Below are 144,179 nucleotides of genomic sequence, written 5' to 3' on the forward strand. Positions count from 1 at the left end.
TATGTTTCCTCTGCTGCTTCCCTGCTTCACTGGGTGAATCTTGTAACCTTGGAGGGACTTGTAGACATGGTGGACCTGAGGGACATGTGGAAGCTTGGGTATCTGCGGTCACTGGAGAACTACAGGACTTGTTGCTTGGAAGTACAATGGGGCATCCATTCATTCCAGGCTGCAAGGGGAAGTTCTTGGGGGACCTGAGATCTTGTGATTACAGGAGAATTTGACCCCATTGTAAGGTCTTCTTGCATTGGAGAACCTGGGATTAAAAGCAGAGATCAGAGAAGCCCCACAGTCACTAACTCCTACACTAATTCTTTGTCATCAACTGCTCTAGGCTTGTGGTGAACTTCATACAAGCTCCAAACACACATACCAGCTCCACAGTGCTACCAAAGGAGCTCCAATACCTCCCTCTCCCCCATCAAGGTACCCCCCCAACCTACCTTGAGGCCTCACCTCACCAGGAAATCAGTAGGTTGCTGCAACTTTCTCAGGTCCCTCTCAGTGTTTGAACACTATTCCAGGAGCCAGGGCTTAAGTACCTTTCCAAGTTGAAATTGTAAAGAGCTTCACCCATGTTTTGGCTCCTCCTACCATGTAGGCTCTTTAATCCATTACTCACACCCACACTTTTATGCCCCTCAGTATCAGCCCCACTCCAGGAATCCTAATCTTACTGAATCAATCTATTTTTTTTTATGTCAGGGTCTTTCTATTAGCCTAGTGTGTTCTATCATTCACAATGTTGACCAGCATGGCCTCAAACTTATATATATTGCCTTTCTTCATGCTCCTGAAAGCTAGCATTAAAGGTGTGGATAACCAGGACCCTGTGAGGTTTAATCATTGTTTTCCAAATGATTATGGAGTGAGAGCATTGTATGGGAAATGGAAACTAACAGAATATTGGCCATCTCATCTTGGTTCTAATGTCCAGAATGAATTTGTGTTCCAATGTTGCCCTGTTTGGCAGCCTTTACCATAACACCAGATCTTGGAAAAGTATTGGAGATTAGGATCATTTATAGCTTCTACAGGCCCTGATGGGAAAACAAGTATGGTTGTATTGGAGATGGAGAAAGAAATATCAGGAGTTGTAGGCCAGCCTAGACTAACTACATCATTATTTAAATCCTGCCTGGGCTACAGGAGATTCTGTCTCAATAAGAAAAATCCATCAAGCAACAACAGAAACAATCTCTCCATGAGTCTCTAGGATTTAAAATGAGAAGAAAAATTCCACATTCTTAGTGTTATCAAGGGCCACATAAGAGCAAAATCTGGGAGCATAGTCCTGTAATCCCAGCTACTTTGGAAGCTGCACCAGGAGAACTGGCCATTCAAGGACAGCCTGGGCTACAGAGTGACTTTGAGGTAAACCAGGCATATATGGCTTGAACTTTCTATTTGGAAAAGAAAATGAGATGAACATAAGAAATTTACGTGAATGAGACAGATGCCTTTTTCATGTTTACTATATTTTAGGACCCTGATTCGATCTCCAGTCTTTAGAAGATCAGGAAAGGCAGGAGGAGAGAACAGAAGGTATGATTAAATTGTGTGATGAAGGCATGGCAAGAGGTAAATGGGATGGAATGTCTTAGGTGGCTTGAAATGGGCCCTCCAATCTCAGTTTTGCCCCTATGCCAGCACGTAAGATGCAATGACACACCCATTCCAAGGAGATTTCTTTTTAAGTCTTTAAATTAGTTTTAAAAATTACATTTTATGTAGTGTGAAGGTTGTGGAGTCACATGGGGAGGTCAGTGGACAAGTTTCAGGAATCTGTTTTTGGCAAATACTTTTTCCAGGTGAGCCATATTGGTGAAATCTGAACTAATTGCTGGCTTTTTAGGAGAAAAGTGTATTAAATGTATTTTAATTACCTGGGCATATGATCTATCTTTAATCCCAGGCCTCAGGAGGCAGAGGAAGGTAGATCCCTGTGAGTTGGCTAGCCTGATCTATGTAACACTTCCCAGGACAGCTGTAGCTACACAGAAGTACCTGAGACATCCAATGTATAGATGTGAACATATATGAAATCACATTCCTTTCTCTCCTTCCTCTCCCTCACTCTTACCCACACCAAACTCACCAAATGCCAGGATTATCATCTTTAATAAAAATGAATACAGAAGTAAATAAAAAAGAAAATAAGTAAGACACACACAGACACCTAATGGAGTCCATTAAACCATTAACTGCTGACCTGACCATGTGGCCTGAACTAGAGTATGTTTGTTATACCCAGTGTCTAACAACATATAAGGAACCCAAGAAAAGTCATGGTTCACTAAATTGTACTACTTTTTTCTTCTTTTCATTTCTATTTCTTTTTTTATGTTTCTAGAGATAGAGTTTCTCTGTGTAATGCTGGCAATATTAGAACTTGATCAGTAGCCCAGATTGGGTTTGAACTCACAGAGATCCTCCTGCTTCTGCCAGTCAAGGTTGGGATTAAATGTGTGTAGCACCATGATGAGCTACAATTGGATTTTGGTGATATCTATACTTTGTTCTGTCTTGTATTCCCTTTGGAGAGTGAGTAGACACGGGTGTGTTCTGTCTCTATATCAAAATTTTCCCATACTACAATTTCTGACAGATGAGTAATACTTAGAATATATAGACAATTTTTTAAATGTATTACAAGAACAAGCTAGCCTAGCAAATTGTGGGGTCACACATCTTTAATCCCTACACTAGTGAAGAAAAGGCAGGTAGATCTCTGTAAGTTCCAGGATAGCCTGCTCTTTCTAAACAGTTTTGGGATAGCTAGAGCTACAAAGAAACATGTTCTCAAAAAACTTCATAAATAAAAGAAAGAAAACAAGTTACCAAATTTAAAAATGGAGTATAAAACTAAATTGAAATTTCTCAAAAGATGAAACACAAATACCTTAGAAACATTTTTTAAATAATGTAAAAAAAGGCTACCTGTGGTGGTAAATAACTTTAATAACAACATCGGAAGGCTAAGGCAGGAAGAAATCTGTGAGTTCCAGCCTGGCCTGGTCAACATAGTAGGATTGAGGATAGCCATGACTCTAGACAGAGACTTTGTCTCAAAGAAATAATAAAACAATAATATTTACAAGAAAAGCAAGAAGAGGAAGATTTCAACATCTTCACACATGAGATAAATGGAAAATATACACTGGGATTTAAGCTTACCTAGTCAGAGTGGCCAAAATAAAAAAAGAAGAGGAATGGCACCTCATGCTGGTGAAGATGTGGGCAAAGAATTATACTTACTTGTTGCAGATGGGAGTGCAGCCACTGTGGAAACAATGTGGATATCCCTCAAAAGCTGATAAACCAGGGCTTGGGTTACAGGTCTGTAATGCCAGTCACTCAGTGTGAGGCAGCCAGACTGAATATCATGTCTGGGAAAGTCAGTGAAACACTGTGTCAAAATAAAATTAGAAAAGGGAGGGGGCAAAGGAAGTGGGACTTCAGGGAAAGGAGTTTGCAACAGAGCCTGGTGACCTGTGTTCTATCTATGAGATAAACAATTTAAAGCAACAAAAGGAACTTCTAAGCAAGCAGGGGTGGCACAGGCACTTAATTCCAGCACTCAGGAGGCAGAGGCAGGAGAGATCTCTGAGTTCGAGGCCAGCCTGGTCTACAAGGGAGTTCCAGGACACCTAGGGATATTACAGAGAAAAACATTTTTTAAATTTTTTAAAAATTTTTTAAATTTTTTATTTATGTTTCTCAGATTGTGTCTGCCTTCTGTGAATGGGTGCCCAAAGCCTAGAAGAGGGTTTCAGAGCCCCTAGAGCTGCAGGAATAGGCATGTAAGGGTCTCAGGACCAAGTTTCCTGAAGACAAATACCAGCCTTCAAGATCAACAAACAATCTGTTCTTTTGTTTTGTGCATGTGTGGTTAGTCTGTACATGTGTGTGTAAAAGCTAGTCCTGCCCAGGATCCTAGGATGATCGTGAGCCAGCTGGTGGTAGCTGAGAATTGAACCAGGCTTTCCTGGTAAAACAGTGTCTCTGATTCACTGATCTATCTCTTGAACCCACTGAAAGGAATCCTCAGTGACTGGACATGTCTAGTCACAGAATTTTCTAAAGATTTGAAGGTACACAATGAGAAGTAGATAAATTGACCACATTAAATTTTACTCAAAAAGCACTTGATTTAAAGAAAAACATAAATGTAACTAAAAGATATCTTTTTTAAAAACTTTTTTTCCAGAGCTGCAGACCAAACCCAGGGCCTTGTGCTTGCTAGGCAAGCGCTCTACCACTGAGCTAAATCTCCAACCCCTTAAAACATATCTTCAAAAAACATTAGGTACTAAGAAAAGTTCATGGTAACCCAGGCATTTAGCACACACCTGGAATCTCAGCACTCAGGAGGCAGGAGGAGTAAGGCCAGAACCTGAGGATCAGCCTGGGCTACATATATGGAAACATTGGTTCAATACAGAGACAAATTTATATGATTATTCTATAGATCACAAAATCTATGCCAATTAAACTGGAAAAAGAAAAATCTCTGAGGAACTTCTAACTCCTGTACAATTCTCAGTCAGCAGCTAGTATCCCAGAATTTAGGGGACAAAACAAGTGAGTTCATAAAAATGTCCAGGCATACTTGCTAAAATAGAGTTGGAACCAGTGTCAAAAAAACCAAAGTGATCTGGGCGGGTGCCAGCTTTTACGTCTTACCCCTACACTCAGTAAGAGGGATGGAGGAGTCCCAGGAGCTCCAGGAGGGCCCCTCCCATATAGAAGACAAAACAGATAATTCTTCAACCAGGGCACAATTAAGTCGTCAGGTGAAAACAGTGTAAAGCAGGAGTGAGCTGCTGACTCTATCTACAAATCAACACAAGGATATGACTTGCAGTACTTAAAACAAAGGAGCACCCAATCCCCAACACTCACATTCAGAAATGTCCTGGTCCTTGACTACATGGCCACGTCTTCCTTGTAACTGAGGTTTTTTTTGGGGGGGGGGAGGGGTGGGTTAAGACCAAGGATTCTGGTTCCAGGAGTAAGAGCAATTGTGTGGAGTCAGGATGTAACTCCAAGGCTGTGAGTCCCCTGAAGTGTTCAGATTTTCATGGGATCATTGCAAGAGCTGCTCAAAATATGATCTGAATCTTGAGCATCCTCTGTAATTTAGGCTGCAGCAGCTGTTGGAACTGGACCTTCAGCTGAGGCTCGACCCTCAGTAACTGTGGGAGACAGTGAGGGCTTCAATTGTTTCAGATTGACCAGGGTCTGTAGCTGCAGCTGGAGCTTGAGAATCAAGCAGGTCTCCTTGAAGATGACAATGGGCACTCTCCTGGGTCTGGTAACTATGAAGAGAACTGTCTGGGCTGGGGTTGATTTTGCTAGTCAGCTCACAGTGGATATGCCTAGAGATTTGAAATCTACATTGACAAAGACAAGGACAGTTAAGCAATCAAAAAAATGGGATGACTTAGAAAACACTTTCAGTTTCTACCTGTCATAGGTGCTCCTCTGGAACATCATGAGAATTCTCCCCTTTGTACTTACCACCATGATTTTTGATCAAGATCTAGAAGAACAAAGAAGAAGTCAGAAGAATAACTGAGTGCCCCGACCTGGGCCACATGGTGAACATGCTGGATGGAAATCTGGCTATAGCCACACACCCACACAGAGAGTTCTGGGGCCTTTGTTGTCAAAAAAGGAGGTAAGAAGGGAAGATGAGTAAGACTTGACACCAAAGGACTAGGAAGGTTCAGCTAAAACAGTGGTTCCAAAGGTGTGGGTAAGAACGCCTAATGGAGTTGATGACCCTTCATAGGGGTGGCCTTAGAACATTGGAAAGACCAGATATTTATATTTATGATTCATTACAGTCTCAAAATTAGTTATAAAATAGCAATGAAAACAATTTTGTGGTTGTGTGGAACCACAACATGAGTTCAAGGATAGCAGCATTATGAAAATTGAAGACCACTGAGATAGAGAATATCTTAGACCCTGAGAGGCAATAATTTGACTCCATGGATGTACCCCAGTTGAATCAGAATTCACAGAACAGCCACAGATGCACATATATACACATTCTCTAACTGTCCCAAGCTGTCCCAAGCAGTAAAGCATCATGGGGACTGTAGGATTCTGATATGTGTACTGGTAGCTAATGTGAGAGTGGTTATTCCAGTTCAAGGAGAGAGGAAAAAGAGTTGGTCATACCTGAATTTGTTATGCAATCACAAGAATCTTATCTGCCAGTTCTCTGCATTGCTCCAGGCAGGGGTACATGCACTGAATATCAAAATATTCTTGCAGCAAAGTTTTGTTCCTTGATGTACACATGGTTTCTTTAGAGTCTTGGGTTTGTCTGTGTGCATTAGAATGCCCAGGGAACCCTACCAAACATAACTCAATGGGGAACACGAGGACATTGGAGGAGATATTAGGAGACAAAATTTCCTTATGTGCTCTTAAGAAATATACAGTGGGAAAAAGAAAACCTTCAACAAATGCTGTTGGTCTTAGTGGATGTTAACCTGTAGACAAATGCAAATAGATCCATATCTATCACCCTGATCAAAACTCAAATCCAAGTGATTCAAAGACTACAACATACAGCCAGAATCACTGAACCTTATAGAATAGAATGTGGGGAATAGCCTTGAACTCATTGACACAGGAGACAACGTTCTGAACAGAATACCAATAGCAGAAACACTAAGGCTGGCAGTTAAAAACTGGGACCTCATGTAACTGAAAACCTTCTATGAGAAAAAGATACCATCAATAGGACCGAATGACAACTTACTGAATGGGACAAGATATGCACCAACTTTGCATCTGACAGAGGGCTAATATCCAAAATATATAATGAACTTAAGAAACTGGACATCAACAAACTAAATAATATAAATTTAAAAATTAGGTATACATCTAAATAGAGAATTCTCAGCAGAGAGAACTCAAATGTCTGAGAGGTACTTAAAAATGTTTGACAACGTGTGTCAGCATGAAAATACAAATCAAAATGACTCAGGGATTGCAGTATACACCCCTCTTTAAGACTAAGGTAAAAAAAAATGATAGCTGGGTGGTGGTGGCGTGTGTCTTTAGTTCGAGCACTAGAAAAGCAAAGACAGGTACATATTTGTAAGTTCAATGCCAGCCTGGTCTCCAGAACAAGCTTTCAGACAGTGAAGTCTACAGAGAAACTCTGTCTAGAAAAACAAATACATTTTAAATTAAAAATACAGCCTGGTATCCAAAGCGAGTTCCAGGAAAGGTGCAAAGCTACACAGAGAAACCCTGTCTCGAAAAACAAAAAACAACAACAAAAAAAATTTTAAAAAAAGTTAAAAAAATAATAAAATAAAAATAAACCTTAAGTGACTGATCACACTGGCACGTATGTTCATAGCAGATTTATTCATAATAGTCACAAAGTAGAAACAACCTAGATATCCATCAACCAAAGCAGGGTCAGAGAAATTGTACCACATTCACACAATGGACCATTACTCAGCTGTTAAAAACAATGACATTATGAAGTTTGAAAACAAGTGGGTGGAAATAGAAAAACAATCATCCTGATAGATATAACTGAGACCCAGAAAGACAAAAATGGTTTGTACTCAATTATAAGTATATGTTACCTGTAAAGGACAATAATGCTACAATACACAGACCTAGAGGCTAAATAACATAATAATCATAGGAACATATTACACAAGCCATTCTCAGCCATTACAAGACTTTCTGGTTTGTCATGAATATTTTGTGACTGAATTCATGCAAAGAGTCTAAGATCCTACACAAAAATCAACTCCATCAATCTCAGATAACAATCACTGCTTAATGCAAATGATTATTTCAAAAACTAGTTATGCTGTCACTCTTGAGTTTATGTGAGGTACAATGGTTCTACTATATTTTCAACAGTAGCCTGTGTGTCTGCTGTGATGTGATTAGTTACTTCAAGGTCCTATGCCTTGACTTCCCCACAATGATATGCTGTGTCCTGGACCTATGAGCCAACCCATCTCTTTTTCCTTCAGGTTCCTTTTCTCATGGTGAATTATCACAACACAGGAAATGAAACTGTGGCAGGTTGCTTGATCTGAGTTAATTCCTCATCCCACAGGACCTGGAGGAATATAAGACTGATGCTGCCAGACACCAGCTACTAAAAATGAGCACTTTAAAAATGGCCTCAGCTCAGACACCCAGAAAAAAGGGAAGAATGCTTGTGATGATAAAGAGGAACACAGACATCAGAAATGTACTGACAGGGGAGAGAACCCGATCTGTGAAATGGCTGTATGCTGCTGTTCCTCCTCTGATCCAGAATATTAGCTGGGTGGAGATGAGATGAAAGACAGGATTTAGGGCTTTAACCTGTTGTCTTTTCAGAATGGTGTTTCTCTGAATACTGTGTGATTCTGTTCAAGTTCCTGCTTGTACACAGTTTGTATTCAGACACTACATAGGTTGCATGGACTGGCCACACACATGGCATGGCTTTCATACTTTGTGCTGAGACATGAAAGAAGAGCACCTACTGTCACCAGCACTGGTGATTCCTGGGTGTGGGCTTGGAGATAAGAGATGGTAAGGTCCTGAGCAGCTGCCTAGTGATTTCACTCAGACAATTTCCCTGTACTAGGACCTTTCATCTGCCAACTTGAATTGCTGCACTTTATTGTTTTGCTCCAGGATTATTTTTGGCCTCTTATTTAACAATACTTGATTATTTATGTGAGAGTATGTGTGCGTGCATATATGTATGAATGAGTGAATGTGCATGACAGCATTTGTATGTGTGCATATATGTACATGTATTCATACCTCATTTATCATGCTTGATTATACACACTCTTCAAGGTCTTGACTAAAAGAAGATAAATATAGAAATTGGATATGAGTAGGAAAATAGTCAGATGATTCCCCCCTCACCGGTGATATTGCCATACATGTCACAAATCCTAAAGACTCCTCCAAGAAAACACTTAGACCATGTAAGTACTTTCTCCAAAGCAGCACTTTCAAATAACAACAATGAACATGTTGAAAAAGAAATAAGAATAATGCTGTTCACAATAGCTTAAAATGTAATGGGACTAATGTTTCAAACCAAGACATACAAATTAATTTCTTAGCTGGCACTGACAAGGCTAACCCAACAGAGCCCCTGGTTAAAGCCAAAACTTACAGAGTTTTGGTGATATTGAATTTTGAATGTATCAGCTGTTTCCTGAAGTAAATTTCTTGTGTGCTATTGTAGCTTTCCCCTCTGATTCTTTCCCCAAGAATTTCTAACAGTGGGATTGATCATTTATTGGGCACTACTTCCCCTATACATTTGAGGTATTTGGATAACATCCCCAGCTGTGTATAGAAACAGTCATGTTGGTAAATTGCAAAAACTCTCGGTTTTGGCACCAAAATGTCAGTAAATTGATGGCTGAAACTGCAAGGAGACAGTTCAACCCTGGAGAGCAAGGTATCCCAGAGACCTCATGCTACTCAGAACAAGAGCTCTGACCTGAAGGTGTCCCGGACACCTGGAGCTGTGTAGCACAGCTGTGATGGCTGAAACTGCATGGAGACAGTTCAACCCTGGTGGACGAGGTATCCTGGACACCTCCAGCTACTTAGAACAAGAGCTGTGCTCTGAAGGTGTCCCAGACACCTAGAGTAATTTGTCTCAGCCTGGCAGCTGGGACTGCAAAGAAATAGCCCAACTCTGGAAAGGAAATTTTTCTAACTTCTCAGGAGACAAAGGCCTGGAACTGCTTCAGCAGGAAAGGGTATCCTGAGTGTTCCTGAAAGTCAAGGTATACCTGGTGTGATAGGGGATAGTCTCCCCGCAGGATATATCTATCCTGTTCCTCTCCTGGAGTCTCTACAGCTGAGCTTTGCTCAGCCTCCACTTAAGGGGGCTTGCTAGCAGAGCTCTGCTTCTCCCTCCTAAGATGTTTCTTCTTTTGCTTCACTCTACAAAAGGGGGAAGCCCTGCAGAAATGTAGCAATCTCCTCCAGCTCCTAAGAAAAGTGTTACTTACAGTTCTCTCTGTCCACTGTGGGACGTCTTAGCAAAGATCTTCTGTTCAGCTCCTCCTTGCCCTGCTCATTCAGCCCTCTCTCTCTCTTATTTTGTCCACTGGGGGACATCTCAGCAAGGATCTTCTCTATGCCAGTGAATGAAGATTTTCACACCCAAAAAACTCTTTTGAGGAAAAGGTTTATTTGGGAAGGAGAAATCCAGGATAGTAGCTGCCTCTACATGGGAGGAGAGAACAGCCTTCCTTTCCTGACTGACAAGACAGGGAGGTTTTTTTTTTTTTACAGGAAGTCCAGGGATTGGAGTCAACTCCTGACCCAGAATTCTACTATCCTGCCCTGTGATTGGTTGGTTTCACAAGTCTGTTGTACAAGGCAGATAAGGCTTTGAACTGAGCTAAACTATGTTTCTATCACTGGCCTTACCTGAGCCATCCTTCCCTAGTTCTGGGCTCCAGGGTCAGGGTGGGTTTCTTTAGCCAGCCCCTTTTCCCTACAAGTCACACAGTCAATATATGTTTGCCACAACAAGGTCTTTGTTCCTTTCTCCTATATAAACTTAGACATCTTCATTGGCAGACATTTGGTTAGTGTTAAGTGTCCAGGCAAAAGTATCTCATTTGAGACATTTGCAGAAACCCACGGACAGAGCATTCCATCATGTCTGAATTTGTTGACTCACAACCTTTAGATAGATAGGGAGCAACTGTGCCCTGGGCTCACCCAATCTGCAGATAGGAAAGTGCTGCCCCATGCTAACCTCCAACTAACACATTCTTAACTCCTATTACTTTCAACTTGGTATACAAATCAGCTTGTTATCTAACCACAGTTAGGAATGCAGTATTATGCACCGATTCCCCCTTTTCCCTTCTTAGACTTCCCTAATTGATTTAAGATCTCTCCCCCTCTCATTTGACCCCATTCCCTTTAAGAGTTCATTGAGTGTACATGTCACCAATTCTTTGAGTCATAAAGAGATCCTGATTGCTGATGGATGTGTATAAAACTGGAAACTTAAAGGAGAACTAAGGTAGAACAAAGAGAGAACTGTAGAAAGTGATACAGAGAACCAGGCAAGAGAGAAGTGAAGTATGAGCACTGAAAAGAGTCTGTACAGGTAGAGCAAACTTAGGACAATGAAGAGAATGGACTGGTAGATCTCAGTGAGCATAGATTGTTTTGCTTTCCCTCAGATTAGATTCCCAGCTGCTTGTTCGATTCTTTCACTGACCCTGGGAGAGAGTTATTTGGGTCTGGACCCCAATAGCTCTTGCTAGACTAATGCTTAAAAAGGAAGTGAAAGTCATTTACAGCAAAGATTTAAGAAACCAAAGAAAGCACCTGAAAACGACAACATAAACTGAGATGAGCCCCCCCCCTCCTCCCACCCCACAATGCTCTCTTCACAGATGGGCAAATTTAATGATATGGAAATGACTAATTTACCCCAGGGAATTTATAGTGCAATTGTGTCCAACTTCAATTGCATTCCCTTTTTGGATATGTTTTAAGTTTACTTTACTGCGATTTTTGAGTGTTTTACTTCCATGAAGATCTGTGCACCTCAAGTATTCCTTGTGTCTCTTGAAGCCAGGAGAGACCACTGGATTCCTTGGAACTGCACTTACAAATGGATGAAAGTAATATATGGGTGACAAGAAAGGGACCTGGGTGCCCTGGAAGTGCAACAAGTACTCCTAACCACTGAGCCACATTGTACCTCTTCCATTTTATGGTCTGCTTATAAATAAGAAATATGGTTTTCCACAAAATCTATGGAATCCTGACATCTCACAGATCTAATCTCTTATTTCCTATCACAAACAAGGTTTGTGTCTTAGTTTTTCTATTCCTTTGAAGAGACACCCTGACCATGGCAACTCTTAGAAAACATTTAATGGGGTAGCTCACTTACAATTCAGAGGTTGAGTAATTATTTTCATGGTGGGAAACAAAGCAACATACAGGCAAATGTGGTGCTGAAGCTGAGTCCTTTTATCTTGACCCAAAGGCAATAGGAAATGTACTGAGTCATTGGAAATGGCTTATGCATATATGAGACCTCAGAGCCCACCCCACAGTGAAACACTTCCTCCAACAAGGTCACACATACTCAAACAAAGCCACATCTGCTAATATTGCTACTTCCTTTGGGGGGTGATTTTCATTCTAATGACAAAAATTTGGTATATCAGATGAATTCAAAATGTTTTGTGGAATATTACTTTAACTATGTGAAGATGAGTTACATTTGTTTATGTTGCAGAATATTACTTTACATATGTAAATGTGTGTTGCATTTGTTTATGCAGCATTTATTAAATATCTACAGATGTGTTTATTTGTTTTCCTTGCCTCCCTAAGGCATCTCATTGGTCCAACACAAAGCCAAACAGCCAATAACTAGGCAGGAGAGATATAGGTGGGGTGGTGGGAAGAGAGAATAAATAGGAGGAGGAGTCTAGAAAGAAAAGTAGAGTGGAGAGAATGAGGAAGAAAGAGAGGCAGGTACCCAGGACCAGACAGACAGACAAGCAGGTCAAGCAGGACATACAGATGGAAAGAAAGGTAAAAATACCGAGACAAAATGTAGATAAGAAGCTTTGCGCAGTGTCAGTATTGTAGCCAATGAGGTTTATCTGAGGTGCGATTATTGCTAATTGAAAATGTAGATAAGTGAAACAGGTTAATTTAAATTATAAGAGCCAGTAAGACACTCATTGGAAAAACCAAGCATTCATAAATAATAATGAGTATCCATGTCGTGATTTGGTAGCTGAAGGGTGGACCCAAAGATAGCATGATACAAAAAATATGATATTCTATTGTTACTGGAATTATTCTGTACTGTTATTTTCCATTATTTCCACAATCTTGTGCAATATCAAAATAATAAGCCAGATCAAATTTTTATCAACAAGCAATTAAAATTATATATATATATATAATATTACATAGATATATAATTTTATATGTATTATATAACCATATATATATATATATATGTATATATATGCCTAGTGTTTCCTATAATTAATAATAAAGACATTTTGTAAAGTCATGTGGAAATTTACTATTGTGGAAACTCCATAAGTAAATAAGATAATTTAAATTTCATTATGCTATATAGAGGAGATAATGCTCCAAGTAGAAATTTTAAGTAAATTGGTTGCAACAACTCTGGGTTTGGTCCTGGGTTTCAGCACCAACCATGTAAGTAAATTTGTTGCAACAACACGGGGAAAAGGTATCCTCACTACCTGGAGAGTCAGGCAACACCTTGAGATGCTTAGGACAGCTCTGACAGCTAGAAATGCAAGGGGACAGTTCAGCAATGGAGGTCAAGGTATTCTAGACACCTCAAGCTGCTCAGAAAAACAGCTCTGCCCTGAAGGTGTCCCGGACACCTGGAGCTGTTTAGTGCAGCTCTGATGGCTGGAACTGCAAGGAAGCAGCCCAACCCTGGAAGGGATTTTTTTCTGACTCTTCTGGAAAGTCAGGCCTAGAACTGCTTCACCAGGGAAAGGTATTGTGACTGTTCTGAAAGTCAAGGTATACCTACCTGGTGTGATACAGGATGGTCTCCCCACAGGATATATCAATCATGCTCCTTTCCTGAAGAGCCACTATAGCTGAGCTTTTTTCAGCCCCCACCTAAGGGGGCTTCCTATCAGAATTCAGCTTATCCAGCCTAAGATGTTGCTTCTTTTTCTTTACTCTGCAAAAGGGGGAAACCCCTGCAGAAATGTAGCAATCCTTTCCAGCTCTGGAGAAAAGTGCTACCTTTTCGGCTCTCTCTTGCTCTGTCCATTGAGGGACCTCTCAGGAAAGATCTATTAAAGCTCCACCTTGCTCTGCTCTTTCAACTCTCCCTTGTTTTGTCCACTGTGGGACTTCTCAGCAAGGATCTTCCCTATGCCAGTGAATGAAGATCTTCATACCCAAAAATCTTTTGAGAAAGAGATTTATTTGGGAAGGAGGAGTCCAGGAGAGTAGCTACCTCTAACAGGGTGAAGAGAACAGCCTTTTTTAATGGACTAGACAGGGTGGTTTACACAGGATGTCTTGGGGGTGTAGTCAACTAGGGGTTGACTTGGGGCTCAAGGTTCTACTGTCCTGTTCTGTGATTGGTTGCTTTCACAAGTCAGTTGGCCAGGAGCAGAAATGGCTCTGATCTGACTGAGCCAAACTGTTGCTTTCTGCCCTGATCTGAGACATCTTTCCCTACTTCTGGGCTCCATGTTCAGGGTGGTTTTCTTTAGCCAGCTCTTTTTCCCTACATAAATCATATGCTACCAAGTAAAATTTCAAGTACCAGGAATTAGTTACATCTTTTGAGTAGTTGGTCAAAGGGTTCCCACAGAAACGCCCCCAACAATAAAGGCTAATGTCAGTGTTATTGATTACCTTACACAACCTGATAGTAAGACCTTATCCTGAAGACAGAAGTTAACTTATATCATTGAATATGGAGAAAAGGATCTGGTATACAACAGGAAGCTTCATTCAGGCTTATTATCATTAATAGTGCCGGAAGGTACAGTGCACACTGCAGGAGAAGAAAATCAATCATCAGTATGACACATCTACAAAAGTGAGCTATCTTCAAGATATACTGGTGCAATAATGGCACAAACATTCTGGGAGAAATCAACAACTATTTAATTGAATTTAAATCCAACTCCATTAGATCAATCATAACTAACACTGATAATGAGACCAAGACCCTGATTCCACATAGGTCATAGACTTATGGCAAAAATCTATTACTATTATTCTTTGAATTGAGCATGGTGGTAAAATGAATCCTGATTACATATTGCTATGCCCAAAAATGAGTGCATTGCTCAAGTGTCATCAGAAATGCAATTTGGATCCTGCCACTGACTTCCCTTCTGGACCAGAGGTGAGTATCTGGGCCCAGCTTAGACAGCATCCCTGGGCACCAGCCACTCCGGGAAGACCTGCCCAACTTGGCCCCAGGTGCTGTCCACCAGGCAGGTCCCCTTATAGCCACACCAGGAAGGATCCCCTTCTCCAAGCCCCCCAGCAGCCCCTACAATCTCCACACCCTGCCCCAACGTCCATCTGCCTGAGACCCCAGCCACTTCCTGAGACTTAGAGACCGGCCCCCAGCTCCCATCCTGCCCCCAACTTCCCTTCTGGACCAGAGGTGAGTATCAGCGCCCAGTCAAGACCATATCCCTGGGCACCAGCCACTCCGGGGAAGACGTGCCCAACTTGGCTCCTGGTTCTAGCCACCAGGCAGGTCCCCTTCTAGTTCCACCTGGAAGGATCCCCTCCTCCAAGCCCCCTGGCAGCCCCTGCAATCTCCACACCCTGCCCCCACGCCCATCTGCCCAAGACCCCAGCCACTTCCTGGGACTTAGAGACTGTCCCCCAGCTCCCTTATGGACAAGAGCACACATCCTACCATGAACTTCCTGTCTGGACAGAAGTTCCCATCCTGCCCCAGACTTCCCATCCAGATAAGAGCTTTCATCGTGCCCCGGAGTTCCCATTTGGACAAGAAAGCTCCCATCTGGACAGGAGAGAGAGACTTCCTGAATCTCTCAGCTCTGTGTGAAGCAAGTGTGCTGATAAGAACGAACTACAAGAGGATGGGCAGACATCAAGGGAGAAGTACATACAACAAAATGAAGAGCAATACAGCATCACCAGAACCTAGCCTGCCTCCAACATCTAGACCTAAACATCAAAAATTGGAAGAAGCAGAAGAAAACAGCCTTATGAATAACGTCATGAAGAAGTTAGAAGCTTGTGTAGAGGAAAAGACAAAAAAATGGGAAGAACACTGTAAACAACTAGAGGAAAGGACAACCAAATTAGAAGAAAACAATAAAGCCCTGGAAGAAAACAATAAAGTACTGGAAGAAAACAATAAAGTACTGAAAGAAAATAATGAAAAAGCAATGAAACAAATGAAGGAAACAGTCCAAGACCTGAAAAGGGAAATATAAAAAAATAAAGAAGACACAAAAAAAGGGAATGCTGGAAATAGAAAATCTGAGTAAAAGATTGGGAATTTCAGATGCAAGTATAACCAACAGAATGCAAGAGATGGAAGAGAGGATCTCTGCCATTGAAGATACAGCAGAAGAAATAGTTTCATCAGTCAAAGAAAACACTAAAGCCAACAAAGTCATGAACCAAAATGTGCAAGAAATTTGGGACACCATGAAAAGACCAAACCTATGAATTATAGGGATAGAAGAAGGTGAAGAATACCACCAACTCAAAGGCACAGAAAATATATTCAAAAAAATCATAGAAGAAAACTTTCCCAACTTAAAGAAGGAAATGCCTATGAAGATACAAGAAGCCTATAGAACACCAAACAGACTAGACCCCCCAAAAAAGTCCCCTTGACACATAATAATTAAGCAACAAAATGTACAGAATAAAGAAGGAATATTAAGAGCAGTAAAGGAAAAAAGGCCAAGTGACCTATAAAGGCAAACCCATCAGAATAACACCTGATTTCTCAATGGAGACTTTGAAAGCCAGAAGGACCTGGACAGATGTAATGCAGACACTAAGAGACCATGGATATCAGCCCAGACCAATATACCCAGAAAAACTTTCAATCATCATAGACGGAATGAACAAGACATTCGAAGACAAAGCCAGATTTAAACAATACCTATCCACGAACCCAGCCCTACAGAAAGCACTAGAAGGAAAATTCCAACGAAAGGAAGTCAGATACATACTCGAAAACACAGGCAATAGATAAAGCCACAACAGTAAACCCCAAAGAAGAGGAGTACACACACACTACCACCAAAAATAACAGGAATTTACAATCACTAGTCTTAATATCCCTTAATATCAACGGACTTAATTCACCAATTGGAATATCAGGATGTAGCCATCCTGATATCCAACAAAATAGACTTCAAACTAAAATCAATCAAAAGAGATCAAGAAGGGCATTACATACTCATCACAGGAAAGATCCACCAAGATGAAGTTTCAATTCTGAACATTTATGCCCCAAACACAATGGCACCCACATATGTAAAAGAAACATTACTAAAGCTTAAACCACATATAAAACCCCACACATTAATAGTGGGAGATCTCAACACTCCACTTTCACCACTGGACAGATCTCCCAAATCGAAAATTAACAGAGAAATAAAGGACTTACCTGGTGTCATGACCCAATTGGACCTAATAGATATCTACAGAACATTCCATCCTAACAAAAAAGAATAACCTTCTTCTCAGCACACCATGGAACTTTCTCTAAAATGGGGACCACATACTTGGCCACAAAGCAAATCTCAACAGATACAAAACAATTGGAATAACCTTCTGTGTTCTATCAGACCACCATTGTTTAAAGTTAGGTTTCAACAACAACAAAAATTACACAAAACCTACAATCTCATGGAAACTAATGCTCAACTGAATCACCCATGGGTTAAGGAAGAAATAAAGAAAGAAATTAAAGACTTCCTAGAGATCAATGAAAATGAAGACACCACATACTCAAACTTATGAGACACTATGAAAGCAGTGCTAAGAGGGAAATTCATAGCACTAAATGTCCACATAAGGAAGTTGGAGAAATCACACTAGTGACTTAATAGCACACCTGAAAGCTCTAGAACAAGATGAAGCAAAGTCTCCCAGGAAGAATAGACGCCAGGAAATTATCAAAGTGAGAGGTGAAATTCATAAATTAGAAACTAAGAGAATAATACAAGTCCCTGGAAAAAGAAATTGAAGAAGATGTCAGAAAGTGGAAAGATCTCCCATGCTCATGGATAGGCAGGACCAACATAGTAAAAATGGCATTTTTACCAAAATCAATCTACAGATTCAATGCAAACCCCATCAAAATACCAACATAATTCTTCACAGACCTGGAAAGAATAATACTCAAATTCATATGGAAAAACAAAAAACCCAGGATAGCCAAAAGAATCCTGTACAATAAAACAACCTCTGGAAGCATCACAATCCCTGACTTCAAGCTCTAATATAGAGCTACAGTAATAAAAACAGCTTGGTATTGGCATAAAAACCGACATGTGGACCAATGGAATCAAACTGAAGACCCTGACATTAACCCATACACCTATGAACATATAATTTTTGACAAAGGAGCCAAAAAGTGTACTATGGAAAAAAGAAAGCATCTTCAACCAATGGTGCTGGCATAACTGGATATCAAGGTGTGGAAGGCTGCAAATAGGTCCATATCTGTCACTGTGCACAAAACTTAAGTCCAAGTGGATCAAAGACCTCAACATAAATCCAGCTACTCTGAACCTGCTAGAAGACAAAGTAGGAAGTAGTCTTGAATGCATTGGCATAGAAGATCACTTCCTAAATATAACACCAGTAGCACAGACACAGAGAAACAATCAATCAATGGGATCTCTTGAAACTGAGAAGCTTTTGTAGAGCAAAGGATACAGTCAACAAGGCAAAGCGACAGCCTACAGAATGGGAAAAGTTCTTCACCAACCCCACATCTGACAGAGGACTGATATCCAGAATATATAAGGAACTCAAGAAATTAGACATCAAAACAACCAACAGTCCAATTGAGAAATGGGCTTTAGAACAAAACAGAGAATTCTCAACAGCAGAAACTCAAATAGCTGAAAGACATTTAAGGAATTGCTCAACATCCCTAATCATCAGGGAAATGCAAATCAAAACAACTCTGAGATACCACCTTACGACTGTCAGAATGGCTAAGATCAAAAACACTGAAGACACTTTATGCTGGAGAGGATATGGAACTAGGGGAACTCTCCTCCACTGCTGGTAGGAATGCAAGCTCATACAACCACTTTGGAAATCAATATGGCGCTTTCTTAGAAATTTGGGAATCAATCTCCCCCAAGATCCAGCTATACAACTCTTGGGAATCTTACCAAGGAATGCTCAATCTAACCACAAGAGCACTTGCTCAGCTAATGTTTATATCAGCATTGTTTGTAATAGCCAAAACCTGGAAACAACCTAGATGCCCTTCAACTGAAGAATGGATAAATAAATTGTGGCACATATACACAATGGAATACTACTCAGCAGAGAAAAACAATGACATCATGAGGATTGCAGGCAAATGAATGGATCTAGAAAAAATCATCCTGAGTAAGGTAACCCAGACTCAGAAAGACAAATATGGTAAGTACTCACTCATGGGAGGATACTAGATATGGAAAAAGGATGACTGGACTGCTACGCACATCACCAGTGAGGCTACCTTTAAAACAGGACCTCAATAAAGACACAGAGATCACCCAATGATGGAGAAATGGATTAGTCTGCATGAACATTCTGGACATGAGTGGGAGCAATGAACAGTGAGGGTCGAGGGAAAGAGAGCAGGAGATGCCAGCTGAATCAAGAAAAGAGAGGGAGAACAAGGAATAGGAGACCATGGTAAATGAAGACCACATGAGAAAAGGAAGAAACAAAGTGGTAAAGAGGCCCACAGAAATCCACAAAGATACCCCCACAAAAGACTGCTGGCAATGGTCGAGAGACAGCCGGGACTGACCTACTCAGGTGATGGGACGGCCAAACACCCTTATAGTTGTGCCAGAAACCCCACCCAAGGATTGAGGAATCTGGATGCAGACATCCACAGCTAGGCCCTGGGTAGAGCACTGGGAGTCTAATTAGTGAGAATGAGGAGGGTTTATATGAGTGAGAATTGTTGAAACCAAGTTTGGATAAAGCACAGGGACAAAAAGCCAAATGAATGGAAACACATGAACTATGAACCAAAGGCTGAGGGGCCCCCATCTGGATCAGGACCTCTGAATAGGTGAGATAGTCAATTGGCTTGATCTGTTTGGGAGGCACCTAGGTAGTGGTACCTGGTCCTGGGCTCTTTGCATTAGTTGGCTGTTTGTAACCTGGGACTTATGCAGGGATACTTGGTTCAATCTGGGAGGAGGGGACTGGACCTGCCTGGACTGAGTCTATCAGGTTGATCTCAGTCTTCGGGGGAGATCTTGATCTGGAAGAGGTGGGAATGGGGAGTGTGCTGGGGGGAACGGAAGGGGAGCAGGAAGGGGGAGAACAAGGGAATCTGTGGCTGTTATGTAGAACTGAATAGTATTTTACAATAAAAAAGAAATGCTCTTTTGTTTGCAATAGATGGTAATTAACACAGACACTCACAACTGCACAATGTGTGCTCATTGAGAGACTTGGAAGACTCATTCCAAATCTGAATGTTTTCATAAATGCCTTCTACCCATGGCTCTGAATTCTAAGAAGAACAGGAGATGGATCAATATTAGGAACAAGAAATGTAGGATGATTTCAAGGAAACAGAGAATTCCAGACCCAAGAGGGTTTGTACATGTGTACACACATAGAAACCAGACAAATTTCCAGCACAGTAAAAGGGAGGTGGACACAAGTTCTAACTCCTAACCAAGAAGCTATGAGCAATTGCTATCTTTTATGAAAGGGAAAGTCAGTTTTCTCCAACGAAGTATCACTGCAGGTATCAACAATATTGTAGTGTAGCCCTCATACACAAATGTTTAGTTAATGGGGTGTGGTGGAGGCTTTTATTTAATTTTGGATTTTGGTTTTTTGTTTGTATTTTTATTTGTGCTTATCTTTTTATAAAACGGGGATAAAATTGAATGGGTAGGAAAGATGGTATGATTTGGAATGTGTTGGGGTATGGTAAAAATTATGATCCAATATATTACGTGAAAAAATTAAATAAAATATATGAAAAGAAATTTTAAAGTATAAAAGTGTCAGAAGAAAAAGATGATCTGTGTAAAACTATGCTATATTGAAAATTGGGCAGTGTCTCTGACAAAAAAGTTCACAAAAGAAGAAATTAAAATGTCTAAGAAATATCTTTTAAATTGGTAAACATTTTTAAAATTAAGAAAATGAAAATTAAAACTACTTTGAGAGATTTCATCTTACTCCAGTGAGAATGGATATTATCAAGAAAACAACCACCAACAAATTCTGGTGAGAATAAATGATGGGGAAGGTGTAGGGAAAGGGGAAACCTTCATTCATTCTTAGTAAGAATGTAAACTCTGAAAATCAATGTGGTAAATTGATCACATGGCCCAGATACACTACTCCTTGGCATATATCAAAAGAACTTGATATCCTAACCACAATTTCTTCCTTAGCCAAGTTCATTACTTCTCTATTCACAATAGCTAAGAAATGAAAACTACTTAAATCTCCTTCAACAACTGAAGAACAAATGAAAATGTGATACATGCATACAATTCTACTCAGCTGTGGAGAAAAATGAAGTCATGAAATTTTTCAGATAACTGGGTGAAACTAAAAAGTATTATAATGAGAGAGGTAACCCAGACATGAAATACAAATGCTAAATGTTCCTCCTTCTTTGTGCTTCCTGTCTACGCATTTGTGGATATGCATTCATAACCTGGAGTAACTACAGAACTAAGAAATAAAAACTGGAGCAATTAATGAAAAATCTCGAGATACTGGAATAGCATGCAGGTGCTACAAAGGGAGAAAGAGAAGAAATTTGAAGCTTTAAATAATATGGGTATAGAGAGAATACAGAGAGACAGAGAGGAAGGAGCTATAAATACTACCAAGGATGTTTGGAGAGACACAAGGAAGTTTATTATTTCATATTTATCTAAAATAATATATAATATGCCTGTATTAACATGTATTTTAAAGACATTATGCAATTTATAATGATAATACTCCCTCCAAGTGCCATGGACTATAACGAAAACCCCAGTATCATGCATAAGAAATCACCTCTCAAGTTGTTCAGGGCACTCCAAGTGACCTTCAAAACAATACCAAGTATTATTGCCCTTGATTGATTGGCACACAGAACTTGGATTACAACTCTGTTGCCGAAGTCACAATACACTTCAGACACAGATATTAGAGGAATTAAACTGAAATTGACCTGGAAGCTCTTCTGTGAGAAGTGGCTTTCATGAAAGCTGCCAAGAAAGAAGAGCAATCATTAGGCTTACCTAGGTGTGATATCTGTGAACCACAGCAATAATGCAACTGGCAAGATATCCATGATGATGCAATAGTGGAACTTTCATCTTGGAGGTTTCAAGGGTTGTCTAATTGAACTTAAGGCACACTCAACAAGTGGGAAGCCATGTCTGGCACTGTACACGTAGACAACCTCTTGAGCCTGGAAATGGCATAGATCTAAGAGGTGAACCTGCTACTATAAGTATCAGAATCCAGTATACTTTCTAGCTGTTTTCTTAATACCTATCTCTTACACACAGATAAATATAATTCCCACCCTCATCAAAGAAGCTTCTTTTTGCAACATATGGAGACTATTATAAAGTCCCACAACTGGCCAAAATGCAGAGAATAATTGACTGAAAGGTGCCCAACCACAACTGATACATCTGCATTGAGTTCATTTAACTGAAAGGTTGGAAAAAACATGGAAGAGGCGACAGAAATCCCCCAGCAGCTAAGGATCCTAATTGATGGTACATATACCCTAGACATGACAGGAAAATACACCTATGAACTCTCAATAGTATATGTAGTGACATGTGCTATCATAATCACACCAGTTGGTATAGAAATAAGGGCAGGGGAAATTCTACATGGTCTTAACTCTAGGTGAGGTCAATGGCTGCTGAAAGAGAATCATCTGCCTCAGTAGGGAAATCTCATATTGGTTTTCCAATCACAAGTGCTCCACTCAGAGTACATTCACATACAAACAGAATGGATTTGACTCAGTAGGTTATATGTACATGTGATCATATACATATAAATAATATAAATATACATATACATAAACTGCAAAGTAAAGAAGAAATCATAAAAACAGGAAGGGAATGAGGCACTGGAGGGGGAGAGTGAAGGTAGGAGCCATATAGCACAACTAAGGACTTGAGTTTCTCAAAAATAACCACTACTTAAAAAAAAGACTTTCATGTGGTAACATTTTATATGACCTCTGTAACTTTTATGCACATTTGAACCAATTCTGAAAGCTGAATTGTATTAGAAAACATTTTAAATTAAACCCCATTTTTATGTCCTAGTACTTGTTATTGAGTTTCTGGTTTGGGATCTTGAATATTGCAGAATTATCTCTGAATGTGTTTATAATTGCTTAACACAACAACCTTTGACTGGTTACTACATCATTTCTTCCTGGAAGTAGCTGGATTTACAAGGAACTGTGGAGTGTTAATAATTTCTTTGCCTACACTATAAATATTACCTCTCAACACTTGCCAGAAGCTGAAAAGGTGGCTAAAACTGTATCCTAACAGCACCCACAAAGAGCTCATTGCCATGTCAGACTACCTTTGGTTTGAAGGAATACCTTTCCCTATTATAAAGTATGAAAAAGAAATAATTGAAAAATCTTGTGATAAGTTTGTGTTCAGAGATGAAGACATAGTCATCCTGACTTACCCTAAATCAGGTAAGAACTGTTAGAGTGCTCTTGAAGTGTATGAGGAAGGATAAGGCTTTGATCCTCATTCATTTGGGTGATGAGTGGCATGCTCTGTATATCTGATGTTTAAAATTTTTGTGGGCATGGATTGCTGTTTGTGAGTGCATTTCACTCAGAGAAAGAACACCAGCCTGGACTGTGTGGCAAGAGGCTAATCTAGGCCATGCGAGCAATGTCAGTTGATCCTAAGGCAGACTCTGGGAGGGTTCTGTCTCTATGTGGAGGAGAGTAGAAAGGAAAAATGAGGATAATAAACAGAAGAAACAGCACCAACGTAAAAGTCATAGATGTAAGAATATGTGGAGGAGAGGACAATGTCAGGTAGAAGAATTACCATGGACCTTGTCCAAGGGGTGAAAACAGTCTCAAAACTCAAAGAACCAAAAAGAAGCAGTGTGTGATTTGAGGAAGGTTGTTTTCTCGGTGGCAGAAGCACTGAACACAGGTAAGTTTTAGGTTGCTGACACTGACAGTGAAAGAACATAGAAAAGCCAAGGGCAGTAGAATGCAGGAAGAAGATTCATACAATGACCCAGAGAAGAGAGCTAGAGAAATACCCAAGGACAAGTAAACATGTAAACATAAATACAAGTATGTGTGGAAAATAGACAGAAGGGGATTTATTCAGCTAAAGAGGAGCAGTACTCATACACATACTGCAGCATGGATGCATCTCAATTGCTTTGCACTAAAAGAAAGGAGCAAGTCTCAAGGACAGAGTCCACTATTACATATCTGTGCAGTATCTGGGAAAGTTGAACTCAAAGTACCAGAATGTAGAATGATGATGGTCCAGGACTTGAGGGGACTTTGAGGTGTAGTTAATTGAATATAGTCTCAGTTTCTCCATGTGAAGCACTGGCAAAGTGCTGCATGAATATTCTTTGTACTTAGAGCATTTGGACATTGTGAACACAACAGGACTGTGTGCTTAAAAACAGATACACTGTAAATTGTACAGGTGTACAATTTTCTTCTTGAGGCTTTTTAACAAGTACTGTTGAAATGAGTGACCATTACTTTTCCTTCTTCAGGAACTAACTGGATGAAGGAGATTGTCTGCTTGATTCAGACCAAGGGGGATCCCAGTTGGATCCAATCTGTGCCTATCTGGGACCGCTCACCCTGGATAGAGAGTCAAAGAGGATATCAACTATTAATCAATAAGGAAGGACCACGCCTCATCAGCTCCCACCTTCCCTTCCATTTTTTCCCCAAGTCTTTCTTCAGTTCCAAGGCCAAGGTCAGTGTCCAGTTGTTGAGAAATCTTTGTCCAAATGTTCTTTGAATTTCATCTACCTTGGTGGGCCCTGGAGCTCTTGATGAAATGCACTCAGATTGTGTAGGTTGTGGGTGGGAACATGAGATTCTCATGCACTAAGTGATGCAGATGTGTCTCTTCCTCAAACTACATCAGAGTACCAGAATGTCAAGTACCACACAGTGATTCTGGGCAGATATATGAAAGAATGTGAAATATCAACTAGAGCATTCAGGAACTACACATACTAGTCAAGCAGAGGGCAAACTCTAGGGTGGGGTGGACATTACTATTTTGCCATCATCAAAGTCAATTTGCTAATTGTGATTCTACATATATATATATATATATGTATATACATATATATATATGTATGTATGTATGTATGTATGTATGTATGTATGTATGTATGTATCGCATGAGCAGTGTGTAAATCACCCCAGGCAGGGTTGCTCATAGAAGAAGCAGCCTGACCAGGCATCAGTACTCTAATCAAGGAAATTGTTCAGCAGTTATGGCTCAGTTGTACCCACTGTGTGTTATTGTATCTAGCTTTCCATTGAGGTCAGTAGCCACAGGAATCCCCCACACCAATGATAGAGGATTTCCAGAGGGGAACAGAGATATGCAGGTTCTGACCTATCATAGTTTCTAGTTTGTAAAAAAGCATTTGGGAGGTTTCTGAACCATGGAACTTAAAATATGTTATACTTAAAATACAAATACAAATGTAGAACTATTATCACTCTTGATAATATCACAATGAAGTTTACTCTTTTCTCTCTTTCAAATTTGGAGTCTTTTTTTCATTAATTGTTGTTACATTAGTATATGTATCTACTTATTTCTCAATATTTAAATACAATCTGCTCAATCTATAAAACGTTACTTTTATGTATGTTTTAGGCCTGAGCATTTGGAATTGCATAACCAGTTGTTATGCTTTTCCCAGGTAAAGTCTGTTTCTCCAACTCTCTGCATTTCTGAGTTGCCTATAAGTCTTTGTGTTCACTATTGTACAATGACACTCTAGCTTTGAGATCTGCACAATGATTCTTGAAAGTTACATTTGGTAGTTACAGTTGTGGACAAAAATTAGGTTTTCATATTGCAGATATATTTAGCACAGTACTCATCTCTGTGTATATAAGATGTTCTTTCACAATGGATGGATGGTTTTTCACACTGTAAGACATTGATCTTTATAAATATAGGATCAGTCTTGGATTTTTGTTATAGTTGTTTTTTTTAACGATTTAGTGACCTGAGTTATTGTGCAGTTACATATTTGTAAATGAAATAAATTTATAAAAGAGAATTTTCACTATAGATATTTGCACTTATGTAAAGTTTTATCCAAATAAAAATAAAGTTTTTAGAAACCTCGTGGAGATTTAATTGACATTTCATATAATTTGTGCAAGTTAAAAGGTTTGGAATGACTATTTTAAAGTTCATGTACATGTTTTTCTATTTAAGATAATCTATGTCATCAGAAATCCCAGAGATGTTCTTGTGTCTGGTTATTTTTTCTGGAGAAAGACAAAATATGTTAAGATTCCAGAGTCACTGACAACTTATTTTGAATGGTTCCTCAAAGGAAATGGTGAGTGTCCTATTAAATATAGGACTTGGGGGAGGCTCAGAGACATTTTAATGACAAGGTAAGATATAGTTCAGGTTGATCTTGAATTCTATATAGCCAGGGACAATGTTGAAGCTCTACTCCTCAGGCATCCACTTCTTGAGTTCTAGGACTAAAGCACCTACTACCATGTTCCATCAATTTAATGCTGGCACTCACTCTCATGATCATGTATTTTATTTAACTTGGTTACATCCCTAGCCTTTAGTATATTCTGTAGTCTTCACTTGGCTACATCTTATCTCTCTGTATTCAACCAATATGTGGTTCCAAGTCTCATCACCATTTTGAACCTAATTGTGAAGTCTTCCTGTTTTCACACACCACTACACAACAGACACAGACACAACTTGCCCATAACACATCATCCCAACAAAGTTTGCAGTGTCTGGTCTTTCCAGTACTACGTTAGGTGTTATAATTTGTGGTATTGAATAAGAAATGCCACAAATAGACCTTGACATTTAAACACCTGTTCCCTACTTGATGGCACTGTTTCAGAAGATTCAAGAGGCACAACCTTGCAGGAGGTACATCAATGAGTGTGGGCTTGGATAGTTTCTAAATAATTATTTAATTAAATTAATTCATGTATTCTGTATCCTGACCAGTTTCCCCTCCCTCCTTTCCTCCAATCCCCTTCACTCACCACTTTCCCCACCCCACACCCCAATCAACTCCTCCTCTGTTTCTGTTTAGAAAGCGGCAAGCCTCAGCATGGGTGTCAACAAAGCATGGCATATCAAGTTCAGGTAGAGCTAAACTCCTTGCATTTAGGCTGGACAAGATAAACCACTATGAGGAATAGGTTCCTAAAAGTCAGCCAAAGAAATAGGGATCAGCCCTGCTTTTCTCACTAGGAGTCCCACAAGCAGATCAAGCTACACAAGAGTCACACATATGTAGAGGCCCTAGGTTGGTTCCATGCACCTCCCTAGCTGTGAGTCCAGAGACTGTGAGCTCCTATGAGCCCATGTCATTTGTTTCTGTGGGTACCTTTGTGATGACCTTGAGCCATCTGGCTCATCCAATCTTTCCTCTGTCTCTTCAACAGGATTTCCTGAGCTAGGCCCAGTGTGTCTCTCTATCTGGTTTCTTCAGTCACTGGAGGAAGGCTCTCTGATGACAATGTGGGTAGTTACCAACTTGATTACAGGAGATTGCCAGTTCAGACTACCTACCCACTATTGCTAATAGTCTTAGCTTGAGTCATCCTTGTAGATTCATGGGAGTTTCTCTTATCAGGTTTCTACTTGACCAAAAATGCCCACCATCAAGATGTTTCTTTCATTACTCTCCCACTCCAACCATGCCCCCAACCCAATCTATCATGTTCCCATCCCAGTCAACCCAGGAGATCTCTTCTATTTCCCCTTCCCAGGGACATCCGTACATCACCATACACTTTGGGCTCTCCTTGTTACCTAGTCTTTATGGAGCTGTGGATTGTAGCATGGTTATCATTCACTTTACAGCTAATATTCACTCTTGAGTGAGTACATACCATGTCTGTTTTTCTGTGTCTGGGATACCTTACTCAGGATGATTTTTTTTTCTGGTTTTTTTTCTGGCTGAGGAGCCCCTAGGTTGATTCAATGTTCTGGCTAGTGTGAAAAACCCTGTCATGAACATAGTTAAACAACTGTTCTCATGGAAAGATTGAGTATCCTTTGGGTATATGCCCAAGAATTAGGTATCGCTGGGTCTTGAGGTAGATTGATTCTCAGTTTTCTGAGAAAACTCCATATTGATTTCGATAGTGGCTGTACAAGTTTTCACTAACACTAGCACTGGAGGAGTGTTCCCCTAGATCCACATCAAAAGGTTAAGTACTTAAGTCACTTCCAGTTGCTTGTCTCTGATTCATGAATGTAGTTGAGGAGATGACATCACAGCTTCCTGCTGCTATAGCACTTCCTGCCACTTGTTACCATTGCCTCCTTTCTCCCATCATTTACTCTTATCCCTCTAGAATCATAAACCAAAATTAAGCTCTTTCTGCTTACTTAAGTTGCCTTTGTTCATGATGTTTTACCACAGTGGCAGAAAAATAACAAAAGTGCATGTTCCTACCACACAACTCAATTGTGATTTCTCTTTGTCTTTTTTCATTGGCTTCCCATATATTATCCTGACTGTTCACTGTTTTGTTAAGACATATCTTAACAAATATTATAAATCCTATTTTCTTTATTGTCACAAAAGTATTTTCATAGGCATGGATTCTGAACACTTTGCATATAGTTTAACTTTCATTGAGTTATAATAATTATATATAATAACAAGTTTCATTATGACATTTTCATACATGTGTGCAGGTAATTTTGATCAAATTAATGGCCCACTATCCTCTCTTCCACTGTTTCCACTTTTGCTGATCTTGTTCCTCTTTCTAAGTAACTCTGCTTTCTACTTCCATGTCCCTTTTCTTCATGTGTGTGTTTGTGACCCAGTGAGGTCCATTGGGGTTGCTTACTGGAGCACAGAAAAGCAATCATTTATAGGAACATGGGTTTCTCACCAGTAACTCCTATACTGAAAAAAAATACCTCTCCCTCCACCAGCTACCAAAAACTGCCCTTAGACTGTGGAAGGAAAGGGATGTCATGAGCCCTGTCCTCTAACTACACTTGACTGCTCATAAAGCCACAGGAAAGTGGTTAATACTTGGGAGTACTTTCTCTCCACTTGATAGAGTATTATAGGTCCCAGTCTTATGAAGGTCTTCACAATATTCATGGGATGGATTCAAGTGAATCAATAGTTCAAGACCATCCTTGGCTACATACTAAGACAGAGGCAGGCTTGTTGATATATTCTTTTTAATACCTGCTTCCAAATAAACTCTTATCTTTTAAAATGACTTCCAAGACAGAACTACTGTTAATTTCTAGCTACATATGTATCATTAGCTTATTTTTAGTGCTCTCCCTAAAATGGTTTTGGCTTTTTTGTTTGTTTTCAGACAGGATCTGTTGTATCCCAGATTGGCCACAAATTCTCTGTGTACTGGAATATGACATTGAACCTCTGGTCTTCTCTTGTATTGATATCCCGAGTTTTAGTATTGCAGGTGTATGCCATATTTGACTTGGCTTTTAGGTTTTCTTTGAATGTGAATAGGTATGTGTGTTTACAATAGTGTGGCTATAAATGTGTGAATGTGGCAGTTCTTGTGCCAAAACTTGAATGTGGCAGGCAAGCAACAACATCAGGTGTTGAGCCTTAATTTCTACCCTGTTTGAGAAAAAAAAAATCTTTCTTTTTATTCATCACTGCTTTTGCCATCTTAGTTGGTCCCAATCTTCTGGCCATTCTCCTGTCTCCACCTTCCATGTCATTGAAGGAGCACTAGGGTAACAAAAAGAAACTGAATTATCTTTGAATGGTTCCTGTGGATTCAAACTCAGGTCCTCACACATGCATGGCAAATGCTTTCCTCTGAGTCATCACCTGAACACAGCTTTCAATCTCTTTAAGTGGCCTAATTCTGTGTTGTATTATGAAGTTAATTTCTCTCTACTACTTCTCTGTAGATCATTTACCCCCAGCTTTCAATCAAATCTTAGATTCCTTGAATTCATGCATCCTACTGCTCTGACCCTTGCTTAACTCTTAACTTCACTCCTCACTTGATTTAGTTAGTTCTTCAGATAATCATGAACAATGCAGATGTGCAATGGCAGATAAGAAATGCAGAGAGAGGGACAATGAAGGAACAAATGGCTAAATCAGGAACAATGAAGACACTGTGATTGTTGAGAAAACATTACAATAGCCCTAGGAATGTAAATGAAGTTTTTGGGTTTGTATCAGGGTCCTGTGCTGTTGTTCCCCTGGGGGATGGGGACAAGTAGGCACAGAGTTAGTGATATAGCCTCTGGGAGATTGTAAAAAAAGAAGCCCAGTTTATTCATAAAGAGGCAAGTTTTACATACCCTCCACCCCAGCCTGGGAGAAGGTCAGAGCAATATGCATCTGCTGCTGTGACTTGGCTGCCTCTCATTGGTCCAGGTGATCTCCAGATCATGTCTCAGCTGTTTTTGCTAAGGCCCTTAAGCAGACCAGGTTGGCTTTTAGAAAGTACTTTTTTTTTACTGATTTGGGCCCTTTTTTCCCTCAAGCCTGTTAGGAATGAGTCATCCCACAGCGGTGAAGGTGGAATTCTATGCCTGCAAGGTCTCTAGTAGTCTGTGTTTAGGACACCAGGGTACTGAAGAGTCACTATTGAGACCTGGTAGAAGCTTAGAGGTGGATGTTTGGGTGAGGAGATCTCCCTTAGAAAGAATTAAGATAGTTCTTTGGACATGATAGCAATATAAAGTCCAACTGTAGCCATGTCAAGACCTCTTTGGCTTACTGTATTGGTATGATGGCTTTTCCCCAAAACATGCCTCCATCACTAAAGCCCATCAGAAGCATGTCTCCATGAGACATCAGGGGTAACTCTGTAAGATGATGAGTTTACTAATGAACTTGATTTAATCAGCTCATTATCTGTGTGTATGTGTCCAATGTTACCTTGTATATTTTAAATACTAGTTTCATTTTTCTTGGTAAAGCAGTCTGCCATTTGCAGAAAGGTGAAGAATATCAGGAAGACATGGCTTTCATTCTTTATCAGCAATGCTTTCCACTTCCATTCCCACAGTGGCATATGGATCATGGTTTGAGCACACCCGTGCCTGGCTATCCATGAGAGAAAGAGACAACTTCCTGCTATTGAGCTATGAAGACATAAAAAAGGTAATTGTCATTCTTACAAAATCACAGAACCTCTCACAAACTCACCCAATGTAGCACCCCATATTTCTCAGTATCCCCATGTCAGTTTTAGATTCATAAAGTGTCAATAAAAGTGAAATTATGTCCTAGGTTATTTATTGACATGCACCTGAAATTTTCTCTGCAGTTGCCTTATCCATCACCCACATCTTTACCTTATCAACATTGGAGTAGGTTGGGGTAGCTCACACTCGGGCTATAGGTTTTGTAATTCTGTCTATGCAACACATTTGATAACCTTATAACCCAATAATCTTTGGGGAATAGGTAAAGCACTTTCATTCCACTGTTGTGCCCAAATGTTTGTCATCCCCCCTTGATGACAAGAAGAGGGAGAAAGCAGGAAATCCATCTGTGAATCCTGGGAGAGCACAAGAGCTGAAGTCACATGAATTGAGTGATACACACATCTGACCAGGAATGTACAAGATGCACCAGTCAGGGATGATTGTGTCCAGTACTCTGCAGTATAGGGGGTTCTGCATGGTAGGCTAGAATACACTGGAGATTTCAAAACTCTTAGTAGAGAATATCTAAAATGTTTCAACATTAAGTAATGGCATATGTCTAAATAGAATGATAGGCCATTTAAGATCTGATCCTTATAAGATCATTGCAGGTTTCATTTCATTGAAATGCCCAATAGACAGTTAGCAATATGTTCAAGTACTGTATGTGTGTCTAAAATATCTATTATTTTGAAAATTAAAAATATGTCTTGGCAAGTCATCACATGACTCTAAAACTACCATTGGGAGAGAGAGAGTCAGAGTCAGGGGTTCTAGGTTATCTTGTTTGTATGGTGGGTTTGAGGTCAACTTTGGCTAAAAGAGACATTGTTCAAAAGATCCTTAATTTAAATAATTTTAAGTTCATTTGTGTATTTTATTTTCATTTAGTTAAAAAAATTCTCCCTCTACTGATGGACACATAATACTGACACCAAGCATATAAGCCCAAAAATATTCATATTTGTTCAGCAACTCAAAAGCTTTAGTAGTTTGGAAGCTAACAGTGAAAGATAACCATCCTTTATATATCATAAATAAAAATATCAATCATACTTTTGAAGAACAAGAAAAAACTTGTGCAGTCTGTCAGAGAAAACACTTACCCATCCTTTGAATAGTTCAAAAAATAGTTAAGGAGGAAAAGAAGCAGTCTTACAGCCACTGTTGAGCTTTCAGAAGTAGATTCTGGTGATGATGAAGGTTATTGAAAGCTGTAACTTCTTGTTTTCATTTTTATTTCTCTTATAATTTTTTATAATATAAAACACATTTTAAATTTAAACATATTTTAATCATATTCTTTCTCTCCCAAAATTTCTTCCAAATTTTCTTCTCCTCCTTACCCACACAACCTTAAATTCCTTCTGAAATAAAAAAATCCAAATAAAACAAAATTCCCCTGAAAGAAAACAAAATAAAACAATAACCAAAAGAAAAAACACTGAACTGCAACGAAATACAACCAAATAAAAGCACACACGCATGAACACACACACACACACACACACACACACACACACACAGAAACAGAAATCAAACTCTGGAGTCCATTACATGTTGGACAACTGCTCCTTCACATAAAAACTTTCCTGGAGTGGTTGATATATCCAGTGTCATTTCATTGGAGGCAGTGGATTTTCCCTCTGACAGCAGGTATAAATGACAGTTCCATTGTTATCCTTTAACCTACTGGCTAGATTTTCATTCATTCATTTTTTAAAAATATAACAAAATAGCCGGGCAGTGGTGGCGCACGCCTTTAATCCCAGCACTCGGGAGGCAGAGCCAGGCGGATCGCTGTGAGTTCGAGGCCAGCCTGGGCTACCAAGTGAGCTCCAGGAAAGGCGCAAAACTATGCAGAGAAACCCTGTCTCAAAAAAAACCAAAAAAAAAAAATATAACAAAATAAAGTACAATCGGATGAAATAATATTATTACCTCAAAATTGGACAAGATAAACCAACAGAATGAAAACAGCACAAGAGAAGGCACAAGCAGAGACCCACATGCTCAAATATCAAGGAAGACCACAAAATCACTAAACTGTAGACCCTAACATATAAGCAGAGGATTGGTGCAGACTGGTGTGCCACTATGCATGCTGCTCCAGTCTGTGGGTTCATATGAGCTTTTCTTATGTTGATGTGGATGGTCATGTTTTCTTATTGTCCTCCCTCTTCTCTGGCTCTAACTCCCCTTTCCCTCTTCTGAAGAGTTGTCTATGCTCCAAAGTCAGAGATTTGGTGGAGACATACCACTTAGGGCTGATTGTCCAAAAGTATCTCAAACTCTGTGTTTGCTCTGGCTGTGGATCTCTATGTTTCTTCCCAACTGCTTTGGGAGAAATCTTCTCTGATGACAGCTGTACAATGCACTAATCTGAGCACAGCAGAACACCATGGAGTCACTTTGTCACTAATTTTTCAGGCCAAGATTATTGGGTTTTACCCTAGGTCCCCAGGCTATCTAGTGTCTGGTCAACAAAGCAGTGTCAGCTATGTGTTCCATCTTATAGAGTAGGCCATAAGTAAAATCAAGCACTTCTTGGCTACTCTCCTGAGCTTTGTGGCTTCATTGCCTTAGCATATCTTGCAGGTAAGACTATATAATTGGAAGTTTCCTGTCCCAACTACCTGGTCAAAAAAGACCAACTCAGAACCTGAATGTGATCTCTAATTTCACAGCTGATAGCTCTGGCTTGTTACTAGATAATTCTTACCTTTAAATTAACCCACTTCTATTCATCTATGTATTGTCAAGTGTCTCATGGCTTTTCGTGTCTTCTAACATGTCCTGCTTCCTGATCAGCTAGCTAGCAGCACTCCTGAATCTGTTCTCCTTCTTCCCATCATTCTCAATTTGATTTTACTGCCTAACTTCCTGCACAGCTACTGGTCTGTCAGGTCTTTATTAACCAATATGAGTAATACATATTGATAGTGTAGAAGGGATGGTTACTGAGAATTCTCCCCCTTTTGTCTAATTAAAAAGAAAGGTTTTCACCTTTATATAGTAAAGCTACATACAACTAAAACAGTTATTAAATAAGAATTACAGTAATAGTATCTGATCCATTTATATTTGGCAAAATTGGAGAAAATACTAATTATCTATCTTATATTGGTTTGTCTAAAGTTTTGTATCTAATTTACTTTCTATTATAACTAAGGAAAATTATGATTATAACTATTTAGTCTTCAACTCCATCAAAGACCCCAGAAGGGTGAAAAGTTACCTAATGGCAGGGACATCAGGTTGCCTGGACAGTCACCCAAAGTTCCTCTGTAACACTGGGGCATCCTAAGGTGGTCTACCGGCTAAGCATAACTGACAGACTTTCCTGTTAAGCAGAGAATATTGAAGGACTGTTCTATTTCCTTAGGGGTTATTGGTCTATTTAAAATGTTTATCTGGTCCTGATTAAAATTTGGTATGTGCTACCTATCCAGAAAATTGTCATTTTCTTTCAGGTGGAGTAGTTTTTTGAAGTATAACCTGATGATTCTCTGGATTTCCTCATTGTTTGTTGTTAGGTCTCCCTTTTCATTTCTGGTTTTGTTAATTTGGACTCTCTCTCTCTGTCTGTCTCTCTCTGTCTCTCTCTGTCTCTCTGTCTCTCTCTCTCTCTGCCTTTTAGTTAATTTGATTAAGGGCTGGTCTATCTTGTTGATTTTCTTAAGGAATCAACTCTTTGTTTCCAGTTTTCATGAAGCTCACATCAAAGATTCCTGTTTGAGTTCCTAAGTTTTTCTTTTGCAGATTTCCTATAATTTGAGTTTTCTTGATTGATTTTATTTCTACTTTCAGGTTTCAATGGTTTATTCATTTATTTCCACTGTTTTTGTTTTCATAAATTTATGAGATTTACTCTATTCCTCTATCATTTCCATACATGCTATTTTAGGGTCAATTTCTTCTTCTGTAACTATGGTAGAATAATCAGGGCCTGTTCTAGTATGGTTTCTAAGCTCCTGTCTTGGATGTTATAGACTATGCTTTCAGGTTGGCATCTAGGCATCTAGGATTGAGAAAATTATAATTCTACATGCTGATATCTGGTCTTGCCTTTGTTGGGTTCATGCTTCCTTCCTTTTTTTTGTTGCTCTGTCTAGTACTTAGGAGAGTATACTGGCTGTGTGTTGTCTGGTAGGAAATTCTTCGGGGGTCCTGATAATTGGGGCCAAAGGAAGTTCCAGGTAAAATGTTTCCAGATATAGAAAGCTGAAATTTAGGAATGGGAATAGTCTAGGAGGTTGTCTTAATAATGTCCACAGGAGGGAAGATAGAAACATTTTTAACAGGAGCTCCTTAGTTTGTTACCTGAAAATGGGGCCACTGAGTGAGGTTAGGCCACAGCAGAAGGTTCAATATAAAGCTATGAATGAGACTGAGGAGTAGATTTGGAAAAATGGAAGAAGAGATGAAGAGCTGCGATTAGCCTATTTGCTTTCATGGTTAGAGTGGCCTGTAAGTGCTTAGGGAGTGCCTTCTGGATTCAGGATTCGCTATGACAAAAACAATAAGTATGGAGAAGGAACTTTGGAGAATAAGAATTGTGTTATCCATGTGAAACAATGGCATTTGGTGGAAGGAGACTGTAGCAGATGTTCTACACCGAGCTGGGAAGGAGACTAGGAGCCTGCACTTAAAGGAGCAAGTACAGATGTGAAGATGTGCATTTAGCCTAACTGTTTACATGCCCAGTTTGATCTATGGGTTCCCAGGGCATGCACGATGGAGTTCAGGTGTGGAGCAAATCAATGCATTGGTGTTGGGATATTAGGAGGGGAGATCCACTAGAGATGTGAGTGGCTGAGGCAGGTGTTCTGCTCCAGGGCTAGGGGTAACCCTGGGGTGGTTGGACTTAAAGGAATGAGGGGGAGGTGAAGATGTGTAGTTACTTTATTTCTTCATGACCAGAATGTTCTTTGGTTTCCCAATGAGGACCTCTTGGAGTTGGATGTTGGAATAGTACAATGAATTACAGGACTGAAGTTAGAAGATCTGTGGAATCCATTCTATGTTTGGGGGGGGGGGAGTTGCTAAAGATTTTCTGTGGCATAACTGGGCATGAGACTGGGGAACTGGATCTGGAGGAGCACAGTGAAAGGTAAAAATCTGTAGTCAGCCTACATGCTTCCCTGGCAAGAGTCAAAAAATATTTTTTAATGTAAAATATTAAGGAGCATCAAAAATAGGAAATTGGATTATCAAAAGGAATTGGATCTATTAATGATATCATCCAGGAACACAAAGTTTCTACATAAGTAGCAATATAAAAGACTCTTTTGTCTTTTGTAAAATCTTTCACTTTCTCTTCATAAAATTCAGTATTTCCCAGCAAGCTTTATTACTAAGATGTCTATGTTGCATGGTAGTGCAGTTTCCCATAACTTTTCTGTCCAACCATTCCACACAATTTTTTTCTAGTATTGACATGGTTGTTTACCTTCCCATGAGATATTAACTAAATCTGTGATAAAATATATAATAAAAGTTTTGAGACAGTTATACCTTTAGGCCCCCAGTAAAAGTGCCCCGGTCCAGAAAACATGTCCCGGGCAGCGGGATCTTCAGCAGAGACCCTAGAAGGGGGAATGGCAAATGAAAGTGACAAGAGACACAAAGAATTGACAGCAAGACAGTATTCTGATCAAGCTGCAACATTTTATTTTTCTCAGGTGGGTTTTATAGCAAGCAGACCAGGAAACTTTCTTTGGGAAAAGATCAGGGGACTGTTGAGTTCCCAAGCAACCCAACCACAAAACATTGTTACTAATGGTCACTGTAGCAGAAAGATAAGGAAATGTTAAGTTATTTTCTAATAACTCAGGACTTGTCCAGGTATGTCAAAAGTTTCTGGTTAGTGGCTCAATACTGGACAGCAGAAACTTAACTCAGGCAGGCAATATGGCATAGCTCTTACAATTGTCCTGAGCAGAAAAGGGCTGGAATTCAAACCAAATTCAAAACTGTGTCTTCTTGTGACTATTTCTCAGTATTAACCCAGTTGTGGTAGTTCACAACTGTAATTCCAGAATACGGGTATCTGAAGCAGGAAGACTGTGAATGTGATGCCCTTCTGAGTTACAGTATGAGGTAAAACTCGAAACAAACTAATATCTCCCAGAAGTACCCCCAAGTAATAATTATTGAGATTAGTCTTAAGAAAGTTTAAAACTATTATTCGCATTTACCAATTGGGTGCAATTTTACATGGTGTAAACATTAACCTCTCTAAATTCTTTGTGCACAGTTTCTTCTTTCCTGTGGATCATTGTCTAGAATTATTTCTCTAAGTCTCTTTGAACATCACAGGCAAGGTTGGGTACGGTGGTGCACAACTTTAATGCCAGCAATTAGGTGGCAAAGACATGTAGGTGGATCTCTGACCTCTTTGAGCTTGAGCTCAGTCTGGTATCCAGAGAAACTTCCATCCCACCAGACAGGACTCCATATTGAACACCTCTCAAGAAAAACATCCCAGTATATTTAGTAGGTGGGTTGTCACACACATGTGAACACATCACTGCAAAGATGGAAGCAAGAGGATCAGCTGTTAAATGAATTCATCCACTATGAAGTAAGTTTGAGTACAGCATTGGTTATATGAGACCTTGTCTCTAATATCCTCTCCTCCTTAGAAGAAATTCCAGGCTGTGACTCTTAGGGCTATAGATCAGTCACAATGCAAGCTCACTCAATATAAAAATGCTGTGGATCTCCTACCCTGTCAACATTTCCTGTATCTTTTCTAAATCCCTTTCACTGCTTTCTCATTTCATGTTCCCATTTCATTCTTCGCAACCTCTTTTCATCCTCCATCCATAGTTCCCATCTGTGCAACTGCTCTCTCAGAGCTTTCTCTACAACCTTCATTTTTGTTTCTTCTTCTTTTAGGACACAAAGAGCACCATAAAGAAGATTTGTGACTTCCTAGGAAAAAAATTAGAGCCAAATGAGCTGGATATGGTCCTCCAGTATAGTTCCTTCCAAGCCATGAAGGAAAATAAAATGTCCAATTTCAGTCTCATTACAAAAGATGCGGCTCATAATGGTTTGGATATCTTGAGAAAAGGTGAAGAAGTTTTTGAGCTTTAAATGATGTCAGGACGTGTGGAGGGCATATTGTTCCAGTGAGACTCTAGGAAAGAGTTGGGAATGGTTCAGAAGTCATTGCTCATACATGATAGTTTCTCACAGACCTTACAGAAGATTCATTCCATGGTGATGATGTGGGCTTCAGTAGCTATGAAAATTGATTTGTTCTGGGAGAGGATGTTGGGATTGCAGATGGTTGAGTCCAATAACCTCAATGGAAACAAAAGGGTAGATGTGTAGCAATGAGGCTTAGTAAGGCTCTCTGTATCATAGAAATCTAAAGAAAACACATAGCACATGGGACCAAAGATATATTTGCAATGATAATCACAGAAAACACTTCCATTCATGGCTGGAAAAGATGTTGAACATGCCAAGATTGCTGTCCCACACCAGGCTGAGTATAGACCCCATAAAGACTAAGCAAATGGTATTTATCATCCTACATTTGGATTGCTTCAGGCTCAGGGCTACTCAGTTTGTTCTGAATGCCTCTCCAGGAATGGGAATATCCATCTTCTCTATGTCTGTGCTACCTCTCTATGCTGGGAGCAGATTGTGGGTGTGGTTCCATAGCTGTAGAGATGAGGAGCCACTGTACCAAAAAGAGCCACACCTGGAATATCACCTTTTCCTATTAGCAGATAACTGGTGAGATGGGACTTGGCATTGAAGAAGGAATGAATCAGATGTCAGGCCTTTGGGGATAAGTAAAGAAAATGGATATAGACTCAGCAAAGGAGAATTATTGGTTATGGGTTTAATTTTCTTCTTCCAATAATTTGTATGCTTCAGCCTTACTCTCCAACCCTCCTCCACCCTAGATTGTAAGGATCAGGTGATAGAACATAAAGACATCAGGAATATATAGACAGAGAAGTAAGTTAAAGTGTATAGAAGATTGCATTTAATTCAAAACTCCTGGTGTCCTCACAAGTGGAAGTTTGGGCTCAGATTTGAGCACATATACATGTCACTTCAAGAATTTCATTGTCTATACACTATGGACTGAGAACTCTGGAGAATCCACTGATGTTGACAGATAACCTCAGACTGCTTTGCTCCAGACTCTATGGAGACAGAGTTGTCTGCACTAGAAGTGAAGGTCCCACATAAGAAGAGAATTGGCCCATTCTTGGATTTCCTATAATGAATCAGAATTTGGAGGTAAAACAGTATGGATACATAAAAAGCTTCAATGAAATGCCAAAAGGAATGAAATGTCTTGTTTAATAGGGAAAGGCTATGGAAACTAACAAGTAAAAGTTTGGTCAATAAAGCAGATGTAATAGAATAAGGACACAATTCCATGAAGATAACTGTCATTTCCTCTTTTCCATGTAGACACTTGGAGGATGAGACCACAGTGGGATTTTAATTTTCTCCGAAATAAAGTATTTTTCATGTATCATATATGGTGATTCTGTCATAAAACTTGATCTTTCACCATAAGTCCTTTGTAATTTATCATAGTGATTATATATGACATCAATTTCTTCCGCATTTAAAGATAACTTTTACTCTGGGGAATTATTTTTCTTTTACTCACACTTATTATAAACCATGAGTCCACTGTAAACCAGGTCATTGAACGAGGAGACCAACGTCATTACCTGCCCAGCCCTGATTCATGAATTCTTTATAGAGGATGCCAAGAGAGATATCTGGGAAAAACTTTTGAAACAATATGATTCGTGAGGATAATGTTGGTCTTTTAAATTCCTATATCATATTGGTTCTTTTTTTTTAAAATCGTGAAGGGAAGAGCAGATCAAAGATTAATTCTAAAATGAATTTAATTACTTACCAGTAGATACTTAATACCCTAAACCATAATGCATGAACAGCTTTGCTAACTGTTAGACTGGTCTTGAGCAGGAAGAATTCTCTAGACCTATTTTCACTGTCCTTTAGTTGCTCTTCTCAGGATCCAAGAAAAATACCTTATTTTATTTATTTTTTTTTACCTCTGGAAAACTCCTGTAAAGAGCTACTTTTTTACCTTGGAGACTCAATCATCTGGCTAGGTTAAATGAATCTGGTATTAAGCTTTAAGCAATAAGTATCTACAAACAATTTTAATCATTATGATTCCATATTTAGATACTGCAGGAAATACTGATCAGAGAGATGGTCATTCTCATGCATCCACTGTTTACTTGACAGAACTTTTATAAAGACATTTTCACAATGAAGACACGAGGAAGGAAAGGTCTTCTGACAAACTTCAAAGGTTTTGGACCTCAGTACTTCACAGTGCATGTTTCCTAAATAGAATGCTTGAGCCATGAATCATTTTCCCTGGTGTCCTTAGAAAGCATTAATCTGAGACAAAGAGGGAAGAAGACCTAGAGAGGAGCCCACTATAGACAGGCCAGTAAAAATCCAGGGAAGGTCTGCACAACAACTTTTTGTGAGACCTGCCTCCTCCAGGACTATGAGGAAATTCCTTTTCAACAAGACTTAAGCCACAAAATTTTGAGTTATCCTGTCCTCTGATACACCAGAGTTTGAGGAGATTTTTAGAAAGAACGAATGAAGAGAAATACATGCTTGTAAGGACCACAGAGTCTTGACAGAATTTGACTTACAACTTCATGTGTGTACCTGCAAAGATATGCTTCTCTCAACTGGACTGATTCAGCCCAATTGAATTTACTGAGACTCTGTTAGCTCAGCATCCAGTCTGGCTTATCAAGAGCCAGGTGTACTGTGGGAAACAATAGAGAAATTTGTTCTAATAATGAAAATATAAGAACGCTGAGAGTAGCAATTTATACTTACAAGTTACCTTCTTAAAAGAGACACTCTTATAGTCATATCAATTAATGGCATATTGTTTGAATATGGTGTATCGATAATTACAACTTAATTCTGAATATGTTATATTTTATTTAGTAATACCACTGGGAATTTAAAGTTAACTTATATGATACATAAGGAATACAATGTGATATGGAAAAACAGATTTCTAAAGTCATTCTTTTTGGCTTCAGGTCTACATGCATCACTATCATGCTGGGTTACAGCTCAAGGACTAGTTTTTTCTCATCAGCAAAATGGAAACAAGGCCTGTATTTTCCTCACTCATTAATGAATGCTTTCAAAAATTCCACACTGAGTATATTCTGTGTGTCTGATATGATTTGATGAATGAATCCTTTGCCGATGAAAGAAACATTTTGCTTTTTAAATATATTAGATACATATTTCAGGCATCTTTACAAAAATGAAATTCATCAATGTGTCACATTTATGAAATAAAATACAACAAGGATGTGGCCTGCAGAGTTCTACATGGAAGGAAAATTGGAAAAGGTGGTCACATGGGCATAAAATAGGAAACAAAGAAAAAAGTGAGTATATAGAAGACATCAGCAATCTAGAAAGAAGGAACACACAATTCAATGAAAGCAGTTACACAGTTTGCCATCTCTAATGTCAAACCTAAAGACATATACAGGAATGGAGTGATGAGAAACAAAGTCTGGTAAAAAGATATGGTAAATAAATCATGTAGGTCTTGATGCATCACCAGACACCATGCTGATTGAAAACAGAAATCTTGGGATGTTCTCAGTTGGCAGTTACGTGGGTCTCCTGCACCTGAAGAAAGCATCAAGATGGTTGGCACGTAGCTCACAACAGTCTGCATCTCTAGCTCAAGGGGATCTGATGCCTCAAAGCTCTGCAGAAAGCTGCATCATTTGGGCCTACACGCATATGATTAAACTTAATTTTAAAAGATCTTTTAAAATTTGCTTGCATATTTTGCAGAACTTTTACAAGTAACCACTAAAATTTAAAAAGAATAATTGAAACCGTTTTGGATAATTAAGATTAGAAACTCTGTTGGATTAGACAGTATGATGGAAGCAGGTGTAGTGGGAAGCAGAAAAACATCAATATCTAAAAGGTAGATATAGTGTGGAAGCTATTAGAGTGTGTAGCTGATATGATGAGATAGGAGAAGGGGGGGCATTATTGCGACAGAGGTAGAAGTCTGATGTATTATTTTTCAAGGTGTAAGATGTGTTCTCCAGGAAGTCACTGGTATTTCCCCTTTATTAACCATGTGGTCCATGTCAAATAGATGGTAAGAGCATGTGAAGGAGGGACTGAGAGCAGTGTTGAGATCATTATTAACCCATCTATGTGTCTGCTTCACATTTTCTAGGCATGACTGGGGACTGGAAGAATCACTTTACAGTAGCCCAAGCTGAAGCCTTTGATAAAGTATTCCAGGAGAAAATGGCTGGTTTCCCTCCAGGGCTGTTTCCATGGGAATAAATACTTAAAACTGAATATATATATATATATATATATATATATATATATATATATATATATGGAGAGTTGGGTTTATTTTCCTGTTCTTGTATATGTGAATGACTGGATGTTGTCACAGAATAAATCCTGATACTTATTTGGGGTTGGTTTTTTTAGATATTAATTGATAGAAGTATTAGTACTGGTAATAGTAGTAGAGGTAGTTGTAGTGTGTGTGTGTGTGTGTGTGTGTGTGTGTGTGTGTGTGTGTGTGTGTGTGTGTGTGTTACCATATTTCTTTGTACAGTTCTTTCAGAGGTCAGAAGAACGCATTTGTTCTCATGGAGCTACATTTAAATATTGCTATAAGTTGCCTACTTTGTGTCTTTGAACTGAACTCAGATCCTCTACAAGGGCATTACAGTCCTCTTGACCTCACAATCATCTCTCCAACTGTGAATCTTGGAGTCTTGAGTCATCAAAATTTGCTTCTTTTATTATAGTTTGTTATATATTATCAGCTAACTGCAATATGCTTCATGGAATCCCAGCTTAAAACAATCCTTGTAACATTTTAAACATTAAAAAAAAAAACTAAAAGAAAATTTAAGTAATTTTTACTCTGTGAATTTGGTGCAAAAGAAATTTTAAGAATGTGTTTATAGAAACTTTGACACTTCATTCAAACAGCCTAAGGTGCAGTAAGACATTTATAAATTTATATTTCTGCTCAGAATTTTATATCTGTGTTTCACTTTTTCTTTTTTTTTGTAATTTTAGTGGGTGTTTAAAATGTTGTGTTACATTATGAAACTTTGATACAGACGTGCCTATCATTGTAATTTATTCAGTATTTCTCCTCTATTGCCCAGTCCTGTCCTTATGCTCCTGTTAGTAGGTTCTGCTTCTACATTGCCCACTCTGCTTGTGTGTCATAGAGACACACTTATATTTAAATCCTGATGTGTAGATGGGAAAAGAATGCATTCTTTTCTCTCCTTTTATGGTTAAGGGGAAGGTTCTTCTGATAGACATGGTGGAGAATACAGAGAGGGACATCTGGAAGATTCCAGAGCAGGGAGTGAAAGAGGTAGACTGTTCATGCCCAGCAGAATAGGCCAGGCCATGAGGTAGGGAGCAAGAAAGGAAGACCAACATAGAGGAGCCAGAGAGAGAGAGAGAGAGAGAGAGAGAGAGAGAGAGAGAGAGAGAGAGAGAGAGAGAGAGAGAGAGAGAGGAGACCAAGAGAGCCAAGAGATGCATAGTCAAAATGTCAGGGTTATATAGGATTCAGAAGCTGGGGAAGAGAAGACTATGATCTGGAGAAGTTTATTGTAGAGCATGCAGTGAGAGGAGCTGAGAGGAGCCAAGATTCCAGATATCTGAGTGGACTCTGTAACAAATACTTGCCCAGAATACTTTGAGGACAGTATGCACTTTATTATGCTAATAGACAGCATAGTTAGCCATTTGCCCTGGGTTTCTTTTGGGCCTGACATTCCAGCCTGTTTGTTGATGATGATGTAATCTATTTTGTACCTTCTTCTTAGCTAAAATTAGGACATTGTCTGGACCTGTGCAGTTTGGAGTGCTGACCAAAGGTTGGGAGGAAGGAGAGAATGTAGGCTTCTCAGGTTCTGTGTGACCATTTGGGGCTAGCAAAGACCAAGCAGCTTTGGAAAAGTCTGAAAAATCTGATTAAGCCAGAGGCTCATCCCAGTTGGAAATTCCATCAGAAGCATCTAGTTTACACTGGTTTTCAGTAAGTCTAGGACCAGCTGATTTTTATTTGTAGCACTTTGAAATCTTTAAGTGATTAGAAATCTGATTAGACAGGAATAGACTAGCAAAATAAGGTAAAGTTAAGGAGTTTAGTGGAAAAATCTTTTTTCTTTGGTGTACCATTGGATCTTCCAGACCTGTGATCCTGGTATTGGGTTGTGGAAATAGTCCAAAGACTAGGAGTAGCAGGGAGAGAGAGAGAAAGAATAGAGGGGGAGAGACAGAGAGAGAGAGACAGAGAAACAGAGACAGAGAGACAGAGAGGGACTACACTTAAGTAAAGACAGTAGGCAAGTGGGGAAACTTAAGCTGTTGATTGAGAGGAGACCATACCTGGAGTCTGTTTCACCTGTGACAGGGGGATCCAGGTCATGACTCATGGAAGCTTGTATGAATTTTTTAAGTTTACAAAAAGAGATAAAAGTTTTTTTGATATATTATCATTGCCACTGCTTATAATCTGTACTGAAATTCTCACTGTAGAGTGAGCAGTTAACAGGTGTCTGTAAAACATCTAGAGTAGACTCATACCTTAGAGTCATACCAAAGCTGTGGTTTTAGGTTAAAAGCATGAACACTTTTTCTTATGTCCTGAGGGATGGATATATAATGATTAGAATGATGTTTTCAGCACAATGAGAAGCACTTTTAAGTCTATACCTAGAAAACAACCAAAGGAATTTTAAATTTTGAGCTTGTGACTATGATGATAGTAGTCAGTACTTTACCAGGGAGAGATTAACAGTTTATCAGAACTCCATCAATTAATGTTAAACATCTTAACATTTAAAATTTTAGTAAAACAATAGCATACAAAGAAAGAAATATATAAAACATTTCTCATTTTCACTATCCTTCACATTCCTCAAAACACTTTTTGGACCCTCACAACTTAAGCATTCTCATCCTCAGACCTTTAAGACTTACATTTACACACTGGAAATTACTTCCTAACACTGTCTGTCTTAGTGATGGTTTCTATTGCTGTGAAGAGACACCATGGCCATATCAACTTTTATAGAGGAAAGCATTTACAGTTTCAGATGCTTAGTTCATTATAATCAGGGTGGGAAGCATGGAGGTGTGTAGTCAGACATGGTACTGGATAAAGAGGTGAAAATTCATGATCTTGATCTGCAGAGAACAGGAATTAAACTATCTCCCATCCTGGGAATAGCTTGAGCATACACAACTAATATCTTTATACAGCTCCAAATCAGCCAACAGTGGAAGTCATACCATGTTCCAAACAGCTGTGTTCAAAATCCTTGAGGGAGAAATGTTATGACAGAAAGAAATGTGCAAGTTTAATATTAAAATGTTAACCTTCATCCAACAAGGAAAACAAAAAATCAAAATGTAAACAACAATTGCAGTTGAGTATAAAATAGCCATGTTAACCAAAAAAATGATAAGGCTCTAAAAACAAGCCTTCATACTTAACTCATTCTTGGTGTTTTGGCCCAAATATGTTAAATGAATGCACTTCAGATTTTGTACATTAATTTATTAAAGATAAAAACCCTATATCAACACATGAACATCATTAGGGTCAAATGTAATGTACACTTCATTGGTAAATTTCACGTGTTAAATTTTCATGTGAAAAACTGCACTCACACACAAATTTATACATAAATAAAAACTAAAATTTTTGTTTGGTTTTCAAAACAGTGTTTCTCTGAGTAGCCCTAGCTGATTTGGAACTTACTCTGTAGACCAGGTTGTCTTCAATCTTAGAGATTGAATCTACATGCTTCTGCCTCTCAAGTTCTGTAATTAAAGGTGGAAGCCTCCATCACCCACCTAAAATAAAATATTTTAAGAAAAGATATGTTTTAGAGGGACACACTGAATGTCTTCCAGTATAATCATTGCATTTTTCTTGTTTCATGTGAGGGCATATTTTTGGAACTTACACTCCAATGTAACAGCCAGAATCACTCAAGATTGAAGTCTAAAATCAAGAGGGGAAATGTAACCACCCTAGAACGAAAGATTATAAAATAACTCTAGAGTCTATGGAAGAAATACTTTTTTACAGGATATGTTAACAATATGTTAAGGGAGCTGGATAAATAGCTCATTGGTTAAAGAGAGGCCTGTTCTTGCAGAGGACCTATAAGTTCCATTCCTATTACCCATTTCAAGTGGCTCATAACTGCCTAACTGCAACTCTAAGAGATCCATCAACCTCTTCTTTGCTCCTTGGGAACTACACACACACACACACACACACACACACACACACACACAATTAAATATGAAATGTTTTTGACAAACACATATTGATCTCTCATGAAAAGAAGTGAGAGGGATCCTTTGGATGATAAATGTTTTATTTGCACTGAGTTACTTTTATTTGTTTATCTGAGTGTTAGTATAAAGCATGTGCATGAGTAGAAGTCTGAAGACAGTTTGCAGGATCAGTTCTCTCCTTCCACATAGGTTCAGGGGATCAAACTCTGATCGTCACAATTGGCCACAACCGCCTTTACCAGCTGAGTGATGTTGCCTGTGAAATAGCATGGGGGGCATGCACTGTAGCATGGAAATCCTAAGAGATGTTACAACCCCAAAAGGGAATAATTCTCCCTCCCAAGCAGTTAGAGCTCTCTAGTATGGGACTTGTCATACAGATCATGTGCCCCACCAATGACAGACTTCTGCTACTTAAACCCCTGCAGTTGTCCACAGGTGCTGTGATTTCATACTTGCTGCATCATGATGAACACATTAAGATATACTATAAGCACTTTTGGAAATTAATTGTTCAACAAATGTTTTCTCCTTGGTTTCCCTATAACCTCTGACCCTTTACCCATTTCTTACTAAATACCCATAACATAAATATTCTTTTTATCCAGAACCTTAAGCTTAGGTCTGATCTTTCCATCATCCTTAGTCTAGTAGTTCCTTTTAATTTTATATATTATAATTTGATATATTCTCTTCATTTTACCATCTGGGGATTTTTTTGTTAAATGTTTTTTGAGACAGAGACAAACTAATTATATAACACTGGCTGGTTGTCAAATCTCAGTGAAGAGCAGGCTACCCTTGAACTCATAAAGATCCTCCTGCCTCAACATTCTAGGTACTGGTTGACCATGCCTGGCTATTTTGAAATTATAGCTACAAGATTGAGGGGGTTTTAGAGGAAGGTTTTTGCACATGAGTACATTTGCACAGGAGACCAGAAGAAGCCCTCATATACCCTCAAGTTGTTCTTATAGAAGGTTGTAAGATGCCCAACCTGAGTTCTGGGTATTGAACTCCAGTCTACAGAAAGAGCTGCAAGCAATCTTAATCTCTTAGTCATATATCCAGTCTCAGTATATTTTATTCCTAGAGCATTTTTATCTATTGAAGAAATAGAGCATGCAGTCTGTTATAAATATGTTTAAAATGATCTACATTTTGATAATTCTGAGAATTCCTTGAAATAGTGACATAATATCCAAGAAAAAGAATTTGAAAATACGGGCAATCTTTTTCCCACATTGTTATTATTCTTATATGTATCGGTACATGATGAATAGACATAATTATTTTAAATTGAAATTAATATAAATGCGAGGTTATAAGTAATCTGAAGGGAAATGGGGAAAACAAAGGTGTATACTAAATACAGAGGGGATGTAGATCCATATAGAAGAAGGAAAAAGAATGATAAATTATGAGTATCTATAAAAATATCACAAGGAATCATACTACAAATAAATCAACATATAACACATAAACATATATAGTTTTCTATGAAATTTTCTTTTGTATACATGTGAAAAACAGACCTACATTTTATTCTTCCAAAATTTCAACACTCTGAAAATGCAACTGTTCACCTGATTGGACTTAAGAGCCCATGAGCACCATTTGGAGTAAGGGGACCTCCCTGAGACAAGGGAACATCATCACTGACTAGACCAACAGTTCCCAAGACTATCAATCAGACCAAGAGAGCCTCCTTCAGACACAGATACCACTTTCACCAAGTGGAAAAAGAGTTGGGTAGACACCAGTGCAAAAATACAGTCAACAACAAAAAACAATATGGCTCCATCAGAACCTGCATCAGAAAGCCCTGAACATCCCAGCACAGAAGAAATTGACCTCAAAAATTATCTTAAGAAGATGACAGAGATCTTTAAAGAGGAAACAAAAAATTCCTTTAAAGAAGTCAAACAAAAAATTGGAAGAAATCAGTAAATCCCTTAAAGTAACACAAGAGAAAGCAAATAAAGAGGTGAGAAAAACAGTTGAAGATTTGAAAACTGAAATCAAGACAATAAAGAAGACACAAATCAAGGGAATGCTGGAAGTGAAAACTCTGAGTAAACAAACAGGAACTTCAGAATGCAAGAGATGGAAGAACGGATCTCTGGCCTTGAAGATACAATAGAGGAAACGGATTCATCAGTCAAAGAAAATGCTAAAGCCAACAAAGTCATGAGGCAGAATGTGCAGTAAATTTGGGACACCAAAAAAGACCAAAACAAAGAATAATAGGGATAAAAGAAGGAAAAGAAAACCAACTCAAAGGCACAGAAAATATTTTCAACAAAATCATAGAATTAAACTTTCTAACCTAAAGAAGGAAATGCCTATAAAGATACAAGAAGCTTACAGACCACCAAATAGACTGGATCCAAAAAAGTCCCCTGGCCACATAAAAATCAAACCAATAAACATACAAAGTAAAAAAAAAAAAATTAAGGGCTGAAAAAGAAAAAGGACAAGTAACATATAAAGGCAAACACATAAGAATAACATCTGACTTCTCAATGGAGACTCTGAAACCCAGAAGGACATGGACAGACATTATGGAGACACTAAGAGACCATGGATGCCAACCTAGATTATTATACCCAGCAAAATTCACAATCACCATACACTAAGTAAACAAATTTTCCATGACAAAACCATATTTAAACAATATCTCTCCACAAATCTACCCCTATTGAAAGATCTTGACAGAAAAAATCCAACCTAGGGAATTTAAATACACCCATGAAAACACAGGCAATACATAGTCCCACACCAACAAATACCAAAGAAGGGAAACATACAGCACTACCACCAAAAAATAAGAGGAATTAACAATCACTATTCATTCATATCCATTAATATCAATGGTCTCAATTCACCTATAAATAGACACAGGCTAACAGAATGGATACCAAAACAAGATCCATCCTTCTGCTGCATATAAGAAACACACCTTAACTTCAAAGACAGACACTACCTCAGAATAAAAGGCTGGGGAAAGCCTTCCCATTCAAATGGAGTTAAGAAGCAAGCTGGGGTAGCTACCCTAATATCTAATAAAATAGACTTCAAACTAAAATCAGTTGAAAGAGATCAGGAAGGACAGTACATATTTATCACAGGGAAAATCTAACAGGATGAAGTCTCAATTCTCAATATTTATGCCTCAAATACAAGGGCACCTACATTTATAAAAGAAGCCTTACTGAAGCTTAAATCACACATCCAACCCCATATACTAGTAGTGGGAGACTTCAACACCACACTCTCACCAATGGACAGATCTGTCAGATAGAAACTTAACAGAGAAATATGGGAACTAACAGACATTATGACTCAAATGGACTTAATAGGAATCTACAGAACATTCCACCTTAACACAAAAGAATATACCTTCTTTTAAGCACCCCATGGAACCTTCACTTAAATCAACCACATGCTTGGTCACAAAACAAATCTCAACAAACACAAAAAATGAATTAACCTCCAGTATCCTATTGGACCACCATGGCTCAAAGTTAGATTTCAACAACAAAAATTACAGAAAACCTACAATCTCATGGAGACTGAATAATGCCCAATTGAATCACCAATAGGTCAAGGAAGAAATCAAGAAAGAAATAAAACATTTCCTAGAATTCAATGAAAATGAATAAACATTCCCAAACTTATGGGACACTATGAAAGCAGTGCTATGAGGAAAATTCATAGCTGTAAATGCCCACATAAAGAAGTTGGAGAAATCTCACACTAGCAACTTAACGGCACACCTGAAAGCTATAGAACACACACAAAAAAAGCAAAATCACCCAGAAGGAATAAATACCAGGAAATAATCAAATTGAGGGCTGAAATCAATAAAAGAGAAAGAAAGAGATCAATACAAAGAGTCAATGAAACAAAGAGTTGATTCTTGGAGAAAATCAGCAAGATAGACAAACCATCATCTAAATTAACCAAAAAGCAGAGAGAGAGCATCCAAATTAACAAAATCAGAAATGAAAAGGGAGACATAACAACAGACAATGAGGAAATCCAGAGAATCATCAGGTCATACTTCAGAAACCTGTACTCTACAAAATTGGAAAGTGTAAAAAATATAGATGATTTTCTGGATAGGTACCCCATAGCAAAGTTAAATCAAGACCAGATAATCTATCTAAATAGACTAATAACCCCTAAGGAAATAGAATCAGTCAATAAAAGTCTCCCAACCAAAAGAAGCCCATTACCAGATGGTTTCACCACAGAATTGTACCAGATTTTCAAAGAAGAGATAATATCAATACTCTTCTAACTGTTCCACACAATAGAAACAGAAGGAACATTACCAAACTCCTTCTGAGGCTACAGTTACCCTAATACCCAAATGTCACAAAATTGCAACAAAGAAAGAGAATTACAGACCAATCTCCCTCATGAACACTGATGTAAAAATACTCAATAAAATAATGGTTAACAGAATCCAGGAACATATCAAAAAAATATCCACCATGAACAAATAGGCTTCATCCCAAGGATGCAAGGATGGTTCAACATAAGAAAATCTTTCAATGTAATATGCCATATAAACAAACTGAAAGAAAAAAACCACATGATCATCTCATTGGATGCTGAAAAAGCCTTTGATAAAATCCAACACCCCTTGATGATAAAGGTTGTAGAGAGATCTGTAATAAAAGGAACATACCTAAACATAGTAAAGGCAATTTATAGCAAGCCAACAGCTGACATCAAGTTAAATGGAGAAAAACTCAAAGTGATTCCACTAAAATCAAAAACAAGACAAGGCTGTCCACTATCCCCATAACTGACTCAGCATAGAAATTGAAGTTCTAGCTAGAGCAATAAAACAACAAAAAGAGATCAAGGGAATACAAGTTGGAAAGGAAGAAGTCAAAATTTCACTATTTGCAGACGATATGATAGTATACAAAAGTGACCCCAAAAATTCTACCAGGGAACTCCTACAGCTAATAAACTCCTTCAATAAGTTGGCAGGATACAAGATTAACTCAAAGGAATCAGTAGCTCTCCTATATACAAATGAGAAATGGGCTGAGAAAGAAATCAGAGAAACTTCGCTCTTTACAATAGCAATAAATAATATAAAATACCTTGGGGTAACTCTAACTCAGCAAGTGAAAGACCTGTATGATAAAAACTTTAAGTCTTTGAAGAAAGAAATCAAAGAAGATGTCAGAAAATGCAAAGATCTCCCATGCTCATGGAGAGGTAGAATTAACATAGTAAAAATGGCAATCTGACCAAATCAATCCACAGATTCAATGCAATGCCCATCAAATTCCCAACACAATTCTTCACAGAATTGGAAAGAACAATACTTTACATGGAAAAACAAAAAACCTAGGATAGCTTAACTAATCCTGTATAATAAAGCAACCTCTGGAGGAATCATGATCCCTGACCTCAAGCTCTACTCTAGAAGGATAGTAATAAAACAGCTTGGTTCTGGCATAAAAACTGACAGGTGGATCAATGGAATAAAATTGAAGACCCTGACATTAATCCACGTACCTGTGAACATATGATTTTCAACAAAGAAGCCAAAGCAGTACCATGCAAAAAGAAAGCATCTTCAAAAAATGGTGCTGGGATAACTGGATGTCAACATGCAGAAGACTGCAAATAGATCCATATCTGTCACCATGCACCAAACTCAAGTTCAAGTGAATCAAATACGTGAACATAAATCCAGTTACAATGAACTTGAAAGAAGAGAAATTAGGAAGTAGGTTTGAATGCATTGGCACAGGAGACCACTTCCTAAATAAAACACCAGTAGCACAGACACTGAGAGCAACAATTAATAAATGGGACCTCCTGAAACTGAGAAACTTTTGTAGAGCAAAGGACATGGTCAATAAGACAAAATGACAGCCTATAGAATGAGAAAAGATCTTCACAAACCCCACATCTGACAGAAGGCTGATCTACAAAATATATAAAGAACTCAAAAAGCTAGACTTCAAAATACTGAACAATTCTGTTAAAAATGGGCTACAGAGCTTAACAGAGAATTTTCAACAGAAGAATGTCAAATGGCTGAAAGACATTTAAGGAATTGCTCAGCATTCATAGTCATCAGGGCAATGCAAATCAAAACAACTCTGAGATACCACCTTACACCTGTCATAATGACTAAGTTCAAAAGCACTGAAGACAGCCTATGTTAAAGAGGATGTGGATCAAGGGGAATACTCATGCACTGTTGGTGGGAATGAAAACTCGTACAGTCACTCAGCACATCAGTATGGCAGTTTCTTAGAATATTGGGAATTAATCTTCCTCAAGACACAGGTATACCACTCTTGGGCATATACCCAAGGAATGCTCAATCATACCACAAAGAAACATGCTCAACTATGTTCATAGCAGCATTATTCATAACAGCCAGAACCTGAAAACAACCTCAATGCCCCTCAACTGAAGAAGGGATAAAGAAATGTGGCACATATACACAATGGAGTAATTCTCAAGAGTAAAGAACAATGACATTATGAAATTTGCAGGCAAATGGATGGATGATATCTAGAAAATATCATCCTGAGTGAGGTAACCCAGTCTCAGAAGGACAAACTAAGTATGTACTCACTCATAAGTGGATACTAGATATGAGGGAAGGAATGGCCAGACTGCAACCCACAACTCCAGAGAGGCTAGCTAACAGGGAAAGACCCTAAGAGGATGACCCAGGGAAAAAGTGGATAAGATCTACATGAGTGGACTGGGTGTTGGGGGGTGGCAGAGGGCAAGATGTGGGGGGTGAGAATATAGGAAAATGGATGGGACAGAGTGGGAGGGCAGGGAGGAAGACACCATGATAGATGAGACATCATGGGAATAGGAAGAGGCAGGGTGCTGGGGAGGCTCTCAGGAATCCTCAAGGATGACCCCACCTTGGACTGCTGGCAGTGGTCCAGAGGGTGCCTGGTCTGGTCTTCTCTGGTGACCAGTCTAGCAAATCACCTAACTGTCATCATAGGGCCTTTGTCCAGTGACTGACAGAGGCAGAAGCAGAGATCCACAGCCAGGCACCAGGCTGAGCTCTGGCACTCCAATCAATGAGAGAGAGGAGGGATTCTGCAGGCAAGGGACATTGAGATCATGATGGGAAGACATGCAGAGATGACCGACCACACTAGATGAAGCCCATGAACTGTAGACTAGTGGCTGTGGAGCCCCCATGGGACTGAACCAGACCCTCTGGATATGTAAGATTGTTGTTTGGCTCGATTAGTTTAGGGGCACCCAGGGAGGGTGATCAGGATTCATCCCTGGTGCAGTGTGAAGATGTTTGGACCTGCCTAGGTCCAGTGTGCAGGGCTCTGCTGACTCCCCATAGAATACCTTATCTGGGAGATGTGGGGATGTGGGTTGGCTTGGGAGAGAGGGCTGTGGGGTGGGAGGAGGGAAGAGGTGGGATCTGCGGGTGGTATATAGAGTGAGTAGAAAATTTCTTAATAAAGAAAAAATAAGAAATTATAAAAAAGAAAAGAAAAGAAAAAGAAAAAAATAAAAAGACCCCCTGATCAACTGTAAAAAAAACATCATAGATCATACAGAATTGAAAATAACTTATTAAATATCCATAGATCACTTTGCACCCATGAGACATTTGACTGCCAGGACAGTCACTATAAATTCTTCTGTAACACTGAGCATCCATCTTCACCCTACAGGCCTACATTGTCTGGCAGATTTCTCAGCAAAGCAGAAAATTTGAAAGACTGTCTTGTCTATTTTGGCAAAATTCATCAGTTGCTTTCTTTTGTGTCCTGCAGAATGTCTGGCATCCCTCTCAAGAATCAGGAACCCTGAAGGACTGCCCCACCTTGTTTTAGCATGTTTAGCAGTACAAGCAATAACTGGTCCTAACTTCCATAACTTGCCCTTCATTACTCCCACTCATGTCCAGGTTGTTCATGGAGATCTCATCCATTTCTATGTCATTGGGCAATCCCTGTGTCTTTCTTAAGGTCCTGTTTTCTAGTTAGCCTTCCTGGAGTATTGAATAGCAGTCTAGTCATCTTTGTTTTACATCTAGTATCCTCCTAATAGTGAGTACACACCACATTTGTGTTTCTGAGTCTGGGTTACCTCACTCAGGATGATTTTTTCTAGACCCATCCATTTGCCTGCAAACCTCATGATGTCATTGTTTTTCTCTGCTCAGTAGTATTCCATTGTGTATATGTGCCATATTTTCTTTATCCATTCTTCAGTTGAGGGGCATCTAGGTTGTTTCCAGGTTCTGGCTATTACAAACAATGCTGATATGAACATAACTGAGCAAGTACCCTTGTGGTATGATTGAGCATTCCTTGGGAACATGCCCAAGAGTGGTATAGTCCCAAGTATAGCGACTTGGGGGAGATTGATTCCCAATTTTCTAAGAAAGCACCATATTGATTTCCAAAGTGGTTGTACAAGCTTGCATTCCCACCAGCAGTTTTAAGCAATACTACTTTATGATCTAATGGCAGAGCACTTAAATATAATATGTGGGGAATTTCCATACACACAATTAAAAGTGAAAAAAAACCTACCAATCACTCATTGCAAGGCTTGTCTGTTTCCTGCATCCAAGCAAGGATGGACAACTACCTGTCAGCAGGGTCTGTCTGTCTCCTCTTCAGGCAATCAGGAACTACCATTGCTGCCATATCTTGATTGCAACAGCAATCCTCCTCTGAGTTACTGCCAGAAGTTGGATGTTCCTAAACAGATGTTATGTTTGTCCATCTTCCCACTCTCTTTATTTTTGTAGGAGTGCCTTGATCTAAATAGTCTGTAAGAGCTGAACTGAGTAACTCACTGTATGAAATATAAAGGGAATAGGTTGGATAGCCAAGTGAAATTCAAGGTCATAGACCAAGAAAGAAAATGATCATATTCGAAGCTGGATGCTGAGGGTGAGTTTTATAGGAGGGACTAAACAAGAATATATGTGAAGTTACATGCAAAGCATTATTCATTATAATGAACACTATATCACAAGAGTAACTTCAAGGCACTCTACTTTACCAGAGGACATGCCAATATCCAGAACCCCAAGTAAGTCCCCACCTATAAACCACCAACACTGCCTCAGAGCCTGGCCAGATTTCCCCAACAACCACTTCTCCCCTTCTCTCCATATCATAGCCCACAATTCCTGCAGAAGTCCCCTACTCTACCAGAAATCATGCTAGTATCCCAAAACCCAAGTAATACACCACTTGCAGCCCCCAAACACTTCCTTATAGCCAAGCCAGCTTTCCCCAACAGCCTACTCTCCCCTTATCACTGTATCCCAGATCACAAGGTTAACAGAAAAACCCTGTTCTTACAGAGGCCACACTGGTACCCAGGGTCACATCCCCTTACTCTACCAGTGACAATGTCAGGGCATAGAACACCAGAGGCAATGTGCACCCAGAATCCTAGAGGTTGCATAGAAAGCCTAAACTCCTGGGAGTCATCCTACTAGATCAGAAGACTCACAGGTGACCAGAATTTGGAGCCAAGCAGACAGAAAACCAGAGAAAAAACAGGAGCCAGGGAAAAATACACATGCAACAAAGTCAGACTCAGAAATCAGAACATAAACTTATAATTACCTAAACCTAGACACCTAGAGGCCAGTGTAAGAATACAATCAACAAAAGCCAGGGCAATTTGTAACATCCAGAGACCAGATATCCTGCTACAGCAATTCCTGAAGGTTCCAACACAATTGAAGCACATGAAAATGACTTTAAAACCAACTTTATGAAGATGATGAGTTCATTAAGGAAGGAGATAGTTTTGTAGATTGATCTGCTTGAGGGTCCTCCTGGCAGGAGGATAACAATCCAAACCTGGTACATGAGCTGGCTTTTGGGAGCCCACTACCTATGGTGGGGCACCTTGCACAGCCTTGATGCAGGCGGGGTAGGGGTTTGGACCTGTCTCAACTGAATGTTCCAGGCTCTACTGACTCCCCATGGGAGGCCTTATCTTTTTGGAGGAAGGAAAGGGGGCTGGGTTGTGGGATACTAGGGAGGCAGAAGGAAGAAAGGGGGTCTATATTTGGTATGTAAAATGATTTAAAAACTCTTAATTAAAAAAAGAAAGAAATTTAGTGCCAAAATTTATTACACTGGGAGTATCAAACACACGGGATTTTGAAGGTTGCAAAGTTCTGTATGAACTTAAAATACCTCCTTAATAAAACCTGCATTGCATGTTGAAAAAATAGGGACGGACGTGAATAAATCCCTTAGAGAAATTCAAGAAAACACACACAAACAATGTGAGGAAATGAAAAAATTCCTTAGAAAAAGCCAACAAAATCAAGAAAAAAAAACAAATTTATGAAGGAAATAAAACTGTGTAGGACATGAAAATAGAAATACAAGAAATAAAGAAAAAACAAACTGAGGGAATCCTGAAGATAGAAATCTAGGTACGTGAACACAAAGTACAGACACAAGCATCACCACCAGAATACAAGAGATGGAGAGATACTCTCAGGCATATGAGACAGGATAGAAGAAATTGATACATCAGTCAAAAAATGTTAAATTTAAAATTTCTTTACACAAAACATCAAGGCACACAAAGACACCATGAAAAGACCAAACTAAAAATTAATAGGAATAGAGTAAGAGGAAGAATCACATCTCAAAGGCTGAGAAAATATTTTAACACAATCCTAGAAGAAAATTTTCATAACTTAAAGAAGGACATGCCTATAAAGATACAAGAAGCTTACAAAACACCAAATAGATCACACAAGAAAAAAGTTTCTGTGGTACATAATAGTCAAAACATGAGACATACATAACAAATAAAGAATGTTAAAAATTGCAAAGGATAGAGACCATAAAGATATAGAGCCTGACCTATTAGACATACACCTGACTTCTCAGTGGAGACTCTAAAAACCAGAAGGGCCTGGAGAGATGTCTTGGAGACTAGACTCTAAGATTCCATGGATGCCAGCACAGACTACTATACCCAGAAAAGCCTTCACTCACCATAGATGGAGAAAAAATATATTTTGTGAAAATGGCAAATTTAAACAATATTTATTCACAAACCCAACCTTACAGAAAATATTAAAGGAAACACCAACTCGAGGAGGTTAATTATACCAGTGAAAACACAGGAAATTAATAACCCCTAGCAGAAAAATCCAAGGAAGGAAAGCACACACACAACAACAACAACAATAATAACAGTGAAATAACAAGAATTAACAGTCATTCATTAATATCCCTAAATATCAATGGACTTGATTCTTTAGTAAAAAGACACAGGATAACAGAATGGATGTGACAAAAGCAAGGATCCATCCTTCTGCTTCATGTAAGAAACACATCTTGACATCAAAGAGAGGCATTGCCTCAGAGTAAATGGTTGGGAACAGATTTCCTAAACAAAGGACCCAAGAATCAAGCAGGTTAAACTATTCTTATATCTAACAAAATAAACTTTCAACCAAAATTAATCAAAAGAGAGGAGTGTAGGATGAATTGCTAAATGTCTTATTAATAAAAAAAACTCAGAGGGTTAAAACTGAGAGATCAGAAAAGCAGAAAGAAGCCAAACATGTTCTCACCATTTGAAGATCCTCAGCCAAAAAGAACTACTTCCTGTATACCCATGCCTATATGCCTTTCTATTCTGTCATCTCATTTCTTCTATCTGCCCAAGTACATCACTTCCTCTTCCTGTCCAGCTCTGTCACTTCCTGTCTGTCTGCATAGACATCCAGACCTTTATGGTTAGTGCTGGCATTAAAGGTATATACCACCATGCCTAGCTGTGTTCCCAGTGTGCCCTGAATTCATAGAGATCCAGATGAATCTCTTCTCTCCCTCTGATAGGTTTAAAGGCATGTACTACCATTGCCCAACCTCTATATTTAATATAGGGGCAGTCTTTTTTCTCTGATACTCAGGTAAAATTTATTGAGGTCACAGATAAAATATCACCACAGAGAGGGAAGTATACTTCATATTCATTGAAGGAAAAATGATATGTCAATTCTTAACATCTATGCCCCAAACTCAAGGGCTCCTACATTTTAAAAGAAACATTACTAAAAAATCAAGTCACAAATCAAACCTCACGAATTAAGAGTGGGAAACTTTAAACAAAGAGAACCATATAAAGAATCAATGAAACAAACATTAGGCTCTTTGAGAAAAATTATTGAGATATACAGAGCCAATGCAATGAAAAGACTGAGAGAGACTATCCAAATTAATAAAATCAGAAATGAAAAGGGGGCATAACAACAGACACCGAAGAAATACAAAGTAGCATTAACTTCAAAAACATATACTCCACAAATTTGGAAAATGGAAAGAAATATACAATATGATACTACTTACCAAAGTTAATTCAAGATCAGAAAAAAAACCAATTTAATAGAAACAGGAAATAGAGTCACTAAAAGTCTTCAAAATAAGAAAACACATGGCCAGTCACTATTATCACAGAATTCTACCTTTAAAGAACTCTACTTTCAGGGAAGATCTAATACCAACAACAAATGCACAAATTATTCAATAAAATAGATAGAGAAGTATGGTGTTATTTTATTTGTACTGAAATGTGATTTTAATTGTATGTTAACAAATAAAGTTGCCCAGGGGTCAGAGCTATTTGCAAGCCATAGGAAAGCAGGGCGGTGGTGGTGTATGCTTATAATTCCAGCACTTGGTAGGCAGAGCTAGGTAAGTCTCTGTGTGTTTGCTACGCCCACAGCTATTACACCTGTGTAGCTGTAGCAAAGCATGCCGCTGCGTTGGGGCCCGGCAGCTGAAGGGTTGAGGTTGGAGCTTCCTGGGGCGTGGCCTCAAGCGGTTCACCCAAAATCAGCAGTCGTCATGCAGCCTGAGGATCCCAGGGCGAAAGTCCTTGTTAATACTAATCATGCTTTTTCTCTGTATGTCTTATCTGTGTCGGGGGGCGTTGGTGGACAGCCTCTAGGTGGACCCCTGAGAGTGGAAATTACCTAGAGCCGCTCCCATATACGGGAAGCTATGATGAAGTTGGAAATAGATGGGTGAATCATGAAGGAAAGAAACAACTTTGGAGTGATTTGCCTTTTATGGAAAGGCTAGCCAGGACTAGAAAGCCTTGGTGCCTTTATAGTAAGGAAGAAAGACAGCAGATCATAGAAAATATGAAGCCAGCCCTAAGATACTGGCATAGAAGAGTATATGATAATTGGAAAGATAGATGAGTGTATAATAGTGAGGAGGAAATAAATGATATTATACAAAAATATATAGAAGGGGATTATAACCCTGGCTGGTAAAAATCTGGTTCCCACAGATGTGGTCTTTGGCGCGAGACAGATTTCACAAAATTCTGAGATCATGCCCTTAAGCAACAACCGCAATGAACTCCAAGCTGCGGAAGTGATACACAGAAATAGATACTGATGTACTTTGTTATTATTTCTTGCACTACACAGAAATAGATACTGATGTACTTTGTTATTGTTTCTTGCTGATTCTGAGTAATTGTAAAAGTTAAAAGTCTGATGTAACCCCCTGCCAAGTTCCTTGATTGTAAAAGAATATAAGCACTGATTTTGCAGAAGTAAATCTGCAGCAGCACATCAACACATTGTGTGTCTGTCTGTCATTTTCCTCGCCGATTCCTGACTTCTCGAGCCTTCTCCCTGGTTCTCCCGCAGTGGTGGTCTCCCTCTGGGTGGTCTGCGGCATGTGTTCAGGAATACAGCCAGCATTGGAGACACACACCTTTAAGACCTGGAGGGCTGTACTTACATGCAGTGACGAGGCAGTCACATGTTCGTGTTTACAACCAATGAGAAGGCAGAACAGAAAGACTATATAAAGACAAACACACAGGAAGTAGGTCTCTTTCGGAGAGGTAGGATCACCACAGGAGGAAGAATACGGTTTTAGCTCTGAGCTCTGACCTCTTGGCTTTGTCTTTTACATTGGTTCTGTGTTTCTTATTTAATAAGACGGTTGGTTACATCTACAGAGAAGGAACATTGCCAAATTCATTTTAAGAGGCCACAGTCACCCTGATACCTAAACTACACAAAGACTTAACAAATAAAGACAGTTATAGTTTTGCCTCATGAACATTGAGGCAAAATACTCAATAAAATACTCCCAAACGTATCCATGAACATATCAAAAAGATCATCCACCACAATCAGGTAGGTTTCAGCCAAGAGGCATAGGGAGAGATCAACATACAAACATCTGTCCATATAAGCCACTGTATAAACAAATATAAAGAAATAAAGCAGATGATCCTTTCATATGATGCTGAAAAGGCCTTTGAAAACAACACAACACCTCTTCATGATAAAAGTCTTGGATGGATCAGGGATACAAAAAGCACACCTCAAAAAAATAAAGGCAATTTATTTTAGACTATAGCCAACATCAAATTAAATACAATCTCAAAGCAGTTGCACTAAAATCAGGAACAAGAGAAACCAGTCCACTCTTTCCATATCTACTCAATAGAGTCCTAAATGTTTTAGCTAGAGAAAGACAGCTAAAGAGATCAAGAGCATACATAATGGAAATGAAGGAATCATAGTGTCATTAACTGCAGATAATATGATAGTTTATATAAACAACTCCAAAAATTCTATCAGGGAACTCCTACAGCTGATAAACACCTTCATTGAAATGGCAGGATACAAGATTAAGTCTAAAAATCGGTACTTCTCCTACATACAAATGACAAACAGGCTGAGAAAGAAATTAAGGAGACAACTCCCTTCTTAATAGCAACAAATAATAAAAAAAATATCTTGGGGTAACAATAACCAAGCAAGTGAAAGACCTGTACTTCATCTTTGAAGAAAGAAATTGGAGAAGATATCAGAAGACAGAAAGATCTCCAGTGCTCATGAATCTGTAGGGTTAATATAGTAACAATGGCCACCTTACCAAAAATAATCAACAGATTCAATGCAATCACTATCAAAATTCCAACACAATTCTTTACATTCCTCAAACGAATAATACTCAGTTTCATATGGAAAAACAAAAATCCCAGGACAGATAAAACAATCCTGTACAATAAAAGAACTTCTGGAGGTATCACTATCCATGATTTCAAGCTGTAATACAGAGTATAGTAATAAAAACCACATGGTATTAGCAGAAAATCAGACAGGTGGATCAACATAATTGAATCATAGACCTAGATATAAATACACACAACTGATTTTTTATTTTGAAAAAGTCAGAAACACAATGTGAAATGAAAACACCTTCAGCAAATGCTGGTGTTCTTACTTGATGTTGGTCTGTGGAAGAATGCAAAAAGATCCCTATCTATCACCCTGCACAAAACTTAAATCCATGCAATTCAAAGACCACGGCATAAAACCAGAAACAGTGAATCTCATAGAAGACAATGTGGGGAACAGCCTTGAACTCAGTGGTACAGGAGACATCTTCCTGAGCAGAACACCAATAGTAGAAGCACTAAGATTGGCAACCAAAAACTGGGACCTCACAAAACTTAAGAGCTTCTGTAAGGCAAAGGATGCCATCAATAGCACAAAATGACAGACTACAGAATGGGAAAAGATTTGCAGCAACTCCACATCTGACAGAGGGCTAATGTCCAAAATCTATAAATAACTTAAAAAACTGGACATCGACAAACAAAATAATTCAAATTGAAAATTTAGGTACACATCTGAACAGAGAATTCTCAGCAGAGGTATCTCAAATGGCCAAGAAGCACTTAAAGTAGTGTTTGACACCCTCTGCCACATAAAAATACAAATCAAAATGACTCAGAGATTGCATCATACACCCCTAATAAAGGCTAAGATCAAAAATACAAGTGATAGCTGAGTGGTGGTGACAAGCGTCTTTGTCCTCGCACCGGAGAGGCAGAGGTAAGTATATCTTTGTGAGTTCATTGATAGACTGTGTCCAGGAAAAGCTTTACAACATCCAAGTCTACAGAGAAACTCTCTCTAGAAAAGCAAATACATTTTTTAATTAAAAATAAACCTTAAGTGACAGCTCGTGCTTGCAAGTATGTGAAGAAAAAGGAACACTCCTCCATTGCTGGTGGAGAGTTGCTCAACTATGTTCATAGTATCTTCATAATAGTCAGAAAGTGGAAACAACCTAGATATTCCTCAACCAAAGCAGGGATAGAGAAAATGTGCTATGTTTACATAATGGAGCATTACTCAGCTGTTAAAAACAATGACATTATGAAGTTCAAAAACAAGTGGACGGAACCAGAAAAAGAAATCATCCTGATTGAGGTAACTGAGACCCAGAAAGACAAACATGGTCTATACTCACTGATAAAGATATATTAGCTGTAAAGGATGATAATGCTACAATACACAGACCCAGAAGCTAAGTAACAAGGAGAGCTCAAGAGAGGATGCAAGAATATCCTTTGGAAGGGAAAATAGAAAGATTTCATTGGTGGAATTGGGAAGGGTGGAGATGGGAACAGGAGAGATGAGGTAGTCCTGGGAAAGAGGGAGAGAGTCTTGGGAGAGCCAAGGAATTGGGGGTCTGTTGATGTAACCAACCGTCTTATTAAATAAGAAACACAGAAACAATGTAAAAGAGAAAGCCGAGCTGTCAGAGCTCAGAGCTAAAATCTCACCCTTCCTCCTGCTGTCCCAGCTTCGCAAAAAAGAGCTACTTCCTGTCTATAAATCGATTTTCCAGTCATTCTGCCTTCTCATTGGTTGTAAACCCAAACACGTGACTGCCTCGTCACTGTCTGAATGTACAGCCCCTTAGGTCTTAAAGGCATATGTCTCCAATGCTGGCTGTATCCCTGAACACACAGAGATCTATGGGATTAAAAGCGTGTGCCACCACCGCCACACTCTTGCTATGGCTCTAATAGCTCTGACCCCTGGGCAACTTTATTTATTAACATACAATCAAAATCACATTTCAGTACAATTAGATTGCCACCACAGGGGTCATTTTGGAGGTGTGGTAGAAACCAAGTGCAATGAACACTCCCAGGAATCTGCAAGGGTGATGCTAGCAAAGACTCTGAGTAATGGGACCACCTGAATTGGTCATCTTCTGTAACCAGGCAAGGCTTCCAGTTAAGTGATTGGGACACCAACCTAGCCACTAAACCCTAAACCGGATGTGCTGGGGTAAAAGAGGGGCAGAAGTTGTGGAGTGGACAACCAATGATTGGTACAGCTTGAGACCCATGCCATGAGAGGGAGCCCACAACTGGCACAGTCTGGGGGCCAGATATAAGAGGTGGGATAGCCCAGAGACCAAGGGTAGAGCTAAATATGAATTTAAATAAATAAGTAAATAAATAATAAAGTCAATGAAATTATTCCTAGGGGTACTCACCTCTACTCATAAACAGGAGACTATCATAAGCATCACCAGAGAGTCTTCATCCAGCAATTGGTGGGAGCACATGTAGAGATCCACAGTGGAACAACAGCTGGAGTCCTGGAAATCCTGCAGAACATGGGGAGGAAGGATTATAAAATTCCAAGAGTTCAAGGACCTGGGCCTCATAAACAACTAACCAGGTCTCATAATTACTCACAGAGACTGAACCAAATTTTCTATATAAGTTTTTAACTTTTTATGTTTGGGGGCTAACAAGGTCAATTCTACAATATTATCTTCTGTTTGCATAATAATTCCAGTAGAAGAATTGATAGAAGGTAAAAGAACTAAAATATATTCTAGTTTAGGACTTAATTGATCCAGATATGCCTCATGTAATATTTTTTCCACTTTGGTCATTTCTTTCCCAGCTTCAGCTGTTAGATCTCACAGACTATTTAAATCTGAATTACTATGCAAAGTTTGAAATAAATACCATATTTCTTGAGTAAGTAATCCAATATTGAGTCATACACAATTAATATCTCCCAGTAGTATTTCAAAATTGTTGAGACTTTGCAATTGATGTCTTCTGACCTGAACCATTTGGTGTTGAATAATTCTGTTGACTCAATTTAAATCCTATACAGTTTATAGAATTTGTTCTCTGTATCTTCTCGGGTGTAATCTGAAATATCCAATAAATAAAATGTTTTCTGCTTCATTAAACGTTCTTTCTAAGGTATCTGTATCAGAAGCAGCTAATAAAGTAACATCCATATATGGTAATTAATGGATTGATAAAATTGTTTAATAACCAATTCCAGAGGTTGAGACACAAAATATTGGCATAAAGTTGGACTGTTTAAATTCCTTGTGTGAGTATTTCAATTTCTTCTTCATAATTTTCATCTATAATTCCTGGGTGTACTATAAATCTTTGAGATATTAATCTACTCCTTTGAAAAATCATCCTCCACTTTCCCTGAGGAAAAAGGAGCATACATTCTAGTGGCTATTTTAAAAGAAGTAATTTGTAGAGATAGTGTAAGATGTTTACTCTCAGCCAAATTTAAATGAGCACTACTGAAAGTAGCATACGTTAAATCTCCAATACTAAACTTGCATTCCACTGATTGCTTTGTTTTTGAGATTATTCCATTGCTGAGAGGATATAAGTGGCTCATACTGTTTGGTGCCTGGCAATGAAATAAGTCCTTTACCAGGTTTCCCTGTGGTAAGGGATAAACATGCACATCCCTCACTGATTCACATGTAATAATCCAATGCAATTAATCTAAGTCTGTTTCTTATAAATGAGGAAGAGAAGATTCATCCCCAGTATCTTGAGCCTCCATACCTTCATCTTACTTGAAAACAATGTTTTTGTTTTCCTCTGAGACAACATTCTCTTTTGACAAGTCCTCATCAGAATATCCTTCTTCTTAATTCACATTTCCACATCTGATGAATCCTTTTCTCAGTCTTCACTCTGCAGCAGCTCCAAAGCATTGGGAATTGATTTACATAAAGACCACATCTCTCATAGTATAGCTTCTTTAATGAGCCTTCCAAAAAGCTCTCAATACTTTGACAATGTCATTTTAATTGAACATGAGGAGTTGCCTGAAACCAATACAAAGCCACTTAATTAGGTCCAAAAGGTCATTAAGCTGTTTTTCTTTTATTTCACTCCATGTCTTTTGTCAAGGGTTTTAACAACTGCACATACTGCTGCTTCTGAAATGGGAAATTCCTCATGTCCCTTCCCAATTTTGGAGTCTCAGTTACCTGTGAGTGTACTTAACCTGCAGTCCTGGAGCATCTAGATCCTTCATTTCCTTGAGCATTACAGTTTGGGTACCAAATGTCAGTAACTGTTTCATATAAGATGACCCCAAAAAAGAAAGAAAGTGACTTGAGGATGCCATGAAGCCTTGGGAGAACAAAGGGAAAATCATAGTGGACTGAAACCTGAGAAGCCTTGAAAAAACATTTTATTAATTGTTACACAAAATGTATTTTTAAAAAGTCAATTCCACATATCATAGGCTTTGATCTGATCTAGGAGATGTCAGAAGGAACACATTACCCAAGCCATTCTCAGCCATTGCAAGACTTCCAGGTTTGCCCTGAATATCTTGTGACTGAATTCATGCAAACAGTCAGAAGCTCCAACACAAAAAAGCAGCTTCATGAATCTCAGATAACAATCACTGCTTAATACAAAGGATAATTTCAAAAACTAGTTGTGCCATCACTCCTGAGTTTATGTCAGGTAAAATGGCTCTACTGTATTTCCCAGAGTAGGCTGTGTGTCTGCTGTGATGTGACTAGCAACTTCAAGGTCCTATACCTTGACTTCCCCACAGTGATATGCTGTGTCTTGGATCGATGAGCCAAACCATCTCTTCCTCCTCCTTCAGGTTCCTCTTCTCAAGTTGAATTATCACAGCACAAGAAATGATACGAAGGCAGGTTGCCTGACCTGAGTTAATTCTTCAGCCCACAGGACCTGGAGGAATATAAGACTGATGCTGGCAGACACCAGCTAAAATGAGTACTTCCAAAAGGATAGTATCCAAAGATACCCAGAGAACCAGGGAAGTGTCCTTGTGATGATAAAGAGGAACACAGACATCAGAAATGTACTGAAAGAGGGGAGAAAACCTCATCTGTGAAATGGCTGTATGCTGGTGTTCCTCCTCTCATCCAGAAAGTTACCTGGGGGGAGATGAGATAGAAGACAGGATTTAGGGCATTCACCTGATGTCTTTTCAGATTGGTGATCTCTGAATACTGTACAATGGAAAGATTCTGTTCCAGTGCATGTTCATAGGCAATTTGTATTGAAAGACTGCCAGACCAAACCAGGAAAAGTAAGCTATAGTTCAGAGCTGTTCTATTCCATTTACTATGCAAAGCCAATCTTGGCGTTTGCAACTCTCAGCCCTTTTGAGTATTTTTGCAGTGTTCACCTTTTCCTCCACCACTTTTTTCTTCTTCTTTTTTTTCTGGTTTATTTCTATCTATTACAAATGTATAAAAAATCCTCCATCAACGCTGCTGATAGCAGCAGAACCTTGAGAAATATACCTTTGGTTTGCTTCAGAAAAGGAACACATATTGTACTGTAAAGTTTATAAAATTGGCGCAAAACATTGTAATAATGTTACAATACCAGTTTTAAGAGTTCAGTGACTAATGGGGAGCCGATGGGATACATGCAGAACTGTGAAAGCGATCTCACTTAGCCAGCTGTACACGTAGACTGTAAATCTACATTCAGATCATTTCTGAACTAAGACTATCATCTCAGTTTATCTGTTGAGGTCAACCAAGAAACCCTAGAATATACCTTGATTTTTGCAAAAAAACAAAATAGGGGGAGGGGTTTCTTCAGCATTTCAGTCCACGAGTAACAGTATCCTAACAGGCAAAGTGTTCTCTCACTGTCAACATAGAATGAACTGCTGCTGGAGGTCAACTTGGGCTTTAATTTGCATTAGCACTTACATGCATAGTAGTCCAAGTTGTTGACCTCATGACTTTAAAAAGTAACTCTAAAAAAGTAAAATGGCCCTTCTTGGAAGACTAAAGAAAGACATCCAGCCACAGTTGTAAAAAGTCTCATCAAAACAATATACCCTGTTATGAATTACGCCTCAATTAAAAAAAAAAGTAGCCCCAAATAAGAAGCAGCTGTGAAAAAGAAAATATAACATCTACCTTCAGACTATGAGGGTGGTGATGGGGAGGGACTAGAAAACAAGATTCAAACAATCCCATGCAAATATCACATTTTTCAAATGGAAGAACTCCAAACTGCACTAGAAGTTCCAATCACTAAGACACTTTCCATTGAAATGATTTAAGTACAACTACATGGCACCAAGGTTTAGGCCTATTATAGGCCTGACAACCAAGCCTGACAACTTACTTTTCCTCGTTTGGTCTGACAGAATGATTGAATGCTTTTGTACAAAATTCAGAGCCTTAAAAACAAGGATTTGGTGAGATTGTAAAATGGTGTACCACTTTGGCAAAACAGTCTGGTGGTTGGTCAGAATGCAAAACATTGTTACTCTGTTACTCAACAATTCTACCCTTAGGAATATAACCTCAAACTACTGAAAATGTGCACCTATGAAACATGTACATGAAGGTTTACAGCAGTGTGTTGCTAATAGTAAAAAAGTTAAAACAACTCAAATAGCTATCAAATACTGGAGAGAAATAAAATGTGGCTTATTCATACAATAGAACATTATTAAGACATAAAAATGAATGAGAAACTGACAGATTAAATGACTTTGGTGAACCTTCATAATTTCATTTGTAGATCTTTCCATTTCTAATTTATAAATACATTTGGGGTTATAAATTATAAATATACTGCCTCCTGTCAACATTGTATACTTCTATTTGATGATTTCTGTGTCAAATATTATATGGAAATGTTTCCAAGTATTTTCTGTATTAACTGTGAATGAATAGAACAAAATAAATTGCCTGTGATGGAAAAAAAAAAAAGAAAGACTGCATAGGTTACATGTCGTGGCCACACGGATAAGATGGGTTCAATACTCTGTCCTGACACATTAATGAACAGCACTGTCTGTCATCAGGGCTGGTGAGGCCTGGGTGTGGGCTCTGGGATGGGAAAGTCCTGAGCAGCTACACAGTGATTTCACTCAGAGATTTTCCTTCCACTAGAATCATTAATCTAACAAATTGAATTGTTCCACTTTATTGTTTTTGCTCCAGGATTATTGTTTGGAAATTGTTTTTAACAGTATGTGATTAGTTTTTTTTCATGTGAGAGTATGTGTATATGCATTATAAGCACATGTGAATGACTACATGTGTATGTGTGCATATATGTACATACAATCATATCTCATTGATTGTACTTCATTTTACACACTCCTCAAGGTCTCGACAAAAAGAAAAGAGAAATAGATAAGTAGGATATGAGTAGAAAAGTAGTCAGATGATGCCCCCTCATATGACATAGATCCCAAAGATCCTCTGAGAAACAATTAGACCTGATAACTATTGTCTGCAAGGCAGCACTTTCCAGTAACAACAATGAACCAATAAACATGTAGAAAGTTAAATACAAAAAAGTAGTGTACAAATCGGTTAAAATATACTGGGACTAATCCTTAATAAAGAAGTGAAAGTCATTTACAGCAAAGATTTAAGAGACCAAAAAAGCACCTAACATACAAACTGGGATGAGCCCCTTCTTCCCACCCCACAATGCTCCCTTCACTGATGGGAAAATTTAGTATTATGAAAATAGCTAAAATAGCACAAGAAATTTGTAGTAGGACAGGTCTATAGGGTCGAGGAAATTGGCTCAAATTAGTTGCTTAGGGATGCCCATAACTTACTTCCTTATGAGCCAAACTAAAGTCTGCCTGAGGGCCTTGCAACAGGTGCTGTCAGAGTTCCTAGTCATTCAGTGACAGCAGATTGGGACATAGCCTGTGTGCTGAGAGGAGGGTATATAAGGCCATTCCCATTATTTTTTTAATATATAAGTTTTGATTTAAAAAAAAATATTTTCTTTCCTTTTACATACCAACCCTTGTTTCACCTCCTTCCTCTTCTCCTGCTCCCCATACCTACACCCATCCCACTCCCATCCCCTCCTTATAGAGAATAAGACCTTCTTTGAGTAGTCAACACAGGCTGTTATACCATGTTGGGGCCAGACCTAGTCCCTCCCTTCTGCATCAAGGCTGAGTAAGGCATTGCACCTTAGGGAATGGGCTCTAAAAAGACAGTTTGTATACCTGGGGTAAGTACTGGTCCCATTACAAGGGGACCCACAAACACATCAAGCCATAAAACTTTCACCCACCTTCAGAGGGCCTAGTTTGGTCCCATTCAGGCTCCCCACCTGTCAGTCCAGAGTCCATGAGCTCCCATTAGCTTAGGTCAGCTATTTCTGTGGTTTTTCCCGTCATGATTCAGACTACCCTTGCTCTTATAATCCATCCTTCCTCCCTCTTTCAACTGAACTCCAGGGTCCGGCCAAGTGCTCGGCTGTGAGTCTCTGCATCTGCATTCATCAGCCACAGAATGTAGGTTCTATGATGACAATTAGGGTAGACACCAATCTAAGTGCAGGAGAAGGCTAGTTCTAGAACCCTCTCCACCATTTCTATGAGTCTTAGCTGGGAACAATCTTGTGAGTTCCTGGGGTATTCCCCAGCTGCAGATTTCTTCCCATCCCCTGAATGGTACATTCTGTCAAGATATCTCTTTAATTGCTCTCCCTCCCTCTCTCCCCCATGCTCACATTTCCCTTCATTTCCCGTCCCTTTCCCTCTATCTCCCCCTCTTAGTTTGCCCAGGAGATCTTAACCCTTTCCCCTTCCCGGAGTGATTCATGTGTGTCCGTCCCTCTTAGTGTCCTCCTCTTTACCTAGCTTCTCTAGGTTGTGGATTGTAGCTCAGTTATCCTTTGCTTTGCTTCTAACATTCACTTATGAGTGATTACATATCGTGTTTGTCTTTCTGGGTCTGAATTACCTCACTCAGGATGATATTTATTTTCTAGGTCCATCCATTTGTCTATGAATTTCATGATGATATTGTCTTTTATTGCTGCATAATACTCTATTGTGTAATTGTACCACATTTTCTTTATCCATTCTTCTATTGCAGGGCATCTAGGTATTTCTAGGTTCTGGCTATTACAAATAATGCTTCTATGAACATGGTTGAGCAAATGAACTTGTGGAGTGGTTGAGCAACTTTTGGTTATATGCCAAGGAGTGGTATTGCTGGGTCTTGAGGTAGGTGGATTTCCAATTTTCTGAGATAGTGCCACACTGATTTCCAGAGTAGCTGTACAAGATTGCATTTCAACCAGCATCAGAGGAGTGTTCCCATTTCTCCACATTTCCAACATAGGCTGTCATCTGTATTTTTATCTTAGCCATTCTGACAGGCATAAGATGGTATCTCAGAGTCATTTTGATTTGCAGTTCCCTGATGGCTGAGGATGTGGAACATTTCCTTAAATGTCTTTGGCCATTATTAAATAAATCAGTCTGCTCTTGGTCTTTCATCTGACTCCCAGTGTCTGGGTCTTTGATGTGGTGCCTTTTTACTCCCTCCCCCGAGGAAGCCATTAGGACCCACCAACATCTGACACCTGAACATGGGACTTCTGTTACTGTCACTTTCCTGCTTTGGTTCTGATCATCTCCCTCTCCTCACTCATGGTGCTAGACAGTGCCCCCAGACGGTGTGTTTAGGTGAGAAGGCCCCTCAGTGCTGTGTTCTTTTGGTCCCTTCAGCAAGTAAGTGTGGTGATATATTGTGCACATCAATAAAACTTATCTGGGGATCAGAGGAGAGAGCCAGCCACTAGATTAGACATAGAAACCAGACCGTGATGGTATACATCCTTAATCCTATCATTAAGGAGACTAAGATCCATCCAGATCTCTGTGAGCTCAAGGGTACAGTGGAAACAGAGCCAGCTGTAGTGGCACACACCTATAATTTCAACACTGGAGAGCTCATGAATTGCTTGGGAAACACACATGCTTTGAATCCCAGGAAGTAAGATGGTAGGGCAGAAAAAGGTATAGAAGGCATTAGGAAATAGGAACTCTCTGTATTTAGACTGAGGGTTTCATAGAGGTGAGAACATGTGGCTGGCTTGCTCTGCTTCTCTGATGTTTCAGCTTTCATCCCAATCTTGCTATGGGGTTAATATTAATAAGACCATTTAGCAATTTGTGTTAGAGGTAAGCATTGGAACCACCATTTCTTTCCTTCTTTTGTGTTGCCTGTCATGTTTGTCTGCCTGTCCCATTAGAAGGCACATTTTTTTTGTTTCGGTATACCCAGCACCTGTACATAAGCAATGACCACCACACCCTCACAAAAGGTAGAATAAAGACTCAGCTCCCAAATGCCATCCCTCATCTGGAGACACTATGTGGGCTTCTGACCAAGGCCTACAAAACCATGGAAGTCCCCAATTAAGCACAAGACATAAGATTCAAATACAAATTTCTACCCCTGTTGATTGTCATCTACTTTCTGACTGTTGTTTGCCTTCTGTCTCCCTCTACAAGATATGTAACCTCTTTATCATCTCCTCCCCTCCCATGTGTGATCTCATTAGGACATTCAATGATGATTCAGACAGTTCAGGCCCATGAAGTCTGTCAAGGAGAATGCAGCTACCATTAAGCCCCATGCTCTGCTTCTGCTTCAGGCCCAATTCTGCCATAGATGTCAACACCCCTGGGGTGTCCTTTGGGCAATCTGCCCCAGGGACTGCCTGCCTTGGAGACAGGCCACTACCCTGCTGCACTGTATACCCTCACTCCATACAGCCAGTCCCATTAAGCACTGGGGGGCCTGCAAGGGTTTATCCAGTATACCTTGGTCCAAATGCCTGTTACCCCTGGATTCCCACCCCATAGCTGAACTCTTCTTCATCTGGAAGGGAGCTAATAAGAAGGGCCTGGACTCACCTTATTTGGAACAGGTCCCCACACAATGGGCAATGCAACTACAGACATATTTTGAGTGGTATAGTATGCTCAAAGCTGTGCTGGAGCTGGGTACCTTTCTTAGCTAGAAATCAGCATACAGTGGTCAAGCAGAAGCTCAAGCATGAATGAACTTTTTAATTACCATTCCAGTGACCCTTGACGTGCTCACTTGGTGAGGTTACTTTTTCCATCCCATCCATCCAGCAAAGATTGGCCATTGAGCCTACTACCAACAGGTTTCTTACCTGGCTTTGGGAGGCCAGCAGGGAGACCTGCTCCTACATTCTACCCCAGGGTATTCTTGAGGAGAGAGGTGTGGTGGTATTCTAATTGTACTGAATGTGATTTTGATTGTATGTTAAATAAAATAAATAAAGTTTCCCGGGGGTCAGAGCTATTAGAGCCATAGCAAGAGTGTGACAGTGGTGGCACATGCCTTTAATCCCATAGATCTCTGTGTGTTCAGGGATACAGCCAGCATTGGAGACATATGCCTTTAAGACCTAGGAGGCTGTACATTCAGACAGTGACGAGGCAGTCATGTGTTTGGGTTTACAACCAATAAGAAGGCAGAAAAATAATACTATAAAAAAGACATACAGACAGGATATAGCTCTCTCTCGGGAAGCTGGGACAGCAGAAGGAAGGGTGAGATTTTAGCTCTGAGTTCTGACCTCTTGGCTTTCTCTTTTACATTGTTTCTGTGTTTCTTATTTAATAAGACTGTTGGTTACATCTACAGAGAGGGATAAGAGATTAAGATAGTAGGATAGAAGGGAGAAAAACAGAAATAGAGTCTAACCTCACAAGGGCCTGAATCCTTATCCACTGACCCCTTCTGTCTCTTTTACAGGGTTATTTATAGGAATGCCAAGGGACTGAGCAAAAGACCACTCGCTAGCACAGCCAAGGTCAGACCATTTCCAATCACCTGGTAGCCATACATGTGGTCAAGCAGTTCTACAATGCAGCTCTCCTGAGTAAAGCAAGCTCAGACCTCACTAGGAAACCTTTGTGGGCCTCCACACCAGGCCTTCAAGGCTCTTAAGGCATGTACCCTCAGGACACTTCAGCTTACTTTAATAATCTTATTCAACAGGCAGGAGAGGTGTTCACCAACTTCCTGGCCCATGTCAATGATGCAGTAGAGCACAGAGTGAATGCAGGCCCCACTGGAGATATGCAAATTAAACAGCTGACTTGAGAAGGGCTCAGTGTCCAAACCAAAACTGCGATTGCAGCCCTGTGAAATGAGGGCATACATAAATGGGTGCAGGCCACCAGAGATCTCAACCCCAGCACTGATCACACCACTGCTCTTACTGCCTCCCTGGCTGCCCTCCTCAGAGAAAGGCAGTGTGCTAATGACACCTCCAAGGGCCCCAGCTAGATAGAACTTGCTGGGCGTGAAATAAACCAGACAATTTGTGGCATGACTGACCCCATCCAAAACTTAGGGCCCAATGCTCCAGATACAATAAAGGATTTCATTGGGCAAAAAATTATAGGTCACAGCCTGCCAATTCATGAACCACTTTAAACACCAGGCAGGGAAATCCTAAGTCCTGCCAGTAAGAGGAGGCTCTGGTAATCCAAAATCTATTGGACAATGCTCATCTTTCCACACTCTCCAATGCTGACCATCTATCTTGATGGACAAGTTGTGAAAGGCTTTATTGACATGGGTGCAAACACCACCATTTTAACCAAGACAGAGGTACTTCACTTCCCTCATTGGAAGTTTAATTTACTCCCCATTAGTGGTGTGGGAGGCCAACAAGATTCTAAGATGACCAGCTATCTGGTCCATTGGAAGGACCTTAATGGTAACTGGGGGGCCATTCACCCTATCATTTCTACTGTACCTAAGAATATGTGGGACAGAGATATTTTGGAGGATAGGGGTGATCTCCTAACTACAGATGACAGGGCATGACATAATACACTCATATTTGTTATCTCCAAGAGATCAGTATGCTACTGTCTCCTGCAGGATCTTTGTGTAGTTAATTGTCAAATAGAAAAAAATGGGGTCTACACAGCCAGGACTCCCCCACCCTAGTGCTATGTCTCCATCTTATTAGATATTAGTTGTAGGTGTTAAGGATTGCTTTTTTTTTCAAATCCTCTGCGAAAATAAGATCAATATTGTAGCATGAAACTTAAAAGGTTTTATTAATAAAAACAAACCTGAATGCTGGAAGATCAGAGAAGCAGAACAAGCCAGAGCCACCTCACTTTGCCATTTCCCCAGCTGATCTTGTTTCCACAGATTGGAAGCTTCTGAGTTCTCATCCAAATGGATCTCAGCTGAACTGCTGCTACTCAAAAGCCTAAAAGTTTAACCAGCCTAGTTCCTGGTTTTCACACCTTATATACCTTTCCACTTTCTGTCCTCACTTCTTGGGATTAAATGCATCAGTCACCATGCCTGGCTGTTTCCAGTGTGGCTTTAAACTCACAGAGAACCAGATGGATCTCTGCCTCCCAAATGATAGGATTAAAGGTGTGTGTGCCACCATTTTCTAGCTTCTAGAAATTCACTAGGTATTTGTCAAAAAGCAAATATCTAGTGGCTGTTCTTTTCTCTGACCCAAGATAAGTTTATTGGGGTACACAATATTTTGGGGAACACAATACCACCACACAATATCATTTTGCCAATTCCCTGTGGAAACCTAATATTCATAAACCAGCTAAGAGATATCAATGAACAGTTTTGCCCCAAGGAATGAAAATAGCCCCAATATTTCCAATTATATATTTCTCAAGCTTTGGTCAATATCCCCAGGGATGTTCTTTGACCCCATTATGTGGATAATCATCTCCTGTCACACCCAGATGCAGCCTACCTATAAAAGACTACCAAAGGAGTATTAGAAGCTCTTGCATTGTTACATCTGATGGTGGCTCCAGATAAGGTCCAAATGGTACCCCACTTTGGTTTTTCAGGCTTTTTCTTTGCTAAGCAGATCCACCTACTTTCCCTTAAATTGGAAATGAAGGGATTGTACTCACTCTCAGAATTACAGCTATTATGTGGTGCAGTTAATTGGCTTAAACCTTTCTTGCTCATCCCTGACTAAGAGATGAGACACCTCCTTCTGTTGTTGGAGGGCCTCACTTGTCCTTCCACTAAGGTTAGTCTTACCCAAAAAGCTAAAGATTGGCTACAAAAGCTTTTGGACATTCTAGCAAGCCCCATCCTGCAACATCATGATACCCAAAGACCCTTACTGGCAATGGTCCTCTGGACATTCAGGGGTTTTTGGGGAGTATTATGAAAACATGGGCCCATTCTATGGATACAATAAGCACATTCTGACCTGCACAAAATCACCTTAGGTTTGACCAGTCTTTCCAAATCAGCCTTAAGCCATGGATGCTGGCATGGAGAACATATGGAAGAGAGCCAGATAAGCTTATCTTCCCCTTTTCTTTAAACAATACAGAGTCCCTCTGGGCAAATTCCATCTCATTCCAGGAAATGGCTGCAGGATTCACAGGAACTAGTGGCAATCATTTGTCAAAAAGCAAGAATTTAGCAGAACTCTCCACACTTCCTGTAAAGATACAAGCCCATGCAGTCCAATACTCCAGTCCCATCCCTCATGCCACCCTGGCTTTTTAGATTCCAATAAAAACACACATAGTATTCTTATCCATTGTTCTGGCTCAAAAGATGTTACATATGTTATCCCTAAAGCTGGTTCCATTCAATTGGGTGAGCTATTGGCCATCCCAAATGCTGCAGTGGAGTGTTAGCCTGAGCCTGTTAATATGTTTTCTGATAGCCAGTATGCTATACACGCAGTTCATGTGGTGGACTTTTCTAGAGTCAAAGACTCACTGATTCCCCATTGCCAGCACCATGTTACTCATACATGATGTCCTAAATCAGAAGATTGAGCACTGGTACTTGTCCTGCCAGAGACGGCATATGAAAAGCCTGACATGTTGCCAGTGGAATCTGTGCTGGAGGTAACTGAGATGAGGACATCGATCCTTCCAGGCCTGCCCTGCTGGATGTTCTACTTAGCCTGCCTTGTGTGGGCCAGGGAGAAAACAACCCTTGTGTCCAGAGGGCAGATTTTATGGCGTATGCATGTCATGATGTCACCCATCCAACTCTTACTGGTTCTTGTAACCCTCCTACTCTATTTATTCTTTATGATTTTCTTTCTTTCTCCTGTGAAGGTTTCCCTGAAATTAGAAATAATTTTGAGATTGTGGCCATGGCAGGAGTTAAAGCTGTTATGCAGGTCATGGGAAAGACCCAGAAGGCCAGTGGCAGAAAACTATAGATGGAGTGACATATAGATGGGACAGAAGACAAGACTTGTCCAGAACTAGTTAGAAGACAACTTGATGAATTACAAAGAGATGAAGAAGGACTTAAACTGAGAGGAAGCTGGCAGTCTAGTACCTTAAACCTTTGCTTGCATTTCTGTGATTTCTGAGAAACCACAAGTAGATGGCCTTTGGGGTGATAACCTCAGATGTTCTGATAATTATTAACCTGCAAAAGAATAAGCTGGTATGCTTAGCTTTCTTCCTGGGAACTTCTATGTGCAATCAATGGGCACAGGGTACACTTTGATGATTTCCAAAAAGAATTTTTGAAACTATTGTGAAGAATCCAATAACCTGTTGAAATTTCTCATCCCCTATTTTCTTGTATTATTGCAATAAAAGACTGGGGTTAGTCAGACCAAGAGAAGGTTGAGAAGATGCACACCTGAAGATCTGAGAAGACTCATCAGCTTACACCAACTGGTGTGTCTGAGTCTTTTCTTACACCTGCCTACATTCCTGCCTTTCAAGACCCTCAAAACTGATGAGGCTGGTCCCAGTCACTATCCCATATTAATTTCACTCCAAATAACCCAGAATATTGGCTCAAGGAAATCAGGTCACAGACACCATCATATATTAACAGCCAGTATGTATTTCCTAAAGCAAGACCGGGCTCTTCACCAGCTGTTCCATCTGTCTCCCCAGAATTTGCATAGACTTCTTTCAGAATTATCAGTTTCCCAATGTAAACATTTGTCCTGGGCATGTGCAACTTGCATCCCTCTTGCCCACTTAAGACTACTTCAATGTGCAGGGGTTAATCCCTGGGTCTTATTGCCTAATGCAATCTGGCAGATGGATGTCACACATCATGCCCCCTTTGGCAATATTAAATATGTTCATGAAATAATGAATACCTGTTTATCCTTTGTTTATTCCCTCACCCTTTCTGGGGAGAAGGTCATCAATATTATCAAGGCTATTAGATTGGTCATGTTAGTTATGGAGATACCTTGGGCACTTAATACTGACAATGGCCATGCCTATGCCTCTCAACAATTCAATACTTTCTGGGGTTCTGGAAGATTTGCCACACAACTGGTATTCCCTACAATCCTCTGGAACAAGCTATTGTGGAGAGTACCAACAGATCTCTTAAGGAGCTATTGGCAAGGTCTATTTCACCAGAGGCTAGGAGAGATCCTCATCTAGCATTAACAGGTGTCCTTTTACATATGAACTTTCTCAGATTTGATGACAAGGGGCTCTGCCAAGCCTACAAGTACTAGATGTGTTTGGTGATATTTGGAGATCTTATCTCTCTCCAATGGTGGCGACCTGCCCCCTGCATACCCATGGAAGAAGGTATCTTTGTGTTTTTTCTCAGAGTGCCACCACACCAATATGGGTCCAAGCAAGAGATGGACACCCAGCCATGGATCTACCTGTTTCTATCACTTGAAGTAGGAAGTAACTGAGGACATGTAATTTATATACTCCCTTTTCTTGCTCTCATTGCCCCTCTAAAAGCTGAAGACTTGTGGGTCCTTGCTTTCCCACATTTCATATGATGCCTTTGGTGTAGTTGGAAGATTTCCTGTGTCCTGGCCAGCATGAAGTAGGGATACTCATGTCCCTTAAGTATATACATAGAAGCTTACATTAATTACAACTGCTCAACCGCAAGCCTAGGCTTATTACTGACTAGCTCTTACATTTGAAATTAACCCATTTTTATTAATCTATGTTTTGCAAAGTGTTCCATGGCTTTACTGGTCTGTTGGCATGTTGCTTCTCTTTCAGTGGCAGCTGGCCTCTCCTCTGCCTTTTTCCTGTCTCTCTGTTTGGATTTCCCACCTGCTTCTAAGCTGTATTACCATAGGCCAAATGGCTTTATTTATCAACCAATCAGAGCAACACTTATTCACAGCCTACAAAAAGATATTCCCCATCACTTTAGAAGTGAGGAATGTTAGTTTAGTATGTCAGGCACTAGTTAAATATATTAAGGGCTCATGGTGAGCTAAGATTCTATATTATTCATTACAGCTAACACAAAAAAAATTCCAACTAAATCATCAAGGGCAGAGGTTATGCCTTTTGATTCTTTATTACTTGAAAAGGTTTCCCACAATATAAAAAGGCTATTTGGGGGGCTAGAGAGTTTGCTCAGCAGTTAAGAGCACTGACTGCTCTTCCAGAGGTCCTGAGTTCAATTCCCAGCAAACACATGGTGGCTCACAACCACCTGTAATGTTATCTGGTGCACTCTTCTAGCCTGCAGCCATGCATGCTGTATACATAATAAATCAATCTTTTTTTTACAAAGGCTGTTTGATCCCTCCTGGATTCTCACTTATGTTTTCATTGGCCTCGTGGTGTTTTTAACCTCTATACTTTTTAAGTATCTACTATACCACAACTGGCAACAACAGGCAGCCACTAAAGTAACTCAACAGGTGTTAATGGCTCTTAGACATCCAACTCATAACTGTCCCCGGAGGTTATGCATGCCTGGCTTTCTGAAATTCAAAATACTACTTCCTGATCTTCCCCACCCTGGATGACTCATCAGGGATGGATGCTCTTCAGGGGCTCACAGTCAATGATAGGTAAGAACTTGTTTGGCAAGCCAGCCTAATACAGGCACAGTCCAGTTGGTAAGTTCCTTTGAGATAGGGGCAGTAAGTCTGGTGCAAAGAACTTAACCAATCTCCCTCATGAACATTGATGCAAAAAAAATACTAAATAAAATACTGGCAAATAGGCTCCAAGAACACATCAAAACAATTATCTACCATGATCAAGTAGGCTTCATCCCAGGGATGCAAGGGTGGTTCAACATAAGTAAGTATATCAATGGAAAACATCATATAAACAAACTGAAAGAAAAAAAAATGATGATCATCTCACTAGATGCAGAAAAGGCATTTGACAAAATCCAACACCCCTTCATCATAAAGGTGATTGAGCAATTAGGAATACAGGGAATATACATAAGCATAATAAAGGCAATTTACAGCAAGCCAACAGCCAACAACATATTAAATGTAGAGAAGCTCAAAGAAATTCCACTAAAATCAGGAATGAGGCAAGGCTGTCCACTCTCTCCATACTTACTTAATATAGTACTTGAAGTTCTAGCCAGAGCAATAAGACAACATAGGAAAATTAAGGGGATGGATACAAATTGGAAAAGAAGAAGTCAAGCTTTCCCTATTTGCAGATGACATGATAGTATACATGAGTGACCCCAAAATTTTGACAAAGGAACTGATGCAGCTTATAAACATCATCAGCAACATAGCAGGATACAAGATAATCTCAAAAAAAATCAGTTGCCCTCCTATATACAATTGATATACAGGCTGAGAAAGAAATGAGAGATACATCACACTTTACAATAGCCACAAATGATATAAAATACCTTGGGATAACTAACTAAGCAAATGAAGGACATATATGACAAGAACTTAAGTCCCTGAAAAAAATTAAAGAAGATGTCAAAAAATGGAAAGATCTCCCTTGCTCATGGGTAGGCAGGATTAACATAGTAAAAATGGCAATCTTACCAAAAGCAATCTACAGATTCAATGCAATCCCCATCAAAATACCAACACAATTCTTCACAGATCTGGAAAGAATAATACTCAAGTTCATATGGACAAACAGAAAAACCAGGATAGCCAAAAGAATCCTGTATAATAAAACAACCTCTGGAGGCATCACAATCCCTGACCTCAGGCTCTATTATAGAGCTACAGTAATAAAAAAGCAGCTTGATACTGGCATAAAAACTGGCATGTGTACCGATGGAATCGAATTGAAGACCTTGATATTAATCTGTACACCTATGAACATATAATTTTTGACTAAGAAACCAAAACTACAATGGAAAAAGGAAAGCATCTTCAACAAATGGTGATGGCATAACTGGATGTCAACATGCAGAAGGCTACAAATAGATCCATATCTGTCACCATGCACAAAACTTAAGTCCAGTGGATCAAAGATCTCAACAAAAATCCATTTACACTAAACGTGATAGAAGAGAAAGTAGAAAGTAGTCTTGGACACATTGGCATAGGAGATCACTTCCTAAATATAACACCAGTAGCACAGACACTGAGAGCAATAATTAATAAATGGGACCTCCTAAAACTGAGAAGCTTTTGTAGAGCAAAGGACACAGTCAATAAGAACAAACAACAGCCTACAGAATGGGAAAATATCTTCACCAACCCCATATCTGACAGAGGGCTGATCTCCAAATTATATAAAGAGCTCAAAAAGGTTGACATCAAAATACTGAACAATCCAATTAAAAAATGGGCTACAGAGCTTAACAGAGAATTCTCAACAGAGGAAGCTCAAATGGCTGGAAGGCATTTAAGGAATTGCTCAATATCCTTAGTCATCAGGGAAATACAAATCAAAAAACTCTGAGATACCATCTCACACCTGTCAGAATGGCTAAGACCAAAAACACTGAAAACAGCTTCTGCTGGAGAGGAGCAAGAGGAACACTCCTCTACTGGTGGGAATGCAAACTTGTACAACCACTCTGGGAATCAGTATGGCAGTTTCTCAGAAAATTGGAAATAAGTCTTCCTCAAGACCCAGTTATATCACTCTTGGGCATATACTCAAGGATTGCTAAATTTTGCCATAAGGACACATGCTCAACTATGTTCATAGCAGCATGTTTCGTAATAACAAGAACCGGGAAACAACCTACATGCCCCTCAACTGAAGAATGGATAAAGAAAAAATGACACATATACACAAGAGAGTACTAGTCAGCAGTAAAAAAAAAATAATATCATGAAATTTGCAGGCAAATGGATGGATCTAGAAAATATCATCTTGAGTGAGGTAACCCAGACACAGAAGGACAAACATAGTATGTACTCACTCATAAGTGGATACTAGATGTGAGGGATCGGATGTCCAGAGTTCTGGATCATTCCCTCATAACAACAGCTCACCTATCCAAGCAACTTCAGGTAGCAATTGAGGCTTCTGCAGCATCCTAATCCTCCCTCCAGAGGCAGTTAACCTCTCTTGTACAGGTTGCCCTAAAAAACCGACGGGCCTTGGACCTGCTGACAGCAGAAAAGGGTGGGACGTGCCTTTTTCTGAGGGAAGAATGTTATTATATTAATGAGTCTGGAATGGTAGAAACCCAAATAAATAAGCTACATAAACTTAGCCTAGAGCTACATAAGCAGCAGTTCTCTGCCGCAGCAGATGATTGGTAGAAATCATCCATGTTCTCTTTTTTGATACCTCTTGCAGGACCGTTAGTCAGCATTGTGTTATTTGTAACTTTGGGTCCCTTTATAATTGGCAGGCTAATCTAATTCATCAAAAAACAAATAGAATCCCTGGCATCAAAACCTATACAGGTTTATTACCATTGGCTCAAAATGTTCGTTCAAGGATGTGATCCCTATGATATTTCTCAATCCTCTTCTCCTTTATGAGCAGGATAAAGTCTGAAACTATGATTATTGGCATCAGCTGGTATGGACACCTCTGGGTGCAAGGCCAAGCACTGCAGGGGAAGGCAGATTTAATAGCCCTTGGTTCGGATTCCCTGAGAGACAAGCCTGACTTGCATAGAGGTTGGTATCTAGAGGCAACAAAATGCCTAAGCCCTCTCCTCCCCAAAAGGTACCCTTTTCCTCAAGTCGGCAGGAGCTCTAGGAGGAGTCAGGTCAATGTCTCCCCCAGTCATTTAAGGTCCACCACCGTTAAGGTGGGCACACTCCCTCATAAAATAAAATACAGGGAGGAGATGCCGAGGACAATTTCAAGAGCCATGCCATATTGCCTGCCTGAGTTAAGTTTCTGCTGTCCAGTATGGAGCCCCTAACCAGAAACTTTTGACATGCCTGGAGAAGTCCAGAGTTATTAGAAAATAACTTAACATTTCCTTATCATTCTGCTATAGGGACCACTAGTAACAATATTTTGTGGTTAGGTTGCTTGGTTTGGTTGCTTGGCAACTCAACAGTCCCCTGATCTTTTCCCAAAGAAAGTTTTCTGGTCTGCTTACTATAAAACCCACCTGAGAAAAAAAAAATTGCAGCTTGATCAGAATACTGTTTTGCTGTCAATTCTTTGTGTCTCTTGTCCCTTGACCCATCCAGCAGGCCAGGTTATTAGGTAGGACTTGAGGAGGCACCTCCTGATAAACCAATGGGGGCGAGAGAGAAAGGAGACCAGGCACATAAAGAAAAACAGGGTCAGTCTGAGTCCTGTCAAGGTCTCATTTATTGCAAGCGGAAGCAGGCTTATATATACTGGTGGATAGGAGAAGTGAATAGGGGAAGGGAGGGGGATGAAAAGTTTCTGAAGAATAGGATCAGGGTGAGGTCTCTTCTGAAGAATAGGATCAGGGTGAGGTCTCTTCTGAAGAATAGGATCAGGGTGAGGACTCTTCTGAAACTGAAAAGCTTTTGTAGAGCAAAGGACACAGTCAAATATGTTCATAGCAGCATTTTTCGTAATAGCCAGAACCTGGAGACAACCTAGATGCCATTCAGTGGAAGAATGGATAAATAAAATGTGATACATATACACAATGGAGTACTACTCAGCAGAGAAGAACAATGACATCATAAGGTTTGCAGGCAAATGGATGGATCTAGAAAAAGTAATCCTGAGTGAGGTAATCCAGACTCAGAAAGACAAACATGGTATGTACTCACACATTGGAGGATACTAGATATAAAACAAAGGATGACTAGACTGCTATTCACAACTCCAGGGAGGCTACCTAGAAAACAGGACCCTAAGAAAGACACAGGGATCAACCAATGACAGAGAAATGGAAGAGATCTACATGAACAAAATGGATATGGGGGGGCAGGTAATGAAGGGCAAGTGTTGAGGAAAAGAGAGGTTAGGGGAGAGGGAGATCCCAGCTGGATCCAGAACAGAGAGGGAGAACAAGGAATAAGAGACCATGCTTAATGCACACCCCCATGGGAATAGGAAGAAGCGAAGTGCTAGAGAGGTCCTCAGAAATCCACAAAGATACATCCACAATAGACTACTGGCAATGGTCAAGAGACAGCTGGAACTGACCTACTCTGATGATAGGATGGCCAAACACCCTAACTGTCATGCTAGAAATCTCATCCATTGAATAAGGGAAGTGGATGCAAAGATCCACAGCCAGGCCCCAGGTGGAACTCCAGCAGTCCAATTGGCAAGGAAGAGGAGGGATTGTATGAGTGAGAATTGTTGAGACCAAGCTTGGAAAAAGCACAGGGACAAATTGCCAAACTAATGGAAACACATGAACTATGAACCAATAACTGAGGAACCACCAACTGGATCAGGCCCTCTGGATAAGTGAGACAGTTGATTAGCTTGAACTGTTTGGGAGGCACCCAGGCAGTGGGCGTGGGACCTGTCCTTAGTGCATGAGCTGCCTGTTTGGAACCTGGGGCCTATGCAGTGATACTTTGCTCATCCTGGGAGGAGAGGACTAGACCTGCCTGGACTGAATCTACCAGGTTGAACTGAATCTCCAGGGGATTCCTTGCCCTGGAGGAGATGGGAATGGGGTGTGGGCTGGGTGGAAGAAGGGAGTGGGGTTGGGGGAGGGGGGAGGACAGGGGAATCTGTGGCTGATATGTAAAATTAAATCAAATTATAAAATAAAAAAATTGTAACTGAAAAAAAAAAAAAACAAGAACACCAGGAAATTTAGAAGCAAATGGATCGAACCAGAAAAAAAATCATCCTGAGTGAGGTAACCCAGACAGATAAAGAGAAACATGGTATGTACTCATTCATAAGTGGTTATTAACTACAAGAAAAAAGGATAATAATGCTATGATTCACAGACCCAGAGAGATGAGGTAAAAAGGAAGATTCATGGGTGCTACAACAAGATATCAATGTAGAAGAGAAACAGAAGAGAATATGTGAGTGATCTGATGCTGTGGGATGCTCTGTATGTCAAATGTGTTGCTCTGATTGGTTAATAAATAAAATACTGATTGGCCAGTAGCCAGGCAGGAAGTATAGGTGGGACAAGCAGAGAAGAGAATTCTGGGAAGTGGAAGGCTGAGGCAGAAAGACACAGCATCCACCGCTATGACAAGCGAGATGTAACATACCAGTAAGCCACAAGCCACATGGCAAAGTATAGAGTAATAGAAATGGGTTATTATAAGATAGAAGTAGATAACAAGAAGCCTGCAATGGCCATACAGTTTGTAAATAATATAAGCATCAGTGTGTTTGTTTTATAAGTGGGCTGTCAGACTGCTGGGTCTTGGCAGGCCCAGAGAGAAAACTCCAGCTACAAGCAGAGGGCAAATGGAGTTGGGAACAGGAGTCATCAGTTTGAGGTGGGATAGTGGGGGAGAGTACTGAAAGAGACAACTGGAAGAGGGGATTATGTCAGGGTTAGGTAAAAAGTTGGCACACGGAAATCGCCAAATAATCTATAAGAAAGATTCTTTAGACACCTAGAAATAGCAGATATGTTGCCTGAACTGGCCATTTCCTGTGACCTAACCCAATTGTCATGAGAGAGGCTTCAACCAGCAACTGATGGAAACAGATGCAGACTCCACAAGTGGAGTTCAGAGAATCCTGCAGAAGATGGGGAAAAAGGATTGGAGGAGCCCCAGGGGTCAAGGACACCACAAGAAAACTCACAGAATCATCCTGGGCCTACAGGGTCTCATAGAGTCTGAACTGCCAACAAACCAGGTTGCCTGCATGGGACTGTCCTAGGCCCTCTGTGTATGTGTTATAGATTTGTAGGTTGGTGCTTTTGTAGGACTCCCAACAGTGGGAAAAGGGGCTGACTCCAACTCTTTTACTGGCTTTTGGGACCCTACCCCTCATACTTGGTCAGCTTGTCCAGCTTTAATACATGGGGAATTGCTTAGTCTTACTGAAATTTCCTAGGCCATGATTTATTGATACTCATGGGACACCTGCCCTTTCCTAAACAGAAATGGAGGAGTAGTTTGAGCAGTGGGAACAGAGGGAAGCTAGGGGAAGGTCCTGGGAGGACAATAAGTGTGTGTGGGGGGACAATGGCTAGAATGTAAAAAAATACAAAAATAAAAATAAATTTATTTTATAAAGAAAAGGAAAATCAAACAAACCAAAGATCAAGCCATCTTGTTGACCCCTCTGGGCAAAGATATGCTCCTCTATCAATGGCAGTCTTCTCTCATACCAGTCAAAGATGTCATGTCTCCAGTTACAGCATACTTGTACCACTTTGTTACTTCATTTTTCCCACCTCTCCATTACTTATTTGTTCATCATAATGGCCTAGGGCACTGGGATGTGTCATGCAGTAGACCCTTTTCCAAAACAGCTTTACTTGCCAATGTTCATTGCAATGAGCTGTTGGTCTCAGGGACTCTGGCTTCTGTTTCACCATCAATCTGGAACCTCACCCAGACATTTCTTGGATATCCTACTGTTGCTCAGAGTCATAGAGATCCTGTGGCTATGCTTCTGCAGGACTGGCCCTTTTCACCTTCTCCAGAAGCTCATAGATATGGTAAATGTTGGGGTGAACCAACTCAAAGCCCTAGATTTGAGCCTTGGTGTTGGTTGAGTTATTCAGCACTGGTCTTTGCTGTGCTGTCCTCCACCCGAGAAGTGGGGGCAGGGCCAGTCCTGACTATTTTTGGGGTTCATTTATTTTATGTGTAGAAGTGTTTTTCTTGCATGTATGTGTTTGTGGCATATGTGTCTGGTGCCCAAAGAGGCTGGAAGGAGGCATTGTGAGATGTCAAAGTAGGTACTGGAAACTGAATCCTGGTTCTCTAAAAGAACAGTGAATGTTTTTAACTGCTGAGCTTTATCCCCATCCACAATTGATTAATTGTTTAAAATGCCATTTTAGTTTAATTTTGCTAATTTTGCTGGTTTTTACTCTATGTAGAAATTCATCCATATATTTTAGATTTTCCAGTTTAGTGGAATGTTATTAAGGTAAATTCTAATAATTTTGTGAATTTCACTGGAGCTTGTCATAATGAATCCATTTTCATGCCTTACTGTATGAGCTTTGGCATTCATTCTTCCTTTTGGTTAGTTTAACTAAAGTTTGTCAACATTGTTTATATTGTGAAAGATCCAAATCTATTTCATTGACTCTGTGGTTTGTTTATTGTTGAGTTGCTTTCAGTACACTAATTTCGTCAATGTCAGTGCTTTCTTTCCAGCTCCTGAGTTTGGTGTTTAACTCTTTCTTTTTCCTGAGCTCTAAGGTGAATCATTAACTAAATTATTAGAAATCACTTTGATTTCTTAATGTAGGTGTATTGACCTTAAAACATCTCTCTTAGGACTATTTACATTGCGCCTCACAGTTTAAAGTACATTTTTTTTATTTTCATTTTATTATAGGAGACTTTCTACTCTTGATTTCTCCAAGAAATCATTCATAATTACATTGTGAGTTGTTTAATATCCTTGAATTTGTTTACCTTTTAGAGTTTCTCTTGTTTATTTGTAGTCATTTTATTGTTGTCCGGTACAATATAAAGAAATATTTCAGTTTCTCCATATTTGCTCAGACATTCTTTGTGTACTTATATAGGATCTATTTTAAAGAAAGTTACATGGGCTGTGAGAACAATTTATATTCTGCAGTGTTTGGATACAATATTCTATAGTTGCCTTTTCAGGCCATTTTACCTTTGATTTCATTTAATTCTGTCTACTTTCTATTGGGATGAAGGGTTAATAGTTGGGAATGAAACTACTATAACACTTGGTGATAGCCTATGGCTTTACATCTAGTAGTATTTTCTGTGTAGAACTGGGTTCAGGTTTGTGTAATATTGTACAGTTCTCTCCATGAATTTTTCCCTTTATAAGTAGGAAGTGATATTTATCATTTCTCATTAAATTTGATTATAATTCTATTTTGTCAGTTTGCATCAGCAAGATTAACTTGTTTTCAAGCTCCACTTGCCTAGAACATCTTTGTTCATCACTTCATTGTAAGGTTACATCTCTCTTTTATGATAGAGTACAACAAAAAAATACTTTCTACTTTTTTTGGAGTTTGTGTTCTTTTAATAAACACACTTGCATAGTTATGTTACAATTGTGTAAAATAAAACAGATCATCTCATGCCAAGCGTGCCAGCATTTGCACAATCTCAATACCTATGACACTATGGTTTCTAAGACACACAAAATAAAAATTTAAGGCAAATACATCACTTTGCAACAATGTAATAATTTATTACATTATAGTAGCATCCCAGCAGCATGTAATAATGCCCCTCTAGGCAAAGGTTTCTCAGTATTCCCATTAGTTATTTACAAGAATTCCTAACATGGTAAAATTCATTCTAAGAAAACTTGGCAAACAGAGTTTTGGCCTGGACTTGGCATTTCTTTCTCTGTCTTTCCTCCCCCTAGTCTCTTTCTTTTAAATTCCAGTTTCATATTGTATTTAAAAAGTTACTGTTTTAATTGTCACATTATTTCAAAATACTCAAAGATTCAGAGAAACTATATAATTGATAGGGTGAATTTAGTTTTCAATTTTCTGAAATAACAGTTTTGGCTGTAGCCTTTCCCCAGTCACTGCTGTCAAGTTCAAGCACATGTTTTCGAAACACCTGGCACACAGTGTGATCTTTTTTTTTTTTTTTTTTTTTTTTTTTTTTTTTTTTTTTTTTTGTTTTTCGAGACAGGGTTTCTCTGTGTAGCTTTGCGCCTTTCCTGGAACTCACTTGGTAGCCCAGGCTGGCCTCGAACTCACAAAGATCCGCCTGCCTCTGCCTCCCGAGTGCTGGGATTAAAGGCGTGCGCCACCACCGCCCGGCACACAGTGTGATCTTAACCAGGCATTTCCTACAAGTTCCAATTGACTCCGTTGTATTTCAGTTCTTAAATTATGCCTCCAATAAACTCTTTCCTTCTAAGCAAAAGAAAGCTGCCTTATATTAAACCAAGAAGGAGCAAATAGATGGCTGGATGAGGTATTACAACAGATTGCATGCACTTATAAGAACAATCTAAATGATTTCATGTCATTACGATTTCCTTCCTTACAGCTTTCTATCAAACACATGACAAAATACCTACCCAAGTCGTAGCTGGTTAACACAGTAAGTTTATCCTCTAGACTGACATTTACTTTGAATGCTGGGCCAGTGTGTGACTTAATCCACAGGTACCTGATGGACATATTGTTTTCAGATTGGTTATAGATGCCAGTGTGTGACTTAATCCACAGGTACCTGATGGACATATTGTTTTCAGATTGGTTATAGATGCTGAGCTCAACCTGAATGCCATTTCTAGTAATCTACTTTAATGATGAAGAAGTGAAATGATCTGACCTATAAAAATACTTTTAGAATAATTTATCAGTATAGGAGAAAGCCCAAAATAAAAATAATAAAAGAAAAAAGTGCTTTACAGAACATTGTACTTATTTAGCAGTACTTGGATTTCTAACCTTGGTTTATACAGCAGCTGTCCACACTGAACTCAAGGATGTAAAAACAGAATGTTGAGGAGATAAAAAGCAAGATCAGGTAATCTATACACTGTGGAAAAGTCAGTTTGGAATCAGTCGTTGCACTATCTCTTAATGACTGCAGGCAATTCTCTTATCCATCTATAAACTGATATTATTGCTTTCCCATGAATGCCACTTAAAATACTGTCATGATGGCAAATGGTAAAACGGAGGTGGTCTAGAGCTCTAACAGAAGTCCCCACCCCAGGGAGCACACATACTCTCCCGACGCTGCAACAGTGTGAAGATTTTCCAATACAGATATCTGAGCTTTGTAAAGTTGTAACTAAACTGTTGGTTCTTTCTCAAGTCATGATTTAGGCAATGTACAATTGTATAATTCACTCATAATATATAGACACATTAACATAAATATTGCACAAAATATGCCTTTAAATGAAAGTGAGAGGTATAAAAGCATGTTTCATTTTCTCAAAGAACTCTGAGGAATAAGACTCTGTGATTGTATATACACTTATCTGACATTTCACAAACAGTAGATTGCACTGAAATTTGTAAACTTTTAAACTGCATAAACTGCTCATTGATTTTCAAATATGGTATAATACTGTGTCAAAATTCTTTTTCATTTCAGCTAAGTGCTCTCATACATATTAGTTTATAATAATGTCTATTATGTTTAGAGTGCTTTCCATTCAAGGGAAGAGGTAAAATTCTATGCAAAAGTAGCCAATGTGGAAGAAGAGCATTAGCCAGGAAAGTGTAGATGGCAACATCAACAGTCTAGTGTGGTGGTGTTGTGTTCCTCAAAATATTGTGTACTCTAATAAATTTATCTGGGGTCAGAGAACAGACAGCCACTAGATACAAAGGCTAGAAAATGGTGGCACTCACACCTTTAATCCTAGCATTCCAGAGATAGAAATCCCTCTGGATCTCTGTGAGTTCAAGGCCACATTGGAAATAGCCAAGCATGGTGACACATGCCTTTAATCCCAGAAAGCCAGCCTTTAATCCCAGGGAGTGGTGGTATAAAGCAGAAAGATATATAAGGCGTGAGGACCAGGAGCAAGAAGCATTTGGCTGATTAAGCATTTGGCCTGGTTAAGCTTTCAGGCTTTGAAGCAGCACAGTTCAGCTGGGATTCATTCTGGATGAGGACTCAGAGGCTTCCAGTCTGAGAACACAGGCCCAGCTGAGGAACTGGCAAGGTGAGATAGCTGTGGCTTGTTCTGTCTCTCTGACCTTCCAGTATTCACCCCAATAACTGGCCTTGGGTTTGATTTTATTAATAAGAACTTTTAAGAATCCTGCTACAGTCTAGGCTCCAAGAAGCCTCGTGGGCTGAGAGGAATGCCAGCTCTCATGTGCTCTCCCCTTACCATTATGGGTCCTTGGCTAGAACCTGCATGCCTGCTTCAAGTCTGGTACAAAGTCTTCAAGGATTCCTTATGGTTTGTACTAAATGCATTATGAATGCCAACAGTGTCATTTTGTATCCTAGGGTAAGTAAGTAGTCACCTGACTACAAGAGAAAACATAAAGCCGGGCGGTGGTGGCGCACGCCTTTAATCCCAGCACTCGGGAGGCAGAGCCAGGCGGATCGCTGTGAGTTCGAGGCCAGCCTGGGCTACCAAGTGAGCTCCAGGAAAGGCGCAAAACTACGCAGAGAAACCCTGTCTCGAAAAAACCTAAAAAAAAAAAAAAAAAAAAAAAGAGAAAACATAAATTCTACTTTAGAATATATTATAAATATAAGTGTTCTAAGCTAGGGGAGGTCTCTCACCTCACAGTCCATGACGGACACTTCCCATTCTTGAAAGCAATCTATGTTTATATCGTCAATAAAGCAGTAACTGTGTGCTGGAACACAGATCTGCAACCTAGAGCACCTAAGACCCTGACAGGACTGCCCGAGTCCTGCACTCATCCTTGGGCAGTCGAGGCACACTAGACATATACTACTCTGCACACACTGGCCAGAACACAGCACTTTCATCCTCTGTGAGACAAGGGAAGTTCCTCCAATGTGAGTGCTCCCATTCAGATTACACAGAAACATAGAAAAGATTATTTCCATTCTCAGCCTTCAAACAAACTTAGCCATTGGTACTCATAATGGTATATTAGAAAGTAATAAACAGTGCTTATTTGAGGGTAAATCACAGATTGAACCAATTATGGGCTCTTGTGATTAGGATTAGATAAAATATAATAGCAGAACATAAGCAAACATCACCTGAATTCTGTAATGAATATACAATTGGCAACAGCATTGGAAAAGCACGGCAGCCCATTCCAAACCAGACAGAATAGTTTGTGCAAAGAGTGGGTCTTTGTGTGTTTGTACTCCCACCATGTAAGGGCAAACTGGATATGCATGCTAATGACCTACAATTGCCAAATTAAAACAGGAAGAAAATGCTAAAGGATGCCAGAGTGAACAGCAAAGAAAGCCACACAAAGACCCACTATCCATGAAATTGTTACCAATAAATTTTAACTGTAAATTAGAAACACAAGGAAATAATCACAAGTGGCTCTCACATTCAAACGAAGTAAACGAATTGTGTAGGAGATATTTGATCAGGGCTGCGTGCCCTGCCTCCAGACTAGAGTCAGACTTGGATAGTGGGTCTCTGGGGTGCTTTCACACTGGAAGATAACATTGGGGCACTGCTGACTTGGGTCGGAGTCTGTTGTCATCTTAACATAGTTGGAAGGAAAGAGACCAGTCACCGCCTTGATTTCTCCCTGCCACCAGTCAGGATCATCTTTGTTAATGACATTGATCAGCTGTCCCTTGGAGAAATTGAGCTCATCTTCATTATTCGCTACATAGTCATAAATAGGGATCACTTGACACACAGCATGAAAGGCAGGTGTGGTCCTCTAGCTGCATGGATTCCTTAGTTTTACGTGGCTGGCAGGAAACCAGCCTGTAGATGTAACCAACCATCTTATTAAATAAGAAACACAAAAACAATGTAAAAGAGAAAGCTGAGAGGTCAGAGCTCAGAGCTAAAATCTCACCCTTCCTCCTGCTGTCCCAGCTTCCCGAAAGAAAGATATTTCCTGTGTGTAAGTCGATTTTCCAGTCATTCTGGCTTCTCATTGGTTGTAAACCAAAACATGTGACTGCCTCGTCACTGTCTGAATGTACAGCCCTCTAGGTCTTAAAGGCATATATCTCCAATGCTGGCTGTATCCCTGAACACACAGAGATTTTTGGGATTAAAGGCGTGTGCCACCACAGCCACACTCTGTCTATGGCTCTAATAGCTTTGACCCATGGGCAACTTTATTTATTAACATACAATCCAAATCACATTTCAGTACAATTAGAATACCACCACATTTCCCCTTTTCTATTTTAATAAAAAGAAAAAAAAGCAAAAGGTTATAACTAACAAAAGAAAAACTATATACAAAAGTACAATAACTATATACAATATATACAAGTAATAAATACCTAAACAGGTATTTGGCAAATCAGAGAAAATAGTTCCATTATCTATCCTATTTTGGTAAATCCAAGATGTATCTAATGCACTTTCTATCCTAATTAATTTTCAACTATAACTAACTAATCTTCAACCATAACTAACTAATCTTCAACTCCCTCAGAGACCCAAGAAGGGAATAATATTAGCTAACAAAAATAAAAAACAGGAAGTGCATGCAAGCAACTTCCAAAAAATTTGTGAGTTGACAGAAACAGCCAGCTGCCTGGGCAGTCACCTGAGGTTTCTCCGCAGTGTTGGGGCATCATCTTCAACCTATAGGCTTAGTGTATCTGACAGACTCATTTGTGAAGTAGGTTGTACACAAGGTCAACAGTTCAACCTCACATTGGGTGAGAGCAGTCCATGTACCAGAAACACCTGAATTCCACTAGTGTCCTGTCATGATTCAGGATTTTTTAAATTCTGGAAATTGTTGACAGTTTTTTAATTCAGCTGTTCATTCTTCTTGGCTGTGTATATATGGCTTTATCTCAGCATCCCCTTCTTCTCCACATCCCTCAATTAAATGCCAGTCTACTTTTGAGAGGCATGAGCTTTCAGCTGCTGTTCCATTGTACAACAGAAGCCATCGGCCCTCTGCCTGTTAAGCTGCCTTCAAAGAAAAGGGCACCGTACCTTTTCCGGATGTGAAGGCCACTTCAGGGATGGGGCCATATTGTCCTGGCCTCAGAAGATGCCTTTTGATAAAGCCATTACCACACTTGTTTTGGCAATAATCAGTAGTCCCTTGTTTCATGTTCTGTCTGTCCATTTTGTCCTGTTGATTCGAGGATACTTTGTTGTCCAGTGGCTAACTTTTGCCACAATGAAAGTTGACTCCATATGCAGTTTCTTCAATGCCCATATTTTCTCTGAAGTAGATTGGTACTGCCAGGAGCCGACATGTCTCAAAAAAGAAAAAATTTCTAAGTTATTAAAACATTTTAAATGCCATATTCTGTAGATCTCTGAAGGGTTTGAAGATGACCTGTCTAAAACATCTCTGTTCTCTTTTTAAAACATATCTAATATGACTACAAGTTCTATTGTAATGTCTAACTACTAACTTTCATTTCTTTATATCCTAATAGTTGGTAATAATAACATTCAAGGATCAGAAATTTGCATTACATTGTTAAATGAATGGTATAAATACAATTAGAAATATACATATAGCATTTTCTAACAATATCAGTTTCAAATTTGTATACAATATAAAACAATCCAATCCAATGTAAAGTATTTAATACTAGTAATTGTCTTTTTCTTTTCTTTCTTTTTTTTTAAAACAAGAATCTTAAATCTAATCTCCTTTGCTTAGCCTTTTTCCTAACCATTGACAGTAACTTGTAACCACCCCCCCTAAATACTGAAAATTATCCCAGACCCAAAACCCATTAAAAAGACCAAAAAACCACCCGCCCCACACCAACTCTTTGGGAATGTGGGCGTCGTATTCTTAAAATTGCTTCCTGCTGGGTATGGGCGAAGTTTTCTTTATCCTGAAAGAAAAATTTTAGGTTAATTGTCAAATTCTAGGAAAGGTAACTATATCCTTCATTATCTAGCCTGTGTATAATGCCAAAGTTCAGGGTTTATCTCAAGTCCTTATTCAAGTAGTCTTTGAGACTGGATCATCTCAGCTAGTCATCTCAAAATTGCTCTGAGCACCTTGTAGTTCAAAGCTGATCTGTGGTTGATGTTTGTCAGCTTAATGATATTATTATTGTCCACGTGGAATTGTTGTTGTTGTGGGGCCCCATCTTCTTTCTGGAGACTTCAGTTGATGTTAGGACTGGCCGTGATATCCTGCAGAAAACTGATAAGAGACTCGAACACAAAAACATATATATGCAGCTAGCCTTATTTCTAGAATTATTTAGTACTCTATATGACCATTCATATCTTAACAAAGTTTAAAATGTATATATATATATATATATATATATATATATATATATATATTAATCTTGTAAATTTGGATATAAAATTTATACTTTAAGAAAAGTTTAAAGAATCAGAATAGAATCAAAGAGTTGAGATCAGTAATAGAATAGTCCCTTAATTAATTTTGCTTTTGTCCTGTACCATAGCAGAAGATGGCTCTTTTATTCTGGCATGATACAGGGAGTTTGCATTTTCCTTTTAACAACCTGTTTGTGTTTAAAGAAGGAGAGAGCCATTCTCCAACTCCAAAGTCAGCTTTAAATTTTAATTGAACTGGGACTATTAGAAGACCAATAGTGTTAAATCTTTAGAGAAAAGCAGAAACAAACATTTAGGAAGACATAAAATTTTTTAGATAATATATACCCATACACCGTTTCATTCTGTTTCTTGGGATAGATGATTTGTCCCTTTTCTTCAGTTGTCTCATTTGTCCAGTGTTCTTCAGATTCCTTAACCTTCATTCTCCTAAAAGACAAAAACAAAAACCTTTCCCCAGGACTAATTTTGGGGATGTTTCCTTTTGACAAGTTATAATCTGATTAAATAAAAAGGCATGGGTTATTGATATTAGTTAGTTTAAATTGGATGTTCATGCTGGTTGATGAACTATCACCTCCTCTAATTAAGAGGTCTCTCTTGTTCAAATCGAAACTTTATCAATTTTGATGGTACCCACAGCTTATCTTCTCCTGTAGAAACAAAAGCAAAACCTCGTCCCCAATGTAATACATACCCTGGTTTCCTGATTTAATTCTGTAATTTTTTCTATTATCCAATGTCTCTCTGCAACTGTTGTTCCTTTCTCATTGACATTCAGAAAATTCAAAGTTAGAAGAGCATTATGCAGTCTATTTCTGGGAGTTTTTGTTGCCCATTTCTGTTTATTTAGTATATCCTTTAGAGTTGTGTTTGATTTCTATAACTGCTTGACCTGTAGGATTATGTGGTATGCCTGTAATATGCTTTATATTGTAATAAGCAAAAAACTGTTTCATTTTAACAGAGACATATGATGGAGCATTGTCAGTTTTGATTTGTGCGGGTATATCCACTTTGGCCATAACTTCTAGCAAATGAGTGATTACAGAATCAGCTTTTTCAGAATTCAAAGCAGTTGCCCATTGAAATCCTGAATAAGTATCGATGGTGTGGTGTACATATTTCAGTTTTCCAAATTCTGCAAAGTGAAACACGTCCATCTGCCAGATTTCATTTCTCTGAGTACCCTTTGGGTTACAAACTGCTGGTAATGGCATTTGATTTTAGAAGGAACAAGTAGAACATTTCTTTACTATTTCTTTGGCTTGTTGCCAGGTTATGGAAAAATCCTTTTTTAAACCTTTACTATTGACGTGATGTTTTTTATGAAATTCTGAGGCCTCCAGCACATTTCCTATCAATAATTTATCAATCTCATCATTGCCTTGTGCTAGAGGGCCTGGCAGACCAGTATGGGATCGAATGTGAGTTATATATAAAGGATGATTCCTTTTCCTGATTATATCTTGTAATTGAATAAATAGTGAAGTTAATTCTGAAGCATCAGGGATAAATTTTGCAGTCTCAATATGTAACACCACTCTTTCAGCATACTGCGAGTCAGTTACTATGTTGAGAGGTTCTGAAAAATCCATTAATACCAACAGAATAGCATACATTTCTGATTTTTGAACTGAATTATATGGACTTTGAACCACTTTACTTAAATTTTCTGATTTGTAACCTGCCTTTCCTTCTTTGTTGGCATCTGTATAAAATGTACGAACTCCAGATATGGGTTTTTGCTATACAACTAGAGGAAAGATCCAATCAGCTCTCTTTATAAGATCAATTCTATTGCTTTTGGGATATTCGCTGTTAATTTCTCCCAAAAAATTACTGCAAGCTCTTTGCCATGGTTCACTTTCTGTCCATAATTTTTCAATGTCCTCCTTAGTTAATGGTATGACAATTTCTGCTGGGTCTATGCCTGGTAATTGACGAAGTCTCAATTTTCCTTTGTAAATCAAGTCAGAGATTTTTTCAACATATGTTTTTAATTTTTTATTTGGTTTATTTGGTAAAAATATCCATTCCAATATAATATCTTCCCTCTGCATTAGTATTCCAGTACGAGAATGCCTAAAAGGTAAAATAAACAAAATGCAATCCAGCTTTGGATCAATACGATCCATATGTCCTTCATGCACTTTCTTTTCTACCAAGGCCAATTCTTTCTCAGCTTCAGGTGATAATTCTCTTGGACTATTTAAGTCCTTGTCACTTTCTAAGGTTTTGAATAAATTAGTCAGTTCATCATTTTTTACCCCAACAATAGTTCATAGATGAGAAATATCTCCAAATAAACTTTGAAAGTCATTAAGAGTCTGTAGTCTATCTCTCCGAATTTTTACCTTTTGGGGTCTAATTTTTTGTAGCTCAATTTTATATCCTAAATAATTAATAGAATCTCCTCTTTGTATTTTTTCAGGACCAATTTGTAATCCCCAGCAAGGCAAAATTTTCTTTACTTCTTCAAACATTATTTCTAAAGTATCTGCATTTGAGTCAGCTATTAAAATATCGTCCATATAAGGATAAATTATAGATTTAGGAAATTTCTTACGTATCACTTCCAATGGCTGTTGTACAAAGTATTGGCATAAAGTTGGGCTACTCAACATTCCCTGTGGGAGGACCCTCCATTGAAATCTTTTAACCGGTTGAGAATTATTATAAGTAGGCACTGTAAAAGCAAATCTTTCTCTGTCTTTTTCTTGTAAGGGTATTGAAAAAAAAAACAGTCTTTTAAATCAATAACTATGAAAGGCCATCCTTTTGGTAACAGAGCAGGCAAAGGCATCCCAGATTGTAGAAAGCCCATTGGCTAAATTAATTGTTAATTGCTCTTAGGTCTGTTGCCATTCTCCATTTACCAGATTTCATTTTAATAACAAATATAGGAGAATTCCAAAGGCTGGTTGATTCTTCAATATGCTGAGCATTTAACTGTTCTTCTACCAGCTCTTCTAAAGCCTGGAGTTTCTCTGTTGTTAAAGGCCATTGTTGGACCCATACAGGCTTGTCTGTTAACCATTTTAAAGGTAGAGCTGTTGGTGTCTTTGGAAGATTGTCAGTTATTGTGCCCTGTTCTTGTATAATATGGATGGCTTGTGATCACTCATTAGAACAATATCTTCTAATATTTCTCTCAGTAACATGTGCTAGTTTATGATTTGTTTCTGAGATTGGAGGGATGTTAATCTGAGTATTCCATTGTTGCAACAAGTCTCGACCCCATAGGTTCATAGTTATGTTAGCCACATATGGTTTTAATTTTCCTCTCTGTCCTTCTGGACATATACATTCGAGCCATCTTGCGCTCTGTTTCACCTGAGATAATGTCCCAATTCCTAACAGTTGAACGTTTACCTCCTGAAGAGGCCAAGTTGGATGCCAAAATTCTGGTGCAATTATGGTAACATCTGTACCTGTGTCTACCAGACCAGACAACAAAACACCATTTATTTTTATCGTTAATTTTGGTCTTTATTCATTAATAGAAGTTTGCCAAAAATTTTTCTTTATGTTTTCTCCTGAATTTTCTATTCTCTCTGTTTCATCATCCTGACCAGCATGATTTATTCCAATAGGCATTTGGTTATTTAATCGCTCTCCAGAGCAGGGATTTCCTCTATGGTTGCAGGAAAGGTTTGAAGAGGATTTGCAATGGGGGCCTGCACGAGGCCCCTCTGGGAGTTTCCCAAAGACTGAGGCAAAGGATTACCCTGTCTGTCCTTTGTTTATCTACATTCCTTGGTCCAGTGTTTTCCCTTACCACACCTTCTGCATACTCCAGAAGGAAGGTGCATTCTGTTGCCATTGTTCCTTGAAGAAACATTGTTTCTCGGAATGACCTGTCTACAGTCCCTTTTCAAATGTCCTTACTTTCCACATTCAAAACATCTAACACTCCTCAAACCTTTTGAAATTACTTCTCCTACCCACTTATCATCATGCTCATCAGCCTCAACATTAACTGTGTCTCTAATCCAATCTTCCATAGGTGCAGATCTTGCCCTTAATGGCCTGATTATTCTTTTGCATGTTGCATTCTCATTCTCAAAGGCCAAAGATTCAATTATTGCCTTACCAGCTTCTGAATCCGAGACCATTCTCTTTACTGCTGAAGCCAGTCTTTGTAAAATATCTGTAAAAGACTCTTTTGGGCCTTGCATCACCTTTGTAAATGACTCAGATTTTTTTCCTGGTTCCTCAACTCTGTCCCATGCATTCAAGGCTGCCGTTCGATATAAAATTAGGGTTTGGACATCATATAAACATTGTGTTTGTACTAAAGCATATTGGCCTTCTCCAATAAGCTGATCCTGGCAAACTTGTATTCCTTTATCCCTCCATTGTTTTTCTATGTTTTTAGCCTCCTCCTTAAACCAGGTCAGAAATTGAAGTCTCTGGCTGTGTTCCAGAACACATTGTGCAAGGTCCCGCCAGTCCTGTGGTACTATCCTATTATATGTTGACCAAGAGTTTAACATTTGCTTTACATATGGGGAATGCATGCCATAAGATACTATTGCCTCCTTAAACCTTTTTAAATCCAACATTTCAATTGGAGCCCAAATATTTTGTGTAGCCATTTGATCAGGCATCTGCTGTACGGTTACAGGACAAATTAAGCGTGACTGTGTGAAAACAGGCTTTCTTTCTGTAACCTTATGATCCAGACTTGAAACAACTTCACTGTTAATTTCTTCTGTCTGAATTTTTACAGGTTTAACAAGTTCTTCTAAAGCTGTTATCCTGGCACTTAAATTGACTATCTTTTTAAATATTAAAATGAGGATTAGCATAGTGATAAGCTGCATAATTCCACCAACACTAATATTATAGAGTTGTTCCATTGTCAGACTTCCTAAAATTTCAAACAAAAACCAATTTTCTTCCAATGTACACATAAAACCCATTTTGTTAATGTGGAAAAAATTCTCTTTTAGATAGTTTCCTTTAAAATATCTGATATGTTATGACTTACCAAATCTGCGTAGAACAGTAGAAATCTGAGGGGATTTTCAAAACAGCCACCTAGTGTCCCAGGTGTAAATCCAGAGAGAGAGAGAGAGAGAGAGAGAGAGAGAGAGAGAGAGAGAGAGAGAGGAAAGAGAGAGAACGCACAAGAAAGCGTAGCCGGCTAAAGCTTAAATCCAGCCACGTGTTCACTCTTGTGCCGAGACAAGGCTTGGGTCTGGCTTCCTTAAGCTCCAACCATGTGCGTTGGCTTTACAGGCAGGGCCCTGTTCGGCAGGCAGGTCTGAGTTGTTTGTAGCACCCACTTTAAGCAAGCTGCTCACAGACCTAGGCCCGGGCTAAGAAACCACCGCTCGGACTAGGAAGCCGACCGCCGCCTGCCGCTGCCTGCCGCTGCCTGCCGCTGCCTGCCGCCACCTGCCACCCTTTTGGGAAAGCGGACCTGCAGCCAAGCCAAGAGGTTTTTAATTGATTCTTGTCATGTTGGGCGCCAGATATTGATGTAACCAACCGTCTTATTAAATAAGAAACACAGAAACAATGTAAAAGAGAAAGCCGAGAGGTCAGAGCTCAGAGCTAAAATCTCACCCTTCCTCCTGCTGTCCCAGCTTCCCGAAAGAGAGATATTTCCTGTGTGTAAGTCAATTTTTCAGTCAGTCATTCTGACTTCTCATTGGTTGTAAACCAAAACACGTGACTGCCTCGTCACTGTCTGAATGTACAGACCCCTAGGTCTTAAAGGCATGTGTCTCCAATGCTGGCTGTATCCCTGAACACACAGAGATCTATGGGATTAAAGGCGTGTGCCACCACTGCCACACTCTGTCTATGGCTCTAATAGCTCTGACCCACGGGCAACTTTATTTATTAACATACAATCAAAATCACATTTCAGTACAATTAGAATACCACCATACCAGCCCTTCTGTCATTTTTTCCCTCTGGCCTGTAGCTCTCCTTGCCACCACCCACTTGTGTTTTTCTTTAAGATTAATATTAACTACCCTGGTGCAAGGCTGAGCTGCTCGGCCCCGGAAGCAGCATATGCTGAAGTTACTTGAGTGATCTCAGGTTTTTTGTTTGATGTTCCAGGTTTGCCGGCATTCCCAAAATTCTCTTGATCTTTTGGTTTAACACAGTTGGATGGGAAGATTCTAGTTCTCTCTCCAATACTTCCTGTCCACCACTCTCAATCTTTCTGGGTCACCAATATTTCTTTACCTTCATTGAAGGTCAAATCTCCAGGCTCTACACTTGAGTATGGATAAAGTGCAATATATTCTTCTCCAGCTGGATAGGCTGTGGAGGTAGGTTTCTTATTTACAGCCGCATACAAAGCTTCTGGCTCTTCTCACTTGACTTCACTCCCAGGAAGGATCTTGACATAGGACTTGGGGAACCATCCTCTTCCTCCGTGTGCCTCCCCAAACCACCAATTTTCTTGCTGCTCCAGGACAGTAATAACGTCATGCTTTGAGAAGTTCAAGTGGTTCTCCTTCTTTGCCGTCCAAGAACAAAGGGCCTGAGCTTTCAGATTTTCTACAGCCTGCCCCTGTCCACGAATGGGAGACATGAATCCAGGGGACACAGTGCAAGTAAAAGCTGACTTCTGTTGCCATCACGTGTTAACAGTAAGGTTTGAGAAAGATACATTTTGATAATCAGTCACTGATGCTGGTTGATTTTAACAAAGTGGTTGGGAGGAAGTTGAGGTAGCAGAGAGAGATACTGTTGGAGGAAGTAAGGCCTTCTTAGGAGATGGAGCTTTTTCACTGGAGAGCATTTTTTTCTACATAAACCAGCCAAACTTTCCCTGAAAGCTGCCATAAAGCCAACCAGGTTCTCCTACAGTCTTTTAATCAACCTGAATTATATCCCCGGAATTAAAACTCATCTCATCATGGTTCCTTGCTTCAAAGGGGTACAATGCTCTATAATTCACCAAATCACTAGCTGTCTCACTTGGTTTTGCCTCAGCTTTTTGCTCCTCTTCTTGAGTTTTCTCCTGTGATTTTTCTTCCTGAAGATGCTTTTGTTTTTCTTCTTCTTCCTTTCGAATACTTTCTCTCCACAAGTTTTCTTTTCCTTGCTTTGCTTTCCTTGCAGCCTCATCTTCAAGTTTCTTTTTCTGTATTTGCTCTAATCTTTTTCTTTCAATTTCCTTCAATTTGTCACGTTTGATTTTATGAAGTTGTTCAAGGGCTAACTGCTGTGTATTATAGCTTTCTCTCAGTTCCTTCAGTTGATTGTTAAATGAATCCATTTCTGAGAGCTTAGATGCAGTTTATTTTTCAAGAGCATATAATTGTTCTTTAAGTCTTTGGCATAATTCTTCCTTTTCTAATGATTTTTTATGAAGTAAACTCATCCCTGAATCAGGTGTATTAGTGAGCTGCATGTTTTTAATTCTCTCATGTAGTAGTTGCTTCTCAGGTACCAGATAGATAAGCTTGTTTTGATATTCCTGAAGTTCTTGTTGAAGTTGTTTGATTTCCATAATTTCCAGGTCACACTGCTTATCCAAAACTTCTAGCTCAGTTTTTTGTGTTTGCTTTCTGATTCGGACATCTTGAAGTCTGCCTGAAATCTGCTGATGTTTTCCACTCACTGCTTCCAGCTCCAGGTGGAGGCTCTTCTTCTTTGAGTTCAGCCTGACAATTTCCTCTTGTTCTTGGTTCTTCTGATTGAGAAGCTCCTGCCGATGGATTCTTTCCCATTCTAAACGACGCTGTCTTTCAAGCTCCTGTTTTGCTGCCTCTCGTCTTTCTATCTCTTTTCTCCTCTCTTCCTCCCGCTGCCTCTCCAGTTCTCTCTGCTTCTCCAAGCGTTTTTCCAATTCCAGCTGCTTCTTCCACTCCTGTTCTTATAATTCTCTCTGTTTGCGCTCCCACTCTTCCTTCTCTTTCTGGGCTTTCCACTCGGCCTCCCTCTGCTGCTGCTCCATCAAGGCTTGGCGTCGCTTCTCCAGCTCCATGTTTCCACGCTCATAATTGGCTTTGCGTTTGTCCTCAAAAGTAACTGGCAATTTCTTCTGAGGTTCTTCTTCTTGTGTTTTCTGATATGAAGGCAGAGTTCCACTAATGGAATCAATTTGCTTCCCTCCCCTGAAGGATGGAGGGACGAGCTCAGGAGGTAAAGTCAGTGTAAGCGGCTGTCCAGCTTTGGCCATGTCAGTGAGGTGCATCGCTAAGATAAACTCTTCAGCTCTCAACTGTCCGTCACCATCAATGTCAGCCAGAGTCCAGATAGTAGCCAGCTGAGTTTGGGACAGATTTGACTGAAGAAGGGCATTTCTAGCTTGAAAACCTGAGAGGTATCCACTCATGCTTTTGTCTAGACTGTTAAATTTCTGCCGATACTTGAATCTTGAAGGCTGAGGAACCACCCACTCTGAGGTCCCAGTCTTGGGCGAGTTCCCTGAGAGGGAAGCAGTTGAAGTTCAGCTACTAGATCCTAAATCAATTAGAGACTGGGCCATCTGGATACTAGCACCAACAAATCCTCCCATCATCAGACTGTAAGATGATGCATGAGGCAAAGTTGAAGAAGAGTAAGGAATGGATGGAGGCTGAATGAGGCTGGCGGTCCCATTTGGTAAGGATTATGTACTGACGGAAGGCACTAGGGGAGCAGGCATCATTAAGAGAGGAACACTGGTCCCTGAAGTTGCAGAAGACAAGGGTGTTGTTATAGGTGCAACTGGAGGCAATGGCTGAGGAATGGACAGATTGGGCATGCTTCCCATCCCGAATCGAGCAGAGATGAGTGGAGAGAACATGGGGGGCTGTTTCATAATAGGAGGGAGAACTACAGGCAGCTGCTGGCCTTGAAGCTTTAGTTTGATGAGTTCATAGCTATGGATAACTCTTGCTGATCCATCTTCCCATCCTTGTTCAGATCTGATAAGGCCCAAATTTCAGCTAAAACTGGGGCTGGCAGACCTGACTGCAGGAAAAAAGTACGGCTTGATCACCTATTATGTAACCTCCTGAAGGTTTGAGGTTATCAAACTGTTTGTCATGCTTTGTGCGTTCTTCAGAGGTAATAGCCCACATATTCAGCTCTCCATTCATAGCTGTGGGAAACTGAGCCATCATGGTCCTGAATTTTTCTTGCAGCTCTCAGCCGTCTGACACTCTGCACCAACGCTGACCAAGAAGGGGAAGGAGGAAAAAAAAAAACCAACTAAGCCAAAATAAGACGGGTCTCCAAGGCAACGCGCACCCAGGCGCCCTTGAGGAAAAGCCGGGGACCATGTCGCCCCCCACCAGCCAGAGGCGGCGGCGGCCATCACCTGCCAAGCGAGGCCTTGGGGAAGCGGGGTCTCCCCCCCCCATACCTCCCCCGGGTGTCCGGGCCTCGGAGAAGGAAGCGGACTGCCGGCCCCGCGGTGGAGGAGCAGGAACCCCGGGGGCCCGAGGTTTGCGCCCGGCGCGGCCCGAGCGAGCCAAGCACCGCCGGGGCCTAGGGCGGGGGCCGCACGCGCTGCCAAGGAGCGTCCCCGGGAGGCGGTGTGCAGCACGCGGCCCGTGGAAGCCCGGGGAGGCGGCGGCGGCGGCGGCGGCGGCGGCAGCGGCGCCTGCACCTGCCTGCCCCGCAAGCCCCCGGGCCGCCGCGAGCTACTTTCTACTTTTTTATTCTAATCTCCCAACCTGTGTCTTTTGATTAAGGAATTGACACCATTAATAGTAAGATACTACTGAAAGGTACCTGTTGATTATTGTAATTTTGATGATTTTGCCAATGTGCTCTAGCTGTTTTACTTTTACTACTTGCTTAGCTGTTGCTCTGGTTTGCTTTATGGTTTCTGTGATAAATCATTCTTGCTAGAAGCAATATAGGGGAAGAAAGTATTTATCTGGCTTACACTTTCAGTTCAGAATTTATCAATGGGAGAAGTCAGGGAAGTATCTCCAGATGGAACTGAAGCAGAAATCATTTTAATAATCTGCTTATTAACTTCCTCAGTGTTTTATGCTCAGTTAACTTTCTCATACAAGTTAAACCCAGCTACCTTTGTTGTGTGCTTGAATTCATTGATGATCAATGAAGACAACAGCTGAAACACCTGGTAACATGTCAATCTGATAGGGACAATATCTTAACTGTGGCTTCCTCAGATAATTCTAGGTTCTGTCAAGTTGACTAGGGAAGCAAACTCACACTTGTTGCAGTCTTAAGGATACATCTATTTTCCTCTTAAGTATACACAACTCCTATAAATGCGTTTTGTAGACCTGTGTTGGTGGTCATAAATTCATTTCACTTATTTTTAGCATATAAACTTTCATTTCTCCTTGAGTTATGACAAGTAGCTTTGAGGGGTAGTCTGAGTTGACATTAGTTGTCTTTTAGAGCCTGAAATAAAGCTTTCCAGTCCCTTCTGCTTTTCAAAGTCTCTGCTAAAATCTTTTATTCTGACAGAACTTCCTTTATGTTTCTCTCTTTCAAATTTCAATATATTTTCTTTGTTTAAATACAGTATTTTGAGAGGTGGTTCTTTTCTGGTCTTATCTATGTGGGATTCTAAATTCTGCCTGTATCTGAATGTGTATCCATTCTAACAAAAAACAACTTAGCGAGAAAAGGGTTTGTTTTGCTTACAACTCCAGAGTACAGTATATCATTGATAAGAAGTCTTGGTAGGAAGTTAAATCACTGTAATCATAGTCAATATCAGACAGACAATATGTTTACTCTTGCTTTCTTGCCTGCAACTAGCTTTCTCTTCCCTTATAATTTTCTGGACTCTCATGAGTAGGGAATGATGATGCTCACAATGTTCTAAATGATCAATGAACTATCAGGACACCTTTTCAAGGCATGCCCAGAGCCAATGTAATCTAGATGGTTCCTCATTGGAAATCTTTTCCAATGTGGTTATAGGTTGTGCTAAGTTAACACTAAAAGATACTAAACACATCATCTCTTTTCCTAACTATAGGAAATGATGATTAAAAATGTTTTTTTTTATACCTATGAGCCTTAAATTTCATCTTTGCATAGGGTGACAGATATCTTGGTGACAGATATTTCACTCCTATCTTCTTATCAAATAATCTTTGTTCTTATTAGATTGTCCCAAGTCCTCCACCTTGCCTTTGAACTGTGATTTTTTTCCTGTAAAATATCTTATTTATTATCATCTGGTGTGTATGTGTGCATGAGTGGCTATGTGGGTACACTCATCTCAAAGAACATTTGTGAGGTCTCGAGAACAATGTTGTGGAGTCAGTTGTCTACTTCCAATTTATGTGGGTTACAGAGACAGTTTGGTCATCAGCTTTATATGATAAGTACTTTTTTTTACCCAATTTTATCTTATAATGCCACCATTCCCTTTTGTGTCTCTATTTATTTCATTTACAAATTTATTTGTTTATAGATAATTTTTGCTAGTTTCTACATTTCCTTGCGCAATAAAGCTGTTTTTATTACTTACTCTTCAACATTATGTCATTAGGGGATAGATAGATAATTCAGTGGTCAAAAGTACTTGAAGATTTACAGAAGAGTGGCATTTGATTCCCAGCACTCACATTAAGTGATTCACAATTTTCCATGACTCTAGCTTCAGGAGATCACACTCTTCAAATCTCACTGGGCACACACACACACAGAGACAGAAACAAGGCTCATACTCCTATGAAAATACACAAACATATACAAAAGTAAAAAAATAAATCTTTCAAAATAAGTTTATTATCTACAAGTTTCTAGGGCATTGCATATTATCTGATTGCTCATGTATAACATTCTCTCTCTGTCTCTCTCTCTCCCTTTCCCACTTCCTCTCATCTTCTCCACCTTTCTCTCTAACAGATGACTTATTCACCTCACTCTGTTCATTGATGTGATTATTAATGATGTCATGCAACCTTGATTTTTACCATCCTTGGATTTTACTCAAGAGGTTTTGGTATGGATTGGAATAATTCTTCCCAACATCGTACAAAATACCACTCTTCCCATCTCTGTTATTGAATCATTCTATCTTCATAGCACACTTCACCAGGAGGCAGGTACTTAATTGTCTGCTTATTGAACATTACTCCCTGTTAATACTCAGATCTTGTGGTTATTTGTTTTTGGATACAGCCAGTAGGATTCATCACTTGATACACATCAATTAAAATGTAACAACATAATAAATATCCATGCTGATTATCATGGTGCATGCCTGAAATCACAACATTCACAGGATCTATTCAAGTAGATCAATAGTTCAAGACCAGCCTTGACTACATGCCAAGACTGAGGCTGCTGTGGATATCACTCTATATAAATAAAGCACTGATGGCCAGTGACCAGGCAGGAAGTATAGGCGGGACAAAAAGAGAGGAGAATTTGGGGAAACAGGAAGAAGGAGGGAGAGACACTGCAGCCACCGCCAGGACAAGCAGCATGTAAAGATTCTGGTAAGCCACCAGCCACGTGGCAAGGTATAGATTTATAAAAATGGGTTAATTTAAGATAAAAGAACAGTTAGCAAGAAGCCTGTCATGGCCATACAGTTTATAAGTGATATAAGCATTTGAGTGATTATTTTATATGTGGATTATGGGACTGCGGGGCTTGGGAACCTGGAGAGAAGCTCTCCAGCTACAAATGGCGCCCAAAGTGTTGGCAAGAGATTCCACCTAAAACCTGAGAAAAAAGATTCTAAAATGGAGCTAAAAACAGTTCCTAGTTGTTTCTCTCAAGTTAGCGGCAGCCTGCGTGTTTGAGCTACTATGGTGGGTTTCTGGTGTGTGCGCTTGACCTGCAGTATGGCAGAAATGAGGCCTCTACAAGTGGCACATTAAGCTGCATGGTGGATTTAGCCTTTGCTAGTACAAAACAAAAAAAGAGGTTCCTGGGCTACATGCTGCTTGGATAAAAGCATAGACCCACGATGGCTCCCATATTAAGATACGTCAGGTTTCACCAGCCAAGACCCCCTGAAAGATTTCTGATAACATCATGGCCCAGATGATCCAACATCCAAAATGGTTTCAAGGCAACTGGCTCCCACAATACAGCCTCAAGGACTACCCCATAGGCCTAAAATTTTCTTTGCGTCCCCATAAGATACAGCGCCCCCCTCCAGCAGGAAGTAGTAAGAGATGCTATGCCCAAATTCCCAAATATACCAAGCTGGCTTTAGAGGTGGAATTGGCTCACTCCCCCTCTAAACCCAGATATATTGCTTTAAAAAAATGGTTAAGAGATTCTTGTGTCCGAAATCAAAAGAGCCCTCTGGTGTGGGACAGAGGAAAACCAATATTTTTATTTAAAACAGTTTGATTATAAATGTGATCTCTTTCTAAAAAAGAAAAGGGGATATGATATAGATATATAGGAGAATATAGAGATGATATGATAAAAGGGTAGATTAATGAACCTACTTTTAAAGAACAACTTGTTTAAAATGTTTTACATTGGTATAGATTTTAGTTTATGTTTAAAATGTTTTACATTGGTATAAATTTTAGTTTACTGATACAAACTTGAAGTTAATTTTGTTAAACTATATATATATATATTTCTATTCTTGTTTGTAATACTAGAATTGTAATTCTACATGCTGATACCTGGTCATGTCTTTGCTGGGTTGATGCTTCATTTCTTATTCTCTTGCTCGGTCAGGTACTTAGGAGAGTACGGTGGCTGTGTGCTGCCTAGTAAGAAATTCTTATGGGATCCTGATAAGTGTGTTCACTGGGGGTTTCATGTAAAATGTTTCCAGATATAGAAAGCTGACATTTAGGAATGGAGATGATCTAGGTGGAGGACATAAGAAGATTCACAGAAGAGAAGAGAACAGAGTATTCCACAGGAACTGCTTAGTCACCTGGGAATGGGACAACTGAGTGAGAACAGGCCACAAGAGAAGGTTTGATATGATGGTATGAATGAGAATGAAGATCAGACTTAGAAGAATAGAAGGAGAGATGAAGATCTCCAGTTACCCTACTTGCTTTCCTGGTTAGAGTGGCAAGTTGGTTCTTAGGTAGTGTCTTCTAGATTTAAGGATTTGCTAGGCCAAAAACTGAGAAGGGAGAAAATTCTGTTTGTTAAAAATCTGGGTTACCCACATGAGACAGGGGCATATGGGGGAGAGGACTACAGCAAGTGTTCTACACAGAGCTTTAAATGAGACTAGGAGACTGGACTTGGAAGAAAAAATGGAGATGTGAAGATTTGCATTTAACATAACTGTTTCCCTGCCCAGCTTGGGCTGTAGGTTCCTAGGGAATGCTTGAAGTAGTTCAGGTGTGGGACAAATCAACTCATTGTGGTATGGATGTTAGGAGGGATGAGGGAGATCCACTAGAAATTGGTGTGGCTAAGGCAGGTGTTCTGCTGCAGAGCTGGGGGCAAGACAGGGGATTGGACTCAAAGCATTGAAGAGGGTGAAGATCTGTAATTAGCTTACCTCTTCCCTGGCCACAGTGGTCTGTTGATTTGCAAGGAGGGTATGTTGGAGTTGGATGTTCAGATAGTACTATGAATTGGAGGAGCGGGCTTAGAAAACCTAGATGATGAGAAATGCCACAGATTATCTGTGGCATAACTGGGAATAAGACAGGAGAATTTGATCTGAAGGAACACAGGGTAAGGTAAAAAATGAAGTCAGCCTACCTGCTTCCCTGGCAGGTATTGTTGGATTCTTTAAAGTCTTATTAATAGAAAACCCTGAGCCAGATGTTGGGGTAAAAGCTGATATCAGAGAAGCAGAGCAATCCACAGCCTACCTCATCTTGACAACTCCTCAACTGATCCTGAAGGCCTCTGAGTCATCACCTGAAAAGCCTCAGCCAAAAAGAGCCTTTAGTTCCTGTCTCCTTATGCCTTATCAACCTTTCTTCACCCTGCCATATTACTTCTTGGAATTAATGAATGTGTGCTTCCCAAGCAAAATCATAAGATCGCAAGTGCTGGCATTAAAGGTGTGTGCCACCAATGTCTGGCTCTGTTTGTTACTAGACTCACCCAGCCTCATGTATTTAGTTCAGGGTGGCCTTGAACTCACAGGGATGCAGATGGATTTCTGCCTCCAGAGTGCTAGTATTAAAGGTGTATGCCACCACTTCCTGACCTCGATGTCTAATCTGGTGGCTGGCTATGTCCTCTGATCCTAGGCAAGTTTTATTAGGGTATACAATCTATCACATTTCCCACTTTTGTCTAAAATGATAGAAGATGATTATAACTAATATAAGAAAAGGTATATGCAATATGTACAATAAGTATATACAATATATAAGTCAAGAATTACATTAACAATGTCTAGTCCATTAACATTTAACAGATTCAGAGAATCTGAATATTCCATTATTTATCCTATTTTGGTGAGTCCAAAATGTTATACCTAAGTTACTTCCTATTCTAACTTGTATCACCAAACAAATACTATCTTTTGATATCTTTCAAACTTACATAATTTACAACTCTTCAGTGTGTTTCTTTTCTGAATTAGTTAACAAAAAAACTGTAACTATAACTACCTAGTCTTCAACTCCATCAGAGACCCAAGAAGGAAATAATATTACCTAAAGTAAACAGGAAATACAAGCAGTATCTAAAATATGTGAGGAATGATAGAAACAGCTGATTGCCTGGCAGTCACCCAGTGTTTCTCTGCGATATCATGGCATCTGTCTTCAGCCTACAGACCTAGCATGTTTGACAGACTCATCTATAACTAAGGATTTTCAAAAGAGCCTTCCTACCTTGTCTTGGCAAGGTTCAGCAGTACTTTCTTTTGTGCCCTGCTTGTTTCTTTGGACATTGTACTGTAGGCAGTTGAATCAAGGGCACTTTCTCGCCCAGTGGCTAACTTTTTACCACAAAGAAAGTAAACTCCATAAGAGTTTCTTCCATGCACCTCATCTTCTCTAAATTAGATTTGTGCTGTCAGAAGCAGGCATGTTTCATAGTCATAAAAAGAATGTATGTTATTAAAACATCTCAAATGTCATATTCTGCAGATCTCTGAAGTGTTTGAAGATGACCTGTCTATCTAAAATATTTCTGTTTGACCTTAAAAACATACCTACAAGTTCAATTATAATAGGTGATTAGCTACTAACTTGCATTTTTCATATTATAATTGGTTGGTAATAATAAATTTCAAAGACTGGCAATTTGCATTGCATTGTTAAATGAATAGTATAGGTACTTGAACAAGATTAGAAGTGTATGTACAGTATATTCTAACAAAATTAGTCTCAAATTTGTATTGATATACAAAATTTGTGTACAATGTACAAAAATCCAATCCAATGTAAAATATTTAAAACTAGTAGTTGCTTTTTAAAAGTAGATTAAATAATCTACCCACTTATCCTATTATTTCTACATCTTTATTTTTTAGAGAGGATTCAGTAACCTACCCCTTATCTATATCTTCTTTTTTTTCCTTTACAGAGTAGACTCAATAATCTACACTTTTATCTTATCATTTCTATACTTTTTAGGGTAGATTCAATAATGTAGATTTTATCTTAGCATTTCTATATAATATGTTTCTAAATCATATTCACCTTACTTCTTTTAGAAAGAGATTGACTGTGACCAAAAACAATTTCTCACCAACCCCTAAACAAACAAACATCCACAATCCATTTTTTGGAATGTACCATTGTTTTCTAGGCTACTTCCTGCTGATTGGGAACACTGATAGTCTTATGGAGGCACAAAAAAAATTTAGGATTATGGTCAAATCCTGATTGGAGTAGTCTATGAGACTGTATCATCTCAAATAGCCATCTTGATACTGTCCTGAGCAGTTTTTAGTCTAAAGCCAATCTTTGGGTGGTGTTTGTCAGCTTAGTGGCATTATCATTGTCCTGAAGAAATCGCCGTTGTGTGGCTCCATCATCTTTTTGAAGACTTCAAAGTTGCTGTTAGGAATGGATATGGTTCACTGCAGAAAACTGATGGAGACTAAAACCTGAAATCATGTACAGGAAGCTACATGAAGCCTTTTTTTATACAATTAGTTAGTATTCTATGTAATCATTAATGTCATGACAAAAATTTAATATATATATACAAATCTCATAAAGTTTGATATAAAATTCATACCTTAAGAAAAGTTTTAAAGAGTCAAAATAAAACCAAAGGATCATGAGATTAATAGCAATAGAATATTCCCTTAATTTTGGTTTTTCTTCTGTCCCATATCAGGTGGCTCTTGTGACATGATACACAGATTTTGCATTTTCTTTTAACAAGCATGCTTGAGCTTAGAGAAGGAGAGCAGCACATTCCAATTCCAAAACCAGCTTTGATTTTTAATTGATCTGTGACTACATGAAGACCACTTGTTTTATGTGTCTATAGACAACAGCAGCAACAAACATTTAGGAAGACTAATGGAATTCTCTCCTATTAGATATGTGATATACCAATAAACCAATTTACTCTTTTTTTGGAACATTTTTTTCTGGATGATTTGTCCTTTTTCTTCAGACGTCTCATTTGTCCAGTGTTCTTCAGATTCCTTAGCCTTCATTCTCCTGAAAAAATAAATAAATAAAACCCTTCCCCAGTCCTAAATTTGGGTAATTTCCATTTTCTAATGTTTATCAATATTGATTTATGGTTTCTCCTTAAATTTTTGTTTTGTTTTCTAAAGCCGTAATTTTTATTCTTTTCTTTCTATAGCTATTCTATCACTCCAAGCAGTGTGGACTTTTACAATAAGCATTAGGTTCTTTAATTGCTCTAGGAAGGAATTACTACAGGATTACAGGAAATGGTTCAATGGAATTTGACATGGGGGCCTGCAAGAGACCTCTCAGGGGGTTTCGCAATGGCAAAGGCAAAGGATTACCTTGCCTGTCCTGTCCCTTGTAGATCTACATTTGTTAGCCCAATGTCTGCCTTTGCCACACTTTCTGCATAATTCAGAAGGGAGGGGTGTTCTGTTGGGATTATTCCTTGAAAGAAAAACATCATTTCTAGGAATGCCCTGTTTACAGTCCCTTTTTAGGTGACCTTGTTTACTACAATTAAAACATTTGACATTACTATTTTTCTTCAAACCTCTGGAAATCATCTCTCCTCCTAAGCATCATCATGACCATGAGATTTAATATTTATTATTTCTCAGATCCATTCCTCCAATGGTGCTGATCTTGCCTTTAACAGTCTAATTGCCCTTTTGCATTGTGCATTAGCATTTTCAAAAGCCATTTATTTAATTATTACCTATCTAGCTTCTGAATTTGGTATCATTCTCTTTACTATTCACATCAGTCTTTTTAAGAAATCAGTGAAGGTTTCTTTTGGGCCCTGTATAACTTTAGTAAATGACTCAATTTTCTTTCTTACATTTTCAATTCTGTCCAAAACATTCAAGGCTGTCATTAGGCATAAAGCCAGAGTGTGGTCATCATATAAACTTTGTCTTTGTATATTAGCATAATGGCAATTATCTCTAAGAAGTTGATCTTGGAAAATTTCCATACCTCTATCCCTACTTCACCATTTAATGGTTTTAGTCCCATCTTTCCACCATGTCCTCCACTGTAATTCTGGACTGCCCTCTAAACTGCTGTAACCAAATCTCTCCAATCTTGAGGGATAATTTTACTATGAGTTGATCACAAATTTAACATCTGCTTCATGAAAGACAAGTGGATGCCATAAGAGAGTGCTGCTTCTAAGAATTTCCTCTAACCTAACATTTGCACAGGAGTCAAGTCAGCTCTTACACAGCATTGAGGATATCTATCACTGGGTAGTTCCTGTAAGGTTACTAGATAGAATAAGGTTGGCTATTTGAAAGCCCTGGGCTGTTTCTCTGTAACCTTATAATGCAATGTTGAGATTGGTTCTCCATTAAATTCTTCTGTCTGGGTCTGAATTTCTCTGTGATGTGTTTTAACAAATTTTTCTAAAACTTATATCTTGGCACTAATATTAACCAACTTTATTAATGATAAAGCAGAAATGATCAAAAACAGTATTTATGATTGATGTTACGTAAATCCTATCAGTATTAATTACTCTTTCATTTAATTGGCCCATTTTCAGACTTTCAATTGTATAATCAAGTAGAGACCAAAATCCCTCTATTATAAAAACACTTCCCATTTTCTAATGTGAGAAAAAAATTCTATTAAGTAATTCCTCCTTAAGAAATCCCAATTGACTCACCAACTCGGCTGACAATGAGATTCAGATGATTGTGTGGCAGCAGCCTGAGGAGTAGGCGCAGAGAAAGCTAAAACCACCAGGAGATAAAAGGCCAAATGATCCAACAGTCTGCATGGGGGAAGTCTTCCAAAGTGGCTAACTCTTATGGTTTTTGGAGCCCAAAAACCTGTGGAGTTTGCTGCAGAGGCTGCAACAAAAACTTAGCCAGTGGTTTAGAGAGTCTACCCCACAAAGTGTGGAAGCTCTGGCTATGTGCAGCTGAGACCTGAGCGGGAAACTGCAAGGCCACAGGCCACAGGTTTTTCATTAATTCATGCTCCAAAAGTTGTATGCCAGGTGTTACTCAAATTCTCAAGAATCTTTTAAAAAAAAAACCCTGGAGCCAGATATTGGGGTAAATACTGAAAGATCAGAGAGACAAAGGAACAAACCACCACATACAGCTAGGACTCCTCATCCTGAAAAGCTTTCCTCAGCCAAAAGGTTTTAGTTACTCTCTCCTCAAGCCCCATATAACTTTCTTTGTTATGACAAATTACTTCCTGGGATTAAATGTGTGTGTGCTTCCCAAGCAAAGGCATGAGATTTCAAGTGCTAGGATTAAACGTGTGTGCCACAAATGTCTGGCTCTGTTTCTCTGCTACACTGAGTCAATCTCATGAAGTCCAGGGTGGCCTTGAGCTCACAGAGATGCAGACAGATCTCTTGCCTCCAGAGTGCTAGTATTAAAGGTGTGTGCCAACACTTCCTGAGCTCTATGTCTGATCTAGTGCCTGGCTCTGACTTCTGATCTTCAGGTAAGCTTTATTAGGGTACACAGTGTATCAGCACAGGTAGTAACAACAAACAATTCATTTTTAATGAAAAATATTAATGAACTTATAAAACAGAAAAATTGGATCATTCAAAACAATGTGATCTCTTAACGTTATCATCCAAGAACAGAGAGTATCCATGTAAGTAGCAACACCAAAGACTGTTTTGTATTTTGTAAAATATTTTACTTACTCATTATAAAATTCAGTATTCCCCAGGAAGCTTCCTTACACAGCTGTCTCTGTTGTATGGTACTGCAGTTTCACAAAAGTCTCCTGTCCAATCATTCAAAACATCCTTTTCAGTTATGGCCATGGTTGTTTCCTTCCCATGAAACTCAGGGTGTCGTAAAATATGTAATAAAAATATTGAGCCAATAATACATTTAGGGCTCAGGACAAGGACTAGAATTCAAAGAAAAGTCTTCAGTGTTCCAAAATTCTGCCTTCTTATGACTGTCCTATTGGATTAACCCAGTTGTGGCAGTCAACAGTTGTAATTCCAGAATACAGGCATCTAAACAGGAAGACTGTGAATGTGATGCCCATCTTAGATACAGCATGAGCTCATAAATCAAAACAAAATAAAACCTCCAAGAACTACACCAAGTAATAATTACTGAGATCATTCTTATGAAGGTATCTTATGAAACTATATTATTCTCAGTTACCCACAGGAAACAATATTACATGGTGTAAACATTAACCACTCTCAAATTATTAGTGGACATTCCCTTCATTCCCATTTATCACTGTGTAGAATTAATTTTATAAGTCTCTTTAAACACCTCAGCGCAGGTTGAGTGTGGTGGTGCATACCTTTAATGCCAACACTTAGGAGATAAGCCAGGTAGGTGGATCTCTGACCTCTTTGAGCGTGAGATCAGTCTAGTCTCCAGAGCAACTTCCATCCTACAAGTGAGAGCTCCATTGTGAGACCCTCTCTCAGGAAACAGCATGGCAGTGCATTTACTAGGTGGGTTGGCACACACCTGTGAACCCAGCACTACAGAGATGGAAGCAGGAGAATCAAATGTTCAAGGGCTTCATCCACTATGAAGTAAGTTTGAGAACAGCATTAGTTATATGAGTCCCTGTCTCTAATATCCTCTCCTCCCTACAAGAAATTTCAGACTATGTATTTTAGGGCCACAGATCAGCCACATTTCAAGCCCACTCAATATACAAATGCTGGGTGGGACTCCTACCCACTCTACATGGCCTGTTTCTTTCCTAAACCCTTTTAAATGTTTTCTCATTTCATGTTGCCATTTCTTTCTTCATATCCTTTTTCATCCTCATTCCATAGTTCCTGTCTCTGTATCTGTTCTCTCAGAGCTTTCTGTTGATTACCTTCACTTTGTTTCTTCTTCTTTTAGGACACAAAGAGCACCACAGAGAAGATCTGTGACTTTCTAGGAAAAAATTAGAGACAGATGAGCTGGATATGGTCCTCAAGTACAGTTCCTTTTAAGCCATGAAAGATAATAAAATGTCCATTTCAGTCTCCTCATGGAAGATGTAGCTATTCATGATTTGGTTCTCTTGAGAAAAGGTGAAAAAAATTGAGCTATAAATGATGTCAGAACAAGTGGAGGCCTTGTTGTTCCACTGAGACTCTAAGAAAGGTTTAGGAATGTTTTAGAAGTCATTGCTCATCACATGATAGTTTCTCACAGACCTTACAGGGGAATCTTTCCATGGTGATGATGTGACCTTCAGTAGCTCTGAAAAAATTGATTTGTTCTGGGAGAGCATCTTGGGATTGAAGATGGTTGTGTCCAATACCCTAAATGGAAAACAAAAGGGTAGACGTGTTGCAATGAGGCTTGGTAAGGTTCCCTATATCATAGAAATCTAAAGAAAACACATAGTGCATGGGACCAAAGATATATTTGCAATGATAACCACAGAAAACACTTCTATTCATGGATGGAAAAGATGTTGAACATGTCAAGATTTCTGAACCTTAGTAGGCTGAGAATAGACTCACATAAAGTCTAAGCAAATTGTTCTCCTCTGTTGCAACCTGATGGTACTTGCCAACCTAATTTTGAATTGCCTCAGGCCCGGAGCTATTCAGTTTGTTGTGAATTGTCTCTCCTGGAATGGGAATATCCATCTTCTCTATGTCTGTGCCACCTCTCTATGCTGGGAGCAGACTGCAGGTATGATTTCATAGCTGTAAAGTAAAAAACTTTGCCAGAATGAATCACAACTGGAGTGGCACTTTTATCTAATTAGCAAAGAATTGGTGAGATGGGACTTGGGGTTGAAGAAGGAATGAGTCAGATGTCAGGTCTTAGGGGATGAGAAAGAACATGGGTATAGACACATGAAGCAAAGGGTTTAAATTTCTTGCCCAATAACTCACATGTTTCAGCCTTTAACTTCAGTCTTCCTCCACCACAGAGTGTAAGGATCAGGTCCTAGAATATAAGGACATCATGAGTATACATAGAGTAAGTAAGTTAAAGTGGTTAGTGCATTGCATTTAATCCAATACTGTTGGTGTCCTCACAAGAGGAAGTTGGAACTCAGATTTGAGCACACATACATGTGTCCTCAAGAATATAGTCGTCTGTACACTAAGGATTGAGGCCACTGGGATAATCACTGTGGTTGACAGATGACCTCAAACTCCTGTGCTCCAGACTCTGGAGACAGAGTTCTCTGAATTATAACTGAAGTTTTCATGTAAAAAGAGAAGTTGCCCATTCTTGGATTTCTTGTATTGAATCAAAATTCGGCAGAGGTAAAACAGTATGCATACATGAAAGGCTTTAATGAAATGCCAAAAGAAATCAAGTGGCTTGTTTACTAGGCAAAGGCTATGGAAACTAACATGCAAAAATTTTATCAGAAACACACTGGAGCAGATGCAATGGAATTAGGTACACGATTTTATGAGGCCAACTATCATTTCCACTTCTCCATGTAGATTCTTCCAGGATGAGACCACAATAGGATTTAAGTCTCATAAAAAAACATAGTATTTTTCATGTATCATATATCTTAGGAGAAATACATATATATTTGTTCTGTAAAAAACTTGTTCTGACTCCATAAGCCATTTATAAATTAATTACCCAGGGATTTCATATGACATCTGGTTCTTTTGGTTTTAAAGATAACTTTTACTCTGAGGAATTATTTCCTTGTACTCACAATCATTACAAGCCATGAGTTCCACTGGAAATCAGGACATTGAAGGGAAAGACCAACTTCATTACTCACCCCATCCTGATTCATTATTTCTTTATAGAGGATGCTGAGTTGGATATGATGGGAAATAATATTGAAATAAAATGCATGAGGATAATATTGGTCTTTTCAATTCACACATGAGATTGGTTCCACTTTTTAATCTTGAGTATATGATCAGATCAAAGATTAATTCTAAAATTAATTTCATTACTTACTACTACATAACTAATTCCCTAAATCATAATGCATGAAAAGCTGTATTAAGCGATACTGGCTTTAAATGGGAGGAATTCTCTAGATCTAATTTCACTGTCTTTTAGTTGTAATTCTCAGGATACAAGAAAAATGCATTTTACTGCTTCTAGAGAGCTACTCTAAAGAGCTACTCTTTACGTGGGAGACCCAATCATCTGGCTACGTGGGATTAATCATGTTTTAAGGTTCAAACAATTATTTTCAACAAACATTTTTGATCATTATGCTTCTATATTAAGATACTGCAGGAGCCAGATGGTGGTGATGCATGCCTTTCATCACAGCACTCAGGAGGCAGAATCAGGGGATCTCTGTGAGTTCAAGGCCAGCCTGGTCTACAGAACGAGATCCAGGATAGGCACCAAAACTCCGTGGAAAAATTCTATCTCAGAAATCCAAAAAAAAAAAAACGAAGCCACAGGAAATGCAGACCAGAGACATGGTCATTCCCATTCATCCACAGCTTAGTTGACAGAATTTTTATAAAGACATTTTCTTAATGAAGACATGTGGAGGGAAATATCTTCTGACAAACTTCAAAGGATTTGGACCTCATTCCTTCACAGTGAATATTTCCTAAACAGAGTGCTTGAGCCATTAATCATTTTCACTGGTGTCCTGAGAAGGTATTAATCTGAGACACAGAGGGAGGAAGACCTAGAGAGAAGCCCACTATCTGTAGGCCAGGGAAGACTGGACAACAACCTTTTGTGAGATCTGCAGCATAAAGAACTATGAGGTGAGACAGTTGATTGGCTTGATCTGTTTGGGAGGCAATTAGGCAGTGGGACCCAGTCCTGTGCTCATTGCATGAGTTGGCTGTTTAAAACCTGGAGTTTATGCAGGGATGCTTGGCTCAGTCTGGGAGGAATGGACTGGACCTGCCTGGACTGAATCTACCAGGTTGATCGCAGTCCTCAGGGGAGGTATGCCCTGGAGGAGGTGGGAATGGGGGGTGGGCTGGGAGTAAGGGGAGGGGGTGGGAGGGGGGAGAACATGTGAACCCGTGGCTGATATGTAGAACTGAATGGTATTGTAAAATAAAATAAAAGAAAAAAAAACTATGAGGAAGTTCCTTTCCAACAAGACAAACCACCAAGCATTAGGGTTATCCTGTCCCTGACAAAATGGAGTTTGAGGTCTTTAGAAAGAACAAATGAACAGAAATATATGCTTGTAGGGTGCATAGGATTTTGACATAATTTGACTTAAAACTTTATGTGTGTTCCTGCAAAGACATGCTTCTCTTATCTGAACTGGTTCAATCCAGTGAGCAGCCATATTAAATTTGCTGAGATTCTAGTAGCTTGACATGCATTCTGGCTTTCCAGTAGCTAGTAGTGCTGTGAAAAACAATAACAAAACTTGTTCTAATAATGAATATTGTAATGAAGCTGACAGTAGCAATGGATACTTAGATGTTCCCATCTGAAGAGATGACACTCTTATAATCATATCAATTAATGGGATATTTTTTAATATTATGTATCAATAGTTACCATTTAATTATGAATACTTTGTATATTTTCTTTAATAATACAGCTAGAAATTTAAAGATAATTTATGTGATACAAAAGGAATATAATGTGATAAGGAAAATATGACTTCTATTTTTAATCTTTTTTACTTTAAATCCACATCCATCAATGTTATTCTGGGTAACATGTCAAGGACTAATTTTTCCTTATCTCATTTCCTGCAAAATGAAAACGAGGCAAGTACCATCCTCACTCATTCATGAATGCTTTCAACAATTCCACATTAAGTAAGTTCTATATGTCTGATATGCTTTCATAAAGGAAGCCTTTGGTGAAGCAAGAAATATTCTACTTTTCAAATACATTAGATATGTATTTCAGGCATATTTACAAAAAGGAAATTCATCCAAGTGTCACACTATGAAATAAAAAGCAGAGTTCTACGTGGAGGAAGGATATGAAGATGTGTCCACAGTGGCATAAATTAAGAAACTAAAGAACAAAAAGTGACTATGTGGAAGACATCAGCAATCTAAGGTGAAAGAACACACAATGCAATGTGAGCAGTTGGACAATTTTACATCTCTAATGTCAAAACTAAAGACATATTAGAATGGAGTGATAAGAACCAAGATATGGTAAAAATGTATGGCTAAAAAATCATGTAGATCTTCACACATCTCTGAACACCATACTGACTGAAAACAGAAATCTTGGGATGTTTCCAGCTAGCAGTAGCTGGGTCTCTTGCATCTGATGAAAGAATCAAGATGATTGGCATATAGCTCACAACAGTGTGTATCTCCAGCTCAAGGGGATCTGAATCCTCAAACCTCTGCAGGCACCTGCATTCATGTGCACCTATACACACACATAATTAAAATTAACATTAAAAAATGTTTTAAAAGTTGCTTACATGCTTTGCAGAACTTTTATAAGTAAACCTTAAAAGGCAGAAAAAAGAATTGAAGTCTGTTCAGGTAATTGAGATGAGAAACTATGTTGGGTTGGACAATGTGATGGAAGCAGGTGTAGTGGGAAGCAGGAATAATCTGAACATCTAAAAGGTAGAGCTAGTGTTAAAGCTGTTGATATGGTGGGATAGGAGAAGGGGGGACATTATTGCCACAGAGGTAGAAGTCTGATGGATATTACTTCAAGGCATAATATGTGTTCTCCATGAAGTCACTGGTTCTTCCACTTTATTAACTCTGTGGTCCTTGTCAAGCAGATGGTAAGAGCATGTAAAGGAAGGACTGAGAGCAGTGTTGAGATCATCATTAAGCCATCTATGTGTCTGTTTAACATTTTCCAGGTATGACTGGGGGCTGGAAGAATCACTTTACATTAGCCCAAACTGAAGCATTTGATAAACCAGGAGAAAATGGCTAGTTTTCCCACAGGGCTTTTTTTCTGTGGAAATAAGTTCTTAACACTTTTAAATCATGTATGGACAGAGGGGTTTATTTTCCTGTCCTTATACATGTGAATACCTGGATGCAGTCATAGAATAAATACTGATATTGAAATGTGGAGTTATTTTTTTAAAGATATTAGTAGTAGCAGCAGTAGCAGTGGTGGTAGTTGTCATTGTAGTGTGTGTGTGTGTGTGTGTGTGTGTTTCTGTATTTCTGTGTACAGTGCCTTCAAAGGTCAGAAGAATGCACTTGAATGAATGAAGCTGCAGTTACATGTGCTGTAAGCCTCCTGATTTGTGTCTTGGAACTGAACTCAGGTCCTCTATAAGGGCAGTACAGTGCTCTTGACCTCTGAGTCATCTCTCCAGCCCTGAATCTTAGAGTCTTGAGTCATCAAATATTTGTTTCGAATAGCCTATGGTATAAGACCTTTATAAAATTATATTTCTGCTCAGTATTTCATACTTACATTTCACTTTTTCTTAATTGTTTTGGTAAATTTTTAGCGTGTGTATAAAATAATGGGTTAAGTTAGAAAACTTTGATACAAAAATGCACATCATTGTAATTTACTCAGTATTTCTCCTCTACTGCCCAGTCCTGTCCTTATGCTCCTGTTTGTACTTTCTATTCCCAAATGGTCCTCTCTGCTTGTGTATCATAGAGACACACGTACATTTACTTCTGTATGTGCAGATGGGAAAATAATGCATTATTTTCTTTCTTTTTATGGACTTAAACAGGGCTTAAATACCTTCTCCAAGGTGAAAATTCAAAAAGCACAACCCATCTATTGGCTCCTCCCACACTAAAGGCTATCTAATCCATTACTCACAACCACCAGTTAATGCTCTTTCAGTATCAACCCCACTCCAGACAGTCCTAATTTTACTGATTCAATCATAATTGTTTTTTTATGTCAAGGTCTTTCTATTACCACAACTGACCTATCATTCACAATGTTGACCACCCCCTGGCCTCAAAATTATTGATATGAATTTTGATCATGCTCCTGAAGGCTAGCATTAAAGGAGTGGGTAACCAGGACCCTGGGAGGTTTAATCATTGTTTTCCAAATGATTATGGAGGGAGTGACAGCATTGTGTGAAAAATGGAAACTAAGAGAATATTGGTCCTGACATCTTGGTTCTGATGTCCAGAATGAATCTGTGCTTAAATGTTGCCCTGTTTGGGAGCCTTTACCATACCTGCCAGATCAGGGAAATATTATGGAAGTTAGGACCAACGATTGCTTCTACTGTGAAACATGCTAAAACAAGGTGGGACAGTCCTTCAGGGTTCCTGAGTCATGAAAGAGTTGCCAGACATTTTGTAGGACACAAAAGAAAGTGACTGATGAATTTTGCCAAAATAGGTTGGACAGTCTTTCAAATTTCCTTCTTTGCTGAGAAATCTGCCAAACACTCTAGACCTGTAGATTGAAGATGGCTGCCTCAGTGTTACAGAACAAGTTTTGGTGGCTGTCGTGGCAGTCAAATGTCTCTTGTCATTTCTAGTGTTCTGGAAGTTGCTTGCAATGTACTTCCTGTTTACTCAGGCAATATTGTATTCTTCTGAAGTCTTTGATAGAGTTGAAGACTAGGTGGTTATAATTAGAGTTTTCCTAGTTATGACAAAATTTACACAATGGGACCTCATGAAACTCAAATTTTTTCTTACTCTTAATTTTAAAATGTATACAATATATTATGATCTGTTTTACCCTCCAAACCCCTCCCAGATTTACTCTCTAATTTTTCATTTATCTTAGCAGCAACCCAAGAATGAATTTATCTTTCTCAATGGTAGGAAGTAGGAAATTCAAACACATTAAATTGCTCTCAAAAACATTTTACTCACTTGAAGAAAAAAATAAATCTCACAATGGGTGATGGTTACAACAATTTAAAGCTAAAAGAAGTTTCTGGTGAACGCTGGAGTGTTAGCTCCCACTTAGAAATCAGTATACAAGGAACAGGAAGAGGAGAAACAGACCAGGGTTTTCATCTTGCTCTGCAAAAAGAGACACTGTCTCAAAAAGAACTGAATGTCCTACCTGGGATTGATAACAGAAAATAATAAAGCAGTCTGTCAATAATGGGAAAACAAATACATATATATGTATATATACATATGCACAAATTCATAGAATTTACATTTTAAAACCTGAGGAATTTTCTAATTTGGGGGCTTGTTTCAAAACAGGATTCTGCTGTGGATATCACTCTGTATAAATAACATGCTGATTGGCCAGTGGCCAGGCAGGAAGTACAGCCGGGACAAACAGAGAAGAGAATTCTGGGAAGTGGAAGGCTGAGGGGAGGAGACACTGCCAGCCGCCATGACAAGCAGCATGTGAAGATGCCGGTAAGCCATGAGCCACGTGGCAAGGTATAGATTTATAGAAATGAATTAATTTAAGATGTAAGAACTAGATAGCTAGAAACCTGAGACATTAGGCCAAACAGTTTAAACAATATAAGCATCTATGTGTTTATTTTATAAGTAGGCTGTTGGACTGCTGGGGTTTGGTGGGACCCAGAGAGAAAAAACTCCAGCTACATGGTTCATCTGAGTAGCCCTGGTTTCCCTAGACCCTGCTCTGAAGAACAACTCAGAGAGATCCACCTGCCCCTACCTTTCCAGTACTGGGATTAATGGGATGGGACACCACAACCAAGCAGAAATTTCTAATTCTAAAACTCAACTTCTCAGTTACCACATAGAAACTCAGCCTTCAATGGATGAAATCAAGATCTTCAAATATTCTGAATAAGATGGATAAAGATTCAGACCAAAAGTGGGTGTGTGGGGGGGACAATTTACCATTGAATCTTGCTCCACAGCAGGTGTTCTGAAAAAAATTAAAAATGAGAATAAAACCATAAACAGGATTAAGTTGCCAGGTGAAAAACTTTGAAAACCCAGTTGTGAGTAGAGCAACATCCACATCTGAGGAACCCCAGGCCAGGACCTGGTGGAGATGGAGGCAATGCTCTCTGCAGGAACACTCCTCTACCACTATTCCATTCCTCTCTCAGTGGCCAACTTCTCCACTGCATGTCCTAGAAATCCACTGTCTTGTTCCTGTGACCATTGTCCCAAATGACCACCAATGGCATTCATCTAGACTGCCTCAGTGAAAAAAATGTCCCCAGGCATCAGAAAGTTCAAACCAACACCAGGATATGACCTATGTTTCTTAGGAAACAGGAGCATGCCTCTCCCTGCCCCTTCTTTTTGCTACACACTGATTTCTTGCTATGAGCAAGATCCCTGTTACAGGGGTGAGATGTGCTGTGTGGGGTCAGGACTTAACAGGAGGAGTTGAAGAGTAACCATGTTGTTGCTGGAGGGTTTCTCTCCAGGTGCCACCAAGCCCTGCAGTCCCAAAATCCACGTATAAAATAATCACTCAGATGCTTATATTACTTATAAACTGTATGGCCGTAGCAGGCTTTTTGCTAACTGTTCTTATATCTTAAATTAACCCATTTCTATAAATCTATACCTAGCCATGTCGCTTGTGGCTTACCGACGTCTTTACATACTGCTTATTCTGGCGGTGGCTGGCAGTGTCTCCCCCTCCTTCTTCCTGTTCCCTAAATTCTCCTCTCTCCTTGTGAACATTGAAATCCTCTGAGCTGAAGATCCAGGGATTTCCTAGAAGCCATGATGTCTACATCTCTCAGACACTGTGGGCAATAATGTGAATCCAATGTAGTAATCCACCTTGGACATAATGCAAGAAAGAGCCCCAGATGCGTATATATATACACATTTTCTAACTGTCTCAAGATGCCACAAGCAGTAAAGTATCACAAAGACTATAAGATTCTGATAGGTGTACTGATGTTGAATGGGAGAGCAGCTATTCCAGCTGGAGGAGAGGAAAAGATAGGGTCTGACCTGGAACTGTCAATCCTGAGCATGCTACAGGCCAATATCTTGCATTGCTTTAGGCAGGGATACACACACTGAATAACAAAATATTCTTGCAGCACAAGTTTTGTTCCTTGGTGTACACACTGTTACATATGTCTTGGGACAAAATCGCCAGAGGCAGGGTTAGTCTTTGTACATTAGAAGCCCAGGGAAGCCTACCAAACATAACTGTTTGGGGAACATGAGGACTTTGGTGTACTTGGGAGAACTGGGAACTTAACAGTGTTTAGGAACCTGGGAAAATAATGGGACATACTTGCACTTGAAAAGTGTGTTTCTCATGTGCTCCTGGGGGCACTTGGGGAACTTTTGATGTTTCAGGGTCTGGATGCCACTGGAAAATTGACAGCATTTGGGTGCCTGGAAACACTGGAGGACTTTGAGTTATTAAACGACATGTGCTCCTAATGTGCTCTTAAAGCATTTGGAAACTTCTTTCATTGGGTGCCTCTGAGGACATCTGGTAATATACAGGCATGGGGGTATCTTGGGGCATTTATGGAAAAAGGGTTCTTGGTTAAGATGGATCCATTGGGGAAAAATTGGGCAATGTTAGACAAGAAAGCATACTGGGATGTGAACCTACTGGGGTACCTTCCTGTATCAGAGAAGCTGGCAGGAGAGAAATGGACCAGAGTAACTCCAAACTCCCTAGGTCGTCACCATGAGTTTTAGGAGAATTCACTGAAGATTTCCTTTGCAGCATGGATGACTGGGGTACTCATTCTTTGTCTCCAGTTGCTGTTCTGTCTACTGAGGAACTATATTTTCTCAACAGTGGAATAATTATTCCTATGTTAATCATTCCTGTGTTAATACAAGTCTTTAGGCCAATAACAGACTGGATCACTGAGAGTTATGATTCATAAGTACTCTTTCCACACTCTGGTGACCTCTGTCTCTGATCAGTGATTGAAGACATGCTGTTGAAGACAAAAACAAGGTCTCACACTCCAACTTTAAAAATCTATGCAGTACCTCATTCTTTCTACTGTTTTATTGAGACTGAAGACTGTCTACATAGTTCTGGCTGCCCTGCAATCAATATATAGACTAAGCTACATGCAAACCCAGATAAATCCTCCTAACTCTGCATCTTTTCTGCTGGGATTAGATGTTTAGTTCACCCTGATCAGCTTAATTAACCCTTTGAAATAGCCAAGATCATTCTCAGTATCCCACTCTTTTAATTCTGTGGATGAATACAGTATATGCACATGGCACTGTAGGTGCCCACAAGGTCCAGAAGAGGGGGTCAGACCCCTGCAGTAGAAGTATGAGCCCACAGATCATGGATGCTGGGAATAAAGTGGGTCCAAACTACATGCTCTTTTCTTCTTAGCCATCTAACACATCAGGGATTTTAATTTTCTCAATGTTGTAGCCCATTATAAATTAATAAGAAATACATGTGGAACTTGATTAAAATCACTTTATTGATTGAAAGATAAGAAATGGATAACAAAGTGGATTAATACAATTCCTTAATTAGGAGAGAAGTTCATAGACCAGATATATTAGCCTACACCTGGAATATCATAACTCAAGAGGCAGAAGAGGACAGCCAGAATATATAGTCCAAAGGGATCTACATCAAGGAAAGCACTCACATAATATCTGCACAACTGTTACATATTATTGGTAAAATTATTAAGGCCACTCCATGTAGTTAAAAGGAGATTTATTTAATGACATAACTTACAAATGAAGGGATAGGTAGGTTGAGGGTTCTGGGAAAGATGCAGCATAGTCCGGTGGTGTTCTCTGGAGAACTCTTCTCCTTCTACCTCTAGCGTCCACGCTTCCAGGAGCAAGGGAGCATGGCACATCTCAATCTTGGGTCTTCAGGGTCCTCCCTTGGCCTCACCTTGTAGGCATGATAGTTACCAAAACCTCAATGGGGGTTGGAACTTCCAGACCAAAGCTGGAATGGCTACCCACTACATCTCCCCCTTTTTGTCTAAATAAGAAGGTTCTAACTTAATACAAGACTATATACAAAGGAATGGTTATCAAATGTTGTCCAGGAGTAATGAGGGATAATGACCTAGATAAGATGGTCATTATAATCAATGCGAACAATATCAAGCAAGAAACACATCCTAAAATCCAGGGAAGTCTAGAGCATAGGTTAATGGTATGTTACAAAGATCATTCCAAAGGGTGTCCTATACTAAAGAACCTGAATCTAATACTTAATATGTTCTATCTAAGATATTATATATACTAAGTTGTAACTATAACTGCTAGTCTTCAATCCCATCAATGACCTGAGAAGGAATATAATGGTACCTGAGAAATGCTAGATGGATGCAAGCAACTTTTGGGAATCTTGCAAGAGTAGACTGAGACAGGTGGCAACCTGAATAGTCACCTAATGTTTCTCAGCATTGTTGTGCATTCAAATTGGCTACAGGCCTAGAGTATTTGACAGACCATTTTCAGAAGCAGGAATTCTGAAAGACCATCTTACCCTGTCTTGACAGAATACAGTGATCACTTTCCTTGTGACCCGTTTGTCCAGGGACAGCATTGCATTCGTACTGTCAGCCGTTGAGGCAAGGGCAGTTCTTTGCCTAGTAGGCCATTTTGTGCCAAGAAGACAAACTTCTAAATGGAAATGTCTTAGAAGCCCAACATTCTCTTGGGATCAAATTGGTGCTGCGAGGAGCAATTGTGTCTCACATCAACAGAATTCTAAGTTATTTAAATGCCATATTCCCTAGGTCTATGAAGTGTTTGAAGATTACCAGTCCATCTGACCTATGTATCAGTAAATCTGGATAACCTAACTAACATAACTATAGAGATGACAAGTATAGGTGACTATAAATCTATGTCTTATCTACCGATATAAGCTAAGGACTAAGGCTTCATGGAAACAAGGTAATTGTCTATAAGCAAATGTATGGTAAAGGATGATGACTTCAAAATTGTGACAATACACAAGATATTTATAACAGAGGTAAAAATGTATAGTGCAATATGACAATAATCTTAAATATATATCAATATACAGAATATCCTAAACAGAAGTAGAACATACATAAAGTATGACAGACATAAATTTACATTTGCATCAATATACAAATATTTCAAATAAGAGAAGAAATATATGTACATTATAACAAATATAGTTCTGTATTTGTATCAATATATAAATTATCTTAAACAGGAATATAGAATAGTTTACATTTGTATCAACATATAAGGATCTATAACAATGCAAATTACAATGCAAATTGTCTAAGGCTACTATTTTACTAAATTTGTTTCCTAGTATATACAATAATCTACAATAATATCTTATACACATCCATTCCATTTCTTCTTTTCCCTTTTTTTAGGAGAATACTGAGGCTAACATTTTTTCCACCCCCAACCCTATAACCATCATTCATAACCCAGAGAAATATGAAACCTTAGGGGTCATTTTCTTAGAATTGCTTCCTGCTGTTTAGATGGTGATGGTATCTCTGTTGGGTACTGTGAGAAAGCTCAGATAGTTAAATCTCAGTTAGACTAACTGTAGGTTCTGCAGCAAGTCTTAGAGTAATGGGCAAGATTATCTGAAATTCTGGCAAGAAGTGTAATATGATGATGATTACCATGGCATCATTCTGGATTGGGTAGTGTTGTTGGGGGCCCATCTTCTTTCTGGAGAATTCAGAGATTACTATTGGAAAAAATTATTTGTTATCAAAATGGAAAGTTTGGATTTAAAGAGGACATAACATGCAAGAAAGGATTCTGAGAAATCAAGAATAAGCATGGAGAGATTTAGAATCTTGAAGACAATGGTCCCTTTTTATTGGTTCCTTCTGTCGCACACCAGAGGGTTCTTCTGATATGGGACTGAAGAATCGTTCAAACTTTTCTCTTAGCAATGTGCTTGGGTTTGGAGAAGGGATCAGCCAATTGAATCTCCAAAGCCAGTTTGGCTTATAATTGAATTAAAACCACAACTTTTCTAGATTGATAGAGATACAGATGTTAGACAGTGAGATTTTATCCTGTGTAGATTGGTACCAATAGATTCTTTCTTTCTGCTGTAAACATCCGGATATCCAAGGCCTTATGATTTCTGGAAGATGGATATTTCCATTATCCTGGAAGACAAAAACAGAACCCTACCCCTACCTTTGATTATTAAATTTTTCTTACACCTTGTAGAGATGTCACATTGGTGAATAATCTTTTACTTCTCATCAAGGGGTTTTTCCTGTTTGAATCGAATTTTTAATAATTTTGTTGGTATCCATAGCTTTTCTTCTCCTGCAGAGACAAAAGCAAAACCCATTCCCCAATGTAGAACATATCCAGGTTTCCATTCTGATGTCAGCACATCCTTGAAATAAACCAGTTGATTTAGCTCAGGAGTTTTGTCTGTCCTACAATGTCTCTCTGCAGCCATTGTTCCTTTCTCATCAGCATTGAGAAAATTCAAGGTTAATAAAGCACTTTGCAATCTATTTCTAGGAGTCATTGTTACCTGTTGCTGTTTATTTAGCATATCCTTTAAAGTTCGATTGGATCTTTCTATGACTGCTTGGCCTACAGGATTGTGTGGTATACCTGTAACATACATTATATTGTAATAAGCAAATAATTGTCTCATTTTATTGGAGACATATGCTGGGGCATTGTCTGTCTTAATTTGTACAGGTATTCCCATGATGGCCATAACTTCTAATAGGTGTGTAATCATAGAATAAGCCTTTTCAGAACTCATAGTAGTTGCCCATTGAAATCCTGAATAGGTGTCAATGGTATGATGTCCATACTTTAATCTTCCAAATTCTGCAAAAGGAAACACATTCATCTGCCAAATTTCATTTCTTTGTATACCTTTTGGATTGCTCCCTGCAGGTAATGGAGATTGGTTATAGATGGAACAAGTATGACATTTTTCCTTAGCTTGTTGCCAAGTGATGGAGAAATTCTTCTTCAAACCTTTGCTATTTAGGTGGTATTTCTTATGAAATTCTGAAGCTTCTAGCACATTACCCATTAGTAACTGATCAATCTCATCATTACCTTGTGCTAGAGGTCCTGGTAAACCTGTATGGGATCTGATATGTGATATATATATATATGATGTTCCCTTTTTCTAATGATTACCTGCAATTGTATGAATAATGATGTTAATTCCATATTATCAGGAATAAAATTCAGCAGTTTCAATATGTAAAACAACTCTCTCTGCATATTGAGAATCAGTGACTATATTGAGTTGTTCTGTGAAGTCCATCAGTACCATAAGAACGGCATACAGTTCTGCCTTTTGTACAGAGCTGTATGGACTTTGTACCACTTTACTTAAGTCTCCTGATTTATATCCCGCTTTCCCTGATTTATTTGCAACCGTATAGAATGTGAGGACTCCAGAAATTGGCTTTTTTTGTACAATGTGAGGAAGGACCCATTCAGTCTTCTTTATGAATTCTATTCTCTTGCTTTTGGGATAGTGGTTGTTAATCTCTCCCAAAAATTACTGTAGGCTCTCTGCCAGTATTCATTATCTTTCCATAGTAATGAAACTTCCTCATTAGTTAAAGGTACTACAATTTCTGCTGGGTCCATTCCTGTCAACTGGCAAAGTCTTAATTTAACTTTTTGAATCAAATCACAGATCTTTTCTATATAAGTTTTTAATTTCTTATTTGGTTTATGTGGTAGGAATATCCATTCCAATATAATATCTTCCCTCTGCATCAATATACCTGTTTGGGAATATCTGGAGGTGAATATGACAAGAATGCATTTAAAGTTCTGGATCCACATGATCCACATGTGCTTCTCGAACTTTTCTACTAGAGCCAATTCCTTCTCAGCCTCAGCTGATAATTCTCTTGGACTGTTTAATTCTTTGTCCCCTTCTAGAGTATTAGTCAAATTTTGTAGTCCATCTTTGGTAATTCCCATGATATCTAGTAAGTTGGAAATGCTTCCTAATAACTTTTGAAAATCATTAAGTGTCTTCAATCTATCTCTCCTTAGTTGTACCTTTTGGGGTATACTTTTTTGTAGCTCTATCTTATGTCCTAAGTAATTAATAGAATCTCCTCTCTGTATTTTTCAGGAGCAATTCGCAGTCCCCAATGAGGCAAAACTTTTTTTACTTCTTCAAACATGCTTTCTAATGTGTCTAACTTTAGATCAGCAAATAGGATATCATCCATATAGTAATAAATTATGGATTGTGGAAACTTTACACGAATTATTTCCAATGTTTTTTTCACAAAGTATTGGCACAAGGTAGGGCTGTTGAACATTCTCTGTGGGAGGACCTTCCATTGATATCTCTTGACTGGCTGAGAATTGTTATAATTAGGTACTGTGAAGGCAAGATTTTCTCTATCATTTTCTTTTAAGGGTATGGTAAAGAAACAGTCTTTTAAGTCAATAGCTATATAGGCCATCCTTTAGGTAGAAGAGAGGGCAAAGGCATCCCAGTCTGTAGGGAGCCCATTGGCTGAATTACTTTATTAATAGCTCTCAGATCTGTCAGCATTCTCCAATTACCAGACTATTTTTTAATAACAAATACAGGATAATTCCAATGGCTGATAGATTCTTCAATGTGTTGAGCACATTAATCTCTCCCAGCTGTTCTAAAGCTTGTAGCTGCTCTTTTGACAAAGGCCATTGTCCAACCCAGACAGGTTTATTAGTTAGACATTTTAAAGGTAAGGCAGTTGGTACTTCTGAGAGTTCATCAGCAATGGTACTCTGTTTTTGTACAGCCTAAATGCTTGGTGACTGATTTTTAAAGCATGCCATGATATTATTCCTAGAAACATGCATTCATCTGTATTCCTTTTCTGAAAGAGTAAGAATTTTAATCTGGGTATTCCACTGTTGTCACAGATCTCGACCCCAAAGACTTACTGCTACATTTACTACATATGGCTTCAGTCTAACAGATTGGAACAACAGCAGTGGAAATGATAGTGTGTAGAGTGGAAATCTCAAGAGGCCTCAATCATAGATGAAGAATTCCAGGCAACTAAAGAATTCTGAGAATGGAAAAACCAGTTTTCCCAGGAGAAGAGAACAGTTGTTTAACTAATACAGAATGGTAAATCTTTAAAAACATATAAATACAAAAAATTGTACAGCCTAGGAATAATATATTCATATGAACAATGAAAATAAAAGAGGCCATGAATTTGAAAGAGGGCAAGGTAGAACACATGAGAGGGTTTAAACAGAGGAAAGAGAAAAGGAAGTGATGTAATTTTCTTTCAAATACTAAAAGAATTTTAATAAAAATTATCCAAAACTAATACATAAATTTGCATGTTATGATTAGTGGATGTAAGGTCTAGAGACTAAAACACTTGCCTAGAATCTACCCATGAGTGGCTGAGGGGTTGTGGCTCATCAGTAGAACACAGAGCTAGAGTTGTTCAAGTGAAGAACTGGGGATGTGGCTTAGTGGCAGCTTAGTGGCAACACACTGCCTGGAATCTACAGGTGAGGGATTGGTGGCATGTCTTAGCCATTTTCCACTAGCATAGCATTAATGAAACCTTGGTTCAATCTTTTGCAGCTAGAAAGCTAAGAGAAAAAAAACAAAGACAACACCTTCTATAAGTTTAGTTTAGGCTGCCAAACTCACCCCACCTATGTCAATCCTTATAAACCATCACCAAATTCGTGTTTTCTGATTTAGCTCAAATTGCAAATTATCTGCAGCTTTTCCCTATTTTTCTCTCACTTAAAAGTGGGTTTTCCCTTATTTTCCCACATCTGAGGCCATGTAGAAAACCTAGGTGGTAATTAGGAATCACAAGACCAAGCACCCATGTTTGGGTTGCACACTGGGGCTGGGATGTGGGTGTGTTGCTGCCTCCTAGTGGCTATTAGCATCACAACAGCTATGAATGCCTAAAGCTTCCCTTCTGCTCAGGCAGATGAGTAGGTTTGTTTTTCTATCTGAAACTCCTGGACCAAAAAAATGACAAGAATAACCAGTCATCAGGGACTACAAAGAACCCAAGTTCTTTTTTCTAGTTCCCTTGTCAGGTGGTTATCAACCTCCTGTAACTCTCCATCCCTACAATCCAACACCCTCATCACCTTGGATGACTCCTGCACTTCTGTGGACTTATCCAATACCACACACACATAACAAATAAGAAAAAAAAACAAATAAATCCAGCTGAGGTTAAATGAAGTGTTTAATGATAAATAATCATTAAAAATGAATAATAATGTGAGCCACCATACTGGATCTGGGAATCCAACCTGTGTCTTATACAAGAGTATTATTTTTTCAAGATTTATTTACTTCATGTGTATAACTGTTTTGCCTGCATGTCTGACTGAGTGCAATTTGTGTGCCTGGAATCCATCAATGACAGAAGAGAACATTCAGTCCCTGGAACTGAATGATTGTGAGACATGATACCCATGGTAACTGAACCCAGGACCTGGTTTTCTCAACCAGTGAATATTCTCTCCAGACTATCCCTTTTATTATCTGATCTTGGTGTACTTTTGGGAATTTCAAAGTCTCACCAACACAGCTGCCTAAATATGAGGTGAACACAGAGAAAACATACACAAGGGAAAGCTCAGGAGACCTCAACCCTACACAAAGAACTATAGCAAATAAGGAATACTGAGAGCAGAAGGAATTGTCTTCCTCAGGGAAGAGCTCACCAAAGGTTAACCAATATCCTTGAAAATATTCAAGTAATGGCTGCCCTAGTTGCAGGCCAGCAGGGAAATCTGCAGTGGTCAGGAATCCCAAGTAACACTCCCATTGGACCCTGCAATCTCCAAGATCCACTCCCTCTCCCAAACCTACCTATCTCCCTGTGATCTCAGTGGCTTCCTGAGAAACAGAATCTGTGTGCTCTGATGGAACAAAGAGGTGAGTGACTCTTCTCCCGCCCAGAGTATTCTGTCTCTAGAACCTAGGCCCTGGGGCATAACTCATGTCCCTCCCCATCACTGCAACAGTTGCAGGCCAGCAGGGAAGAGTCCTGCAGGCAGGTGTCATCATCAACACACCCATCAGACCCTAGAATCTACAAGACTTACTCCCTCCCTAAAACTCACTCATTCTGCCATGACCTCTGCAGCTCCCTGAGACACAGAATCTATTATCTCGAATTGGTGCAAGAGCTCCAATGGGACTAAGAGTGGCTCCCTGAAACACAGACACAGCAAGCACAGATTGGACCAAGAACAGTTCCCTCAGACACATACACCTCTTGCATATATTGGAGGGGGAAAAGCACAGACACCAGTACAAAAATACAACAACATAATGAGCAATATGGCACCAGAAGAACCTAGAGGTTCTACAACAGCAAAACCTGAATGTCAAAATGAAGAAGGAGCAGAAGAAAGCGACCTTAAAAATAACTTTAAGAAGATGATATAGGCCTTTAAAGAGGAAATGAAAAATTCCATTATAAAAATTGAGGAAAAAACAAACAAAAAAATTGAAAGAAATCAATAAATCCCTCCAAGAAAGCCAAGAAAACAAAAAAAGCAATAAAACAGGTGAAGAAAACACCTGAAAATTGACCTGAAAATTGAAATAGTAGCAATGGGGGAATATTGGAAATGGAAAATCTGAGTAAATGAACAGGAACTATAGATGTAAGTAAAAGCAACAGAATACAACAGATAGGGGAGAGAATCTCTGCCATGGAGCATATGACAGAGGAAATAGTCATCAAAGAAAACACTAAAGCCAAAAAAATCATTAAACAAAATGTCCAGGAAATCTGAGATACCATGAAAGGGCCAAACCTAAGAATAATAGGGATAGAAGAATGAGAAGAATACCAACTCAAAGGCACAGAAAATATATTCAACAAAATCATAGACGAAAAGTTCCCCAACTTAAAGAAGGAAATGCCTATGAAGGTACAAGAAGCTTACAAAACAATAAATAGAGTAGACACCACAAAAATCCTCTTGCCATATAATTATCAAGCCACTATATACACAGAATAAGGAAAGAACATTAAGAGCAGCAAAGTTAAAAGGACAAGTGGCTTAAAAAGGCATACCCATCAGAAGAAACAGGCGACTTCTCAATGGAGACATTGAAAGCCAAAACATCCTGGACAGATGTTATGCAGAAACAAAGAGACCATAGATGCCAGACCAGACTACTATACCCAGCAAAACTTCCAATCACCATAGACAGAGTACACAAGCTATTCCAAGACAAAACAAGATTTAAATAATACCTATCAAAAATCCAGCCCTAAGAAAGACCTAGAAGGAAAACTCCAACCTAAGACAGTTAGATGCAATCATGAAAGCATACTTAATATATAACCCCACAGGTGCAAATCCCTACAAAGGGAAATACAAACACACTACCACCAAAAAATAACAAGAATAAACAATCACTGGTCATTAATATCCCTTAATATCAAAGGACTCATTCACCTATAAATAGACACAGGCTAACAAAGGGCTTAGGAAAAACAGGAACTATTCTTCTGCTACAAACAGGAAATACAGCTCAACTTCAAAGACAGACACTGCCCCAGAATAAAAGGCTGGGAAAAGACTTTCCAATCAAATGGACTTAAGAATAAGTTGTGTAGCTATCCTAGTGTCTAACAAAATAGACATCAAACTAAAATTAATCAAAAGAAATTAATAGGACACTTCATATTCATTACAGGAAAAATCTATTAAGATGAAGTCTCAGTTTATGCCCCAAATACAAGTGTACCCCCCCACATTTGTAAAATATATCACACAAGCTTTAATCACACATCAAACCTTACACACTAATAGTGGGAGACTTCAACACCCCAATCTCACCAGTGGATAGGTCTGTCAGACTGACACTTAACACAGAAATAAGGGAACTCACATATGTTATGACTCAAATGGGCTTAACATACAACTATAGGACATTCCATCCAAACACAAAAGATTATACCTTCAGGTGGGTGGTGGTGGCAAACACCTTTAGTCCTAGCCCTCAGGAGGCATGTACTACATAGGAGGCCAAGAAATCTGTCTAGGCAAAGCTAGATTAATCCTTCTCAGATCTCTGAAATTGATGGCTAAGCTGACTGTAGCTTTGTTAACTAGACAACAACATTATATATATATATATATATATATATATATATATATATATATATATATATATATATATATATATATATATCAGGTTTTTGTGTTTATACTTCTCTATATGTTCCCTTAATAATCAAAATAAATAAATAAAAGCCTGACATGATAATTAGTCTTGGACATTGATCTTATACACTCTGTATGACTTGCAAATTCAGCTAAAAGTACATGGTTAAACTGAGATTTCAGAGGTTTAGAGTTTTAAAACTAAAAAAAGAATCTCAAGTGGCTGAAAGACATTGAAGGAATTGCTCAACATCCCTAATCATCAGGGAAATGCAAATCAAAACAACTCTGAGATACAACCTTACATCTGCCAGAATGGCTAAGATCAGAAACACTGAAGACAGCTTATGTTGGAGAGAATGTGGAGCAAGAGGAATACTCCTCAACTGTTGGTGGGAATGCAAACTTTTACAGCCACTCTGGAAATCAGTATGGTGGTTTCTCAGAAAATTTGGAATAAGTCTTCCTCAAGACCCAGTCATATCACTCTTGGGCATATACTCAAGGAATGCTAAATCTCACCACATGGACACATGCTCAACTATGTTCATATCAGCATTATTCGTAATAGCAAGAACCTGGAAATAACCTAGATGCCTCTCAACTGAAGAATGGGTAAAGAAAATATGGCACATATACACAATGGAGTACTACTCAGCAGTAAAAAACAATGATATCATGAACTTTGCAGGCAAATGGGTGGATCTAGAAAATATCATCTTGAGTGAGGTAACCCAGACTCAAAAGGACAAACATAGTATGTATTCACTCATAAGTGAATACTAGATGTGAGGGAAGGGATAGCCAGACTGCAGCCCACAACTCCAGAGAGGCTAGCTAACAGGAAAAGACCCTAGGAGGGATGCATGAATGACCTGTGAAGGAGAAATGGATGAGATCTACATGAGTGGACTGGGTGTCGAGGGGTGGCTGAGGGCAAGGAGTGGGGAATAAGAACATAGGAAAATGGGAGGGTCAAGCTGGAACAGGGACAGAGTGGGAGGGCAGGGAGGATGATACCATGATAGATGAGGACATCATGGGAATAGGAAGAGGCAGGGTACTGGAGAGGCTCTCAGAGATCCACAAGGTTAACCCCACCTTGGTCTGCTGGCAGTGGTCCAGAGTGTGCCTGGACCAGTCTACTCCAGTGACCAGCCTAGCAAATAACCTAGCTGTCATCATACTTTGTCCAGTGACAGATGGAGGGAGATTCAAAGATCCACAGCCAGGCACCAGGTTGAGTTCTGGGAATCCAATTGAGAAGAGACAGGAGAGATACTGCAGGCGAGGGATGTTGAAATCATGATGGGAGGATGTGTAGAGATGATGGACCACACTAATGGAAACCCATGAACTGTGGACTGGTGGCTGTGGAGCCCCCATGGGACTGGACTAGGACCCATGGACACGAAAGATGGTTGTTTGGCTCAAACTGTTTGGGGGCACCCAGGCAGGGGGATCTGGATCTGTCCCTGGTGCATGGGCAGGCTTCTTGGAATCTGGTGTCTGTGGTGTGAGACCTTGCACAGCCTTGGTGCATTGGGAAGGGCCTTGGACCTGCTTAGGCTCAGTGTGCTGGGCTCTGCTGACTCTGCATAGGAGACCTTGATTTGGGGAATGTGAGGATGTGGGATGGCTTGGGAAAAAGGGCTGGGGTGGGAGGAGGGAGTAGTGAGGTCTGTGGATAGCTTGAGGAGTGAGTAGAAAGTTTCTTAACAAAGAAAAATAAAAAAGACATCACATCAAAAGAGGCAGGGAGATACAGAACTAGTTTAAGCATTAAATAAGGAAGCAACTGCAGTGTAACAAGTGCTCTGATTACAGCATTTGTTCGAGTTTTATCCCCTCTAATGTTTCAATTGCTTTTAAAATAGTTTATATAACAATGTGAGCATAATAATAATGTGGGCATATATTGTGTAGCTAGTGCACTTAAAAACTAGAAGAGAGCATCAGACCTGTGGATCATGTGTAACCTTGCTGGTCATCATATTTAACTGAAGGCACCATAAGGCCTAGGGAACATTCCCAAGCAGACCTCACTGAGGAACTTGAGGGCATCTGGTGACCAAGGTGCACTGATTGTGTTCCCAGTGTTGGGCTACCTGGATGCATTGGGAGATGTGGTTTCATTGAAGGTTCTGGAGACACATGGGGACCTAGGATCCTTTCAGGATATGAGTGCCATTGGAGACTTGATTGCCTTAGCATTTCTAGAGAAATTATGTGACTTTCAGACATTTGGAGACTCAGTTTGCTTATAAGGATGGATGTTTTTGAAGCTCAGATCTCTGGCACAAGGAATCTGCATGGGCAGAGGTGACAAGAGGGACAGAACCTTCTCAGCAGGTCCACCTATCATGAGAACCACAGCCAGGCTTCCCAGGAACTTCCTGAGCCACCTTCTGTTTCTCCCAAGCTCCTCTGTTCGTGGACCAGATCTGGAGAGAAAAAGGAGAGAGGAGATCAGGAGAGGACAGGTGGCCAATTTAGATTCCAAATATGAAGATGTTGAATGAAAAGCCTGAATATTGGTCTATATCCACCACCTATTATAGATCTCTCAGGTTCCTAGACACAAGAAGGAGGAAGACAGGTTTAGCTGGACCTTAAACACACAGACTAAGGGAGTTTCTACCAGAATCTAGGAGTTTGCAGGGGAGCCATGATGTCTAGTCCACTAAGACACTTTGGTGGATCATTATCCCTCTGCATCACATCATGAGTCTGCACTAAGGGCTAAGGGACATTTAACTGCAACCTGGGATACAGCATCACACCCTAATACAAACTGTTGGGCCAAGTAATCCCAATAATTCAGGGCCACTAGAAGTAGAGGAGTCAGGGATGTGGGGGTGGCTGCTGGTGGACAGGCTATCTGAATAGAAGAGAGAGAGACATGAGGGGGACATACCTTGATGGTGTAATCATTCAAGCAAAACCTTTCTGCAAGTGCCATGCATTGCTCCTGGCTCAGGTAAATTCACTTTTCAAAATGTACCTGGAAGACAAGCTTTTGTTCCTGGGTGAACACTATGTTTCCTCTGCTGCTTCCCTGCTTCACTGGGTGAATCTTGTGACCTTGGAGGGTCTTGAGACACTAGGAGACCTTGTACACATGGTGGACCTGAGGGACATGTGGAACCTTGGGTATCTGTGATCACTGGAGAATTACAGGATTTGTTACTTGGAAGTACAATGGGGCATCCACTCATTTCAGGCTGCAAGGGGGAATTCTTGCAAGAACTGAGATCTGGTGATTACAGGAGAATTTGATCCCAATGTAAGGTCTTCTTGCATTGGAGAAACTGGGACTAAAAATAGAGATCAGAGAAGGCCCACAGTCACTAACTCCTACACTAATTCTTTGCCATCAACTGTTCTAGGCTTGTGGTGAACTTCATACCAGCTCAAAACACACATACCAGCTCCACAGTGCTACAAAGGGAGCTCCAATACCTCCCTCTCCCCCATCAAGGTACCACCCCAACCTACCTTAAGGCCTCACCTCACCAGGAAATCAGTAGGTTGCTGCAACTTGCACAGGTCCCTCACAGTGTTTGAACACTATTCCAGGAGCCAGGGCTTAAATACCTTCTCCCAGTTGAAATTTCAAAAAGCTTCACCCATGTTTTGGCTCCTCCTACCATGTAGGCTCTCTAATCCATTACTCACACCCACCCTTTTTATGCCCCTCAGTATGAGATCCACTCCAGGAATCCTAATCTTACTGAATTAATCTATTTTTTATGTCAAGGTCTTTCTATTAGCCTAGCGTGTTCTATCATTCCCAATGTTGACCAACATGGCGTCAAACTTATATATATATATTACCTTTTTGTGCTCCTGAAAGCTAGCATTAAAGGTGTGGGTAAAAAGGACCCTGTGAGGTTTAATCATTGTTTTCCAAGTGATTATGGAGGGACAGCATTGTATGGAAAAATGGAAACTAACAGAATATTGGCCATGCCATCTTGGTTCTAAGGTCCAGAATGAATTTGTGCTCCAATGTTGCCCTGTTTGGCATCCTTTACCATAACAACAGATCTTGGAAAACGTATTGGAGGTTAGGATCATTTATTGCTTCTACAGGCCCTGATGGGAAAACAAGTAGGTTTGTATTGGAGATGGAGAAAGAAAGATCAGGAGTTGTAGGCTAGGCTAGACTAACTACATCGTTAATTCAAATCCTGTATGGGCTACAGGAGATTCTGTCTCAATAAGGAAAAATCCATCAAGCAACAATGGGCACAATTTATCCATGAGTCTCTAGGTTTTCAAATGAGAAGAAAAATTCCACACCCTTAGTGTTATCAAGGGCTATATAAGACCAAAATCTGGGAGCATAGACCTGTAATTCCAGCTACTTTGGAAGCTGCACCAGGAGAACTGGCCTTTCAAGGACAGCCTGGGCTACAGAGTGACTTTGAGGTAAACCAGGCATATATGGCTTGAACTTTTCATTTGGAAAAAACTGGGATGAATATAAGAAATTTACATGAATGAGACAGATGCCTTTTTCATGTTTACTATATTTTAGTACCCTGATTCAATCACCAGTCTTTAGAAGATGAGGAAAGGCAGGAGGAGAGAACAAAAGGTATGATTAAATTTTGTGAGGAAGGTATGGCAAGAGGCAAATGAGATGAAATATTTTAGGTGGCTTGAAATGGACCTTCCAATCTCAGCTTGCCCCTATGCCAGCACCTAAGATGCAATGACACACCCATTCCAAGAAGATTTCTTTTTAAGTCTTTAAATGAGTTTTAAAAATTACATTTTATGTAGTGTGAAGGTTGTGGAGTCACATGGGGAGGTCAGCGGACAAGTTTCAAGAATCTCTTTTTGGCAAATACTTTTTCCGGATGAGCCATATTGGTAGAATCTGAACTAATTTCTGACTTTTTAGGAGAAAAGTGTATTAAATGTATTTGAATTACCTTGGCATATGATCTACCTTTAACTCCAGGACTCACGAGGCAGAGGAAGGTGGATGCCTGTGAGTTGTCTAGCCTGGTATACATAACACTTCCCAGGACAGCTGTAGCTATACAGAAAGAACTTCTGAGACATCAAATGTGTAGATGTGAAGATATATGAAATCACATTCCTTTCTCTCCTTCCTCTCCCCTGCTCTTACACACATCAAACTCAACAAATATCAGGATTATCATCCTTAATAAAAATGAATACAGAAGTAAATAAAAATGAAAATAAGTAAGACACACACAGACACCTAATGGAGTCCATTAAACCATTAACTGCTGACCTTACCATGTGGCCTGCACCAGTGTATGTTTGTTATACCCAGTGTCTAAAAACCTATAAAGAACCCAAGAAAACTCATGGTTCACTAAATTGTACTACTTTTTTCTTCTTTTCATTTCTTTTTCTTTTTTTATGTTTCTATGCGGCGCGCTCCTCTCGACCAGCAAGGAAGAACGACCACCACGCAAGGATTCTTCTCGGATCACACTTTTATTGGAGGGCCTTTGATTAAGGGAGAGCTGGAAGCAAGGGGAGGGAGCAGCAAAAGCAGCTGCTTTATATAGGGAAAAGAGGTGTGAATCGCTGGCTGAACTTAGCTTGCCACCAGGCACCACAGGATTGGTGGGGGACCAATATATAGCTTGCGCATGTGCAAAGCAGAGGCGTGTATTTCATCGAAAGCATTGTCTTAGAAGTAATAAATCTTCAGAATGCAAAGAAGTCAGCACCATCTTATAATGGCGATTGTCCCGGCTCCCTGCAGTTCCCCTTTTTTTTGTTTTAATATAAGAGCAAAATGAGGACTTGCTCCCGTTCAGGTCCCCAACTCATGATGTGAGGACCAATCGAGGGAGGCCTTGGGCCAGATAGACACTCCTTCTCTGGTGCAATGTGATCAAGCCCTTGGAGGTGCAAAGGCAGTGCTAAGGCCAAGACAACTCTACTCGCCTTACCTCGTGCAATGGGCAATTCTGTCCCTGAGGGTGCAAAGGCCGAGTAGGTCAATTGCTCTTTAAGGCAGAAAGCCAAATTTGAGGGGAGGAGCCACACACCAATGCAGCCAATGCTTGGGAAATAATCACCTTGTCCCATTTGGTTTGGGCTCGCAAGCGACAGACCAACCATAAGCAAACCGTGCATCCTCCCAGGTAGCACGCTAAAAACATCCCTACCCCCACCCATTCCTTATACAGGGAAACAGTGGAGGTGATCCAAGATGTCATTCCCTTGGCCAGGCTGAGGTCCATTCATGTGGAGTTGATTGTGATCACAGCGTGCTGGAGGCCTCCAAGGAGAACATCAAACTCCTCAGACCAATTCCCAGCAAGATGTAAAGACAAGGAGCGATAAAATTGGCAGCTCTAGTATAATTTTCATACGGCACACTGGTAATGCACAGCACATTAAACTTCCATTCACAGCCCAACTGAGCCAGTTGCCAAAGCATATCCAGTTGTTCTTGGACAAGATCTATTCTTTGATTGACAACCATCAATCCTCCTTTTATATGTGAGTCCAGAGCAGTTTGTGAATCCAGAGCCTGAGCCACCCTTGCAGACAGATTATTTAGAGTGGCAGCTGTCTGGACTGTGGTGGACATAGCTATGCCAGCAACAGTGGCTGCAGTGGCAGCAGCAGAGATGGCAATTATAACTGCTGCAGTAATGCCAAAATCTCTTTTGAGTCGGAACAGTGTCATGGTACTAGGTGCCTCTACTGGCACGGGAACCCAACGTGGGACCCTGTCTACCAAGGCTTTGGTGAAGCATTCCACATCCCAACATTGAGACAAAAAGCATGTATTATTGGAGCACACTTTGAAAGAAAAATTGCTTAACACAAATAAAAATGGGGGATAAACACACACCGGGGCAGACAAATAAGTGGTATAACTAAAATGTTCTTTTGCCTCGGTGATACCATTAGTCAAATTTCCCACATTCCAAGAAGCACCCCAATCCTTGGTGGGTGGCTCCTTCATGGTTGTTACCAGGGAAAATGCTCCTGAGAAAGTACTGAAACCTGCCACTCCTCCTTGTAGGAGGGAAAAGGTGGTCATGTCAGTACAACTACCATTAATTCCACAGAGCATCCATTTGTCATAGGGCTTCATTCGTCTATCTTGGAGGAAAAACCCGAGTCCACGGATTACTTGTGTCAGGTGGACCACGCATGTCAGGTGAGAAAGTGAACTTTTTGTTGCTGTCTGCCCAGGTGACTATAGCTGACTGACAATCAGACCATGGCCAGACCTCATTCTCATAGGAGGCCCAGCAATGCGGGGCAAGCTGCGGCTGGGGTGGCGGTAGTGGTGTTCGTGAAACATTTCCAGGGACCAGGAAGGTTCCATTAAACCACACTGCCCTCTCAGTAAAAGAGGAATTAAGCACTTTGTAGGAGGCTGAAGCGTTTGCTTGGATGCAATCTTCTTTTTCTACTGTCGATGTGTTTGTAAATTTTGTCTTACCTTCTAACCATGCCAGGCCCTGTTTTTTAAGGATCATACATGATCCTTTGGATTCCTCTGATCTTGCAAGCATGAAACACATGGACCCCTCCTCCTGGAAACTTCTATTTTCTCCCAAGGGAGCCACTTGCCTGTCTAGGGGAAGTAAGGGGTGGCCTAGTGCCTTTTGGGTCGTGAAGAATCAGGGAAACACAGCCGCATTATGACGAACTGGCATGGGTTTGGGGAAGGCTGACAAGATCCCCCATATCTGCTCCGCTTTCCCCTGGGCCCATATCATCAGGAGCAGCAACAGACTCATCTTCCAGCGACTCAGATTCGGCCATGGGAACATCTTTGATGACTCTTGTCAAACGGGTTGGAACCCAATGCAGTGTTTCTTGATTCTGTGGAAAAACACAAACAACTCCCCTGGATCTCATCACAACCGGATCCAGTCCAGTCCGTACCATTTGTTATCAATGACATCTTTCCACATAACTGTGTC

General features: G+C 39.5%; 2 protein-coding genes, 1 long non-coding RNA gene and 3 pseudogenes across 11 annotated transcripts; 3 read left to right on the plus strand and 3 right to left on the minus strand.

Moving 5' to 3' along the window:
- The first annotated feature begins 12,634 nt into the window (after positions 1-12,634).
- Positions 12,635-12,759, plus strand: LOC121827064 (U4 spliceosomal RNA; annotated as a pseudogene).
- A 10,538-nt stretch (positions 12,760-23,297) lies between these two features.
- On the plus strand, positions 23,298-42,638 carry LOC102910118 (sulfotransferase 2A2-like). Of its 2 annotated transcripts, XM_042263323.2 has the most exons (7): positions 23,298-23,497; positions 24,565-24,773; positions 26,271-26,397; positions 31,088-31,182; positions 38,133-38,310; positions 41,330-41,403; positions 42,511-42,638. In XM_042263323.2, the coding sequence occupies exons 1-7, from the start codon at positions 23,365-23,367 to the stop codon at positions 42,514-42,516; spliced, it is 822 nt and encodes a 273-aa protein (XP_042119257.1). In that variant the 5' UTR covers positions 23,298-23,364; the 3' UTR covers positions 42,517-42,638. The 2 variants fall into 2 exon arrangements, with proteins under 2 accessions (XP_042119257.1, XP_076428042.1); XM_076571927.1 differs by lacking the exon at positions 41,330-41,403.
- LOC107400074 (uncharacterized) lies at positions 38,183-82,461 on the minus strand. Of its 8 annotated transcripts, none has more exons than XR_013051240.1 (6): positions 81,761-82,461; positions 65,376-70,117; positions 64,028-64,141; positions 46,096-46,190; positions 38,780-44,975; positions 38,183-38,543 (listed from the first exon to the last, which is right to left on the minus strand). It is a non-coding gene; the product is annotated as an uncharacterized LOC107400074 (long non-coding RNA). The 8 variants fall into 8 exon arrangements; XR_013051238.1 differs by having other exon boundaries at positions 38,183-41,939; positions 44,916-44,975; positions 81,761-82,333; XR_006066189.2 differs by lacking the exon at positions 38,780-44,975 and having other exon boundaries at positions 38,183-38,376; positions 81,761-82,332.
- A 3,811-nt stretch (positions 82,462-86,272) lies between these two features.
- Positions 86,273-105,801, plus strand: LOC143273276 (uncharacterized). Its single transcript, XM_076571875.1, has 2 exons — positions 86,273-86,395; positions 103,947-105,801. Exon 2 carries the CDS (start codon positions 104,083-104,085, stop codon positions 104,491-104,493), a length of 411 nt encoding a protein of 136 aa, XP_076427990.1. The 5' UTR covers positions 86,273-86,395; positions 103,947-104,082; the 3' UTR covers positions 104,494-105,801.
- On the minus strand, positions 100,566-101,401 carry LOC121824982 (intersectin-2 pseudogene; annotated as a pseudogene).
- LOC102914024 (intersectin-2 pseudogene) lies at positions 101,505-103,974 on the minus strand (annotated as a pseudogene).
- Positions 105,802-144,179: the final 38,378 nt, after the last annotated feature.

This window comes from Peromyscus maniculatus, chromosome 1, assembly GCF_049852395.1.
Source record: "Peromyscus maniculatus bairdii isolate BWxNUB_F1_BW_parent chromosome 1, HU_Pman_BW_mat_3.1, whole genome shotgun sequence".
Taxonomy (NCBI): Eukaryota; Metazoa; Chordata; class Mammalia; order Rodentia; family Cricetidae; genus Peromyscus; species Peromyscus maniculatus.

What these genes read in the sequence shown, in the direction of transcription:
- LOC102910118 (XM_076571927.1), top strand. Translation starts at nt 23,365, where the DNA reads ATGTCAGACTACCTTTGGTTTGAAGGAATACCTTTCCCTATTATAAAG. An exon ending in ATGGTTCCTCAAAGGAAATG is followed by an intron (nt 26,398 to 31,087) that starts GTGAGTGTCCTA and finishes CCATTCCCACAG; the next exon opens with TGGCATATGGATCATGGTTT. An exon ending in GCTATGAAGACATAAAAAAG is followed by an intron (nt 31,183 to 38,132) that starts GTAATTGTCATT and finishes TTCTTCTTTTAG; the next exon opens with GACACAAAGAGCACCATAAA.
- LOC143273276 (XM_076571875.1), top strand. Translation starts at nt 104,083, where the DNA reads ATGTCGCCCCCCACCAGCCAGAGGCGGCGGCGGCCATCACCTGCCAAG.